General features: G+C 46.2%; 1 protein-coding gene across 9 annotated transcripts; it reads right to left on the bottom strand.

The window, feature by feature from the left end:
* Window positions 1–2,576: 2,576 nt before the first annotated feature.
* IL16 (interleukin 16) lies at window positions 2,577–118,912 on the bottom strand. 9 transcript variants are annotated; one of them, XM_032622594.1, is made up of 18 exons: window positions 85,358–85,765; window positions 48,016–48,124; window positions 42,831–42,973; window positions 40,415–40,525; window positions 36,825–36,939; window positions 31,909–31,982; window positions 30,472–30,691; window positions 27,443–27,560; window positions 25,129–25,261; window positions 21,075–21,162; window positions 19,897–20,357; window positions 16,222–16,372; window positions 12,538–13,636; window positions 10,558–10,726; window positions 8,356–8,457; window positions 5,808–6,066; window positions 5,452–5,577; window positions 2,577–3,062 (listed from the first exon to the last, which is right to left on the bottom strand). In XM_032622594.1, the coding sequence occupies exons 1-18, from the start codon at window positions 85,667–85,669 to the stop codon at window positions 2,869–2,871; spliced, it is 3,984 nt and encodes a 1,327-aa protein (XP_032478485.1). In that variant the 5' UTR covers window positions 85,670–85,765; the 3' UTR covers window positions 2,577–2,868. The 9 variants fall into 9 exon arrangements, 8 of the variants coding, with proteins under 8 accessions (XP_032478485.1, XP_032478487.1, XP_032478486.1 ...); XM_032622596.1 differs by having other exon boundaries at window positions 25,153–25,261; XM_032622595.1 differs by having other exon boundaries at window positions 5,452–5,574; window positions 85,358–85,761.
* Between the last annotated feature and the right edge of the window lie 1,687 nt (window positions 118,913–120,599).

Genomic DNA, 120,599 nt, shown 5'->3' with positions numbered 1-120,599 from the left:
AAGCTCAGTGTCAGGGGGTTAGAAAGCCTTCTTTCTGAGCTCTAACGCAGCTGCAGATCCCACAATCATGCCATGAAGATCATCCCCCTAACTCCCTCTTCTCATCAAGAAATCTTCACAGGACTCTCCCGTTGCGGAGCACAGGCTCCGGACGCGCAGGCTCAGCGGCCATGGCTCACGGGCCCAGCCGCTCCGCGGCATGTGGGATCTTCCCGGACCGGGGCACGAACCCGTGTCCCCTGCATCGGCAGGCGGATTCTTAAACCACTGCACCAGCAGGGAAGTCCCTTTCTTGCTGATTCTTCATTTGAAACCGGAAAGCTGGCAGTGGCAGCGTCCTCAGTGGTTCTATGCGAGCTGGGGGAGAAGGGGGTCTTCAGAGACAGAAGGGATTCCTGCGAGGGCCTGGGCACACCCTGGCTGCCTGGGAGTCCTCATACAGCCCCACTCACTCACTTGATTCATCTGAGCTCCCAAGGAGGCATTCTCCGTGCCCCAGGCCCATGGCTGGCACTGCACTCATCCATGTCACCACCTCCCAGTCCTGATGGAAAGACTCTCCTTCCCCAGGCTGGTCCACCTTCATCACCTGGCTGGTCCACATTCATCACCTGGCTGCTTGATAAGACTCAAAACAATAACCCGATTATAGGAAACATGACTGTGTGCAGACGTGAGATTGCGGGGGTGAGGGGTGTGCCCACTGAATCCCATGGCCTGGGTGCCCAGCCCCGGACAGGCACACAGTGAGATCCGATAGGGTGGGTGTTGAATGGGGTCATACCTTTCATTGTCAGACCATGTTCAAATTCAGCATTTCTCTTAAATCTAAGGAGCTGACGCAAATGGTTATCTCCAAGTTCTTGTCTCCTCTAGAGCTTGACACAGACGACTCTGAGCACATAATTTCTCAGGCAGAATAGGGCACTGAGCTGGCACCCACTGTGGTGAAGTCACTAAAGGGGCTTGCATGAAGTTTATGATTCCCCGGGAGAGTCTTCTAAGAGTTCACTGCCAGGAAGCAGATTCTTAGCTTCCTGTGGACCCTGGAGAAGCTATTGGATGACATTAAGATGGCCCCTCTACGGGCTTCCCTGGTGGCACAATGGTTGAGAGTCCGCCTGCCGAGGCAGGGGACACGGGTTCGTGCCCCGGTCCGGGAAGATCCCACATGCCGTGGAGCGGCTGGGCCCGTGAGCCATGGCCGCTGAGCCTGCGCGTCCGGAGCCTGTGCTCCGCAACGGGAGAGGCCACAACAGTGAGAGGCCTGTGTACCGCCAAAAAAAAAAAAAAAAAATGGCCCCTCTGATACTGGCCTAAGAGTAAGGACTTTTTGTGTCGTGTCTATGGTCCTTGCCAGGTCCTCCCTCACACCCTTATTCACGGGAGCAGGGCCAGGAGCAGGGCTGACACACTGTCCAGGCCTCGTCAGGGGGTGCTGGGTGTTGCTAATGCATTTCCTTGTCCCGAGCTTGACAATCAGGCTTTAAGCGATGACCAACCTTAAAAGTACCTTGGCCTGTTAGTCTCTCCCAGACCACAGAAGAAAGGACTCACTCTCCATACATTTACCAGCTGGACAAGTTGCCTCTTACATCTGGGTCTCAGTACCCTCATCTATACAGTGGGACAATACCACGCTCTGTAGACACTGCTGTGATTACTAAGGACAGTGTCCACTTAACCCAGCGGGTGCGTGGCTCGTGGGAGTCAAACGGCAGCCATCGTGTTGTACTCTTTCAGACTCACGCGAGTCCGTTCTATTGGCACAGCTGAGCACACGTGGAGTTTCCATTGTTTGTTTACTCGCTCTGCCACCGGGTACCACCTGGCTAGGAGCACTTCTCCAACCCAACCAAATCCAGTTTTGCAAATGTTTTTGTTTTGTTTGTTTTTGTGGTACGCGGGCCTCTCACTGTTGTGGCCTCTCCCGCTGCAGAGCACAGGCTCCGGACGCGCAGGCTCAGCGGCCATGGCTCACGGGCCCAGCCGCTCCGCGACACGTGGGATCCTCCCGGACCGGGGCACGAACCCGTGTCCCCTGCATCGGCAGGCGGACTCTCAACCACTGCGCCACCAGGGAAGCCCCAGTTTTGCAAATGTTTTGTGTGCTAGATTGTATTTTCCAAAAACAGCCCCAGCAATCTTTCCCTTCCCCTTAAACTGGGGCAGGTTTGTGCCAGCTCTGACTGATAGATCATAGGAGAAGTGATGCTATTTGATGTCAGAGGCAAGGTCTTAAAAAGGATGCGGCTCTCACACTCTCCACGTTGTGAGGACGCCCAGGCCACAGGGAGAGGCCTCCTGCCGTGTATAGGCCTACAGCTCCAGCTGAGTTCCCAGCCAGCAGCCAACATCAGCGGCCTGATGTGTGAGTGAGCGAGTGACCCTTCGGGTGGTTCCAGCCTCCGGCCTTTGAGTTGGACCAGCTGATGTCAAGTGGACCAGGACGTGCTGCCCCCTCCAAATCTGCCACCATTGCAGAGTCATGGGAACAACAAAGGGTGCTGTTTGGGGTGGATCAAGACACAGTGATGGTCCTTAGAAGATCTGCAAAGCAAAACATGGATTTCATGTCCAGTTGTCATATATCCATTTTATTTACAGCACCACAATATTATCAGTAAGCTCTCTCTAGACATAGTCTGTAGTTTGTATCAGCCACCCCACTGTGACTCTGCCCTAACTTTCTGGGACAGCCCGCTTGTTGGGTGACGTTCCAGAAGGTCCGTCCGGACGTGGGCAAGCAGCCACCAGGAAGCACGCCTGTGCTTTCCCCCATCGGGGTGGGGTTAGCAGTGACCCTGAGAATTAGCGGTTGTGGAGAGCTGCACGCAGTTGGCTCTGGTGTCAGCTCTGGCGCTGGGCCTAGGGGTCTCCAGCAGCTGTGGTCCCCTTGGACTGGAGGCTCTTCCTCCTGAGGACGATGGTGACAGGTCCGTCAGGCAGCGCCTTGATGATGTTCCAGGCTTCAAACCGTGTGAGGCCCTGCATGGCAGTACTGGCCAACTGTAAGATTTCATCTCCTGGCTGGACCGTCTCACTTTGTTCTGAGGCTGCCCCTGGGATGAGAGAGAAGAGAATGGGTCCCACAGGTGACAGTGGAACAAGCAGTTACTTCCTACCCTTGGTCTCTGAGGAGCCGGGACAGCTCAGAAGGCAGCTGGCACCCATCCCTCCGGAACTCGGTGGTCGTTCTGAAATGAGACATCTCATAAAACGGTGACTTCAAGGCTGGCACACCAGGCTCCAGCTCTCCGTGGCCCTTGGGAGAGGTGAGGCCCACGCTGTCCCCAGAGAAGGGGGATTTCGAGCAGCTGCAAGCCAGAGCCTGGCTGGGGAGACCTCCCCGGGGAACCGGGTCCTCCTCTAAGCCTCCTTGGATACCATCCCAATACCCAACACCCCTCCCCCACACATGTGGTCTCTCTACTCCTAATGAGGTGGCCGGGCATTGGGTGGTGTGGGAATGGAGCTGGTGGGATGTTCACGAAACAATCTTCACAGTGCTTTTGGCTCTGAATGGCCTGGAGAGGACCCCTGGGTCCACGTAAAGAGGACATAATCACATACGGCTCCCACTCCTTCAGAGTCACGTAGGGAAAGAGTGCCCTTTTACTGCTGGTGTTGAAAGAAAATTTCCCATCTGTTTGACACAATGATATCTGCAAATATTTAATAAGAGTAAAAGATAACAGTAATGATGATGATAATAAAAAAAATAGCTAGGGACTTCCCTGGCGGTCCAGTGGTTAGGACTCTGCGCTTCCATGGCGGGGGGGCGTGGGTTTGACCCCCGGTCGGGGAACTAACATCCCGCATGCTGTGCGGTGCGGCCAAGAAAGAAATAAATAACTAAATAAAATGGGCCAAGTATCTAAGCAGACATTTCTCAAAAAAAAAAATAAAATTAGCTAAAATATATTGGGCAATTATATGTAACGGGCACTGTGTTAACACTTGGCGTTTATGGCAATAGTCCTATGAGGTATGTATGCTCTATTCCCTTTCCATGTGGGAGGAAACCAACGGCTCAAGTAGCTCACACAAGCTCCAAAGCTGCTGAGTGGTGCAGCTGTAGAATCCACCTCCCTTGGTCCCTTACATCCCCATGTAAGCAAATGGGGCCAAGATGGTGAAGGGACTTGCCCAGGGTCATGCTGCCATTAGGGGCAGAACTAACACTGGAATCCAGGTCTCTCGACTTTGAGCCCTAAGCTCATTCCAAGTTGACCTTCAAAGTTAAAAACATCTTTCGCAGGGCTTCCCTGGTGGCGCAGTGCCTGGGAGTCCGCCTGCCAATGCAGGGGACACGGGTTCGTGTCCCGGTCCGGGAAGATCCCACATGCTGTGGAGCGGCTGGGCCCGTGAGCCATGGCCGCTGAACCTGCGCGTCGGAGCCTGTGCTCTGCAATGGGAGAGGCCACAACAGTGAGAGGCCCGCGTACTGCAAAAAAAAAAAAAAAAAAAAAAAAAAATCTTTCGTAGAACTGGAGTCAACGTGGATTTCTGGGGAAGCTCCACGTGAGCCTTGGTCCGCCCCCTGGGTTTCAGCAGGTAACGGATTCCCCGCTAACAAAACCAGTCTGCAGTGGGGGCACCTGGGGGCTGGGGAGCAGAGCTGGGAGGGCCTCTGGTCCCAGTACTTAGAGCCCTCAGACACACACCCATACCTCTTCTTATAGGTAAGGAGCCTCAGGCGCAGAAGGGAGCAGTCACTCGGCAAGTTAGAAGCAGAGCTAGACCAGAGCGCAGGCCACGTGACCCCCTGTCCACAGCTCCCTGCTCCGTGACTCAGGGGCGTCCAGCATGAGAGGCAGTGAAGAATCAGGGTGACTGCCTGTGACAGCTGCAGGCCATTCATGATTTTCACAGGAAAACCCAAGTGACCCCCCACTAGAGGCTGGCTTGCTCCCCAGTCCATGATGAACAAAATCTCAAAATTCTGAATAAAAGTAGGAGCAGACAGGTCCAGGGTTAGGGTGAGATGAGTAAGGCTAAGTTGTGCACCTGGAAAGTCGGACTCTGTCTTTGTTTTACAACTTGATATTTTGTTCATTGTGGACTTTTTGAATTAATTTCGAGTTTTAAAAATATTGCACTGAAACAGTATGTATCTTGATTACTGAATATTTCGGTGCCGCCTTCAATTTTGCACCCAGGGCAGTGCCTCACTTGCCTCACCCCAGCCCCGGCCCTGCCAAGCTGAACCAAGCCCAGGGCTGGGTCACGTACAAGGACCCAGTAAAACAGGGAGATTAAAGGGATGTCTGAGCCAAGGAGAACAGGGAGAAAAAGCAAAGTGGAGTCCTTAACAGGCTTGCCTGCCTCCCAAAAGGGCCTGGGGTTGTGGGAAACCGACATGGCCTAGAAGGTGCTCAGAAGCCTTTGGGGGGCCTGGCCGGACACCCGCAACTGGAGCGAAGGCTGAGAGGCATACGCACACCGCACCTTTGAAGATCCTGTTAACAGTCAGAGGCTTGTCCCCTTGCAGGGAGCCCTTCCCTCCTTCCAGACTGAAGCCCAGGCCTGCAGAGGTCTTCTCCAGGGTCACCGTGCAGACTGTGGCCTCTGCTGCTGAGAAAACACAGGGGGACTGTTAGGGATGCTCTCAAGTGCGCCTGGCTAATGCTCCCGGCAAACTCGTGCGTGTGTACGGATAAACCCAGGCATGTGTGCCGGGTGGCATACAAGCCAGGCCACGTGTTCTGGGGGCCGCAAATGACTGCGCAGCCCTGCCGGCATGGGCCTCACCTGTCCAAAGGTGATGTGGCCCATGGGGCTTCCACCACGTGGGGAGAACTTACAGGAATCTATGGAAACGTCACCGGCCACAGAGGCTGAGGCTGCAGAATCTGTGGAAGAGCTGAGGTCGGGCGTGGTCTCCACAGTTGCCTTCCTCGTGACAATCACGGCTTGCCTGGGGTCCCGAGCTTGGCGAAGGATGGCCAGAGCATCATTGTGTGTGGCCCCTTTGAGAGACTTGCCGTTGATGGAGAGAACCTCGTTGCCCTTCTGAATAGTCCCTTCCTGGGAGGCCAACCCGTTGGGGAACACCCTGTGAACCTGAGCAAACCAAAGGAAGTCAGGAGCCGGGAATCACCACATCAGATCTGGATTCTTGCTGCAGGAAGATCTGAACCAGTTAGTCAAACCCAGCAGATCCCTGGGCCAAAAAAATAAGATGAAATGTGTCCTAGATTAGGGATGCTAGCCAGCATTCCCTCCTCCACCCAGACCAGAGGTCATTAGCCAAAATGGCCAGATTGGCCCTCAGAATCCTTCCCAACACAATGTCTGAGACTCTATCACTACAATTCGTGAACATTCAGTTAAAATCTTTTGCCTTATGTGCTCTACATCAGAATTTCCCAGAGTACTTTAATTCAAGCACTGAGTCTGTGCCATATCAATAGGTATTGTGTAAGAAAAGTTTCTGAAGTCTAAGAAAATTAAGAACATTGGATAAAACACAAGCTCTGAAAATGCCTACAGTTTAAAAAAATAATCCTAGAGACTCTACAGTGCTATTTGGCATGATAATTCTCTAAGAACAGGCCGTATAATACAGTGATCCCCCGAAGTTTCAGCGAAGCATCCTTTTTTCCACAGAGAAACTCTCAGGCCCCGTCTTCTGCAGAATGCAGAATTCCTATCCTAGGAAGTCTAGACGTTTTTAAAACTCCTACCCTGGAAATTCTGATCCTTTAACTCCAGTTAAAAGGGACCATCGCCCACCCCCATTCCCCTTCTGAAAAATATGTGGGATTAAAAAATCTCATGTCTTTGCCTCAGCCTTTTTAATGATGTAAATTCTAATGTGCTTAATTAAGAGGACTGAATGACAGCATGGATGGGCAATCACTAAACCCTGCTACGTGTTGTTTTGCTGTTATCATCTGAACAAGGTTCTTTGTTTCTCTAACCTGTTTCAGTGTTAGAAAAAGTCTGTTATGGGGTCAGATGTGGTCAAAATCCCTTGGCTGTAAGACCCAAGTAGGAAGCAGAATCTCTGCTCTGCATCTCAGTCTGTCCTCTATAAATGAAGCATACATGCCACCAATTCCCCATCCTGAGGTATGGGGCAGATGACTTGAACATGCCAGTGAGAGTCCAGCTTGCTCTTGGTCATGGACGGTGCTCAATGTTAGTTCTCTCAATGAATCTGGAAAGGAAGGGAAGCGCTCAAACACGGAAGGAGGAAAGGGAAGTCTGGTGCATATGATCAGCTGGTGTGTATCACTCCTGGTTTTTGAGGCAGTGTCTCAGGGATGGCGAGCAAATGGGATGCAGAGAAGTCCCGACTCAAGGAAAGACCCACAGATCCAAAGTACTCTTCCCACAGGCAAGCTCTCTTTTCTCCCCTTCAAATAGAAAGCAAACTGCACCATCAGGAACGTCTTTATGATGCTCTGCTACGTGCTTAGTGTCAGAAACAGGTCCTCATTGGTTTTACGTGCTTTTATGCGGTAGAGAGCTTGCTTACAAAGAAGGAAGCTGCTGCTCACACACAACTGACTCCGAAGTGACCAACAGGAACGGGCAAAGTTACCACTGCCCGGGGGTGTGGTGTGTTTAACGCTGGCTGCCCCTGTGAGCTGGAGGGTTTGTTTTCAGCTGAGCAAGGGAGTTCAGATGAGTCCACGTGAAGGATATGCTGAGACAACACAGCCATGGGGGTGACGCCAGTGCACTCAGCTTTGGAGAGATGAAGCAGCCATGTCACAGCTGGGTCCATGAAGATGGGATGACCAGAAACCATCTGGGTCAGGTGCAGGTGGCCTAAACAGTGGGCAGAGGGCAGCAGCCAATGCTGATCAGACTGTGTGGACCAAGAAAACAGGGTCCACAGGGGAAGATGCAGATGATCCAGGACCGCTGCCTTCCCCAGTCTTACCCCGGGCTCTAGTTGGTCCTGAGAGAACAGGGGGCTCCACCGTGAGATCTGAAGCCTCATGTGCATCCTGGGTTGTGCTGTGCAGTTCCTGATCTTTCCAGCTGGGCCCCATTGCCCTCAACCAACCATCAGATCTGCTTTGCAATTGTGGATGTTAACATCCCCGATCTCCCAGTGGGCAAACCCAGGAAAGCAGCCTCCTGTACGAGACCTGCCTTCCCAAGGGCTCTTTCTGTCCAGGTGACGCCTCTTTCCATCTAGGTGTGCTATGCTACATATCACAGCCAGGTCTTCAATCCTGGCTGTAAAGCTTCTTGAAAAGGATCTTAAGCTCCTGCCCTAACCTCACACCCAGTGGCCTGGGGTCATGCATTCCTCTGATCTCTCCTAGTAAGTGCTCCCCCCCCCCAGGGCCGTCACCTCTGGCTCTGACGCGCCCCCATGGCTGGGCCACTCACCGTGATCACCTTGTTTTCTAGATCCGCACCTCCTGCCAAGGTGAACCCAAGGCCAGCCCCTTCCTCCTTGTGCAAGATGGTAACATGGATGTTGTCTAATTGCTGCAGAAGGAAACATATATATTAAAAAACATTTTATCGCAATAGCGTGAACAGTTTAACAAGTGTTCCAACATCAGGCTGATTTGTTCTCAAACCCCAGCTTGGCCACGCTCCCAGGTGTGTCAGACCCATTTCATCATTTGTAAAGAGAAGACTATAATTCCTGGAGTCATGGGAAGCTCAGAAGAAAAAAAAAAAAATGTGCGTAAGGCAACCAATAGAGTTCTTTTCCTCTCCTATTCACGCAATCCACATCCACATTTGTACGGAGACAGGGCTGGGTGCGACTAAGTCGGCTGGAAATCCCAGCGTGTGAGATAATACAGCTCTGGCACCTTGGCGTGGGACAAGATGAGGTCAGCCTGTAGGACTCTGGGTCAGCACAGCTGGGAGCAGTGCTGTTTTGCAGAAGTTGGCGGCTCTGTCTTCACACCTGCTGCTCCATGTGGTACAGCAGCTGCATTTAGGAGCCCAGCTGACTCCTTGCCCTAGAACACACATGCGTGCATGCAGGCGCACACACGCACACACACACGCGCGCGCGCCCACCCAGGCACACACAGTACTTCCCAGCCTGCGCCTGGGCTCAGCTGGAGCCAGAACAATCGCTCTGCAGTGTCTAAAGTCAGAGACCCTCATTCCGGTCTCGATGGTGGAGGGGTCTCAAACCCAAATGCATACAGGACCCAGGCAGATGACTTCAAAGAGCAAAATGGGCAGATGTGAGCGACAGGAACTGCAGAGACCTGAGAGCACATCTGCTTAAGAGGACCCACGGCTACACAGGAATGCAGACCCAGTGCTACAAGATCGTTCGTTCCTTTTATAAAAAGAGAGCAGCCAGAAATCCAGGTTTTGATTCAGGTTTGATAATATTTAGAATATAATACTTTTTAAAAAAGCACCATGCAGACCACATAAAATATACCTGCAGGCTCTCGGACCACCAGTTTGTGCCTTAGCGCAAGGGAATAACCTTATGTCAAAGAATTCACTTGCTCAGGCACCACCAGAGCGTCTGCTGCACAGCTGGCTCTATGATCATTTGACCTGGAGTCCCCGACACCCGGGAAGGATGAAGGGATGAATGGACCTCACTGTCCCGCCTCTACGCCAGCACTGGCCCAAATCTCCCAACTTTGACCCAAGTGTCAGCTTACTTGCCCTATAAGAGCCCTTTGTCAAATTGGAAAGCAAATACTGTCCCAGGAACACCCCGGGCAGGACCGCTCTTTGTATTTTACGCAACAATTTTGCCTCTGTTACTTCATTTGAATTAGGCCCTGGGGAGGATGGTCCCAGTGCACAGGTGATGAGTGAGAGCCCCAGAGGATAAATCCCGGCCCAGGGCATCTTGTCAGACTCACCCATACCCTGGATCTAGGGAGCACCAGCTATGGTCCCTCCTTATCCTCTCATCCCAGTCTGGATGATTCCAGCACGAAAAGCCTGTATGGACTACGGGAGCCCAGGCAGATGCAAGGCCCATGAGCCCATCTGAGCTGAATGGGCCTCAGCTCTGCCTGACCACTTCCTCTCCATGCACCTTTGGGTCGTGCTCTGAAGGCCTAGGGGAAGTGGGACTTTCAGAATGACTTGACTGAAGCGTGGGAACCCTTACGAGCCCTGGGATCAGCCACCTCTCGGTGTGCAGGCAAGTCTTCAGGCAAGAGATCAGAACTTGCAATGGATGGCTCACTCCCACGCAGCATCTCCCTGGAGACGCACACTGGGCAGGCAGCCCGTGGGACGTGGAAAGAGCACGGAACGTGCAGATAGAAAACCTAGGCTCTGCGACCTTGAACCTCGCCTTCCTCATTTATTAAAGGGTCAAAAAGATACAATAAGTCTATGACTGAAAGCACTTCATGAGCTACAAAGCTCCCTACACCAGAAGGTCTTACTGTGGTCCAGTGATACACCGCCCCTCTGCCCCGGGGAAGGATACAACCCGAGTCTGGTGTCAGCCCCTGGGAACTCCCTTCTCGACCTCAAGGAGCCCAGGGCAGCGTGCGCTGCTTCCCCTCCGGCCCACCTGAGGTGACCACACTGCTCATAGCAAGGCCTTCATCTCTGTAAGTGCTTATAAAAGAAACCTACCTTTAATGTTGCTTCATCCAGAACCTTCACTTCCTCTATGAGCTTCTTTAATTCCTCGGAGCTCAGCAGGGAGATAACTGATTGACCAGACTGAGGAGTGCAGTGGTCGGAGTCGTCAGCTTCCGTGGGCTCACCGAGACCCTCTGTGTACTCTCTCAGCTCTGAAAGGCTTTCATAGGGAGGACCCACACACAGTATGAATCGTGATATTAATGAGAGCTAACATCCCTAGCATAATTACTCTCTTCCAAGACGGTGCTAATATTCATTCTATTATTTGGTGCAACAAATGCACAAATAGATACCAGCATCCCTCCACTATAGAGATGAGGAAATTGGGGCTTAGGGAGGGGGAATAACTTGTCTATGGTCACATGGTTATGAAAGGCCGAGATCTGGGATTTGAAATCACAGATCTTGGTGTGTCTGACTCCAAAGTCTGTGTTCAGAACCTCAGCACCTCACCCCAGAGTATAACTGATGCTTTGGACAAATCTGCACCTAGATGGCCACCAAGACTGATGTCCTTTCACACACACACTCACCTTGGCCTCCTTCACAGATGTTGTCAGCACCTGCCTATCCTACCTTAGCATCTAATCGCTACAGATGGTGCCCACTTAGCTAGCAGCCGGCCTTCCTTTTTCTTTTGAACTCACTTTGGTACCTGTAGCTATTTTTTGCAATGACACTTCTTCTTTTGCATGAAACTCTGGTTTGGGTGATAGGGAGTATTCCTTCCTCTGATTGACAGATCTTTACTGCTAAAAGGAGGACGGGGTCTCACAGCAGTAAATGCTAATGGTGAGCCTTACAGCTCCAGAAGAAGAACAGACTCTCAGCCAGAAAAAGCAAGCTCCGGGGAAGCCTAAAGATGAAAGGCTACGATTCTACCACTGACCAACTCTAATGCTTGAGTTGGTCTGGCTCTTCAGCCCCTGATCCGGGTGCGTCTTGGTGCAGGGGTCCCCAGCCCCCGGGCCGCACAGCGGGAGGTGAGCGGCGGGCGAGCGAGCGAAGCTCCATCTGCCGCCCCCCCCGCTCCCAATTGCTCCCATTACAGCCTGAACCTCCCCCTCCCCCCGGGTCCGTGGAAAAATTGTCTGCACGGAACCGGTCCCTGGTGCCAAAATGGTTGGGGACCACTGTTTTGGAGGATCTCTCCTGTTCCTTCACAGTAGCTGGAACCTGATGGAACATCTGGGTCAGTGAGTCTCAAACATTTCTCAGCAATAGAAGAACAATACAGAATACTGATCAATGCACAGTTGTTCTGATTCAGGAGGGAAGACTAAACCCCAGCCCCGCAGCAGGAGCTCTGGGGCACTGCTGGGAACCCCCCGCGCCCCCGGTTCTGTGGAGCAGGTCTTGCCCAGCTCCTAATTTCAACTGAAGAGGAAACCGAGGGGGAGTGTGGAAGGAACCAGCTCACGGTCAGGTCAGGAACCTGCTCCCCGGTTCTGTGGAGCAGGTCTTGCCCAGCTCCTAATTTCAACTGAAGAGGAAACCGAGGGGGAGTGTAGAAGGAACCAGCTCACGGTCAGGGCGTCAGTGTGGGAGATGGGACTGGGGCTCAGGTGTCCGAACTCCCAGGCCAGGGGGCTGAACCCTGTGCAGAGTACAGGTGGATTTCTTTGGAGAGAGGGAGGTGGCAAGAACCCCCAAGGGATCATCTCCTGGCCTCTTTCGGGTCTTCCTGAGCAATGGCCGGATATGTCCAAGGTGTATTAGTTCCAGATATGCACGTGTAAATCAGCAGGGGGCCAGTTCTGTCCCCCACCTCCCACCCCTCCCACGGCCGGGTGTTGTGAAAACTCCTTAGTACGGAAGGCAGAGGTGTGACACACACACGCGCGCGTGCGAGGTGTAAAAGAACAGGTGGAACAACTCTTTAGCAAACCTGAGTGATGTTTTACAAGACATAGAGGATTATAAGGGGAAGAAAGGCAAGAAAGTTCAACACTGGGCAGAGACACTCACTTGAGCGAGAAGCCCGTGTCTGAGGCAGGAGCTTCAGCAGAGCTAATTGCAGCAAGATCTTCACTGGACGCCATGGGGGGCGACGCCCCTTCCTTGGGGCTGCAGGAGGTCTGGCCACAGGAGACGGAAGACGGAAGGCACAGCAGGGACTTCATGACAGCCGATGACACCTGGCTGCTGATGGAGTAGAGTTTACTGGTCTTTTCATCCAGTGGCTTCATCTCACAGGACTGGGTCCTGCTCAGGGGGAAGCTCCGTGCCCGCTGGCTTGGTATCTTGACCCCTGGGCCTCGAGATCCCTCCATCTGCGTCGCCAGCAGCCTTGAGAGAGGGTCGGGGTCCGAGGAGAGGGTTTTCTGACCGGGCTGCTGTCCGGGGGGAGGGGGCTCCGGCACACCGGGGTCGCTGGCCTCCAGGACTGCGAGGGAGGCCAGGGGCAGCTGCTCTGGCTCTGGCCACTGCTGCTCCACGGCGGGGGGAGCCCCTCGCCCTGAGACACCAGAAGCCCGAGAAGCGCGTCCTCCCTCTTGCTCCCCAGGAGGTTTTGCTTCTGCCCCGGAGGAGCCGGAGGGCTGGAGGCTTAGTCTCTGGGCTCCTTTGTCAGGCCGGTGAGAAGAGCCAAAGGTTTCAAAGGAGCTGATCCTTTGCTTGATGGAAGAGGAGGCCCGTAGGGGTGGCCCGGGGCGCTCCCTGGAGGTGGGTGTCGGCTGGCTGGGGGAGGCTGCCTCTGGGGGCTGCCTTGGGGCACGATTCCTCAAATCTTTCAAGCTTTGGCGAAACCAGGTGGGCTTGGGGGCCACTGGAGGACCCTTCTTCACCGTGCTGCCGTCTGCCGACTTGTAAACTGTGGGACCGCCACTGGTGGTGTCCAGTTTGGGCACCGTCCCATCTGGGTGGCCCTGAATCCCATCTTCCTCACCCAGCGTGACGACGGGCTGCAGTGGCGTGGGGCTATGATTCTCACTCATGACGGGGCTAAAGAGATTTTTGATGCAGTCAGAAATTCTAACCCAAGGGTCTTCGGCGGTGATATCAAGGGTATAGTCCATCCGAGCCTGCCTCTTAAGCAGTGGGTGTTTTATTGGAGACGCTGGCGTCACTGGGGAGCAGAAAAGCCAAAGCTGTGCGTTACACCTGATTGTGGGTTTTCTTCCTAAGTTCTAGTTTCAACGATGAATAGCAAGGATGCTAGAGGAGACGATAAGCAGAAGTGGTGGATCCCTTGTTGGGTGAGCTGCTACCCCACGTGCCATTACCTGGCTAAGTGTGAACAGGCAGGGACACAGAACCAGAGGACCAGAGCTGTGAGTCATCTCCACAGCATCCCAGCATTTTAGAGCTACAAGGGTTCGCATAGAATACCTAGTCTGATCTCTGACACTGTATGATTGAGGAACCCAACAGTCATGAAGGTAAGGGGTCATCTGTTGGCAGAGCCAGGGTGAGAACCCCTGTCTCCTGATTCCCCACTTTCGTATTCTTTCCACTGTACTAAATGGCCTCTTAGATAACTCATTAGAACTTTAAAGGCCAAAGCAGTCCTCTTACCTTTTAAACTTTTAAGCCAAGGGTCACAAATTGGCAGCCGTATTTGGTTTGGACCACCATATCATTAAAAAGCGAAAGTGGGCGTGCACGCCTTCAGACGGGGCACACCCCAGCTCTACGCAGTTACAGCCCTCACCCTCACCAGGTCAGCATTTCCCACATTAAAGCATCCATCCAGTGCCTGAAGTCGTGTGAGTTTGCTGCTCTCCCTACTCAAAGAATTAACCAGCTCGCTCGGCAAAGGAGCATTCCCCCTACCTAAAGAGCTGATGAGAGGATTCCAGGTAGAAAGAAGCTCTGTGACAACGATTCCCACACTTGGCTGGCACACTGGAGTCTGGAGGACCTAAAGAATGCCGACATCCAGCCCTGGGTGCTGATGTAATACACCGGGGATGCAGCCTGGGCATTGGTGTTGGAGCAGCCCCACAGGTCATTCCAACCTGCTCTCTCAGGCACGCCTAGTCAAGTTCAGCCCCTCACCACTGGTGGTCTTTCTTGGAAGCCAGTCTTGAACAAGCCAGAAGAGGGGAGTCTGCCTGGACTCTTTCCCAGGAACAGAGGGAGGCCGGCCCCCAAGTCCTGCACAGCCAAGAAGCCAAGTAGATGCGTGGCCCTTGGGTCACCCCGGGTCTGATCTCTCCCTGGTTAGGAGTACGCTGCTCTGGTCCCATGCTCTGGGGGATGCTTGGTATCAGAATGCAACCCAGTTTAAGGAGGGCTGATTCTTCCTGCCCCTGGTCTCAACGCCAACCCTCAAGGTATGCAAACCATGCAGAGCACTAAGCCTTGGAGATGCCCAAGAGACCTTCTGCATCACCCCAAAGGCCAGGGTGGTCAGTACTGACTCCGGGGGCTGTACCAAGTGAGCCCAGCCCCCTCAGCCTGGTTCTGCACTTACATATCGCTCTGCTGCAGGGCCTGTCGTAAGACTCAGTAGTCAGACGTTCTACGGGAGAGCCCTCTGCAAACCGGGGCGAGGAGCTCTTGCCAGTAGAACACCAAGGTATTCCCTGGCGAGTTCCTCAGCTGGGGTGGCTCAGGGGAGGGACGGGGGGAGGAGCCTCCAGTGGTGGGGCCGCTGCTCTGGGTGAGACGTGCTAGCTATTTCCATTCATAATGTCCCTTAACCTCTGAGAGACTTCCGTGTGCTTTTCACGTAGTGTTTCTCAAACAGGTCGAGTAATAAATATGTAGGTTTGTAACCGACATAGTTATTACCTTGCCACTGCTGGGAGCTCCTTGATGGCAGGAACTGGTCTTTCTTCTTTGTCTCATTCTCTTTCTCATTCATTCTCATATCTTCTCTATCTCTCTCTCTCTCTCTCTCTCTCCCTGTCTCGGTCTCTGTCTCCACCTCGATCTCTGTCTCTTCCCCTCCCTCCCTCCTAAGAAGCTAGCACAGGGCCTCACGAAGCCCGCGCTCGGTACACGCTGGCTGAATTGAATCACATGTTGGGCTGCTGTGTGATTTCCCACTTGCTGATGAGTGAACTGAGGCTCAGAAAAGTAAAGAAAGCTGCCCAGAGTCACATTCGTGAAGGACAGAGCCAGGTTTCCTACCCTGGTCTCCCTGACCCCAGGTCCGATGCTCTTTCTAACAAAGCTCTGCATATTCAGCTCATGTCTCAGCACTGCCAGGGGCACCATGTGGGCACACCCCTTCCATCCACGCCGCCCCTCCCCCCGCAGGAGGCGGTGACCACCAGCAACACGCTGTTTATTCCTCCCTCTCTGACCCCGCGTTCCCAGACTTGGAAATGCTGAATGCAGCTTACTAGAACGCTGTCACCCTAGAGGGAGCAGCTGCTCACTGTGGTTGGGTGGGCGTGTCCTGGACCTTTTCCCGAGGGCCCCTTTCTCCAGCTGACTGTCTGGATTGGCCCGAGTTCCCCCTGCATCCCCCACCCCCATCACAGCATCACAGATCCAGCCAGGAGGTTCCCACCCTGGACAGCAACCCCACGGTCCTGCAGTCCCACCGCCTCGGGGGACTCCTGACCGTTCATCGGCCCAAGTCCAGCTGTCGTGGTGTGCAGAACCCTCCAACGCTCTGGGCAAACTCACGTTCTTCCCTTAGCACCGGACCTTGATCCGGAAGTTCCTTCCTCCTGGCAGATCTAACTGAAAACCTACCTGGGCTGCCTCCTCTCCTCCCCGGCTGGCCCTCTGAGGAGGACGTCGTGTGCGGGCCGACTGCAGGTCCTGGGCTGCAGGCAGTGGCGTGAGGGCTTCTCCCTGCTGCGCCTTCCTGCACAGGCAGCGGTGGCAGCACTTCGCTGGCTTCCTGTGGTGTAAACAGGAAGAAAGACCGTGTCAAAACGGTAGCCTCCAGCTGTGAGAAGGCAAGGCGCACTTTGATTGGGACTGGAGAGGTGACGTTCAGATGCTTTAATGAGAAGTTCAGCGGCTCTGTCAGTCAAGGGCCTTTCCTCCACTGTGGTGCCTGCATGGCTGACCCAGGGAGCCAGCACCTCCTGGAGGCCCAGAGCATCCCTCTGCTTCCCACGAGCCGGTGTCCAGAACAAGGGCTCATCCTATTGACATATGTGAAGATTCTGGGCTCTCTGTGATGGGGAAAAGAGGCTTGGGAGTGGGGACGGGGGACTGTCACTGCTTCATTTACCACTGCATTCTGCCAAACTACCCCCCGTCCCAGGAGGGAAGAGAACCAGGCAAAGAACTGCCCTCTAGTCTTCACTAAGTTAAGGTTAGAACACTTGGAGGAAAACGTGTCTGTCGCTTTCTACATCGTGATTCATTATTCAGTTATTTAGAAAGCGTGCTGCAAGGGATGACAGATACTCGGGACCTGTGCCATCACTTCCCTTTGCAGCCCCCAGAGTGATATTATCATTCTAGGGCAGCATCGTTTTCCCCACTGAGCCTGAATGTGGACTCAGGCTCCTTCACAAACCAGCCTAGGGATGAGATGGACCAAGCACCAAGTAACCATCCAATGCTTGACTAGAGTTTGGGTTTTCATACAGCATGAAAGAGATGCTGTCAGGACCCAGAGGAAGCAGCCAGCACCAGTCCTGTCCCAGAGAGGTGCTGAGGGCTTCCCAAGAGAAGTGCTTTTTGTCTGGTTCTTGAGCAAAGGGTAAGAATTTTCTAGGCAGAGAAGCTGAGGGAGAATATTCCAGAGACATAGACATACGCAGTAGAAGGAATAAGGAAAGTACCAACTCAGAAAGAAAAAAAAAGAGGCAGACATCATCAAAACGATGCTGCCTAAATTCTTCTGCAAGGGAAATACTCTGCCATGCTGCTGTGGATGGCATCTGTGTTCTGCTTATTCCAGGGTCAGGTGGAATGACGGGCTGGCTACCTGACAAGGCTGCAGGCTTCCTCCCAAAAAGAAGGAAGGAAGGAGGAACAAATGCACCATTTGGGACTAAAAAAGACATCGAAAATGTCTGTGGCCTGAGATTTAATACCTACTTTGTCAATAAACATTCTTTAGGAATGAAAATTCTACAGAAGTTAGAAATATGTTCCCAAAGCACTGTCCCAGCCCAAGGTCCCTAGTGTAGAACTGAGTCTAGGGGGGCATCTTGGAAACACTGAGAGACTAACGAACTCAAAGGAATCGTTGCGTTTCTTCAACTAGTCCTTCGTAAAAGCAAGGCTTGGCCATGGACTCAGAAGCTTAAAATATTAGACTGACGGTATCTAAGACACCCATCTGCGGGAAAAAATGATATGTGGCTGAAATTTAATTTCACCCAGTTGGAACTCTGAAAGATGAGGTGACACTTGTCTATATCCGTGATTGGTTGACACTTTCATAGGCCGATGCTCTGGGTACCAACCACAGTCGTCAAAGCAACTTTGCATCTTGGAACAGACACAGACGTGTTTTGCCTTTCATCAGCACACCTGATGTTGCACCCTCTATATGGAAGTTGTTGTTTTTTTAATTAGCCCCTGAAATAAATTTGATTTTACTTGAATTTATTCTAAATAGTATTTCCTGGCACAGTGCTTGGTGAAAGAGGGAGAGAGAAGGGAAAGAAGGAAAGAAGACAGAGATGTGGGCTTAGGGGAGAAAGTGATTTTTAACCACAAGTGATAGTTCAAGCTGATTTTCTAGAAAGGAAAGGATTGGTCTTCTGTTGAAGGGAATACGCTGAAGGTGATTTTGGTAGTGAAAGTTAAGTCCCCTTGAGTTACAGTAGATGAAAAAGATTTGGGGGTTGTAATAAAAACTTGAGAAGGGTCTTGGGACCCTGGAGAGAAAAGACTGGGGGAGGAGAAGGTGGGGGGACAGAGAGAGAGAGAGACAGAGACAGAAAATGGACAAGGAGGAGGTGGAGGGAGGGAGAGAAGGATGGAGAGATGGGGCCAAGGAGAGAAACACCCAGTGAGAAATCCCCAGGCATGGCGGTGGAGATTTTTAAGAATGACGTGCAGCAAACAGCCCCCTGGTTTTGCTGTGCTGTAATCCTTTCTCTGTACCCCCAACGCCCAGGAAAATAATGTGGTGTCGGTTGTGCTTTTGTAAAAGGCCGTAGAAGGGTCTGTGGGCCACGTGGGCCACAGCAGAAGGTGGGAGGGTGCAGGCAGGAGCGACGGATGCTGAAGAGGAATCACAGCATGGCAAAGACAAGGGACTTTTGCTCGCAGCAGATCTCCCTCTTCTGCAGAAGAAGAAGGAGGAGGTTTGAAGCAGAAACCCTGATTCCTCCTCCAGCAGCCTCACTTGGGGAGACTCCCCTGTCCCATATCTGGTCCAACCCGGCCAGGTGGCCCAAGCGCATCGCTGGGGCAGACCTGCTGTGGCAAACCTGCTCCTTTTCTGGGTCTCCAGGGACAACGTAAAAAGCCTGGCTTCTCAGCCTCTCTGTTCCTAATTTTCCCTCCTGGACTTACAGGTCTCAGGCTCGAAGGAAAATGAAATGTTTGCTTAGAAAGGAGGAGCAGGGGAACAGATCCACGTCGGCAACTCCATCATGAATTGCTAACCAGCCACATCCTGCCGGCCTGCAAAACTGTGCTTCCTCTTCAGTAACCTGGTTTCCTCTCCCTTCTTCACTCTCACCCCTCCTACTCAATAGCTTCCTCTCTGGGGTTTCTTATTCCTGCTGAAATTTACCAACCCCCCCTTTACAGATAGTTAGAGGGGATTCCCAGTTCCACCTGCCCAGAGAAGGCAGCTGTCGGGGAAGAAGTGAAAGACAGTGTAGCCTAGTGATAAAGTGACCCACTGGCAATGTGACCTTGAGCAAGTCCCTCGGCTTCCTCTTTGCATGAAGGGCACCCTCATCCCCAGGTGGTTGCCAGGCTTAACTGAGACAAACCACAGCGCCTGGGCATAAAAACGGCCCAAGATGTAGAAGCTGCCTGGCTGTCAGCCTGCCTTCCCGGAGGGGAGTGGGATGGGAGGACATGAGGTCTTTAGGGGTGCGATGGAAGAGCCAATGTAGCAGTGAACACCATTATGTCTGACAGTCTGTTAGGCACCCGCTTGGTCGGTTCCATTTAATTAATCCTCATGCTAGCCCGTGGAAGGAGCCTCTAAACTTGGCCCCAATTAACAGATAAGGAAACTGAGGCTTAGAGAGCTGTGAAAACAACCCTGAATTCCAGTGTGTAATGGATGGGAACACAGAAGCCAATCAACAAGACTGGGGCTTCAGTTGAGATCTGCCGGGCTTCAAACCTCTCTTTCCGCAGTCGGCCCTAAGCTTGAGCCCAGCCTCTTCTCTCTGATGGAGGAGAATCCTCCTTTGCCCACGGCTAACACTCTGCGAATGCTCAACCCTGCTTGGCGCGGGAGAACGCTCAACCCATCGGACATGCTCTTACCTGGCCACAGGTGGGCAAGGTGTGTCCAGAAGGGCACAGGGCGTCCCCTCTCTCTTCTAGACTCTTCTGAGGGTCACTGTCACTTTTAAAGTATTTTCTGGGTGGAGGCTTGGGCTTGGAGGACGTAGGCTTTCTCACCAAAATCTCGAAGGATTTCTTCAGTCTCAGTGGCGGGTGGCCGCCCGGGCTCTCCTGGGGCGGCCCGGATGATGCCCCAGGAGGCACCCCTGGCTCCGGCCCCAGGGACAGGCTGGGGTTGTGCGTGCTGACTTCCAAGTCGGAGGGCGGCTGCTCTCCGCCACTGCTGGGACTGCCCCCGGGGGACCCCGACATGTAGCTGCTGTCACTGCTGGAGCGGATCATGACCTTCGGAGCCCTGCGATGCGGGGGAGCTGAGTTCTTCTCCCGGTCCTTCTCCAAGGTCGGCCGCCCGTGCCAGCTGCTCTCCAGCCTTTTGACACCTGCATTGGAAGCACAAGGGAACCTCCACCCCTGGCCTTGCTCCCAAGGTGAGCCACGGGTGGCACGCTGCCTGCCCAGGCTGTCCGATTCTCCTCCGAGGTCACTTTGGTTTGGAGCTCGGCAGTCTTGGGTCCGGTGCCCAGCACCAGTGACTTTAGGTTGGGAAAATCATTCAAACTCTCTGAGTCTCCACGTGATGGAGACTGAGATGCACCCCCTCGATGGCCCTTCAAGGAAGGGCTTGATGTCCTAGCTGTGCCGAGTGCTGTGAGCAGATGGCCTGTAGCTGTCAGCCCCTCCAGGGACCGCCGTGGCTACAGAGAGCTACCTCGCCCGAGGGGCAGCCCATCTCCAAAGCCTGATGGAGATGGGGCTAGAAAGGCCCAGCCATTTCTGCCAACAGGACAACTCTGATGGGCCATTTGAGCTCCAGGGGTTGGCGGAAGCTGTCTGGTGTCATCTCAGCTCAGCTCGTCCCTCTGCCCAGCCCTGTGACTCCCCTCCCTTCCACAGGTGTGGAGCCCAGGATGCTTCTGAATAAACATCCTGCAGGCCAAACACCATGTCAGAGTCGGCTTCCGGGGGAACCCAGGCCCCCACACTCCATTTCCTCATCTGTAAAATGGAGATCCATTGGAGAGGGTGAGTTAATGGCTAAACTCAAAGCTTTCTAAGAAGACAAAGATACTGCAAAGGCAAGTTCACTGTTTCCTTACCTTCCAGACTCCACTGGTGCCTCTCCTTTCCGAACTTGACATTCTCCACAGCCTGGGCCACAGCTTCTTTGAGTTGCTGTTCAGAGACCTAGAAAATATCCATCACCTCCTCAAGCAAACAGTGGAAACTCTCGCATCAGGATCTGAGTCCTGTACCAGCTCCCAAGCCGAGTCCCTGGATTCTAGTTTCTTTCCTTCACACCCACTCTACAAAGAGCTGACAAATTCCATTTCCAAAGACACCTGGGCATCAATGGTTCCCTAGTATCTTCTAGGTAAAGTCCGAACTCTTGTCAGTAATAGGGTTGCCAAGACGGCCCCTCTCAACTCTCCAACCTTCTCTCTACTACTTGCTGCAAAACTAGGCAAAGTTACCATTTCAGAGTTTACCTCTGGGAGCTATTCCATTCTTAAGGCTGTCAGGACATTATCACTGTCATCATTACCAACAACGAGGACGTCATAACCATCACCCTAATCATCACATTGTCACAGGTAATTAATCACCTCAGAGTAAAAGTTAAACGTCTGAGTCCTGGAGCCAAACAGACTTGTGTACGAGTCCCAGCGCCCCCATTTCCTAACCGCACACACTTGCACAGGGTATTTGACCTTCTAAACCTCAATTTTTTCTTCTGTAAAATGATGACAACAATAGAACCTACTTCACAGTAAGAACAGAGGGTTTTAAGAAATACGTTGTTTGACACCAAAAGCACAGGCAACAAAAGAAAAAAATAGATAAATTGGACAATGTCAAAACGAAAATATTCTGTGTATCAATCAACAAAGGTCACAGTCAACAGAGTGAAAAGGCAACTCAGGAAATGGGAGAAGACATTTGCAAATCATACTCCTGCAACTCAAAAACAAAAACAAACAATCCAAGTAAAACACGGGCAAAGGATTTGAGCAGCCATTTTCCAAAGAAAATGTACAAATGGCCAACAAGCACGTGAAAAGATGCTCAACATCACTAATCATTAAGGTAATGCAAATCCAAACCACCATGAGATGTCCCTTCACACCCACGAGGATGGCTACTATCAGAAAAATAGAAAATGAAAAGTGTTGACTAGGATACGGAGAAACTGAAACACTTGTACACGGCTGGTGAGAATGTAAAATGGTGCGGCCACGATGGAAAACAGGATGGCAGTTCCGCAAAAAAATTAAAAATAGAATTACCGTATGATCCAGCAATTCTGCTTCTGGGTATGTACCCAGAAAGGATGGAAAGCAGGGACTCAGATATTTGTACACCTATGTTCATAGCAGCATTATTCACGATAGCCAAAAGGTGGAAGCAACCCAAGTGTCCATCAACAAATGAATGGATATACAAAATATGGTCTATCCATACAACGGAATCTTATGCAGCCTTAAAAAGGAAGGAAATGGTGACACATGCCACAACCTGGATGAGCCTAAAGGACATTATGCTACGTGAAATATGCCAGTCACAAAAGGACGAATACCATATGACGTCACTTGTATGAAGTACGCAGAGTAGTAAAATCATGGAGACAGAAAGTAAAATGGTCATCTGCAGGGGCTGGGAGGTGGGGGGATGAGAGTTGTTTAAGGGGTAGAGAGTGTCGGTTTGGCAAGACGAAGAGTACTGGAGATGGCTGGTGGTCATGGCTGCAAAACAATGTGAATGTCCTTCGTGCCACGCTTCACTTTGAACTCCACGCTTCAAAATGGCTAAGATGGGGGACTTCCCTGGCAGTCCAGTGGTTAAAACTCCGCGCTTCACCTGCAGGGGGCGCGGCTTCACTCTCTGGTTGGGGAATGGAGACCCCACAGGCCGCGCGCTGCGGCCAAAAAAAAAAAAAAAATGGCTAAGATGGTAAACTTCATGTTAGGTAATTTTACCCCCCCCCCCGCAAAAAAATAATACTAAATAAATCATTAGAAGTGCTGGGCACAATTCCTGCCAAATGGTAGACTGTCAGTAGAAGAGATTTACCCTCAACAGCAGTCCTGTAAGGTGAAGACCACACCCCCATTTCAAAGTTGAGGAACCAGAGCCTCTAAGAGGTTAGATGGATGTCCAAGGTCACTCAAAATAAACAGCGAAGCTGGGCATGAGAGAGGCATCCTGCTGCCTGTGTGTGTCCCCTGCCTGCAGTGCCTTCGCCTTTCTGCTGCTCCAAGCTCTGCCTGCCCTTCACGACCTGGCTCCCTTGGCTGAGCAGCTGGGCCCCTGACCCCCTCACGCCCAGGGTCCTCACCTCCTGTGGACTCTCCGTGTGGATGCCTCACCCCTCCAGCCAGAATGCAAGCCGCTCAAGTGCAGGGGCCATAGCTTCGCCCCCCTACCCTGCGTCCTCCTCCGCTGCTCTCTCGCCATGGCCCTCCAGGGCAGCAAGAGGCACGGATCATCGAATCGAGACCCGTTTCTTTTCTCTTCTCTTCTACTGCCCAGAGGTTAGACGAGTTACTTGTTTACCGTAAGTGAGAGGTTCGCTTTCCTCCAGTGTGCTTATTGTCAGTGCTTAATAACTGAGCAGGGCTGGGTTTGAATCCCACCACACAGGCACGTGTGGATCTTCCCCATCATTCCATTCTCTGTCCTATCTCTGCTGGGAGTTTGGGAGCCCACTAGTTAAGAACACAGGCTATGGTGGATTTAAATCGTCATTTCTCCACTTCGTAGCTCCACCACTGGGCAAGTTCCTTTGCCTTTCTAAGCCTCAGTTTCCTCATCTAGGAATTGGAGGGGAAAATCATACCGACTTCAGAGGGATGTATAGCAACTAAATGCAATTGTATATGTCAAGTCCTTGGCAAACGCAGCTGGTACACACTAAGGATGAAATAAATAGTGATGGTGATTATCACCAGGGTCCCCAAAGTCATTTCACCCACGCCCATGGCTGCACTTCTCAAGTCTTGCTCCCACCTGGATCTCACTTACCAGTCACTGTCAGTCCTAAATCTAATTGCCTATGGGCATCTCTAACTAAACCTCCCCCAGGCACCTCCATCTCTCTGTATCCCACACTGAGATCTTTCTCTTCCCTTCCAAGCCCACCTCCCTTCTCTGATTCTCTACTCCGGTGGTGGTGTTGCCATCGCTCGGTCTTCTAATCTAAAAATACTCCAGTCCTCCTAGGCTCCCCCCTCTCTTGCCTCAGAGCTAATCAGCCAACAGATCTTGTTGATTCTTCCCAGGTTGCCTCTTGTTGCCCCTTCTTCTCTGTTCTCTTCCCACATCTGCTGTTTAGTTCAGGCCCTCACCATCCGTTTCCTTCCTCTAAAAAACTCTGAGTTCCACCTACTCCATCCTGTCCTCTGCCGTGCAATCAAAGGGTAAAAAACAACCCTGAACGTGTTACATATAGAGCTAGAGACCTCCCCTACCTCCTCACTACTCACGGAATAAAATGCAAACACCTTAGCGTCCTGCGGAAAGCCCTTTGCCACGTAACCCCAGTGCCTCGCCAAACTCCATTCTCCATGCTCTCCTCCGGTCCCTATATCCCAGTCCTGAGAACCTACCCCCCTCTCCTTCCACGACAGGTCCCTTCATGACTCTGCAGCCTAACTTTGTGTTCCCACTTCCTGGAGTGACCTTCCGCAAATTCTTTGCCTGGAGAAAACTAACTTGTGATATTTCTTGCTTTCTCTCACCTTCCCTTCTGTATCCCTGTATTCTCATAGTACTTACCACCCTGTATCACAATGATTTCTCTGTCAGTCTCTCTAGTGGGAACGTAAGCTTCTGGAGGGCAGGCATGCGTGCTACGAGCCCACTTCTTCCTGTGTGCTCAGCGCCCGGGTCCAGACAATCACATAGTGGGGACCCACTGGATGCATGCATGAGTGAATCTCTTCTATCTATTAGCAGGAACCCTGGGTCTATATTTTCCTGCCCTAGAGCTTGTAACCCAGCTGCAAGAGCTTCCCTGAGCTAACGCCAATCGCCTCTGTGTCTAGGAGTTTGTCAGAGGACCTCTCTGCAGACGCTTGTTACGACAGACACTTGGTTCATTTGAGTCCTGAGAGAGTGGGCCTGGGAAGAAGAGGATGCCCAGCAGGGTGTCACCTGTGGGTCCGGATGTCGGCTAACCATGATGGGGACTGGACCCGGGTTACAGTGACTCAGGATGGCGTAGACTTCGTTGAGCGTCATGCAGTGTACGGGGGAGTCGTTGATTTCCACCAGTTCATCGCCACACCTGCAGAGGCATCAACAGGAAGCCATCAGCAGGACGTGTGCTTCCCCGAGGTCCCAGTCCTGCCTGGGCTGTGTGATGAGACCTCAAATTCACAGCAATAAGGAGACCTCCTTCGCCTCCCGACTGAAACTCAGTACAGGGCCGACCAAAGTGACATATCGCACACCCACTTCATGCATGACCACAAAGTGGGAGACAATGCATACCGAGTGTGGGGCAACATTCACGGAAGTTTGTAACTTTTTTCTGCCCTTTCCATTTAACTTAAGCTCGATCGAGATGGAGGGCGTCGTTTAACCGATGTAATGGATTAACCAATTAACCACAATTGAACTGCTCACATCTCTCTTGGGGCTTCAATGTTCCCATGTGCAGAATGTTTAACAGGAAGAGCAGATGGGACGTGCTAAAAGGTAAAGAAGAAATAACTGGATGGGGGTGGGGGGCAGCCAAGGTTCTTGCAAAAAGAAATAAAGAGGGAAGGCAGTGGAGTTCATTCTTGTAAGGCGGGAAATGGGGGAAAAAATGAGGTAGAAAAAATAAGGTTGCATCGATACACAGAGGATTTTGTACAATCCAATCCTCTTGCTTCATACGTGGGGAAAATGAGGCAGAGAGGGTGACATTATCTCCTCAAGAAGACGTCACTTAGGGATTAAAAGACTTTTTCTGGAAAGTACCAAATAGTAAATATTTTAGGCTTTGCAGGCCGTGCCGTCTGTGTGGCAACGGTGCAACTCTGATGTCATAGCCTAAAAATAGCAGCCTTAGACAATATGTAAATGAGTAAGCATGGCTTTGTTTCAATAAAACTTTATTTAACAAAAACAACAGATGGTGGGCCCCCATTTGCCCTCCTCTGCCCTAGCTGGTTATCAGCAGGGCCAGGATTGGAACTCAGGTCTCCTGTGGCTGATTTCACACTTCCTCCTGCCTCTGTTGGCTGCCCCTTCCTTCTACGTTTCTGTCTCTGAGTTAGTTCCCTTTCTCCTTCTTGCTAAGAAAGTACACATTTTCACTGAGGTAACTGAAGACCACACAGCACCTGATGCCAAGGAAAGTGGAAGCTTCCAAAACAGTCCCTACCCAGCTGCAGGTCCAGGAGGGAAGACTCTGTCTAAAGATATTAGGACTAAGGCCATCACTCTGACTGAGCCACTCGGTCCCAGGTAACAGCACAGCAGCTCAGCAAGTCAGCTGTCACCCTCCTGCCCATGACAGCAGCAAGCCCACCTCTAATTCAGAAGCTCCATCAAGATACCACCCTAAGCAGGGCTTACGTATATGGGCTTGGCCAAAAAGTTCGTTCGGGTTTTTCCATAACATCTTATGGAAAAACCCCAACGAACTTTTTAGCCAACCCCAATACTACAATGATAGGAAAACATTTTAACATATGGCAAAACTCTCCTGATTCAGCAAAACCTAAGCCCAGTAGAGAAGATATACATGAAGATATACGATCTGGGACACATATAAATATATAGCATATATCTTCTTACGCTATAGGAGAGAAGCTATACCACACACGAGTGTTGGACTGAGTATAACGTACTGTAACAAGTTAAACTGGAATAAAATGTAATTACAAAAAAAAAAATATGTAATTACCAAACTCAGATCCCTTGTTGAAAATAAAATTTAGATTTTTACTTCTCTTAGAAGTTATTCGGAAAAAGATATATGTGGAATGCCCGAAAATACTCTGTTTATGCTACAAGAAATGGAGTTAATACTACTGATTTGATGAGTAAGCTTCTTTTTCCATACAGACTGACTCCACAGGTAAACCTCCTCGAAGCTCCTATTTATGTCACTCTACAGTCTGTATTATTTACATCTGAATTAAAGTATGTTTAACTTCATGTTTTCTGTTTCGGACTGATATTCTCTGAGACAATGTCTCTTACACTGCAACGTGCATACAAATTCCCAGGGATCTAGTTGAAATGTAGGTTCTACTTCAGTGGGTTGGGGAGGGCCCTGGGATTCTGCATTTCTAAGGAACTCCCAAGTGATTTCAATGCCGCTGGTCCAGGGACCACACTTTGAGGACAAAGGCTCTGAGCTATCCCTGGATCATTCTAAATATCTCATCTCCCAGTCAGTCTGATGCACTAAGGAATTCCTTCCCTCCTCTGTAAATCAGGGGTCTTTTCAAAAACAGAAATCAGGACATACCGGAGTCGTCCGTCCAGATGTGCCACGGATCCCGGAGAGAGCGTGTGAATGAAAATGCCAGAGATGCACTGGAAATAGGGGACGCTGCACAGGCCGATTCCCAGCCCAACGCCAGCCTCTGGAAGGCAGAATGGGATGGGGGTGGGGGGACTGGTGACTGAGCTTTCCCAGGGATGCACTAGTCTATTAGGTGCCAAACCTGTCCTGGGTTAGTTGGTGTCTCCTATTCATTAATGCATTCATTCCACCCATGCTTATGGAGCAACACTGTGAGTAGGCACTGCTCTAGGGTCAGCAGCTAGTGACCAAGGCAGGTGAGGATGCTAAGGTCAAGTAAGGAAAGGGAAGGAAAGAAGGAAGGAAGGGAGAGAGAGTAGGAGGGAGGGAGGAAGGAAGGAAGGAACAAAAGGAAAAGGGAGGGAGAAAGGGAAGGAGGGAGGGAGGGAGGGAGGGAAAGAAGGAAGGAGGGAGGAAGTTGTCAGGGGGGTGGTAAGTATTAGGCAGAGAATTAATAGGGAATGCACTAGAACACAAGAGGATGACCTCTTTAGGGCTCAGAGAGGGCAACATTTAGGCTAAAATACGAATGACAAGAAGGAACCAGGGATGGGGTGATGGGGGCATTCCCAAAAGAGGTGACAGCTAATGCAAAGGCCCAAGGTGAAAGGAAGCAGGCCATGCTGCGGGACCAAAAAGGAGGCCAGTGTGGCCAGAATGTAGCCCATCACGGGGAGAGTGGTATGAGAGGATTCAGGACAGGGAGGCAAGGGTCAGCTTAAATGGAACCTTGTCAACAAGGATGTGTCAGTGAAAGGATGCTCTTCTCCACTGAGAAGGAATGCCATGGGAAACTTACGAGCAGGAAGTGACATGGGCTAATTTCTATTTTCCCCAATATGACCGGCCGCTGGGAAAAGAAAGAGCTATGAGGGGTCAAGCAAGAATGGGAACAAGGAGATCAGTTAGGAGGCTACTCTTCACCCAGCAGTGGTGACTTGGACTTTACCGCTAGTGAAATGGGAGAGAGATGGATATACACAGAACGCATCCTGAAGACAGACTTGCTGATGGATTCAATATGGGGATTTCATAAATTAAAATGAAGATAACTCATAGAGATGTTTTTAGCTTGAAGAAGTCTGAGACTTTTTGGCTTGAGTAACTGGGTGGGTGATGATTCGGTTCACCAAAACAGGACGCCTATGGAGGACCAGAATCACGAGGATGGCGACCAGGTGTGCAGTTTTGCCCCAGTCACTCTTGAGATGCCTATGAAGTAGCCAAGGAGACATGGGGAGTAGATAATTGGGTAGATGAATCTGGAACCCAGCAGAGAAGGCTGAGTGGAAGTTTGAAAGTATCAACGTGGAGGTGGTGGTGTTAGGACCATGGGGCTGGATGGGTCCCCCAGAGTGTGTGGGAGAGGAGGGCCTGGGGCTGGCCAGCATCAAAAGGACTGGAAAATGAGGGGTAGCCGGTAAGAAGGACCAGATGGAGTGGCCAGGGAGTAGGAGAAAGACCTTCTTGTGGTTTGCTCCTGGCACCTGTGGTTTACAAAGCACGGTTGTGGGTATTTTCACCTCTGATGCTGGTCCTCCCAACGTCCCAGGAGGGTTGCCATGGGCAACTGTTAGCAACCCTGTTTGATGGATGAAGAATTTTGGCTGTGATATGGCCCACAAACAAAGGTCAGAGCCCTTTGCTGAGATCAGGTTTCCTGACCAGAGTGAGAGTTCTTAAGCCCTGCGGGCATCAGAATTGCCTGGGGTACTTATATAAAAGTTATAGATCCCTGGGCCTCTCTTTTAGTACTGTGGAAGAGAAATCTCTGGGGGTAGAGATTAAGAAGCTGTGTCATATACATACGGCAATCCAACAAAAACCCTGCCTATGGTATTTCTGATGCCAGTGATCAGAGGAAACACCACCCCAAGGCCAGGGACCACGGAGCCCACCAGGGGAAGGAAGAGAGCCGTGTCTTCCCCATGTCTTGCGCCTGCTCAGTGAACTCACGCCGCGAGTCCTGGACACAGCTGCTGGCGTGTGCCAGCACGTACTGACCTGTGCCTAGTATTCATGCCAGGCTTGGGGGCTCAGGGATGTCTGAGTCCTCAGGCTGCCCGCCAGCTACCCTCTTCATTCCTCATTCTTCTTCTACAACAGATCTCAAAGCCACCCACCCGTCTTCACCTACCGTTCTCATCCTCTCTGATCCAATGGCTGCAACTGGTTCCCAAGCCTCCATTTTTGTCACATTATAGGCCATTCTCTACAGAGATGCCTAGGAGATGTTTCTTTTAAACCCTAAGCTGATTATGCCTGTGCTTAGAAATCCCTCAAGGACTCCCAATTGCAATTAGAAGAGAATCTAGCAGCAAAGTCCCACAGGGTCTCTCTCTTTGCCTCTGCCAGGTGCTCCAACACCACTTCTCAGTCTGCCCACCTCGCTGCAGCCACACTGGCTTTCCCTCTGTCCGTACAAGCTGAGCTGGTCCCTTTGCGGGAGCTGCCTCCTCTTCATTCTCCAGGTCTCAGCCTAGCTGCAATCTGGCAGGGGGTTGCCGAGCCCCCTGCAGTTAGCATCCACCCTTGGTGGGGGGTGTGTGTGTGTGAAGGGACTAGATGCTGATCCCCAAATGTCTGAGCTTGAGAGGATCTCAATTTTCTGGCACACATGAGAAAACAAGAGTCCCAGAGAGGGCAAGTGACCTGCCCAAGGTCTCTTAGCAGATTAGCTGTGGAGCTACAACTCCTGGTCTAGTGTGTGTGTGTGTGATTTGTGTTTGCTTCCTTTTGTTTTATTTTATCCACTGCACTGGGACATGTTGACTGAATTCGGATGGTGTGTCCCGGGCTTCTGTTAACAAACAGAGCCCTAGACCTTGGGGCCAAACAGCAGCCATAAAATCTGCTAAAGGACAATGCCCGGGCCTGTTTCCAGCCAAAGAAAGTCTGGGAGATAGCTCAGTGGAGGGAGGCCCAGGCAGAGGGCGGAGGAAGACAGCGGGGCTCCCAGGAGGCCAGCCTACCTTTCTTCAGGGACACCTCCACCAGGATCCTGTAGTTGGGCTTGGTGCTGCTGGCGGGCGCTTCAGGGCTTTCCAGGATGAAGGAGTTGCAGTCCTTGGTGACACAGGTGCTGGAGCTCAGGGAGCGGCACAGTGGGGGGGACAGGCGACTGCCGCTCAGGGAGTGGGGGGCCGTCAGGCGGGTCCTCACCGTGAGGGCGAGGAGCCCCTTTTTGGCTTGCTGGAAGGAAAGAGAGAGGGCCACGGCTTCCAGCAGCAGCTCGGGGCAAGGGCAAGTACCCGGGTCTTTGTGGGGAACAACAGTAGAATGCTTTTTAAAGAAATGTTGCCACATGCGGGTGTGTGCGTGTGTGTGTGTGAGATACAGAAATGTGTGTATACATATACATGACATATATTTGTATGTCTGGATACGGATATGACATCTTATATACGAAGTATATATATGCCAAAGAGATGGAGTCTTGAATTGAACTAACTAGATGGAGACTCAAAAAATATCTTTCAGTGACTGTCTTCAAAACTTTAAAGATTGTAATATAAATACATAGAACGTTACACCTTGAGAAAACCATAATTCAAAAGGACATGTGTACCCCAGTGTTCAATGCAGCACTATTTAGAATAGCCAGGACATGGAAACAACCTAAATGTCCAACGACAGAGGAATGGGTAATGATGTGGTACATATATACAGTGGACTACTACTCAGCCATAAAAAGGAACGAAACTGGGTCATTTGTAGAGATGCGAATGGACCTAGAGTCTGTCATACAGAGTGAAGTAAGCCAGAGAGAGAAAAACAAATATCGTACATTAACACATATATGTGGAAGCTAGAAAAATGATACTGACGAACCTATTTGTAGGGCAGGAATAGAGATGCAGACATAGAGAACGGACATGTGGACACGAGGGGGGAAGGGGAGGGGGAGATGAATTAGGAGATTAGGATTGACATATATACACTACCATGTGTAAAACAGATAGCTAGTGGGAACCTGCTATATAGCACAGGGAGCTCAGCTCGGTGCTCTGTGATGACCTAGATGGGTGGGATGGGGGGGGAGGTGGGAGGGAGGTCCAAGAGGGAGGGGAGAGATGTATACGTATAGCTGATTCACTTCATTGTACAGCAGAAACTAACACAACGTGGTGAAGCAATTATACTCCAATAAAGAAATAAAATAAAATAAAACCGTTCTATAAACCTCAAATAGTTGATGCAGCCCCCGACAACAGTCCTGATTACACTATTATTTTCAGAGTAAGGCCTTTTTTGAACAATGTGCCTAGATGAGTGTCAGCAAGGTGCCCCACGTAAAGGAGCCCACATTTGGAATTTGTAGGTTTGAAGGAAGGAGGGTGATGCTGGGAACTTGCTTCCTTTGTCTGAAGGCCCCAGAGTTTGGCCATATATTGATAATAAATGGTCACCTTGAACTTCTGCAAAGCGTCCTGATGTGTGAGTCCAGCCATCGATTCCCCGTTGAGTTCCAGAATTTCATCACCTGTTGGGAGAGGGAGAAATTGTAGCTGAGAAGAGTTTTGCCCAATCAGGAGGCGTTATCCCTTAAACTCTAGTGCCCCCACCCCCCGTCCAGGTTTCTGTGAGATGTACAAAGCATCACAGAGAACATCTCATTCAGGGCTCTCCCCCTGGGAGGTGGGCAAGGCAGCAGTGCTGGGCCTTCTCTGGCACTGCTTACTTTCCAGGGTGAGATCCAGGGTCCTTAGCCAGGCACACAAGGCCTGGCCCAATCGGCTCCCTGCCCACCTCTGGGTTTCACCTCTTTCTCTCCTGCCTCTCAGCCCCTCATGCCATTCGCTCCCCTGGACCATTTCCTGATGCCACACACCTGCCTTTCCCACAGTGGTCTGTGCAGTTCCATGCTTGTTTCCGTGCCATCTTCTGAACTAAAATGTACATCTCCTACCTTCTTCACCTACCACTTCTTAATCGCTTGGTCTCTGCTGACTTTGCACTCTCGTGGCACCCAGAACCTACCACTCTCACAGCCCTTGTCACCCCGGTGGTCATCGATGAACTGTGAAAGTCTCTCCCTGGGGAAGGGGCTTTGTTACATCAGATGCTGTAATCCTCAGGGCCAATTCTGGCTGAGGCCTCCACAGTGCCCAGTAAATGTGGGTTGGATGTGATGTTTCCAGAATGCAGTGTAGGTCCCAAGTTACAGAAGAGGAAAGTGAGCTCAGAGAAGTCCAAAGTTCATATGGTAAAAAGTTAGGACTTAGAGCTTTTTCCTCCTATACACCTAAGAGAAGAAATTTTTCTGTATCCAGAGATCCATTTTCATGGGGATGGAAAACCACTTTCTCCTATTCATTCCATCTATTCAATACATAAACAAAGAGCACTGTCTCTGTATTCAACACTGTGCTGGGAAATTCAGATGCAAACATTATTTTTTACACGGGTTTCTGGCCTGCGTGCTATTGGGTGAATCTGCTGTCACTTAATTACGGTCCCACGGTAGAGAATCCATCATTTTTCTCTGGTTGTTTTTAATATATATATATTTTTTGTCTTTGATAGTCTGAAGCTTCACTAGGATGTATTAGGGTGCTACCTCATACTGAAGTTTGCATAATTCTGGAAAATTCTGGATAATTCTGGAAAATTCTTAACCACGATCTCATCGCCTATCGCTTTCCCTCTTTCACTCTATTCTTTCTTTCTAGAATTCCCATTAGATTATTTTGGACCATCTCAACCTATTCTGCATGTTTCTCTAGGGCTCATCTTTTGCTTCTCTATTGTTCTGTGTGGCCTACTGGATAATTTCCAGATCACAAATTCTCCTTACAGCTGCATTTATCTACTGTTTAACCCATCCGTTGAGGTTTATTTTTTTTCTTTCAATGACTTTGCTTTTTTTTAATTTCTAAAAGTTATTTTTTTCACATCCATCTATTTTTTCATTGTGTTCTGTTGTTTCCTTATTGTTTTTCTATTCCTTCTCTTAATTTTTTTTTTTTTTTTTTTTGCGGTACACGGGCCTCTCACTGTTGCGGCCTCTCCCGTTGCGGAGCACAGGCTCCGGACACGCAGGCTCAGCGGCTATGGCTCACGGGCCCAGCTGCTCCGCGGCATGTGGGATCCTCCTGGACCGGGGCACAAACCCGTGTCCCCTGCATCGGCAGGCGGACTCCCAACCACTGCGCCACCAGGGAGGCCCTCAACTCATTTTTAAGGGGAGCTTGTTTTTCTGTGGAATTCCCACACCCCTCAGGTGGCTACTTCTATTTTTTTCCTTTATTTCCAGCAGGCACCCCGGGGTCTCAGGACTGGTTCAGGACCAGTAGTAACGTTAGCTCCTCAGCTTGGGAGTCCTGAGCTGCAAGGGCTGACGGCTGAGGTTGCACACTCACCCTGACACGGGTTTGGCTCTTCATTTTCTCCAGCGAGATGTCTTTTCCCCACCCAAGGGCCAAGGACAAAATTACGTTTCCTTGTTGCTTCCCTGGGCTTGCTGGCCTTTCATGAGGGCAGCTCTTTAGTATGAAGGCTTTCTACAGGTTCTCAGAGGTTCCCAGGGCCCAAGACCACCTCTCCTGCTCCTGTGTGAGCATCGAATCCCAGCCCCTGGGCCTTAGGCCCAGTAAGCAGCTCCCTGTGCTATCACGTCATCAACTCCTGGGAATGTCACGCTTAAAGTGGTTTCTTTGTTTCTTAGAAGCTGGGTGTTTCCACTTCTTTCTTTAGAGTTCCGATGTGCTGTTTTAGCCAACTTGTGTCTATGACAATAAAGGGGTGGGAAGCATATTCAAATCAGCTTAATCTGTTACGTTGCTAAAACTAGACAAGAAAAATAAAAGGCTCGGTCCTTGTCCTTATGAGATTCCAAGTTGAGGTGTGACAACCGACAAATTAAAAATAATCAAAATATAACTAAGTACTTGCTGAAGGCAGGATCTACAAAGAACACACTTCAGAAACGTCCATTCTTTATGACACAAGAGGCTCAACTTGTCTTCAGATTGTTAGAATGTCCATCCCAAGGGGGCCACATACTCTGGGCCCTCCAGAGAGTCCTCAGCCTTATTTGGCCATATCTGGTGGAAGGTGAATAGCCTCGGTTTTGCCTTATAAATCTTACACAATCATTTGTTTGCAAAGGGAATACAAATAAAACATTCTTAGCCTTGATCTTGACACCAAACTTTTGTTGCAACTGACGGATCTCCCGGGGAATTCAAGGGCGTATTCTAAAACTTCACTTTTGAAAGAAGTTACAAAAGGCAACTTGGTCAATTATTTGAGGCTAGAATCAAGGACTGCAGACTAGCTGAGCGTCCTTTTCACCGAATTCTTACGATCACTATTAACTAAGCGAGACAAATACCCAGAAAGAAACAGAATGAAGCTTGGCTTGGGCAGGCTTCTCTCTTCTGGCCACTTCAATTCCTCCTCCACCTCTTAGTCAAACACAGAAAAGTACAGAAGATAAGGAAGCAGACCCGCCCATCTCAAGATTCTGATCCCACTTTCCTTCCTTTCTCTCAATGACTCCTCTGCGTGCCTCTTGATTTAGCTATCCCCCTCAAGCCTTGCCTCGGCCCTCTTCTCTCTCCTCTCTTCCCTGCTTCCTGCATCCACGCTATAACTTCAGCTATTTTCCAAATGACCCTAAAAATCTACATTCAACACTTATTCCCTTCCTGAACTGGAACCCAAATTTTCATTCGCCTGCTGGACAGCGCCACCTAGTGCTCACCTGGAGACCTCACTCCGCTCTGCCGCTCAAACCTAAATACCCTCGTTTGCCTTCTTTTGCTACCCTTCCTCCACCTCCTGTTATATATAATTCATCATCGTTCTCTAGTTTACTAAGATCAGACGCCTTCACGTGTTCTCTGATCTCATTTGCCACCTCCCCAGAAGCCCTTGTTTCCCCCATCAGCATCTTTCTCCTCCCAGGGTTACAGCCTCAGGGCAGACCCTTAAGAGCTGGAGCCTGGCTCTTAAAATAGCCTCTGAACTCGTTTTACTGCTTCTGGTGTCTAGCCAGCCCACTTCATCTTACACTCGGCTTCCTGAATCAACTAAAAACCCTGGTCCTGGCTGGTCCCTCCCAAATCATAAAAAGCTTCAAATGCTCCCCACTGCCCATACAATAAAATCCATACACATAATGTTAGAGTTGGCAAACTTTCTCTATAAAGAGCCAGATAGTAAATATTTTAAGCTTCGCAGGCCACATGCTTTCTGTCGAGACTACTCAACACTGCACAAAAGCAACCATAGACGAGAGGTCAATGAGCGAGCATGGCCGTGTACCAATAAAGCTTTTCTAAGGAGGCTGGAATTTGAATTTAATTTTCACAAAAGAATCCAAACTTCTTTGGACTTTTTTTCAGCCGTTTAAGAGACATGAAAACTCTTCTTCCTTCGTGAGCCTTATAAAAATAGGCAGTGGGCCAGATGTGGCCTGCGGGCTGTAGCTGGTCAACCCTGCCCTGAACAAGTTAGGTTATTAAAGGTGGTTTGGCTCGCAGCAGAGCTTACAGAAACTGGCCTGACAGAGAAGGTAAGAAGGTTGTGAAATCACTTCTCTTTAAAGATCCACCTGTAGCCCAGTGTCAGGCCTGCAGCATCTTACCTCTGCTCCCTGACTACCTGCCCCAGAATTTTGCCTCCCAGTTAAAACCGGGAGATTTCCTGGGGCCAAGCCTACACGTGACTGTGGGGTAGGATTGGGGGTGGGGAGAAAACCCTCCCCTCCAGGACAAGGGGATAGGGAGGGACACTCAGGGGACACCTCAGCGCCCTGGGCCCCTTCCTCTCAGGATGGCCAGGGGCTTCCCTCCCTGGAAGAGATGAAAAAGCTGGAGGGAGGTAGTGGATGGGAGTAGGGTGGGCAGAAGGGGAGGGGCGGCAGTTGGGCGGATCCTGAGCTCCTCAGTAGAGGGAACCTATCTGATAATCCTCTGTATTCCTAGAGGCCAGAACGGGGCAGGCTCACAGAGGACTCACTGGAAGCCCTGGGCCTGGTTCCCCGTGTCTGTGGGCTGGGGAGGGCAGAGAAAACGAAACAAAGGGGATGTCGATGGCTGCCAGCAACGCAGAGGGGCCTTGACAAGCAAAGGCGTAAGAGGGATGGAAGGTGTCTTCTGCCCCAGGCCAGTAACAGGAACGAGACTGAGTGTGCAAACACACCCAGCCAATGTGCCAGGCCTGACGGAGCCATCGGGGCCCGCAGACCCCCGAATCCACGCAAGCTGGATTCTGAAGGCTCAAGACACATGTCACTTCCCCAGTAGCTTCTACTGGTAGCCTAGTGATTCTGCTTTTGATTCCACCAACATCATCTAGTGAAGGCCGGGAAATCTACCTTCCTGTAGCCTTCCGTCGGCGGCTGCTGCTCCCCCCGCAAAGATGGTTTTAACGTAAATTCCAATGGGGCCATAAATGCTGTCCTTTCCTCCAACGATGCTGAAGCCCAGGCCCTGGGAAAGAAGAGGAGAAGGTCAGATTTCGGAATGTTCCATGCCATTCACTGGGCTGCCTTGTCCTGAGGTCCTGCCCCAGCCCTGAACAGAGGACTCAGGGAGGAGGGGGGTGCCCTTGGTTTTAGAGGTCTCGGGACCTAACAGAGGAATGGGAAAAGTGGTAACTTCAAGGCCACGCTGGGCTGTGTCGTGTCTGGAGCTTTCTCATGAGTCTGATGTTCCCCACACAGGGGGAGTCTGAATGGAGACTAGCAAGTACCCTGGCTCTGCCCCTCTGACTAGCAATTCTGGGCAGATCACTTCCTGTCTCTGAGCTTCAATTTACCCCCTTGGAAAATGATGCTGACATTGCCAAACTCACAGCGTTGTGTTTGAATATTAACTAAGACATCCAGCAACCAGAACTAACACACCAACACCAATAATCGTAAAAGCAGCAGCTGACAATGGAAGAAACATCTCTTCTCCTACCAAAAGCTGTTCATTCCCCTTCTGTTCTGCATCCCACCCTTCCCCTTTTCAAGGAATTTACTACAGTCCTGTGCTCTCCCTCCTGCCCCTGCAGTACCACGAGGTCAGGAGCTGCCAGGTGGCAGCAGAGAGGAGGCCAGAGGCCGGGGAAGCAAGAGAAAGACGTGAGTGAGGTCGACAGACGGCAGGAAGAGAAAGGCGGGCGGGTCCAGCTTTGCCTGTAGACCTGCAGTGAGTTAGGACAACCACCTAGGCAGACCCAGAGAGCAGCAAAGGAGGTGCACACACAGCCTGCTTTATTTGGTTGATGACTGAGAGCACCCTTCTTCTCAAGAAGGCTTAGCTTGGGTCGCAATGGATTCCTCTGGAGACTGTGAGCTCCCCGGAGGTGGTGAACGCATCTCATTTGTCAGTGTCTGCTCTCTGGATGCAGGTGCTCGGGAAACATATGTTATAGACAGAAGGCACGAAAGCCAGCTAGAGGCCGGGCCTTTGGATTCAGCTTGCAAGCGTGCCAGGAAGCAGTAAGCAACTTGGCTCCCAGGAAGACCCCTCCAAGTGATGGCTGCCAAGTAACAGCATCACCGCGCCTGGGCAATTTCTCCGAGGCCAGCAGCTGCTCGGCCCAGCATCACAGAGGTGGCAGGCCAGGCAGGCACCTTCAAGACCCTAAGGGAGCCTGGCGAGCAGGGGCCAGACAGGAAAGCTGTGCGGACAGGGTGCTGGTGTGAGCTTCTGGTGAAGGTGTGGGTGTTCCAGGATGGGAAAGAGCAACGGTGTCCAGGAGCAGCATGGGGGTAGGAAAATGAGAGGTAGGGCAGCTTCCGGGCTCCCTGTATGGGCGCCCAACTTCTTCCTGGCTGAAATAATTGCTCTAGACCCAAACTTTCACCCACCCTGGTGAGGCCGGATGGTGTAGTGGTTAAGAACAAGATCCAGGGCTCAGAAAGTCTTGAGTCAACTGCTCACTAACCAAGTGACCTTGGGCCAGTCCTGTAAGTCCCAGATCCCCAGCCTCCTCACCTATTAACAGGAGATAATAATAGGGTTTTGTGAGAATTAAAGGAATGATCCTTGCAAAGCCCTTAGCACAATGCCTGGGTTTTGGTCGCTGGTTTTATTGTTTTTGGCTACCTCAGGCACTGGTGGAACCTTCTAGCTCTGCTTCTTCCTCCTCCTACTTATCCCTGTTAATGATGAGGTCTTCGGTGTGGAGGTGTATCAGGAGGACAGTGGGAGACCCACCGTATTTCTAACCCATCATCCCTGCTCTGCACTCCAGGCTTCCGACACCAAACACCTTACGGCTCTCCATCGAGGCCAGTTCAATCCATCCAGTGACACATCTGCCCACGAAATCTATTTACTGACTGTACAGTCTACGCACACCGAGATGACTGACACCACTGTTGATCATCTTTGCATGAGTGTTGGTGCTTTTCTCCACTCTGCCTCCTTTTGAGCATTGAAAAAAGTCTAAAAGTCAACCATGTTAAAAATGCTTCTACCTAAATTCAAGGGGGCACAAGCATTGTGATTTACAAGTCAGAAAGAGGGGCTGTCTAGAGAAAATCAGCACTGGCGTGAGTGACCCCCTTGTGATTAGAGGAACAAACATCTCAGTACTTCCCACTTGTGTCTCCTCATTTATCTCTGCTCAGCTCCCAGGAGACAGGAGGGGTGGGGGTGGAGGGAAGGACTCCAGACATATGGGGCCCTCCTGCAGGAAGACCATATCGGTGAACAGATCTTCCCTCACACCGCACACCAAAATCATATGAGGTGGGTAGAAACCTACCCTTCCATCATTTAAGCATCTCGGTTCCCTGGGCTGGCCTGAGGACTTTGCAGCAGCTGCCATGTCTATTTCAGAAGTTCTTCAGTGCCCACGTCAACTCCATGTATGGGATGGCATGTTCTGGAAGCAATGCCAAGGAGCATCTGGGATGTCCCACCATTACCACTGCTTTTGTGCCCCCCTTTCGATATTTCTCAATTGTGGGGCAAAAATCAGTCTGAATATCTGAATTTGGGGAAGACACACAGACTGAATGTTTATGTCCCTATCCCAAATTAATATGTTAGGGGGAGCCTTTGGGAAGTAACTAGGCCATAAAGGGGGAGCACTCCTGAAGGGGGCGGGGCAGGTAGGGATAGAAGGTGAAGAGGTACAAACTACTATGTATAAAATAAGCTACAAGGAAATATTGTCCAGCACAGGGAATATAGCCAATATTTTACAATAACTATAAATGGAATATAACCTTTCAAAATTGTGAATTACTATGTTGTACACCTGAAACTTATATAATATTGTACATCAACTATACTTCAATTAAAAAAAATAAGTAAAATAAAATAAAGGCAAAAACAAAAGAAAATAAAGGCTAATTTGTTTATATATGTACTTGCTTTGTTTACAAAATATATTTATTCTAAAGAAAAATACGGCCTTGGTCCAAAAAAAAAAAAAAAAAGAAAAATGGTGGAGCCCTCATGAATGGGATTAGCGCTCTCACAAAAGAGACCCCAGAGAACTCCCTTGCTCCTTCCACCATGTGTGGACACAGAGAGAACGAGGCATCCGTGAATCAGGAGAGGAGTCCTCAACATATGTGGCATCTGCCGGTACCTTCAACTTGGACCCCCAGCCTCCAGAACCGTGAGAAATAAATACCTGCTGTTTAAGCCGCCCAGTCTATGGTATTTCTGCTGTAGCAGCCTGAACTGACTATGATGATGTTTTGAATTCAATCATCAGGTAAAACTAACTTCTGGAAAATACTACGCCAGGGAAAAACGGGGCAGCATTTGTCTTCCTGTGACCCGCACAGGGCAGAGCAACCCTGACTGCCCCTCCCCGTGCCGGCAGGAGAGCATCCGAACACTCGTGTTCTGAGCCAGAATCACCAGTCCCTCTCTCCACCCTTCCCGCGACATGACAGCTCCTCAGGCACCCGTGTCGACCCAGTAACTTCTGTTGGCCACAGTCCTTGCTCACCTTGGCCTGGCCCTTCATCAGCACGATGTTGGAGATGACGGATGCCTGGAGGCCCCCCAAGGGCTGCACAAGCTGAGCTGTGCTGAGCGACCGTATTGGCCTTGACGGACCCTGGAACGAGGGACCAGGGTGGGGAGAGGATGGGTCAACAGGACGACAGCACACACCTTGCTGGGAACGGGGACAGGGAAGGCCCAGCCCAGGAGAGGACCCTGGTGCCCTCTCTCCTGAGGGAGATGGGCCAGAGCATGGTGAATGGGGTGTGGGTGGGCGTCTGGTGGAGGGGGGCTGTTTTGGTGGCCCCAGGAGCCTGATCTCCCTGTGGACCAGCAGCCAGAGGCTCGCTAAGGCTTGTCACGGGAGTGACACAGACCACGCTGCCCCAGGACAACGAGTCCCATAACCGGAGTCCCCAGCCCAGGTTGGGAAGCCAACGGCCAAGGACACCCTCGACAGAATCCAAGCCACATTTACGGAGACCCCATTTAGTGCCAGGCACAGGGTGGTGGGCAAAGGGTCAGGAACCCAAAGATGTGAAAACTCAGAATGTAAATTCCAGGGGGAGGCAGACAGGGGATTACCCACTTGCATAGGAGCAGGCGTGCCAAACAGACACATGCCCTGCGCCCCACAGGAAGTGCCGCGGAGAGGGGCAAAGGAGCATGGTGGTTAGGTCTCAGACTTGGGAGCCCGGCTGCCTGGCTCTCCAACTATCAGCTGGTGACCTTGGGGAACTGACTTAACCCCTCTGTGCCTCGGGTTCCTTATCTGTAAAGTCACCTGTCACTTCGGAAGCTGTCTTTTTCTAACACTGGAACCCCGATGATTCCCGCTGGTGAGCGAAAAGCCTAATAGCTCAAGGAAGGGAACGGAAGAGAGAAATGAAATCTTCAAGCATCTGATGTGTACCGTGTGGGGAGAATCAAACATCACTTGACTATGGACCCTACAGGGGAGCTAAGACCCTAACGTAAGTAATGACACCAACAAGGCACGTTGGGTGAGTCTGTAAGAGAAGCCCAGACACGTTACGATGGGCGTCAAGAAACATATAAGGGTCAAGCACTTGGAGGACTCAGGAGAGCTCGCAGCGGAAGTAGTGCTAGGAAGGGTTTTGAAGGATGGGGTAGGGTTTGCAGGCTAGAGGTGAGGGAAGGGGACAGGGTGCTGCAGACGGAGGGCGCTGTATGCTCACAGGTGGCCGCAGGAGGCACTGCGGTGCTTTGTGCCTCGGCCGGGGCTCAGGGACACAACAGGCTGGCTGGGGTGACAAGTGAGGGGACCCTGTGCTTCACACCTGCTTGGCTCTCAGACTGCAACCTCGTGCCCCACAGTGGGAAGGGCACGGACTGGTGAGGGCTTGGTTTCAATGCTGGACCCTTAGGTTTTCAAGATGTGTGAATTCAGACCACTACTCCCCTTGCCAAGCCTCTGCTTCCTCGCTGTACAATGGGGCTAACATTACCCTCCATTCTAAGCTCAGGAATTACAGTAAGTCCCCTACATACGAACTTTCAAGTTGCAAACTTTCCAAGATGCAAATGTATGGGCCATCCATGTCAGGCATGAGTGACATCGCAGCTCGCCCTCCGTCTCCTGTTGCTGACGATCCTTCAGCTCTAGCATTTCCCACCTCCTCTCCCTCCTCTAGTCAGTAACTCTTCTTGCCTGTTCACTCGATGCCAGCCCCTGGATGCCAGCTGTTGTACTGTGCTACTGTACTTTTCAAGGTACCGTACTATAAGATTAAAAATGTTTCCTTTGTTTTTGTGTTTGTTTTTTTTATGTATTGTTTGTGTGAAAAGTATTATAAACCTATTCCAGTGCAGTACTAGAGAGCCGATTGTGTTAGTTGGGGACCTAGGCTAACTCTTGGACTTACGAACAAATTGGATTTACGAACACGCTCTCGGAACAGAACTCGTTCGTGTGTAGGGGACTTACTGTAGAGGCAAAATGTGTAAAGCAAGTCACTACATCACAGGGGCTAAAAGCGCAGGTTCTGGAATCCTGAAGCTCTGACTTCGAGTCCCAGGGCGGACTCTTATTAGCAATGTGAATTCACATGCCTTCCTTAACTTGTCCTCACTTCCCTCGCCCACCTCCTAGGGTCGCCGTGCAGATGAAATAAAGGGACCCACATAAAGTGCCCGTTCAGGGTCTGCATGGGTGGAATGTTCTCTGCACATCAGCTCCTCATAGCATCAAAGCAGCCGCGGTCACAAGTGCCTGGCACTCATAGGTGACCGTTCCTAATGTGGTTCTCTGCCTGCAGGTGCCCACACTCACGAAGCCAGCCCCTCCCCTCTGTAATTCTGTGGACGTCAAACCACTAGGAAGGTCTCTTCAGCCGCCACTGAGTCTGGACCCCTCCCCTCTCCCCCTGCTCTCCAGGGTCCCCTGCCTTCGTTCTTACCACAGCCTTTCCCGTTGCACAGTCCAGTTGTTGAGACAGAGACTTCCTGTTGCTACAGAGGGAATAAGGCTGCCTGTCTGTGGAAGCTGCCGATTTCTTGGTCATTGGAAAATCAATCTCTCCTGTGCAGTAGGGATTAACACCTAACCCAGGAGAGGAAAAAAAGGAAGAGATCATTTGTGCTGTCAGAAAGCAAAGCTCAAGGGAGAACAACGTCAGCCCCGGCCAACGGCCAGCCCTCATGAGCCAGCGGCCAGAGTGAACTTGAACCATGGAGCGCCCAGTGCTGGGTGCAGGATGCAGAGTGGGGGCCAATGAAGACGTAGGCAGCATTAGCTCCATTCATGCTGTCTGCACCGCAGGGCGCAGGTGGGACTGTCACTTCCATCTCACCTCAGCTCAACTCGAGACAGCTGGCAAGGCATCTCCTACATGTCAAGCAGGATGCTGGGCTCTCAGGAAACCGCAATGCTCTGTCAACTCCAGTGCCTGCTGCCAGAGGGTTTGCAATCTCGACCCAGGAGGGAGAGGAGGGAGAGGAGGGAGAGGAGGGAGAGGAGGAATGCCCCCAGACATGTAGAGCCAGAGGAGAGACCGGGCAGGAGCCTGTGGGATCTGCCATGGCGACATCCAACCTCCCGACAGCACCTGACCGCTTCTTACACACGCGCACACGTACACACACACGCACACACAGGCACATACACACCCCTAACACAGGCAGGCAGGGTCAACTCTTGATTCTTTGGGGATCTAAGAAAATGAAAAGCCATCATCTTCTTTTTCTTTTGGGGGAACCCCAGACTTCCTTTCACCCAACCGGGAACTCTACCTCTTCCAGCTGGAAAAATCTGCAGAGATTCTCTGCTATGGCCCCTCACTGTCTAGATCAGTGCTTCTCAATTGAAATATAATACAAGTCACATATGTAATTTGAAATTTTCTAGCAGCCACATTAAAAAAACAAGTCAAAAGGAAAAGCGAGGTTAATATTAATCGTGTATTGTATTTAGTCCAATAGACCTAAACCCTGTCATTTTAACATATAATACATAAAGCTATTAATGAGGTATTTTGCATCCTTTTTTTGGTTTTGTGCTTAGTCTTTGAGTTGGGCGCGTCTTTTACACTCTGAGCATTTGGACGAGCCACACTCCAAGTGCTCGAGATGTGAACAGCGGCCACGGTACTGGGCAGCAAGCACCCAGAGAGGGGCCGATTTTCCTAGTGTCCCTCCACTCAAGTGAGTGGACAAGGCTTCGGTGGGAAATTTCCCAAGAGAAAGACACGAGATGGGTGGTGGTTCAGAGCGAAGAAGGGACGTTGGAGCAGAGCTTTTGGTTTGCTTTCATTCTTAGCATGGTAAAGACTTAGGCTGAAGAAAGGAAGCCACTGCCCAGGGTGGGCTGAGAACGTGGGACAGAATGGGCATTCCTGGAGATGTGAGATCCCTAAGGGGAAGAGGAAGAAGGGACAAAGGCCTGGGGGAGAAAGGAGATGTCCTGGTCCACTGGCACTCCAAGTGGCTGGGGCAATGTTTCCCTGCCAGGACAGCTGCTCCCAGCAGCTGTCTCCACACAAGGAGCTGGTTCTCCATGACTCACAGAGACCCTCTGACCCCAGAGGGGCCAGGAGAGAGAGGAAGCCAGGAGGTTCAGAAAACCACGCCCCAGAAAGCGGGGACGAGGAATCCTGGAGTGGGGTTGGGAGGAGGGGCTACAGATGGTCCTAAATCTGTCTGTGCGTCATGTTTAACTGGTGTGTATCGTAAGTGGGGCAAATTTCAGTGCCCCACCCAGACCTATTGAATCCATGTCTGCATGGATGGGGTCTGGGGCAGAGGTGGGGGTGGGGGCGGGGGTTCTGTGTGTTTATCAGGCTCCCCAGGCGATGCGTCCAGCTTTTGAGGAACCTTGAGGGAGTTGAGCTCCTCACTTCATGGTGAGGAAACCAAAACGAGTCTCCCATTCTCTCTGCCCACAGCAGTGCAAGGTGACTGCCATCTGACGAAGGGCAGCGGTGTACCGTTTGGGTTCAGAGGGAATAAGGACAAGCAATCACGTGGCCAACTGGGATCGGTCCACAGGACAGAAGCACCTAGAGCCACGGGCAAGCACAGGGGGAACAGGCCAAGCTAACTCCACTTCTACCCTCACTGATCCAGACCAAAAAATAAAAACTCGGGCTTTCTGTGGTTCCTGCTCCCACTATGAGTTCCAATCAGCAAGGACATAGGCCCAGAGTCAGGACAAGCAGTCTCTCGAAAGCACTAACTGGTCTGAGCCCTCACCTACTCTTTCAAAAAATTACTGGATGTGCTCCAACAGCAAGGAAATACATCAAAATTATCACCTTGAGTGGGGGAAGTTGAAATCAGTTAACATGTAGCACTGAGTGAGTTCACTGAAAATGTGGTTATAAAATCTAATGCAAAAACCAAAATAAATTTTGACTATATATTTTGAAGATTATATAATAATAATGTGAGTTTCTAATTTAAGTCTACATTGAATTATGAAATGGAAAAATAAATGGGAATGGGACTAGAGGTAAATAACACCATCTTCCATTAGGGGGACAATTTGGAAAATGTAGTCTCAAGTATTATTAATTAATTAAACTTAATTGATTAAACTTAAAGGAAATTGGAAGTGGTGAGAAAAATTAAATAAACCTTACAAATCACTGTAAAAACTAAACACACACACACACACACACACACTCACACACAGAGCAAGAGGCAGAAAACAAATGACAAGTAACCATAAAAACAGAAAGTATAAAAAGAACATGAGGGACTTCCCTGATGGCGCAGTGGATAGGACTCCATGCTCCCAATGCGAGAGGCCCAGGTTCGATCCCTGGTCAGGGACCTAGATCCCACATGCATGCCACAACTAAGAGTTTGCATGCTGCCACGTAAGACCCAGTGCAACCAAATACATAAGTAAATAAGTATGAAAAAGAACATGAGTAAAAGCAAATATTAATTATAATACTAATGTCAATGGCTTAAGCTTCTCTCTTTAAAAAGATTGCCAGATTTGCTTTCGAGATCCAAGTGCATATCATTTGCAAGAGATAAACAAAATAAACAAAAAGTGTAAAATAAAAGGATGGGCAGAAACTACCAATGAGTAATGCTGGAATCACCCACTTAGAAAAAAAAATCTATCTAGATACTTGCTACATAGCAAACACCAAAAATAAATTACAGATAGAGTAAGTTGGGAAAAAAAAAGGCAAATCATTTAAAAAACTGGAAAAAAACAACACTATGTAGAAATAAGTTAATCGATGTGGTTGTATACTTAATAATCTTCATATTATAGAACCTCAATGATTCTCTCCTAAATATGTAACCAAATATGATAAAAGAAATGTGTACAGCGTGTATCTATAATTGTTTTGTAAATGTTGATAAGCTGGAAGCAACTTAAAGGTGTCAGAGTGTAATAATTAAATAAGTATACATGAGGAAAAACTAGAAGAAAACACAGCCAAATATTTAATAGTTCTCTGGATGTGGAAGACACTTTTAACGTTAGACAGGAAAATTTGATGAATTTGATTAGATAAAGATGAGAACATCTTCATGCTAAAAAATTAAGTTAAAAGAAAGATAACCAACTGAGGATCCTCTCATCGACTGAACTCAACTAGAAACCAGAGGGCCAGGGCACCCGGATGACGCCATCTGAAAGAGTCAGTGGCTGGGCTGCAAGCAGGGCTGCTTCACGGGCATGCGACCTGTGAATTCACACAGAGCCCCAGACTTAGAAGGTATTCAGCTTGGTTTAATGCTCTGCTGTCGCCATTTTGAAATTCTTCATAATATTTGAACAGGAGTCCCACATTTTCATCTTACAATGATCCCCACAAATTGTGAAGCTGCTCCTGGGTGCAAAACAACCCACCCTCCACTCCACCAAAAAAGCAGACAATGGGTAAGGGGAAGAGGGGAATAGAGAGAAATCTGCATGGCAAATATTTTTAAAATTATCATCCAGTGTGGGCTATGATTGAAGAAATTGTTATTTGTATACATTTATTAGAGTATTAGCTCTGGAAATTTGGAAGCCCAGATAAAAATCTAAGGTATATTTACCTTTTGAAACTCCATTTCTAGGATATTATGCTAAAGGAAAAAAAGTGATGAAAAAGGGCAACTAGTAGTCCAAAAATAGGAAATGATTAATATAATGATGGTCCATCCTACAACAGAATCACACGAGGCTTAGAGCGTTTAAGGGATGTGCCCAAGGTCACAGAGATAATTATTTCTGGAAGCAGGATCTAAATCCAAGTGCCTTGGCTGCCAAGTGTGAGCTCCTAACCACACATCAGTCCACTGCCTTGTATATTTCACCTGAGAAAATCACTGTAAAGTCGAACAAAATTTCATGGACAATCTCAGCAATGTTGATTATGTTAGCAAAAAGCTGAGAATAACTTACCTATCTAATAATAGGGAGCAAGCTAACTAGATTATGTACATAATAAAACACTATATATCCACTAAAAATAGTGTTTACCAAAGAATTCCCAATGACGTGAGGTCAAGGGTGTGTGTGTGTGTGTGTGTGTGTGTGTGTTTGTGTGTGTTTTCTATAGGCATATATAGGCATAGGAGGAAAATAATTGACAATGCTAACATAGATTGCCTCTAATTAGGATTTGGCATTGTTTTAATTTCTTCGTGCTTTTCTGCATTCTTCACATTTTCCTGACTTTGCATTAGCACCGTTCTCTTTGCAACAACCAAGAATCACGACATCTTCCAGCCCCAGCTCCCATCCTATACCAGATGAGGTGACAGAGGCCCTGAGAGAGACAGTGGCCTTCCTAAGACCAAGGAGCATCTTAGATGACAGAGCAGGTGTAAAGTCCTCATCTTTTATCTTCTGTGTCAGGTCATCCCAACTTGGCACTTGAAGTCCATCTAGAAGAGAAGTTGACTAAACCACAGATAGCTCTGTCAGCAAGGGCAGAGGTGCTCTAGCTGGCCAGGACATGCACACGCAGTGAAGGGTGCTCTCAGAGGGGCAAGCAGACCACCATCTTGGGCTAGTCCAGCTGGACAAGCAGAGACCCACCCTCCCCCAAATCTCCAACATCACTGATGTTCTCGATATTCAGCAACATCTAAGCCCTGCTCCTAAAGATGGTTCAATGACACACTTACTGGTTGAGTTGCTGCGTGTCCTTTGGTGACAGGCTTTGGGAAACAGGAAGTTACTACTTTGTGCATCCAGTTTTCCACACTTTTCTCGAGAGGAAGGTGTAGAAGCTTCCTGCAAAACAATTTCCATCTTTTATTCAGCAACTTAGTTAGAACAGAAAAACTGAGATTTCGACACTGACCATGGAAGTACTTGTCAGATTGTCTGTCTCCTCCACTAAATTACAGGCTCTATGAGAGCAGGGATTTAGAATTACTGTCATCCATTAACTCATAGATATATTAATTCAGTTAATAAAGAATATGAAAATATAATATCTTTATGTGACAAAGAATACAAATTATAATAAAGAATGAATAGAGATTGCATAAATGTTGAACTAATGCAACAAATGTTGAATGATTATGTCAGCTATTACATGTCAGGTCCTTTGTTAGGCATTAGGGATTTAGCTGTGAGCAAGACAGAGAAGGGCACTGAGAAAAGGCATTTTCGTGACGGAAGGCCGACGGCAAACAAGCAAACAGATAAAGGTGAAAGATAATGACAGAGAATAATAAGTGCTACCAAGAAAAGAACTAGAGACTGACGTAAATGGGAGGCTGGGAGGAATGTGTTAGAGAAGATGATCAAGTAAGTTCCATCGTTCTGGCACATAATAGGCACTTAGAAACCGTCATTCAAAGAATATTATATAAAGAGATTTCTTAATATTGAACCATCCATGCATTCTTGAGTGTTTTACAAATTTCTTATACTGCTGATTTCTCTCCGTGAAGATTTCATTTAGGACTTGAAAAATCAATATTCTTAAGTTAAATTTGGTTATCATTCTGTTATTCTTTTTCTACCTTGCCATATTGATCCAATTTCCCCTGCTTCTTCTTATACTAATAATTTGGGAACTCATTGTACTGAGTCTATAAGCAGTATGTATTAAATCACATACTTGAACTCATCTCTCTATCAGGGTCAGTGATGAAATAGAAAACATATGACCCTTCCTCGGGTAAGATGAGAATCTGAAACAACTTTCACGCACTTCCCTCTCCTCACCCTGGTATTTTAGAAACAGAGGACAGACGGACAGAAGGCTAGAGGTTAACAATGAGGATAATGGCATTAATTATTTTACTTCTCTTTCCAGAACTACTTTTTGTATCTTTTTTTATTGCATAATTTTATTAGCCACAATGATCTTGACTTAATTCTTGAGTTATGTTGGTTTTATTCCTCACGACCATAATCCTTCGGAGAGAAAGAGAGAGTGTGTGTATGTGTGTGTGTGTTCTCAGGAAAGTTGTGCAGATGGAAAGCTCTCTGAATATTTGCATGTCTGAGAATGTCTTCCTGTGGTCGTCACACTTGAATGATTTGCTGAGTATAGAGTTTAGGGGTATTGGTTATCCTATCTAGAAACTCTAATTGACTCAAATGCTACCCGGGATTTAGTGTTTTAGCGTAGAGGTTTGCTAGGGGTACCTGTCACCCTTTTCTGACAGGTCCGTCTTGTTCAAAGCCAGCCTTGGCAGTGCCGGTTAATTTCGTGTGCCAAGTGCCTGCCGACTTCCAGCACCTGGTACATTTCCCAGAGTGGAAGGAGGGAGGATCTACCGCTGCCTCTCACTATGCACCAAGTAACCCATCCTCCCCTCCAGCCCCCGGCATTGTGAGCTGGTAGGTATTGGGGTTGAGGGGTCTGCTGGCCCCTGTCCCACTCATTCCCCAGGCCTTTCCCTCCCGTGTGGTCAACGGCAGGCTAACAAGCCCTTCCCTCAATCCAGTCTCACCTGCACTATGTCATGCAGAAAGTTCTCATGGGTTCCAGAATGTGGTTGGCCCCTTTCCGTGGCTTCCTGTTCTGACATGCTTTTCTCCCTATTGGTTGTTTTTTTTTTTTTTTTTTTGATAGAAATTTCTAAGAGGTGGGGGAGTTAATAAAGTGTACATGTAACCGTCTGGAGCCAGAAGTCCACTCACAGCCTTTTTTTCTTTTTAAAACTGTATCCAGTTCTGACACAAGGGGATCCTGCAAGAAACCACATATCAATTCCCTTTTATTTCTTGTACACATCAATGTTAAAATCAGAGAACTCATCTTCCTAGACATTCATTTTCCTTTTCACCAGCAGATGGCGCTATATTAACCTGAACAAAATTATCTTCTCTAACCAGGGTAGTCCAGGAAACGTTTTAAAGGAGACAACAGGGATTATATGGAAGGTGGTTTAGTTCAGTTGAATTCTTGAGACTCCACATTTCTAGGACTTAGCAAAATGACTGGTTCTTTGAATTAGCTGTTTCATACGACATGGTAGTCAAAAGATATTTCTTAGCTCCAATAGTTTCTCGAGGTCATGTCCTAATTCTAATATCAAGACTGCCCTCTGGCATTATTCCCACCTCTTCATGTTCTCCAGTGAGACTATGAAAGTAAATAATAACATGTTATTTCAGTATCTCTTTTGGATTCACTGATAAAACAGCCAGTATGTCTACTTGTTTAAGTGAAGCCTTATTTGCAAAGTACAATTGTAATGTATTTCCCCCCAAATATCTAGTAAGATGAAGATAAATAAGTAAATGAGGTAAACACAAAACATAGAATACTAAGTATCTTTTAAAATAATGTTTATAAAGAGCTTTTGGGATATAGATATACTTGTATTATCATGGTAAGTTAGAAAAAAAAGATATTATGATCTGAATAGAGTCTGACTACAATCATGTAAAATAGGCCTAGAAAAAGGACTGTAAATAAATACACCAAAATAGTAACACTCTTTCATTCACCACATTTTACTAAGCATTTACTACGTATGAGGCACTATTCCGAGGATAAGGATATGGCAGTACTCGAGAAAGACAAGGTCCTGCTCTCATGAATTAGCAGGATTGTGTTTGGGTGATGGGATTATAGCTACTTATTTTCTCTTTTACAACTTTCTGTATTTTTCATATATTCTATAATGAGCATGTATTACTTCAGACCAGAAGCAAGTGATTAATTTTATATTTACTTCAATTGTCACATTAGAAGACTTACGACAAAGTATATTTATTGTTAAATTTCTTTCTTTTAATCCTCTTTATAAAGCTCCCTGTCCAAAAGATGATTTAGAAATTGCTTGACATATAAAGCCAATTGATGGCAGAAGAATCATAGAAGTGGAGTCTTTTTTTTTTTTTTTTGTCCAGATTACCTGGAAATGGTTAACGCCACATTCAGAACAGGGAATCTTAAAAGACTTTAGAGGGCTTCCCTGGGCTTCCCTGGTGGCGCAGTGGTTGGGAGTCCGCCTGCCGATGCAGGGGACGCAGGTTTGTGCCCCGGTCCGGGAGGATCCCACATGCCGCGGGAGCGGCTGGGCCCGTGAGCCACGGCCGCTGAGCCTGTGCGTCCGGAGCCTGTGCTCCACAACGGGAGAGGCCACAGCAGTGAGAGGCCCGCGTACCGCAAAAAAAAAAAGACTTTAGACCTTATCCAAAAGGAATTGAACCAGCCGGCTCAACCACTCGGCCACCCTGTTCTCTACATTTCAGCGGCTCAGCCTTTTCTGGCCGTGGCTCCAGGAGCAGTAATCTCACTGTGGACATGGCGACCACAGACCCTCTGCTGCTTGCACAAAGTTTATGGACGAGTCCTTCTACTCCACGACTCTGTGTCCTCCAGCCAAAGCTGTCTCAGACATGAGACATGTAACCTCTGCCATGTAGCCAGTCTCTGAACTGGCTGAAGGTTTCAATGAGTTGCATCTAAGCAGGCTACCGTCAAGCTCTTGGATAGCTGTGAAAAGTGGAGGTGTTTCACTTTGACACGGCTGTGGTATGAATCTGTTCACTGGACAGCTACTACAGGGAAGAACGGAAATGTACTCCCATAAACAGAAGATGAGATCTAAGTAGCAATTTTCTATCAGACATATATGTAAAAAACGATATGGCCCCTAAAAGCTCCAAAAATAGAGGCAATGGCACAAGTGCTATGGACCTTCTATTTCCTGGACATCGACAAGGATCCAGTGCTCTTCCAGACTCTGAGATCATCTCAAGGTATTATTCATTCTTTTTTTTTTTTTTTTTTTTTTGTGGTACGCGGCCCTCTCACTGCTGTGGCCTCTCCCGTTGCGGAGCACAGACTCCAGACGTGCGGGCTCAGTGGCCATGGCTCACGGGCCCAGCCGCTCCGCGGCACGTGAGATCTTCCCGGACCGGAGCATGCAGGGGGACTCTCAACCACTGCGCCACCAGGGAAGCCCTATTCATTCTTTTTAATCATAAAACCCTGAGCATAATGTTTCTCCACGAGATATGCACAGTGGGATGAGCAGATAAAGGGTCATGAGGCCAGCAGCATAAAGCCTCTTATGACTCTGGACTGGTCAGTTGATTGTTTGGTCTTGGTATCCTCTTTTGTCAGGTGAAGGGGTGGACGAAACAACTTCTATAACCACATTTGGCTCTATACTTTTGAATGTAACTGATGATTATGTTTAAAGAGCAAAAGGGTTACTGTCCTCTCTGAAATGACCACATGTCAGAAGATCATTCACAAGGAGAAAACATCCTCCCTTGGTTCCCTGGTCCCTCTCCGTCTGGCAAGGGTATCCTGGGTGGAGTGGTTTCTCAACAAAGGAGTCTCTGTAGGAGGCTCTTCGAACATTTGCACGGAACAGCTCCCCCACCAGCCCACAGAACAGAACTCTTCTATTCTTGCTCCCAAGGTGGGGCTGCTCTTGAGGCCAAGGATTTGTCACTGAGGTCAGAGGCTGGCAAAGTCATTTCCAGACACATCTCCCCTTGTTCTCCTCAGAGACTGCAACCCAGAGCAGCAGTTCTGTGGGTGGTGTGCCCCACCATTACCTGGGTGGCAGTCTCTACATGTATCAGTCCCACTGGTGCCTGAGTGGGGAATGAGGTAGACTGTCCAGAGAGCCCTCCCAAAGTAAGGACCAGTCACGTAACCACTAAGACTTAACAGCCAACCCCAAGAAATGGAAAAAACCCATGATCCGCATGTAACCAAGGAATAAACCTGGAATGAAGAGGCAGAGTTCTGGGGCATTGTTTTCTACAAGCAACATTATTCTGGAGTCTAAACTGTTCCCCAAAGGTTACAAGGCTCTACTACTCTGTTAGAAGCATTCATTTTGTATACAGACCCTTAACATTGCTGACACAGCTTGATCCTTTTGGAGCTTGGTGACTGCATTCCTCTTACATACGAGCCTTTCCATTTTCTTTTATTTATTTATTTATTTATTATTTTTTTTAAACATCTTTATTGGGGTATAATTGCTTTACAATGGTGTGTTAGTTTCTGCTTTATAACAAAGTGAATCAGCTATACATATACATATGTTCCCATATGTCTTCCCTCTTGCGTCTCCCTCCCTCCCACTCTCCCCATCCCACCCTTCCAGGCTGTCACAAAGCACCGAGCTAATATCCCTGTGCCTTGCGGCTGCTTCCCCCCAGCTATCTACCTTACTACGTTTGTTAGTGTGTATATGTCCATGACTCTCTCTCGCCCTGTCAAAACTCACCCTTCCCCCTCCCCATATCCTCAAGTCCGTTCTCCAGTAGGTCTGCGTCTTTATTCCTATCTTACCCCTAGGTTCTTCATGATATTTTTTTTCCTTAAATTCCATATATATGTGTTAGCATACGGTATTTGTCTTTTTCTTTCTGACTTACTTCACTCTGTATGACAGACTCTAGGTCTATCCATCTCATTACAAATAGCTCAATTTCATTTCTTTTTAAGGCTGAGTAATATTCCATTGTGTATATGTGCCACATTTTCTTTATCCATTCATCCGATGATGGGCGCTTAGGTTGTTTCCATGTCCTGGCTATTGTAAATAGAGCTGCAATGAACATTTTGGTACATGACTCTTTTTGAATTTTGGTTTTCTCAGGGTATATGCCAAGTAGTGGGATTGCTGGGTCATATGGTAATTCTATTTGTAGTTTTTTAAGGAACCTCCATACTGTTCTCCACAGTGGCTGAACCAATTCACATTCCCACCAGCAGTGCAAGAGTGTTCCCTTTTCTCCACACCCTCTCCAGCATTTATTGTTTCTAGATTTTTTGATGATGGCCATTCTGACTGGTGTGAGATGATATCTCATTGTAGTTTTGATTTGCATTTCTCTAATGATTAATGATGTTGAGCATTCTTTCATGTGTTTGTTGGCATTCTGTATATCTTATTTGGAGAAATGTCTATTTAGGTCTTCTGCCCATTTTTGGATGGGGTTGTTTGTTTTTTTGTTATTGAGCTGCATGAGCTGCTTGTAAATTTTGGAGATTAATCCTTTGTCAGTTGCTTCATTTGCAAATGTTTTCTCCCATTCTGAGGGTTGTCTTTTGGTCTTGGTTATGGTTTCCTTTGCTGTGCAAAAGCTTTGAAGTTTCATTAGGTCCCATTTGTTTATTTTTGTTTTTATTTCCATTACTCTAGGAGGTGGGTCAGAAAGGATCTTGCTGTGAGTTATGTCATAGAGTGTTCCATTTTCTCTTTGAACTGAGATGCTATAGCTGCTCCGGTCTAAGGGAGCCACAAAATGGAACCCAACTGCCCTCCTGATCCAGGCTTGTTTCCTGTGGTTGGGGTGATCATGCAGCAGCAGACTTGATCTTTAAGTCATAAGGTTAAATAACTGGCCCCAGAAGACTGGTTCTGGGATGGTCACATGGTCATGTGGGCTGCTGAGGCCACATACCTCCTGATATGGAGAGGAAGGGTGGAAACCAGAAACCTAGGAGTCCTCCAAAAGTCCTGCTTCTCCTCCCGTGGTCCCTACATGACCACAGCCACAAAGTCCTTGTAATTCTACTTTCTCAAAATGCCCCAACACATCCATTCTTGCTGGTTATGTTCTAGTTCATAGTATACCTTTTAGATTAGGCTATTACAATGGCGTATGGAATCTAAGGAAAGTATTTTTAAGAATATTTTTAACAAATGGTCTGGGACAACTGGATATCCACATGTAAAAGAATGAAGTTGGATCCCTTCCTCACACCATACACAAAAATTAATTCAAAATAAATCACAGACCTACAAGTAAGAGCTACAACTATAAAACTCTTAGAAAAACAAATATAGGACTAAATATTCATGAACTTGGGTTAGAGAAAGACTTGGTAGATATGACATCAAAAGCACGAGTGACAAAAGAAAATACAGATAAATGGACTTCTTCAAAATTAAAACCTTTTGTGTTCTAAAGGACGCCATCAAGACAGTGAAAATACAACCCACAGAATTGAAGAAAATATTTTCAACTCATATATCTGATAAGGGACTTGTATCAAGAATACATAAAGAGGGACTTCCCTGGTGGCTCAGTGGTTAAGACTCCATGCTCCCAATTCAGGGGACACAGGTTCGATCCCTGGTCAGGGAACTAGTTCCCACATGCATGCCGCAACTAAGAGTTCACATGCCACAACTAAGGAGCCAGCGCAACCAAATAAATAAATTAAATGTAACCAAATAAATAAATAAAATATTTTTTAAAAAAGAATATATAAAGAACTTTTACAATTCAATTATAGAAAGACAAATGATCCAATTTTTAAAATGGACAAAGGATCTGATTAGATATCTTCCCAAAGAAGATACACAAGAAGCCAAGAGGCACATGAAAACAGATTCAACATCATTAGCCATCAAGGACATGCAAATCAAAACCACAATGAGATACCACTTTACACCAACTAGGATGGCTGTCATCACACCCACTTAACATCCACTAATATATGGAGGATTTGGAAAAAATAGAACCCTCATACATTGCTGGTAGAAATAAAAAGTGATGCAGATGCTTTGGAAACAGCTTGACAGCTCTTCTAAGAGTTAAATATACAGTTACCAGATGATCCAGCAATCCCTTTCTTAGGTATATACTCAAGAGAAATGAAAATATACATCCACACAAAAACTTGTGCACAAATGTTCAAAGCAGCATTATACATTATAGCCCCAAAGCAGAAACAACCCAAGTGTCCATCAGCAGATGGACAGGTGAATAAAATATTGTATATCTATACAATGGAATATGATTTGGCAATAAAAAGGAATGAAGTACTAATATATGATATAACATAATGACCCCTGAAAACATTACTCAAGTGAAAAAAGCCAGTGACAAAAGACCCTACATTGTATGATTCCATTTATAGTAGATGTCCAGAATAGGCAAACCTATAGAGAGCAGAAAGTAGATTAGTAGATGATCAAGGATGGAGCAATAGTGTGGTGGGGAGTGGGTAATGAGAAATGACTGCTCATGGGTATTAGATTGCTTTTGGGGGTAATGAAAACATTCTAAAATCAGATAGTGGTGAAGGTTGCACCACTCTGTAAAGACACTAAAAATCACTCAATAGTATACTTTAAATAAGTGAATTGTATGGTGTGTGAGTTATGTCTCAATAAAACCACTTAAAATGGAATATTCATCCGTTCATTCATTGATTCACAGTTTCCCTGCCCCCAGTCTTTTCTCACTTCAACCCCTCTACACTCTGCTGACAGCATGATCTCACAGAAATGCAGATGGTACGCATGAGACTTCCTAACTAAATCTATGACGTATTCCAGATCAAATCCAAACTCCCTGGCATGTCATTGAAGGTCCTTCCTTCTCTAACACTACCAAAAAAATAAATAAATAAAATAACCCAATCAAAAAATGGGAAGAATATCTAAATAGACATTTCTCCAAAGAAGACATACAGATGGCCAAAACGTACATGAAAAGATGCTCAACATCACTAATTATTAGAGAAATGCAAATCAGAACCACAATGAGGTATCACCTCACGCCAGTCAGAATGGCTATCATCAAAAAATCTACAAACAGGGCTTCCCTGGTGGCGCAGTGGTTGAGAGTCCGCCTGCCGATGCAGGGGACACGGGTTCGTGCCCCGGTCCGGGAAGATCCCACATGCCGCGGAGCAACTAGGCCCGTGAGCCATGGCCGCTGAGCCTGCGCGTCCGGAGCCTGTGCTCTGCAACGGGAGAGGCCACAGCAGTGAGAGGCCCGCGTACTGCAAAAAAACAAAAAACAAAACCAAAAATCTACAAACAATAAGTGCTGGAGATGGGGTGTGGAGAAAAGGGAACCCTCCTACACTGTTGGTAGCAATGTTAAATTGGTACAGCCACTATGGAGAACACTATGGAGGTTCCTTAAAAAAACTAAAAATAAAACTACCATATGAACCAGCAATCCCACTCCTGGGCATATACCCAGACAAAACCATAATTCAAGAAGATACATGCACTCCAATATTCACTGAAGCACTATTTACAATAGCTAGGACATGGAAACAACCTAAATATACACAAGCAGAGGAATGGATAAAGAAGATGTGGTACATATATACAATGGAATATTACTCAGCCACAAAAAAGAGCAAAATAATGTCATTTGCAGCAACATGGTTGGACCTAGAGATTGTCATACTGAGTGAAGTAAGTCAGACACAGAAAGACAAATATCATATGATATCGCTTATATGTGGAATCTAAAATAAAAGGGTACAAATGAACTTATTTACAAAACAGAAGTAGATTCACAGATGTAGAAAACAAACTTATGGTTATCAGGGGATAAGGGAAGGGGGAGGGATAAATTGGGAGATTGGAACTGACATATACACACTACTATATATAAAATACATAACTAATAATAACCTGCTGTATAGCACAGGGAACTCTACTCAATACTCTGTAATGGCCTACATGGGAAAAGAATCTAAAAGAAAAAAAAAAGAGAGCAGATTTATGTATATGTATAGCAGATTCACTTTGCTGTATACCTGAAACTAACACAACATTGTAAAGCAACTATACTCCATTAAAAATTAAGAAAAAAAAAATACTCAAACTGACTCAAGCCTCCATTGCGCCCAGTTAGTTACACGGCCTATCGGTAGACCTTATGTGTCCTGTCCTATCTGTATAGTTACCCACGCTGGCTCCCCTTCATTCTTCAAGAATCAATTTAGATGTCAATACCTTTGTAGTGATGTTTCCATGCAAAATAGCTGCCCCCTCAAAAAATCATGGGCTCTCTTTGCCAATAACAGCCAAGGATGGACTCCCTCATGCAAAAGCACCGGAATCACAACGAACTGCTGAACAATCATTGACAGAAGACACTGGAACTCACCAAAAGAGACACCCCACTTCCAAAGACAAAGGAGATGCCTCAGTGAGATGGTAGAGGGGCACAGTCACAATAAAATCAAATCCTATAACTGCTGGGTGGGTGACTCACAGACTGGAGAACACTTACACGACAGAAGTCCACCCACTGGAGTGAAGGTTCTGAGTCCCACCCCAGGCTTCCCAACCTGGGGGTCCGGCAAGGGGAGGAGGAATTCCTAGAGAATCAGACTTTGAAGGCTAGTGGGATTTGATTGCAGGACTTCGACAGGACTGGGGAAAACAGAGACTCCAATCTGGGAGGGCACACACAAAGTAGTGTGCACATAAGGACCCAGGGGGAAGGAGCAGTGACCCCATAGGAGACTAAACCAGACTTACCTGCTGGTGTTGGAGGGTCTCCTGCGGAGGCAGGGGGTGGCTGTGACTCACCGCAGGGACAGGGACACTGGCAGCAGAGGTTCTGGGAAGTGCTCCTTGGCATAAGCCCTCCTGGAGTCTGCTACTAGCCCCACCAAAGAGCCTGTGGCCTCCAGTGCTGGATTGCCTCAGGCCAAACAACCGACAGGGGGGGAACCCAGCCCCACCCATCAGCAGACAAGCAGATTAAAGTTTTACTGAGCTCTGCCCACCAGAGCAACACCCAGCTCTACCTACCACTAGTCCCTCCCATCAGGAAGCTTACACAAGCCTCTTAGATAGCCTCATCCACCAGAGGGCAGATAGCAGAAGCAAGAAGAACTACAATTCTGCAGCCTGTGGAAGGAAAACCACATTCACAGAAAGATAGACAAAATGAAAAGGCTGAGGACTATATACCAGATGAAGGAACAAGATAAAAGCCCAGAAAAACAACTAAATGAAGTGGAGATAGGCAACCTTCCAGAAAAAGAATTCAGAATAATGATAGTGAAGATGATCCAGGACCTCAGAAAAAGAATGGAGGCAAAGATTGAGAAGATGCAAGAAATGTTTAACAAAGACCTAGAAGAATTAAAGAACAAACACCTAGAAAAATTAAAAAACAAACAAACAGGGATGAACAATACAATAACTGAAATGAAAAATACACTAGAAGGAATCAATAGCAGAATAACTGAGGCAGAAGAATGGATAAGTGACCTGGAAGACAGAATGGTGGAATTCACTGCCATGGAACAGAATAAAGAAAAGAGAATGAAAAGAAATGAAGACAGCCTAAGAGACCTCTGGGACAACATTAAATGCACCAACATTCGCATTATAGGGGTCCCAGAAGGAGAAGAGAAAGAGAAAGTGCCCAAGAAAATATTTGAAGAGATTATACTCGAAAACTTCCCTAACATGGGAAAGGAAATAGCCACCCAAGTCCAGGAAGCACAGAGAGTCCCAGGCAGGATAAACCCAAGGAGAAACACACCGAGACGCATAGTAATCAAACTGACAAAAATTAAAGACAAAGAAAATTATGAAAAGTAACAAGGGAAAAATGACAACATACAAGGGAACTCCCATAAGGTTAACAGCTGATTTCTCAGCAGAAACTCTACAAGCCAGAAGGAAGTGGCACAATATATTTAAAGCGATGAAAGGGAAGAACCTACAAAGAAGATTACTCTGCCCAGCAAGGATCTCATTCAGATTCGACAGAGAATTCAAAAGCTTTACGGACAAGCAAAAGCTAAGCAAATTCAGCACCACCGAAGCAGCTTTACAACAACTGCTAAAGGAACTTCTCTAAGTGGGAAACACAAAAGAAGAAAAGGACCCACAAAACCAAATCCAAAACTATTAAGAAAATGGTAATAGGAACATACAAATCAATAATTACCTTAAATGTGAATGGATTAAATGCTCCAACCAAAAGACACAGGTTCACTGAATAGATACAAAAACAAGACCCATATACATGCTGTCTACAAGAGACCCACTTCAGACCTAGGGACACATACAGACTGAAAGTGAGGGGATGGAAAAAGATATTCCATGCAAATGGAAATCAAAAGAAAGCTGGAGTAGCAATACTCATGTCAGATAAAATAGGCTTTAAAATAAATACTGTTACAAAGAGACAAGGAAGGAAACTACATAATGATCAAGGGATCAATCCAAGAAGAAGATATAACAATTATAAATATATATGCACCCAACATAGGAGCACCTCAATACATAAGGCAAATGCTAACAACTATAAAAGAGGAAATTAACAGCAACACAATTAGAGTGTGGGACTTTAACACATCACTTATACCAACTGACAGATCATCCAGACAGAAAATTAATAAGGAAACACAAGCTTTAAATGACACCATAGACCAGATAGATTTAATTGATATTTATAGGACATTCCATTCGAAAGCAGCAGATTACACTTTCTTCTCAAGCGCACACTGAATATTCTCCAAGATAGATCACATCCTGGGTCACAAATCAAGCCTTGGTAAATTTAAGAAAATTGAAATCATATCAAGCATCCTTTCTGACCACAATGCTATGCAATTAGAAATAAATCACAGGGGAAAAAACGTAAAAAGCACAATCACATGGAGGCTAAACCATATGTTACTAAATAACCAAGAGATCAATGAAGAAATCATCAAAGAGGAAATTTAAAACTACCGTGAGACAAATGACAACGAAAACACGACCATCCAAAACCTATGGGATGCAGCAAAAGCAGATCTAAGAGGGAAGTTCACAGCAATACAATCCTACCTCAGGAAACAAGAAAAATCTCAAATAAACAATCTAACCTTACACCTAAAGGAACTAGAGAAAAAAGAACAAACAAAACCCAAAGTTAGTAGAAGGAAAGAAATTCTAAAGATCAGAGCAGAAATAAATGAAACAGAAAGAAAGAAAACAATAGCAAAGATCAATAAAACTAAAAGCTGGTTCTTTGAGAAGATAAACAAAATTGATAAACCTTTAGCCAGACTCATCAAGAAAAAGAGAGAGAGGACTCAAATCAATAAAATTACAAATGAAGAAGGAGAAGTTACAACGGACACCACAGAAATGCAAAGCATTGTAAGAGACTGCTACAAGCAACTCTATGCCAATAAAATGGGCAACCTGGAATAAATGGACAAATTCTTGGAAAAGTATAACCTTCTAAGGCTGAACCAGGAAGAAACAAAAAATATGAAGGGACCAATCACAAGTAATGAAATTGAAACTCTGATTAAAATTCTTCCAACAAATAAAATTCAAGGACCAGATGGCTTCACAGGTGAATTCTATCAAACATTCAGAGAAGAGCTAACACCCATCCTTCTCCAACTTTTCCAAAAAATTGCAGAGGAAGGAACACTCCCAAACTCATTCTACATGGCCATCATCACCCTGATACCAAAATAAGACAGAGATACTACAAAAAAAGAAAATTACAAAGCAATGTCACTGATTAATATAGATGCAAACTCTTCAACAAAATACTAGCAAACAGAATCCAACAACACATTAAACGGATCATACACCATGATCAAGTGGGGTTTATCCCAGGGATGCAAGGATTCTTCAATACACACAAAACAATCAATGTGATACACCATATTAATAAACTGAAGAATCAAAACCATATGATCATCTCACTAGATGCAGAAAAAGCTTTTGACAAAATTCAACACCCATGATGATAAAAACTCTCTAGAAAGTGGACATAGAGGGAACCTACCTCAACATAATAAAGACCATATATGACAAACCCACAGCAAACATCATTCTCAATGGTGAAAAGCTGAAAGTATTTCCTCTAAGATCAGGAATGAGACAAGGATGTCCACTCTCACCACTATTATTCAACATAGTTTCGGAAGTCCTAGCCACGGAAATCAGAGAAGAAAAAGAAATAAAAGGAACACAAATTGGAAAAGAAGGAATAAAACTGTCACTGTTTGCAGGTGACATGATACTATACATAGAGAATCCTAAAGATGCCCCAGAAAACTACTAGAGCTAATCAATAAATTCGGTAAAGTTGCAGGATACAAAAATTAATGCACAGAAATCTCTTGCATTCCTATACACTAACAATGAAAGATCAGAAAGAGAAATTAAGGAAATAATCCCATTCACCAGTGCAACAAAAAGAATAAAATACATAGGAATAAACCTACCTAAGGAGGTAAAAGACCTGTATTCAGAAAACTATAAGATAGTGATGAAAGAAATCAAAGATGACACAAACAGATGGAGAGATATACCATGTTCTTGGATTGGAAGAATCAATATTGTGAAAATGACTATACTACCCAAAGCAATCTACAGATTCAATGCAATCCCTATCCAATTACCAATGGCATTTTTTACCGAACTAAAACAAAAAATCTTAAAATTTGTATGGAGACACAAAAGACCCTGAAGAGCCAAAGCAATCTTGAGGGGGAAAAAAAGGAGCTGGAGGAATCAGACTCCCTGACTTCAGACTATACTACAAAGCTACAGTAATCAAGAAAATATGGTACTGCCACAAAAACAGAAATATAGATAAATGCAGCAAGATAGAAAGCCCAGAGTTTAACCCACACACCTATGGTTAACTAATCTATGACAAAGGAGGCAAAGATATACAATGGAGAAAAGACAGTCTCTTCAATAAGTGGTGCTGGGAAAACTGGACAGCTACATGTAAAAGAATGAAATTAGAACACTCCCTAACACCATACACAAAAATAAACTCAAAATGGATTAAGGACCTAAATGTAAGACCGGACACTATAAAACTCTTAGAGGAAAACATAGGAAGAACCCTCTTTGACATAAATCACAGCAAGATCTTTTTTGACCCACCTCCTAGAGTAATGGAAATAAAAACAAAAATAAACAAATGGGACCTAATGAAACTTAAAAGCTTTTGCACAGCAAAGGAAACTACAAACAAGATGAAAAGGCAACCCTCAGAATGGGAGAAAATATTTGCAAATGAATCAATGGACAGAGGATTAATCTCCAAAATATATAAACAGCTCCTGCAGCTCAATATTTTTAAAAAACTACCCAATCAAAAAATGGGTGGAAGATCTAAATAGACATTTCTCTCGCCAAGAGGCACATGAAAAGCTGCTCAACATCACTAATTATTAGAGAAATGCAAATCAAAAGTACAACGAGACATCACCCCGCACCAGTTAGAATGGGCATCATCAGAAAATCTACAAACAACAAATGCTGGAGAGGGTGTGGAGAAAAGGGAGCCCTCTTGCACTGTTGGTGGCAATGTACATTGATACAGCCACTATGGAGAACAGTATGGAGGTTCCTTAATAAACTAAAAATAGAATTACCATATGACCCAGAAATCCCACTACTGGGCATACCCAGAGAAAACCATAATTCAAAAAGACACATGCACCCCAATGTCCATTGCAGCACTATATACAATAGCCAGGTCATGGAAGCAACCTAAATGTTCATCAACAGACGAATGGATAAAGAAGATGTGGTACATATATACAATGGAATATTACTCAGCCATAAAAAGGAACGTAACTGGGTCATTTGTGGAGACATGGATGGACCTAGAGACTGTCATACAGAGTGAAGTTAAGTCAGAAAGAATAAAACAAATATTGTATATTAACGCATATATGTGGAATCTAGAAAAATGGTACAGAAGAACCGGTTTGCAAGGCAGGAATAGAGACAGATGTAGAGAACAGAAGTATGGACACCAAGGGGGGAAAGCAGGGGGGAGGGGTGGTGGTGGTGGGATGAATTGGGAGATTGGGATTGACATATATACACTAATATGTGTAAAATAGATAACTAATAAGAACCTGCTGTATAAAAAAATAAAATAAAATTCAAAAAATGAAAATGAGGAAAAGATAGGAGCAGGCATTTCACTGAAGAGGATATACAGATGGTAAATGAGCACATGAAAATACATTTAACATTATCAGCCATTAGTGAAACACAAATTAAAACCACAATGAGATAGCACTACACACCTATCAGACTGGCTAAAATTTAAAATAACGACATCAAATACTAAGGAGGATACAGAGAAACTGGATCACTTATACTTTGTTTACATGAATGTAGAATGGTACAGCCACGCTGGAAAACTGTTCAGCAGTTTCTTTAAAACTAAAACACAAAACTATGGCACAACCCAAAAATTGCACTCCTGGGCATTTATCCCAGCGAACAGAAAATTTATGTTCACACCAAACCTATACAGGAATGTTAACATCATCGCTATTCATAATTGCCCAAAAGTGAAAACACCAAAGATGTCCTTCGATGGTGAATGGTTAAACAAACTGTGTTACATTTGTTCTAGGGAAGGATTGGTTCAAGGATTCCCGAGGACACCAAATCTGCAGATGCTCAAGTCGCTTATGTCCAGTCTGCCCTCCCTATCTGCAGGTTCCACATTCGCCGGTGCAACCAGCTGGGGATCGTGGAGGCAGAACCTGCAGATACTGAGGGATGACTGCACACCCCTGCCATGCAATGCTTACTACCCAGTAGTAAAAAGGAACTAACTACTGATGCATGCAAAAACCCTGGATGAACCTCCAGAGAATTATGCCAAGTGAAAAAAAGCCAGTCCCCAAAGGTTACATACTGTGTGGTACCATTTACACAAAGCTTTCAAACGACAGAAGTATAGAAGTGGTTGCCATAGGTGAAGGCAGAGGTACAGGTGGGAGACAATTGAGTGTGGCTGTAAGAAAGCAACATAAGGAATCCTTGTAGTAACAGAAATTGTTCTGTATACTGACTACTTCAATACCAATAGTCTGACTGTGACAGTATACAATAATTTTACAAGATGTTACCATTGGGGGAAACTATGTATTATTTGTATTTGTATTATTTTCTCTTTGTATTATTTTGTATTTGTATTATTTTCTCTTTGTATTATTTTGTATTTGTATTATTTGTATTATTTTACTCTTTGTATTATTTTCTCATATCTTCATATGAATCTACAATAATCTGGAAACAATTTCATTTCAAAAACTATTTTAAGATGCATTTCTATATTCCAGGAAGTAGCAGTTAGAAAATAGGATTATTAAAAAGCTGACATTTACAATTGCACCAGAAAATAAAGAATGCCTAGGAACTAACCCAATGAAAGATATGTGAGCCCTTTCTGAGAAAAATTACAAAGCTTACTGAAAATCATTAACTAAGGCCTGAATAACAGAGAGGTACATTATGTTCATGAAAATGGGAGGCTTACTCTTCTATAAATGTAAGTTCTCCCCCAAATTCATTTACAGATTTAATGCAGTACTAACCAAAATTTCAAGTGTTTTTTAGGACATCACAAACTGATCCTTAAATTTTTATCAAGAAGCCAAGGCCCTCAAAGAAAGACACAGACCTTAAAAAGCACGAAGAGAGAGAAATTTCAATACAAGAGAACAATACTTATTTTAAAAACATAATGATCAAGACAGTAGAGTTTTGGCATAACAGTAGCAAACTGACCAATAGAACAGGACAGAGAGCCTAGAAACAGCTTCACGTTCATATGAGGAAACTTGATCTGTGAGAGAACTAATACTATACTTATATCTGTGGGGAAAGAGGGGCACTTCAATAGGCCTGCTGGGAAAACAGATTAACCATGTGGAAAAAATGATAATGTACCCCTACACTTCACAAATATCAATTCCAGGTGGATTAAAAACATAACGACAAGATTATACGATGCTCAGAAGACAGTAGAAGAGAACAGACATTGTAGGAGAATGTGTTTACTTTAGAAAAGGATGAAATTTTCCAATAAGATACAAAAAGCACAAAGGACATGATTGACAACTCCCACATTAAAATGAAGAACTTCTGCCCATCACCTAAAGGAGTAAAAGGACACGCTAAAAATTAGGAAAAGAAAAAGACCAACAACTCAAAAGAAAAACAGAAAAAGCTTGGAAGGACCTATCACATAAGAGGAAATTCCATAAACATGTAGAAGTATGTGCAACCTTACTAGTAATTAGGGAAATGCAAATTACAATCAATATGAAAGACAATTTAATAGGCCCCAGACTGGAAAGTTTCAAAGCCTGATGATGTCAAGAATTGATGGGGACTTCCCTGGTGGTCCAGTGGTTAAGATTGCACCTCCCAATGCAGGGAGTGCGGGTTTGATCCCTGGTCAGGGAGCTAAGATCCCACAAGGCTCACGGCCAAAAAACCAAAACATAAAACAGAAGCAATATTGAAACAAATTCAATAAAGGCTTTAAAAAATGGTCCACATCAAAAAAAATCTTTAAAAAGAAAACTGATGAAGGTGCAGAGCAATCCAGAAACTTACACCTGTTGATGGAAGGGTAGATGCCAGGATCACTTTAGAAAACAATTTGGCATATCTGGTACAAATGAAGATATTCACGCCCTAAGGCTCACTGCTTCCTCATCTATTTTTATGCCCTAGTGAAACTTGCAGACATGCACATGGAGAAATGTACAAGAGTGACCGTTGCAGTACAGTCTCTGAAGAGAAGTAAAGGGAAATATCCCCAAAGCCCGTCCATAGTAGGATGGATAAATCAATTGTGTGTTCACAAAATAGAATACCATAAAGCAGTGAAGATCAATGAACCACAGCAAAATGGAATAACATGAATAAATTTCTGGAACATAACACGGAGTAACAGAAGTCAGTCTATGCAATTGCGATCATATCATCTTCAAAAATAAGTAGAAGTGAGACTTCCGGTTCTAGGACAAGATGGTGTCAACTCACTTTCCTCCTCTCTGCTAAATACAACTAAATACCCTGGAAATTATTCAACAGATAACAATAAAAAGATTCCGAATGCCAGCAAGGAGGAGGCTAATTGGCGAGTGACCACAGAATTTGATGAATGACAGCCTGGTGAATTCTTTGTGTTTCTTATAAAGAACTATACACCCAAATCAAGCCCTGGAAAGGCCTGCGACCCAGAACTGCCAATAGGCAATGACAAGAAACAAGCAAACAAACAACAATGCTCTCTCTAGTCTGGCCACAAGACCAGGAAATGGGAAACACCAACAAAGACCTAGTGGGATCCCCAGCCCCTGCCCCACAACCAGGGTACCAACAGGAGGTGTGACATGTCTGTCTTGGCAGCAGCAAACCCTGGCGGGCGTCCCAGCCCCTGTTCTACAACTAGAGCACCGGCAGGTGGTCCAATCTACCTGCAGCAGTGGCAGCAGCAAAGCCCCAGGCTGACCCAGCCCCCAGTCTATAACAGGGGCACAAGCAGGAGGTCGATCCACCTATGTGGGCAGGATCAGTATTCCTGCCCTCCAGCTAGTGGCAAAGGAGACCCAGGGCCAGAAGCTTCCGCCCATCCTCACCCTGAGTGGCAGATGGTCACCAGTGATACCGGCAGGCCAGAGAAGCTCTCTCCATCCCAGCAGGCAGAACTGCAGGGATTAAGCGAGAGCTCTAGCCATGCCAGAAAAATGAAGCAGACCAGAATAGCATAGCAAGGGCTCTTAAAAATGTCATTACAACAAGAGCCCGCAAAAGTAGTCCAGAACTATATGTTAAACGTAAGCAGGGGCTGCCTGCTAAAATGGCAGATTTAAACCAGATCAAGAGACTCCAACATAATAATGCAAATGTCCAAGATACAATTAAAAGTCACTTCTAACATCAAGAGCCAGGAATACATGATTTGAATAAGAAAAGACAACCACTGATGCCACTACAAAGATGAATCAGATGTCAGAATTATCTGACAAGGATTAGAAAGCAGTCATCATTGAAATGCTTCAACAATCATTGACAAATTCTCTTGATACAAATGAAAAATTAAGAGATGTCCACCAAGAAATAGGTTTTTTAAAAGAAGCAAATGGAGATTAGAGAACTGAATTCAAGAAACCCAAAGAAATTAACACCAAGATACCTCATAATTAAACTTCTGAAAACCTACAGACAGAGAAAAAAATTCTTAAAATCAACCAGAGAGAAATGATACATTACCTCCCCCAAAAGAACCAAGTCAAAAGACAGATTTCACTGAAAACATGGAAGGCAGGAGGAAGGAAGACAATATTTTTCAAGTGAAGAAAAATTCATGCCAACTATAAATCCCACATTCATCGAAAATAACCTTCAGAAACAAAGAGGAGATAAAGATAGTCTCAGATGTTGGAAAAACTAAAAGAATGTGTTGCTAGAAGATCTACCCTTAAAGAATGTCTCAAAGGAGCTCTCCAAATGAAAAGAAAATGATAAAACAGCTGGAAACTTCAGGAAGGAAAGAACAGCAGAATTGGTAAAAACAGGAGTAAACATAATAGATTATTTTTCCCTTCATGAGTTTCTTTAATCATATATTTGGTTGAAGGAAAAGTTGTAACGTCATCCGATATGGTACTCAATGGATATAGAGGAAATATTTAAGACATGAAGAGAGTAAAGGGGCCTAAATGAAGTCAGTTTTCACTCAAAATAGCAAAACGCTTGTACCAATATGGCAATACATAGCAATACGATAACATAGCAACCTCTATGAAAATTGTAAATAGTGATATACTCAAGAATATTGTAAATAAATCCAAACAGAACTCTGAAAAATGTTCCAGTAATCCACAGGAAGGCAAGAGAAAAGCAACGAAGGAACAAGAAATAGAGGAAACAAACAGAAAACAAATAATAAGGTGGCAGACTTAAGCCTTAACATATTAATCATTACTTGAAATGTAAATGATTTAAACACACTGATTTTTCTTTAAATGTAAACAATCTAAATACATCCAAAATAGATTGACAGAGTAGACAAAAGTTTAAAATGACCCAACTATATGCTGTCCACTTGAAAATAATGACATAGGAAGGTCAAAAGTAAAAGGATTTTAAAAAGATATGAAAAGATTAATCAAAAGTAGCTAGAACTATGGGCTTCCCTGGTGGTGCAGTGGTTGAGAGTCCACCTGCTGATGCAGGCGACGCGGGTTCGTGCCCCGGTCCGGGAAGAGCCCACATGCCGCGGAGCGGCTGCGCCCGTGAGCCATGGCCGCTGAGCCTGCGCGTCCGGACCTTGTGCTCCGCAACGGGAGAGGCCACAACAGTGAGAGGCCCGCATACCGCACACACACACACACACACACACACACACACACACACAAAAAGTAGCTAGAACTAGAGAATACATCATTCAGGAATATAAACAGATAGGGTACACTCTAAAGAAAAGCCGGGGAATGAGAGCCCCACAATTAAGGATAGTGGTTACCTCTTTAAGAGTGGGAATGGGATGGCAACAGGTAGGGGCACTCAAGGGACCACAAAGTTCATGGTAAGTTTTGTTCCTTCAACTTGATGATTGATAGAGAGGTATTTAGGGCAACTTTATTTTTTAGAGCGCATATACATTTTATAAATTCATTTGTATATTCTCAGTATTCGACAAAATATTTTTAAGATCGTAAAATAATAAATTATGATACATCCATGTGATGGAAACTCACACAGGTTTTAACATTTTTTCAGACATTCTCCTGTGACTACTACCCAGAATTCATTCTTCAATGGGAACACATACGTTTGTGTTTCTGTCATAAGTTACTGTAGTAAAATAAGGAGGCACAGCATGGCCTAGAAATCCAGAGGGAGAAGGTTGTTCCAAGTAGGGATAGTGGAAACTAAAGAATAAAGGAAGGATCGGGAAAAGCTTCGTGACCGATATTCTATTGACGCTGAGCCTTAATGGATGACTAAGACATGGATTCATGAAGACAAGAGTCAAGAAGTTATTCCAAGCAGAAGGTATTCCAAGCAGCGGGGGCATCAAGGGCAGAAGCCTGGAGATAGTAACTAGTGGGATGGATGCAAAGGATAGGGAGAAGCCTTAGGTGGCCTGTAATGTACATATGAAGGGCCATACTGAGAAACAAGAGTAGGAAAGGTAGATGGTTTACTACTTCTTCCCAATTTCCCTTCTCCTCCTGCTTCTCTCCGCCAAACCTCCTTTCCCTAACCAAATGGTGTCCTGTCAGAACCAGTGAGGTTCAGAAGACCAGCTTCCAAGCAAATATTTCCAAATGCCTTTGACTGTGGAAAGAGCAACTAGAAATCACTCACGTGAAGTGATGTCTGGAAGACAGCAAGTGCTCCTTAATCGTACCTGTGGGCCGGCCTTCCAGTTTCCTTCACGTGGACCACCCTAGGCTCCCTCCACACACACAGGGGATGTGGCTACTCCGTGGGAGTCCTGGAGTCCCAAGCTTCCCTCTCAGGGGCTGTTCTCAGCCTCCACAAGCTGCTCTTCCGTGGCAGGAAGAGGCAAGCGGCCAAAGGATTGGGTTTCCCACTTGCCAAGGAAGGCTGGGCCTCAAAGCCACAGGCTGAGCTGCTCGCAGGCGGCAAGACGAAGAAACTTGTCTGCTCACAGAGGGCCTCGACCACCCTCTCTCCCCGCAACAGCACATGCCAGAGATTCAGACGGCTGATCTGACCTCATCATGTCCTGAGTCACTCTGCATGAGTGGTGACTTTGCCTAACCGATGATTTGAATTTGTAAAGAAAAGCAGGGGTTTCCACACTACAGAGGCCATTCCCATGTGCATCAAAGCATTCTGTATCCTTTTAGGAAGGCAGCCCCAGAGGGAGGCCCTCCCACACGTCTGGCCTCATCTGCTGCTCTCCTATTCCCACATCGAGTGTCCAGTGACTCCAGACCCCCAGATCGAGTGTCCAGTGACTCCAATGGGAATGCCCAAAGGAATGTCCAATGTAAACCCATGTGTTGGCTCAAAAACACCAATGCCAGCTCAGGCTATGTCAATAGACTCTAGGCCTTAAGGGTGGCCTCCTTATACTCATTTATGCAACAACCGTTCTTCCCACAAATATTTATAGAGCCACTACTATGTACCAGTACCCAATCTCATCCAGTGCCATAAAAAGAGCACCAGCTCCAGGGTAGATAAACACTGGCTTCAGGCCTTCTTGGTGATCTGCTAATACTTAGCTAGAGAGAAACTGAGAAACAAATGAGGTGGGAGGCATCAGGTTACATCAAAGGACCTTGTGCCCGCAACCTGTCTCTCTCCCCTGGGTCTATCTGATCAAGAGCAAATCACACCACTCACGTGTACAGCTCTAGGCTGGAGGGGTGCCAGGGTGGCTGTTTGCTGGATTGGGGGGGGTGGTGATGATTAGAGAATTGCAGGTGTCCACATTCTTGCAGGTAAGACCTCTTGTGGTACTGGACCGTGCTGTGGGTAGTAGAAGAAGGGGAACATGGACGGTGGCCGAGAGCCAAGAAAAGGCTCTCCCTGTGCCACCACATTCCAGTGCAAAATGCTGAGAAATCCAAGAACTTACTTGAACTTGGCTGTCCAAGTACTTATGAAGGTATGTTTGTCAAGGGAGGAGGACAGAACATATATTTTTAAACATATTTTTACCTTGATTTATAACTTTTAAACATGGAGATATTTGGCATATAGATCTCCATTGGCTCTCTTGTCCCAGATCCTGCCCGTCTTAGAGGCAGACCTGCTTCAGGCAGAAGGAAAGTGATCGCAATGAGAGGCACAGAAATGCAGGAATGAATGAAGAATGATGGAATTGGTAAACATGTGAATTAATGGAAATGAATACTGACTGTACAGAACAATAATAATTATCAGGTCTTGAGTTTTAAATATTTGTAGACTTGAGATGCATGACGATAATATCCAAAAAAAAGTGGGACATATAAATGGAGCTGTGTGTCTAAGGTCTAAGTATTGTCTGAGAACTGGTAAGAGTACAAATTTATAGGAGACTCTAATTAAGAACATAGGTTGTATATTTTAATGGTTAAAAAATAGTAAAAAATTTGTAACTAAGAAGCTAAAAGAAGGGCAAATGGAGTAGTAAAAAAAATGTATTAATCTAAAAGAGGGCAAGAAGAGATGAATAAAAAAAAAACAAATGTAAAACTTTGAGGACAGCTAGAAACCAAAAATTAAGAGAGTAGATATAGACCCAAACTCATCTGCAATGACATTACATGTAAATGGTATCAATACTCACTATTATAAGATAAACCTTGTAAGATGGAAGAAAAATGACCTAATTACATGCTGTTTACATGAAATATTCCTTATATAGGTGAACACAGGTTGTAGATAAAAAGAGGAAAAAAGATATGCAATGCAAACACTAACCAAAAGACAGTAGGCTAAGCTATACTAATATCAGATCATTTTTCTGCAAAAGTAATTGATAGACTAAAGAGGACTATTCCAAAATTATAAAGGTGTTAATCCACCAGGAAAATATTTTTAAATGCTAAATGCGTATGCACAGTAAAAATATAACTTCAAAATATATAAAGCAGGGCTTCCCTGGTGGCGCAGTGGTTGAGGGTCCGCCTGCCGATGCAGGGGACATGGGTTCGTGCCCCGGTCCGGGAAGATCCCACATGCCCGTGAGCCATGGCCGTTGAGCCTGCGTGTCCGGAGCCTTTGCTCTGCAACGGGAGAGGCCACAACAGTGAGAGGCCCGCAGACCGCAAAAAAAAAAAAAAAAAAAAATTAGAAGGAAGAAATAGAGCTATGATTATTCAAAAATGGCAACAAAAAAAAAATTGCATATGCTGAAAACCAAAAATAATGCAGCCAAACTTTGAAGAAATACATCATGTCAGCAGATTGGAAAATTCAATATTGTAAAAATGCCAGTTTTTTTCAAATAAATCTATAGGAGGATTAGGGTAAAAAGTCCACCAGAAGTATCAACTCTAGTTTGCAATTCCAGTAAAAAGCCCACCAGAATTATCAACTCTAGTTTGTAGAACAAAGCTAGAGGACTTGTATTACCAGATATCAAAAAACTTGTTCTAAAAGTATCATCATTAAAATTGTGTGATATCAGTGAAAGGAAAAAGAAAAAATACTTAGAATGGAGAGGCCAGAAATAGATAGATATAGTTCTTGACTTATAAAAATGATGACATTGTTGTACAGTGGGGCAAGGACGGGCTTTTCAAAAAATAGTGCTGGATCAATTGGATATCCATATAGGAAAAAAAATTTTTAATGTGTACACAAGGTATACAAAAATCGGCTTCATATGAATTAAAGATCTAAATGTGAAAGATAAAACAACAAAGCCTCTAGAAGCATCACGGGGGAATATCTTTATGACCTTGCAATAGACAAAAAATTTCTTTAAAAGGACCCCTAGTAAATCTGGAGTCAAGCTCGACTTGTGGGATGCAGAAGTGGTATCTCTCTCCCATTCCCACCACCTCCTCTCTCGCCCCTCCCTCCACTGTCCCCCTCTGCATTTTTTGCCCCAATCCTACCTGCACACCCCACCACTCTGGCTCCCTCCAAGGAAGCACTACCTACAGCATTCGTCCACACATGCTGAGCCTCCTGGAGGGACAAGCAGGTCCCTTAGGTCAGCTTGACCTAAGCCATTCTCTTGTTTTGAGATTGCTTAGATGTCACAGTGATTGACCTGGGCCCATTCGCCTCTAGGGAGGTTCCATAATGAAGGACATAAATCCTATGACTGTAGAACGCTCTGGGAAAATGAAAGGTAACCTTGAAGGCTCCTTTGAGGATGTAATTCCCCAACTACTCATCCCCTACCTGGGACCCTTTCCATAAGAAAACTGAACCAGCAGAGCCATAGCTTAGGGGAGGGGACAAGGAACAGGACTGATTATGTTCACACCTGCAAGCAATCTGAGGGAAGGAATAGTATCAAATGTGTTTCTCTATCCCCAGAGGAGAGCTCGTAGCAGGTGCTTTGCCAATGTTTGAGAAACAGAAGGAAAGGGATGAAGGAGAAAGGAGAAGAGAGAGGAAAGAGAAGGTGGTTTAGGTAAGCTTCAGTCCCAGCTGAGTGGGCTCCCTTCCCTTTGCCTCAACATCCTACTTAAAGGGCATTTAAAAATACTCTTGCCAGGGACTTCCGAGAAGATGGCGGAAGAGTAAGATGCGGAGATCACCTTGCTCCCCACAGATACACCAGAAATACATCTACACGTGGAACAACTCCTACAGAACACCTACTGAACGCTGACAGAAGACCTCAGACCTCCCAAAAGGCAAGAAACCCCCCACGTACCTGGGTAGGGCAAAAGAAAACAGAATAAACAGAGACAAAAGGATAGGGACGGGACCTGCACCAGTGGGAGGGAGCTGTGAAGGAGGAAAAGTGCCCACACACTAGGAAGCCCCTTCGCGGGCGGAGACTGCGGGTGGCGGAGGGGTAAAGCTTCGGTGCCGCGGCGGAGAGCGCAGCAACAGGGGTGCGGAGGGCAAAGCGGAGAGATTCCCACACAGAATATCAGGGCCGACCGGCACTCACCAGCTGGAGAAGCTTGTCTGCTCACCAGCCGGGGCGGGCGGGGGCTGAGAGTTGAGGCTCGGGCTTCGGTCGGAGCGCCGGGAGAGGACTGGGGTTGGCGGCGTGAACACAGCCTGCAGGGGGCTAGTGCGCCACGGCTAGCCGGGAGGGAGTCCGGGGAAAAGTCTGGACCTGGCGAAGAGGCAAGAGACGTTTTCTTCCCTCTTTGTTTCCTGGTGCGCGAGGAGACGGGATTAAGAACGCTGCTTAAAGGAGCTCCAGAGACGGGCGCGAGCCGCGGCTATCAGCGCGGACCCTAGAGACAGGCATGAGACAGACACTAAGGCTGCTGCTGCCGCCACCAAGAAGCCTGTGTGCGAGCACAGGCCACTATCCACATCCCCCCTTCCGGGGAGCCTGTGCAGCCCACCACTGCCAGAGTCCCGGGATCCAGGGACGACTCCCCCGGAAGAATGCACGGCGCGCCTCAGGCTGGTGCAACGTCACGCCAGCCTCTCCCGCCGCAGGCCCGCCCCGCACTCCGTACCCCTCCCTCCTCCAGGCCTGAGTGAGCCAGAGCCCCCGAATCAGCGGCTCCTTTAACCCTGTCCTGTCTGAGTGAAGAACAGACGCCCTCCGGCGACCTACACGCAGAGGCGGGGCCAAATCCAAAGCTGAGTCCCTGGGAGCTGTGAGAAAAAAGAAGAGAAAGGGAAATCTCTCCCAGCAGCCTCAGGAGCAGCGGATTAAAGCTCCACAATCAACTTGATGTACCCTGCATCTGTGGAATACATGAATAGACAACGAATCATCCCAAATTGAGGAGGTGGACTATGAGAGCAAGATTTATGCTGTATAGCTGTGCTTCCACCATTTGTCCTAGGGTTCTATCCATCCGTTTTTGTTTTTTTTTTTAATCCATCCGTTTTTTGTTGTTGTTGTTTTTTAAATTTTTTTCTTGATTATTTTTTTATTTTAATAACTTTATTATATTTTATCTTACTTTATTTTATTTTACTTTATCTTCTTTCTTTCTTTTTTTCTTCCTTCCCTCCTTCTTTCCTTCCTTCCTCATCCCTCCCTCCTTCCTTTCTTTCTTTCTTCTTCTACTAATTCTTTCTTTCTACTTTTTCTCCCTTTTATTCTGAGCCGTGTGGATGAAATGCTCTTGGTGCTGCAGCCAGGAGTCAGTGCTGTGCTTCTGAGGTGGGAGAGCCAACTTCAGGACACTGGTCCCCAAGAGACCACTCAGCTCCACATAATATCAAATGGCGAAAATCTCCCAGAGATCTCCATCTCAACACCAGCACCCAGCTTCACTCAACGACCAGCAAGCTACAGTGCTGGACATCCTATGCCAAACAACTAGCAAGACAGGAACACAACCCCACCCATTAGCAGAGAGGCTGCCTAAAATCATAATAAGTCCACAGACACCCCAAAACACACCACCAGACGTGGACCTGCCCACCAGAAAGACAAGATCCAGCCTCATCCACCAGAACACAGGCACTAGTCCCTTCCACCAGGAAGCCTACACAACCCACTGAACCAACCTTAGCCACTGGGGACAGACACCAAAAACAACAGGAACTACGAACCTGCAGCCTGCAAAAAGGAGACTCCAAACACAGTAAGATAAGCAAAATGAGAAGACAGAAAAACACACAGCAGATGAAGGAGCAAGATAAAAACCCACCAGACCTAACAAATGAAGAGGAATTAGGCAGTCTACCTGAAAAAGATTTCAGAATAATGATAGTAAAGATGATCCAAAATCTTGGAAATAGAATGGACAAAATGCAAGAAACATTTAACAAGGACCTAGAAGAACTAAAGATGAAACAAACAAGGATGAACAACACAATAAATAAAATTAAAAATACTCTAGATGGGATCAGTAGCAGAATAACTGAGGCAGAAGAATGGATAAGTGACCTGGAAGATAAAACAGTGGAAATAAGTACTGCAGAGCAGAATAAAGAAAAAGAAATGAAAAGAACTGAGGACAGTCTCAGAGACTTCTGGGACAACATTAAATGCACCAACATTCGAATTATAGGGGTTCCAGAAGAAGAGAAAAAGAAAGGGACTGAGAAGATATTTGAAGAGATTATAGTTGAAAACTTCCCTAATATGGGAAAGGAAATAGTTAATCAAGTCCAGGAAGCACAGAGAGTCCCATACAGGATAAATCCAAGGAGAAATACATCAAGACACATATTACTCAAACTGTCAAAAATTAAATACAAAGAAAACATATTAAAAACAGCAAGGGAAAAACAACAAATAACACACAAGGGAATCCCCATAAGGTTAACAGCTGATCTTTCAGCAGAAACTCTGCAACCCAGAAGGCACTGGCAGGACATATTTAAAGTGATGAAGGAGAAAAACATGCAACCAAGATTACTCTACCCAGCAAGGATCTCATTCAGATTTGATGGAGAAATTAAAACCTTTACAGACAAGCAAAAGCTGAGAGAGTTCAGCACCACCAAACCAGCTTTACAACAACTGCTAAAGGAACTTCTCTAGGCAAGAAGCACAAGAGAAGGAAAAGACAAACCCAAAACAATTAAGAAAATGGGAATAGGAACATACATATCGATAATTACCTTAAATGTAAATGGACTAAATGCTCCCACCAAAAGACACAGATTGGCTGAATGGATACAAAAACAAGACCCATATATTTGCTGTCTACAAGAGACCCACTTCAGACCTAGAGACACATACAGACTGAAAGTAAGGGGGTGGAAAAAGATACTTCATGCAAATGGAAACCAAAAGAAAGGAGTAGCAATTCTCATATCAGACAAAAGAGACTTTAAAATAAAGACTATTAGAAGAGACAAAGAAGGACACTACACAATGATCAAGGGATTGATCCAAGAAGATATAACAATTGTAAATATTTATGCACCCAACATAGGAGCACCTCGATACATAAGGCAACTACTAACAGCCATAAAAGGGGAAATCGACAGTAACACATTCATAGTAGGGGACTTTAACACCCCACTTTCACCCATGGACAGATCATCCAAAATGAAAATAAATAAGGAAACACAAGCTTTAAATGATACATTAAACAAGATGGACTTAATTGACTTTTATGGGACATTCCATCTAAAAACAACAGAATACACATTTTTCTCAAGTGCTCATGGAACATTCTCCAGGATAGATCATATCTTGGGTCACAAGTCAAGCCTTGGTAAATTTAAGAAAATTGAAATTGTTTCAAGTACCTTTTCTGACCACAACGCTATGAGACTAGATATCAATTACAGGAAAAGATCTGTAAAAAATACAAACACATGGAGGCCAAACAATAAACTACTTAATAACGAAGTGATCACTGAAGAAATCAAAGAGGAAATTAAAAAATACCTAGAAACAAATGACAATGGAGACACGACAACCCAAAATCTATGGGATGCAGCAAAAGCCATTCTAATAGGGAAGTTTATAGCAATACAATCCTACCTTAAGAAACAGGAAACATCTCGAATAAACAACCTAACCTTGCACCCAAAGCAATTAGAGAAAGAAGAACAAAAACCCCCCAAAGTTAGCAGAAGAAAAGAAATCATAAAAATCAGATCAGAAATAAATGAAAAAGAAATGAAGGAAATGATAGCAAAGATCAATAAAACTAAAAGATGGTTCTTTGAGAAGATAAACAAAATTGATAAACCATTAGCCAGACTCCTCAAGAAAAAAGGGAGAAGACTCAAATCAATAGAATTAGAAATGAAAAAGGAGAAGTAACAACTGACACTGCAGAAATACAAAAGATCATGAGCGATTACTACAAGCAACTCTATGCCAATGAAATGGACAACCTGGAAGAAATGGACAAATTCTTAGAAATGCACAACCCGCCAAGACTGAATCAGGAAGAAATAGAAAATATGAACAGACCAATCACAAGCACTGATATCGAAACTGTGATTAAAAATCTTCCAACAAACAAAAGCCCAGGACCAGATGGCTTCACAGGCGAATTCTATCAAACATTTAGAGAGGAGCTAACACCTGTCCTTCTCAAACTCTTCCAAAATATAGCAGAGGGAGGAACACTCCCAAACTCATTCTACGAGGCCACCATCACCTTGATATCAAAACCAGACAAGGATGTCACAAAGAAAGAAAACTACAGGCCAATATCACTGATGAACACAGATGCAAAAATCCTCAACAAAATACTAGCAAACAGAATCCAACAGTACATTAAAAGGATCATACACCATGATCAAGTGCGGTTTATTCCAGGAATGCAAGGATTCATCAATATACACAAGTCAATCAATATGATAAACCATATTAACAAATTGAAGGAGAAAAACCATATGATCATCTCAATAGATGCAGAGAAAGCTTTCGACAAAATTCAACACCCATTTATGATAAAAACCCTGCAGAAAGTAGGCATAGAGGGAACTTTCCTCAACATAACAAAGGCCATATATGACAAACCCCCAGCCAACATCGTCCTCAATGGTGAAAAACTGAAAGCATTTCCACTAAGATCAGGAACAAGACAAGATTGCCCACTCTCACCACTCTTATTCAACATAGTTTTGGAAGTTTTAGCCACAGCAATCAAAGAAGAAAAGGAAATAAAAGGAATCCAAATTGGAAAAGAAGAAGTAAAGCTGTCACTGTTTGCAGATGTCATGATACTATACATAGAGAATCCTAAAGATGCTACCAGAAAACTACTAGAGCTAATCAATGAATTTGGTAAAGTAGCAGGATACAAAATTAATGCACAGAAATCTCTGGCATTCCTATACACTAATGATGAAAAATCTGAAAGTGAAATCAAGAAAACACTCCCATTTACCATTGCAACAAAAAGAATAAAATATCTAGGAATAAACCTACCTAAGGAGACAAAAGACCTGTATGTAGAAAATTATAAGACACTGATGAAAGGAATTAAAGATGATACAAATAGATGGAGAGATATACCATGTTCTTGGATTGGAAAAATCAACATTGTGAAAATGACTCTACTACCCAAAGCAATCTACATATTCACTGCAATCCCTATCAAACTACCACTGGCATTTTTCACAGAACTAGAACAAAAAATTTCACAATTTGTATGGAAACACAAAAGACCCTGAATAGCCAAAGCCATCTTGAGAACGAAAAACTGAGCTGGAGGAATCAGGCTCCCTGACTTCAGACTGTACTACAAAGCTACAGTAATCAAGACAGTATGGTACTGGCACAAAAACCGAAAGATAGATCAATGGAACAGGATAGAAACCCCAGAGATAAACCCACGCACATATGGTCACCTTATCTTTGATAAAGGAGGCAGGAATGTACAGTGGAAAAAGGACAGCCTCTTCAATAAGTGGTGCAGGAAAAACTGGACAGGTACATGTAAAAGTAAGAGATTAGATCACTCCCTAACACTATACACAAAAATAAGCTCAAAATGGATTAAAGACCTAAATGTAAAGCCAGAAACTATCAAACTCTTAGAGGAAAACATAGGCAGAACACTCTATGACATAAATCACAGCAAGATCCTTTTTGACCCACCTCCTAGAGAAATGGAAATAAAAATAAAAATAAACAAATGGGACCTAATGAAACTTCAAAGCTTTTGCACAGCAAAGGAAACAATAAACAAGACCAAAAGACAGCCCTCAGAATGGGAGGAAATATTTGTAAATAAAGCAACTGACAAAGAATTAATCTCCAAAATTTACAAGCAGCTCATGCAGCTCAATAACAAAAAAACAAACAACCCAATCCAAAAATGGGCAGAAGACCTAAATAGACATTTCTCCAAAGAAGATATACAGACTGCCAACAAACACATGAAAAAATGCTCAACTTCATTAATCATTAGAGAAATGCAAATCAAGACTACAATGAGATATCATCTCCCACCAGTCAGAATGGCCATCATCAAAAAATCTAGAAACAATAAATGCTGGAGAGGATGGGTGTGGAGAAAAGGGAGCCCTCTTGCACTGTTGGTGGGAATGTAAATTGTTACAGCCACTGTGGAGAACAGTATGGAGGTTCCTTAAAAAACTACAAATAGAACTACCATATGACCCAGCAATCCCACTACTGGGCATATACCCTGAGAAAACCATAACTCAGAAAGTCACGTACCAAAATGTTCATGGCAGCTCTATTTACTATAGCCCGGAGATGGAAACAACCTAAGTGTCCATCATCAGATGAATGGATAAAGAAGATGTGGCACATATATACAATGGAATATTACTCAGCCATAAAAAGGAATGCAATTGAGCTATTTGTAATGAGATGGATAGACCTAGAGTCCGTCATACAGAGTGAAGTAAGTCAGAAAGAGAAAGACAAATACCATATGCTAACACATATATGTGGAATTTAAGAAAAAAAAAATGTCATGAAGAACCTAGGGGTAAGACAGGAATAAAGACACAGACCTAGTAGAGAATGGACTTTAGGATATGGGGAGGGGAAGGGTAAGCTGTGACAAAGCGAGAGAGAGGCATGGACATATATACACTACCAAACGTAAGGTAGATAGCTAGTGGGAAGCAACTGCATAGCACAGGGAGATCAGCTCGGTGCTTTGTGACCGCCTGGAGGGGTGGGATAGGGAGGGTGGGAGGGAGGGAGACGCAAGAGGGAAGAGAGATGGGAACATATGTATATGTATAACTGATTCACTTCATTATAAAGCAGAAACGAACACACCATTGTAAAGCAATTATACTCCAATAAAGATGTAAAAAAAAAAAATACTCTTGCCATTTGGAAAAAGTCAGTGGGTCTGGAGTAGCCAAGGAGTCTGTGCATTCCCTCCTTTGAAAAGTCTAGGTCTGATACATTGCGTTTTTGTTTATTAGGTTGGGGAATCTGGCTTTGAACATTCTTCCCCAGGGGTCTGGAAGCTCCTCCTGAAAAAGGACCCTGCCAGTCCCTTAATGCACAGCACAGATCCAAATGCTTACTCCAGACTCCGCACACCCCTGCCCAGCTTTGACACATCCCTGGGTGATGATTTACTTAGTCCTAATTGTGCCAAACACAACACATCCAATAAAGCTTTTTTTTTTTTTTTCAGTTGGCTGTTTATCTAACTTCCTCTTTTTAAATTTTCATATTAGGCGTTTCTAGAGAAGAAGCTGATGTCACAGGGCCTCCTTCCAGATGTTGTTTTGAAATCAGTGTAACCATGGCATTGCTGGAAGCTGAGGAGTCCATCTGGGCCAACTGAGTCATGCCTGGGTGCAGGGCAGGAGCCAGGCGGGGGCTAGAGTGTCCCTGCGAGAAGGGACAGGGAGGGGGGTGTTACTGAGTACACAGAGGCTCCTCCAGAAAAGGCTATTGGGACAAGCTGTCACCTTTGCCTTTCTGCCCTGGCACTTTTGATACAGGACCTGCTCAGACAACTGAAACATTTACTTGTTTAGAACTCATTAATGGATAGTTAAAGATCACCTGTGCTCCTTAAAAAGAAAAAAACAATCTTGGGTTCAGAGCTGGCCAATACCCCTATCTGCCTTCCCAGTTCATCCCTGCCTCGAACTTGACTCAAATGCACATCACTCCTCCCCCCATCTCAGCAAACAAACCACTTTTCAGCCTCTGAGACTTCTTCCTGTCCCTCTGCCTGTTCGCACTGCTAGGATCTGGACTTGTCTACTTGGAGATCCTGCTTTCACCCCCTCCGGGATGCCCTTCCCCAAATAGAACAGCACATTCCTCCTCAGCACCCCCACGATTTCCCTTACAGATCTGTAGCCACGCCCCGAAACAGGAATCATCTGTTTCATCCCTGTCTTCCTCATTAGCCTATGAGCATTGCAAAGCTACAAGTCTTGCCCACAGCCTGGCACATTTAATATGTGCTATCGAATTCATTAATTACTTAATCACTCAGTGACAGCACCCCCATCCTAAAACAGAAATAATAATAATAGTATTTATTAAGCAATTACTATGTGCACTGCACTGTGGATTTTCTTATGTAAATACTTATAACTTTATCCTAAGAAAACTCATATATCATTATTAACATCCTCCATTTCATAGATGAGAAAATGGGCACACAAAAAGGTAAAGTGACCAACAAGGACCTACTGTATAGCACAGGGAACTCTGCTCAATATTATGTAACAACTTAAATGGGAAAAGAATTTGAAAAAGAGTAGACACATGTATACGTATAACTGAATCACTTTGCTGTACACCTGAGACTATCAATATCACAGCACTGTTAATCAACTATACTCCAATATAAAAGAAAAAGTTAAAGTGAATTGTCCAGGATCACACAACTGGGAAAGCTGGACTCAAGGCCAAGCAGTCAGACTAATGAGCCCACGCCGCCAGCCCCTGTGCCATACTGCCCACCCTCGCCCTCGGAAATACAAATGCTGTGACTTCCTTCCTCCCAGGAAGGAGACAATGAGATAGAGCTGTGAAAACATTTTTTAAACCTCCTGCCGCCACATCGTTGCTCACACAGTTCCTTCCACCTAGGATTCTCTTCCACCCACCCCTGCTTTGTCAGATCCTGCATCCTTCTGGCAACATCTCACCTTTTCCCGATCATTTTTGCAGCCCTGAGTATTTCCCATATTAGAACAGGCCACCTCCTTTCCCCGGGGTAGGTCAGGTCAGAACTTGCAGTTAAACTTGCTGCCTCTCGCCCCCCTCCATCCTTCCATCGACAAATCCCGTTGGCTTTGCCTTGAAAATAAATGCCTACCCTGAGCATCCTCAGTGCCTTCCCCATGACCCTTTCAGTCCAGCCACGTCACTTCCGGCCTCGGTTATTGTCGTAGCTCCGCTAACCGGCCTCCCTACGCTCCATTCTCGGCTCAGCAGCCAGAGTGCTCCTTAAAAGGATCGGGTCACTCCCCTGCTCCGTCTTCCAAGGCTTCCCCATCCTTCTGAGAGTAAAACTCCACGTATGGTGCCTGGCTACCACCCCGACTCCATCCTCCCCTGCTCTCCCCTTCCCTGAACCGCCCGTGCACCCTATTCTCCTCCAGCATTCCACAAGCACACTCTTCTCTTCCTGTCTTCGCACATGCTGTTCCCTCCGCCCGGAACGCTCTTCCCCCGCGATGTTCATACGACTCCCTTCTCTGCTTCATTCGTTCAGGTCATGGCTCAAATGTCACTTCTTTAGAGGAGCCTTCATGATCACCTTTTCAAAAAGGGCAGCGACCCCTCCTCATTCCTCTCTATCCCTTTATCCTGCTTAATATTTCTTCAGAGCCCTTCACTCTTTAATATTATAGCATATGCTAAGTTGTTAACACCTGTATCCCCCCACGAGAAGAAAAGCTGCCCAAGGGCAGGGACTGAGTCTGGTTTACTCCTTAGAACAGTGCCTGACATGGGTCGGTACTCTGTAAACATTGACTAAATGTACTGATACCCACCCCTAGAGATGTGCCGCCTCCTTTTGAGCCTCCAACAGCCCCGTTGGAGTGTATTTTTTTTTCCTCCACTTGAGACAAGTTCCTTGAAGGCAGGGGCTGGATCCCTATTGTGCCTGGCACGTAACAGGTGCTCAGGAAATGCTTGTTCAGTTAAATAGAAGCAAGTGAAAAGTTCGTTCTGGAGTCCGCTGGAATCTCCAAACGATTTTTAAATTTCATTTATGTGAACTCTGACCTGGATAAATTGGTATTGTCATTAATAAACTTGACTCTCAGTTGGTGGATTGTATACTGGTCACATCATTGGTGGCAAACCAGGAGCCTGGCCAGGCTCCTCCAAACCCACTGAGCTGCTGTTCCCTCCTTCTACCCTATCGGGTGAGCTCAGGTCACATCAACAGAAGCCACCTTGTGGGTGATGGAGCACCCTAGGCTGGATGGGTCCCTTGAGGTAGCTGCTTGTGTGTGGAGATTATTGGGCCAGACCTGCTAACCTGTTATATAATGTTACATGATGGTGTTTACTATTCATGTGTTAAGCAATGATTTTCTTCCTCAAGGAAGGATGCAAAAGCACTGCGTCTCCTCCAAAGGTACCGGAACACCTTCCCTATTTGCTGTTGACAGTCACGTGACTGTGCCCAGCGGGTCTTGGCAGTAAGGTGTGGGAGAAGCCCCTCGGGGCTGGCCCATCCCTGAGTGAGCCGCACTGGCTCCAAGGTTCAGGGCTGTTTGGACCCTTGAGAAATCCTGCCTTTGATGGAAGGCTGAGGGCATAGGACTTATAGAGACTAATTCGAGAGTGAAATTCTTTAGTCAGCCTCTATCTCACAGTACCCTGCAATTTCCACCTTGCTATAATAACAAAAATTGAAATACTGTCTAACAGAAGAGAAAACATTCTGTATTTTGGCAAGTCTCCAAACCCTACTTAGTTTTCCCTCTCCACCTTCCCTTACGGCTCTGCCTGCCAGCCCTCACTCACACCTGTGTTGGAACTGGCAAGGGGCACCTGGGGAACGTTCTCGGTCAGCATTCAAGTGCAAACTCACTCAGGCTGTACTCCTTGCCCTGCTCGACCTTCCAGCTCCTTCTCAGTCCGGGCCCTATAAGTCAGCTTCTATCAGGTTCTCTACTGGATTCGATCTGAGCTGCCTGTGGTGTGCTGGATACTGTCTGTCTGGAGATGAGCCCTTCCCAGTGTATTGCACCTGGCATTTTCCAGCAGGGACCCAGGCTCAGTTTACCTGGGGCTGACACATATCTCAAAGAATGTCTCAAGCAGGAAGGTCAACTGAGCCTGATTCACTGCTGTGCTCCTTGTCATCATTCCAGTGGGCCCTGCCTCAACTTCTTCCCTGCTCTTGTTCAGAATGAGACCTCTGTGCCTTCCTGACTTTGGAATAACAAGACGCGAAGACTTGCATTCACAGCACCGGAAGGCAACTGCAGGCTCCTCCAGCCCCACAAATCCTGGGCGTACCTTCATGAAGAGCGTCCTCCTACAGTTCTGGCCTCCATCACTCCCAGCTGCCTGCAGTTGAGCGGCCTCGGAGGACAGCCCGAGATCAGGAACGCTGTCGGGCCCGGCCTCTGACGTGTCTGCCAGCTGCACAGATGAGAGGAAAAGTCCCTCCTTGCCCTGGCCCAGGGAAATCTCAAAAGGATCAGGATAGCTCTCATCGGGGCTTGAGCCATCGTCACTGGTCTTGGCATTACACAGGATCAGGGACCGGGAGATGGACCAGAATTTTGTGGATTTTCTGCTCTTTCCAGAATGGCTGTGAGGCTCCATCCTGAGGGAGGAAGTAAAGCTGCCCTTCTTCCTTTCCTGATCTCTGGCCCTCGGTGGACGGGTGGCGACCAAACTGGGTTTAGCCACCACTTCATGGGTCCCTGGAGGAAAGAGAAAATGGGAAGAGGCAATGTGACTTGTTGTGGACAAGTGGAGAGAGACCTGGGCCCTGCAAGTGAGCCGCGAGTGCCGGGTGCGGTGCCCGTGAGACAGGACAGACGGAGAGATCATCCTTCGGTATCACTGGCCCTTCCAGGGTGCCGGCCACACGGGGTTCAGTGAGCCCAAGTGTTTACCACGCCCTCCACTCCCAGGATCACGGAGACCAGAGCTTCTCTTATCCAAACCTCCTTCTGCACGCAGGGACACCAAGGCACAGAGAAGGAGGCTCAAATGCAAAGCCACATAGAGCATTTGCAGGAGAGGCAGTGATCAGATCCCAGGAAGAATTTTAGAGATCACAGAGACCTGTGCTCTGTGAGATTTTTAAATGTAAAAGCCGTTCTTCAGTCAAAAGTGTACAGGGAACTCCAGACTCTAGAGCAGATCAGGGCAAAGGGGAAGACTAAGCTGCCCCCGCCAGTCCCTTTTTGCTAACCCTGGTAACGTCCGTATCTTCTCCACAGCAACCTGAGAATTCACAGAGCCCAGGCTGAAGACCACTGATGTCTATGCGCTCAATTCTCAGATGAAGAGCCTACAAACTAGGAGGGTTGGGAGTCTTACCAAATGCTGACCCATCAGTGTTGTTTTGAGTGTAAAACAAGGTGAATCAGGGACAGTTCGTGCCAAAGGGCTTAGCACAAAACAGGTGTCTGGCAAACCTGTGTGCCCTTTCCTGGGACCAAGGTCACACCTGGCCGGTATCACAGCCAGGCCGAGGGTCTCTGGCTCTGTCACCTATTGCCATGGGATCAAACTCTCACGGGCTGATGGATCAAAGACTGGCTTCACCCATCAGGTCAACGGTATCACTTTCAGCCCAGCCCAGCCCAGCTCAGCTCCGCTGCACCTTGAGGGGCCTGCCACGGATTCAGTCTCCGTGAGGCAGGTGGTGAAAGGGGCCCTGATGCTGCATCCAAAGAAGTTCTGACTCAGGCCCAAGCCACAAAACAAGCCTGTTGCCAGAATAACAAACTGTGGGATGCTCTTGGCCCACGGGAACTGCTCTTTGTGCACAACTAGTATTGAATAAGAAAAAGCAGAGGCCTTTCAGCATTTCATCAAGCAGGAGCCCTTTCACATTATATAATCCCCCCAAAGAGAACTTCTTTTTAAAAGAAGACAGTGTTTTTCAATACCCAGTTGCACCATTTTATTGCTTTCTGTATTAGCCTTTGAATTTTATCAATTTATCCACCAATCATCTATCACAGCCAATAGCAATGAATTAAAATGAATGAATGGATAACTATTTGAGAACCTGCTCTATACATCAGACACTCTTCTTGATGCTTTAGTATAAATTAACTCAATGTTGCTCCATTTCATCAAGCACCCTCTGGCCAATATCCCAAAGTCCTGTACTCTGTGTCCTTCCATCTGGAACACACTAAGTCCCCTACATACACACCTTCAAGTTGCAAACTCTCAAAGATGCGAACATGTGTTCGCCTGTCCAGTCACGTAAGTGAGTTCAAGTGTCTGGCATACACTGTCACGTGTGTGCATCCTCTACAAGTGGTTGTGCTTTTGTGTACTTTACTGTACAGTACTGTAGAGAGCACAGTATTTTTATCTCAAGCCCAGGATGTCCGGAAGCAAGTGTAAAAGCAGTGGTGATGTAGCTGGTACTACTGTGCTTTTCAAGGTACTGTACTATAAGATTAAAAAGGTCTTCTTTATGTTTTGTTTGTATTTTATGTAGTATTTGTGGGAAAAGTATGATAAACCTATTACAGTACAGTACTATATAGGCGATTGTGTTAGTTGGGGACCTAGGCTAACTTTGTTGGACCTAAAGAACAAATTGGACTTACGACCGCGTTCTCGGAACGGCACTCATTTGTTTGTAGGGGACTTACTGTAATAGCAAAACCCCAAGCACGGATGAATCCAATCCTCCGCTACTAAGTTCCATGGCTGCTTGCAGGTTTCTGAGCCCTGCTGGGGACACCCCCACTCCTGAGCAGATTGAAACATTCTGGCCAACACCTGTACTGTGTTTCCATGGTTAGGTTGATGATCCATTCTCAATAATGACTATTTCAAGACTTCACTGTCTTCAAAACTAGATTTACCTCTCTCCTCATCATAAACAGGTAATGTCACCTTCTGCTTCATAGAAACACAGACGTTTTCAGATAGGAATCCCTCCCAAATTTCCACGATCGAATATACAAATCCATTTGCCGTACGTACATACCTGTCCATACCCTTCGTAGTGAAACGTTTGCCCTCCTATTGAGGTCAACCCACCCATCTGTTTTCGGCATACCACTCAGCTTCTTTAGACTTAACAACAATAAAAATTATAATTGCTAACACTTATTTAGTGCTTATGATGTACTGTTCTAATTGCTTTACCATTTAGTTCTCACAAAATCTACTGTAGGTTCCATCAATATCCTCATTTTATAAAAAAAGATAACTGAGACACAGAGAAGTTAGGCCACTTCCCCAAGATCACACAGCTAGAACACAGTGAAAGCAGGAATTTAAACAGGCAGTCTGACTCTGGAGCCTGCATCTTTATCACGGCTCCACACAGCCATTTACTAGCATCTTTCTTTCACCTCATTCTCTCCCTCTGTTCTGGGTTTTATCATCAGCATGTAAACATACTCAAATTGTCTGTCTTTTAAAAACTATGTGTTGAATCCCTATCTTCCTCTTGTTACCTGCCTCGTTTTTATCCCCTTCATATTTTTTTTCCTTTTTCTTTATTATGATAAGAACACTTAACATGAGATCTACCATCTTAACTGATTTTTAAGTGTACAGCCCAATGCTGTTATCAACAGGCACAATGTTGACAATGGACCATTCTTCTGTCCTTCCTATCTTCTTGAACAAACGTTTTACACTCTGTACTTTCTGCTCTCAGGCTCACCTCCTCTTTGAGCCACAGCCCACAGAGTCTGCTTCCTTCCCCGAAAACCACTGAAACTCTTTTTTATTTTTAATCAGTTCTGCATTTTACCGAAGTCATGAACCCAAGTCCAGAGGGCATGGTCTGCTTGCTCGAAACCTGCTTCATTTCTAGAGGATTCATTAACCTAAATATCAATGCTCAGATCTATTGGCTGAAGAATACAGAGAATTCAAGCTTTTAGAGTAGTTCTTTTTACATTTTTTTTCCTTCTTCTCATCACTAGCCTTTACTTCCGAATGTCATCTTTCACATCCAAATTGTAAATGTTCTCCCTCCTGCCACCATTCTCTAGCACCGGCGTTCCTTTGCATTCTGCCAATGCAACATCCTAGAATTTGCAGCTCTCAACACCAGCACCACCGTAGGGATTAATATTTCCAAACTTCTTTGTATTTCATTCAGCTTCATGAGGATTTCCCATAGTTCACCTGGGACTCATGGAGAAGGAAGTGTGTGTGTGTGCGTGTGTTGGTCACAGCCAGCACTGGTCCATTAGGTATTTGACATATTGAAAGACAATCAAAGTTTAAAATCCTTCTGGACTTTTGCTGGTGCTATACAGAGGGGATATAAATCCAGAATTGCTGATGCCACCACATGGACAGGGCTGCCTGAGAGTGAAGCCAACACAGAAGGTACAGAATCCCCAGGGGAAGAAAAAAAAGAGAAAGGAAGGAGGACAGAGAGAAAGAGTGAGAAGGACGAGCCTAGATAATGCCATATGAACACCTAGATTCAGCCTTGCCTGAAGCCACACTATCTATTCACTTAGACAAACGAATAAAACTTCTCTTTTGCTTAAAAAAATACTACTGGCAGGATACAAAATTAATGCACAGAAATCTCTGGCATTCCTATACACTAATGATGAAAAATCTGAAAATGAAATTAAAAAAACACTCCCACCTACCATTGCAACAAAAAGAATAAAATATCTAGGAATAAATCTACCTAAGGAGACAAAAGACCTGTATGCAGAAAATTATAAGACACTGATGAAAGAAATTAAAGATGATACAAAGAGATGGAGAGATATACCATGTTCTTGGATTGGAAAAATCAACATTGTGAAAAATGATTCTACTACCCAAAACAATCTACAGATTCAATGCAATCCCTATCAAACTACCACTGGCATTTTTCACAGAACTAGAACAAAAAATTTCACAATTTGTATGGAAACACAAAAGACCCCACGTAGCCAAAGCAATCTTGAGAACAAAAAATGGAGCTGGAGGAATCAGGCTCCCTGACTTCAGACTATACTACAAACCTACAGTAATCAAGACAGTATGGTACTGGCACAAAAACAGAAATATAGATCAATGGAACAGGATAGAAAGCCCAGTGGTAAACCCACGCACATATGGTCACCTTATCTTTGATAAAGGAGGCAAGAATATACAGTGGAGAAAACACAGCCTCTTCAATAAGTGGTTCTGGGAAAACTGGACAGGTACATGTAAAAGTATGAGATTAGAACACTCCCTAACACCATACACAAAAATAAGCTCAAAATGGATTAAAGATCTAAATGTAAGGCTAGAAACTATCAAACTCTTAGAGGAAAATGTAGGCAGAACACTCTATGACATAAATCACAGCAAGATCCTTTTTGACCCACCTCCTAGAGAAACAGAAATACAAACAAAAATAAACAAATGGGACCTAATGAAACTTCAAAGCTTTTGCACAGCAAAGGAAACCATAAACAAAACCAAAAGACAACCCTCAGAATGGGAGAAAATATTTGCAAATGAAGCAACTGACAAAGAATTAATCTCCAAAATTTACAAGCAGCTCATGCAGCTCAATATCAAAAAAACAAACAACTCAATCCAAAAATGGGAAGAAGACCTAAATAGACATTTCTCCAAAGAAGATATACAGACTTCCAACAAACACATGAAAGAATGCTCAACTTCATTAATCATTAGAGAAATGCAAATCAAAATTACAATGAGATATCATCTCACACCGGTCAGAATGGCCATTATCAAAAAATCTAGAAACAATAAATGCTGGAGAGGGTGTGGAGAAAAGGGAACACTCTTGCACTGCTGGTGGGAATGTAAATTGATACAGCCACTATGGAAAACAGTATGGAGGTTCCTTAAAAAACTAAAAATAGAACTACCATATGACCCAGCAATCCCACTACTGGGCATGTACCCTGAGAAAACCATAATTCAAAAAGAGTCATGTATCAAAATGTTCATTGCAGCTCTATTTACAATAGCCAGGACATGGAAGCAACCTAAGTGTCCATCATCGGATGAATGGATAAAGAAGATGTGGCACATGTATACAATGGAATATTACTCAGCCATGAAAAGAAACGAAATTGAGTTATTTGTAGTGAGGTGGATGGACCTAGAGTCTGTCATACAGAATGAAGTAAGTCAGAAAAAGAAAAACAAATACCATATGTTAACACATATATATGGAATCTAAGGGGAAAAAAAATGTCATGAAGAACCTAGGGGTAAGACGGGAATAAAGACACAGACCTACTAGAGAATGGACTTGAAGATATGGGGAGGGGGAAGGGTAAACTGTGACAAAGTGAGAGAGTGGCATGGACATATATACACTACCAAACGTAAAACAGATAGCTAGTGGGAAGCAGCCGCATGGCACAGGGAGATCAGCTCTGTGCTTTGTGACCACCTAGAGGGGTGGGATAAGGAGGGTGGGAGGGAGGGAGACGCAAGAGGGAAGAAATATGGGGACATATGTATATGTATAACTGATTCACTTTGTTATAAAGCAGAAACTAACACACCATTGTAAAGCCATTATACTCCAATAAAGATGTTTAAAAAAAAAAAATCCTGCTGGCACAATTGTTCTTCTTTCTGATGCCACTGGCATAAGTTACAGAAAACAGTGACATTCAAGGGCCAAGGGGGTTTTGAAACTGTCTTTTATCCCATCCCAAGCCTAGGAGAGGTGCCAGTCACCCCCAGTCAAGGCCCCAATTCTTTTCCCCTTCAGTTCCTGGCTCTGGTATAAAGGCCTGTTGCCTTCTTTTTTCACCAAGCATTGCTACCGTCTGCATGGATTCTTAGACTGCAAACCCAATTCCCTTTCTTCCCCATGTCCTCTCCTAACCCACAATAGCTGTCCCAGCAAAGGCGAGCTCACTCACTGGCCATTTTCCAGGGCACAAACATTTGGGGGCTTTCTGGACCAGGTACAAGGCTGTGCGCTTCACTCAGTGGTGGAAAAGTTGGCTGCATGTAGGATTTAGGAGAGCAGAGGGATAATATTCCTTGGTGGAAACTGGGCTAATCCCAGGGGACCATTGCACGAGTGTCTGATGAGGGCTGTCAGTTTCTTAAAATAAGCTTTTCCAGAGAGAACCACAACTTCTGTGGCCTTGGCTGTCATGTGGGATGGCAGAAGCCGCGGGATGGGCAATGAACAGGGGATGAGGGGTTAACCCTTCGGTCCAGAGCAAAGAGGGTTTTCAAAATGAGCCTTGTTATTATGGAAAATGTAAAAAAGAAGGATTGTAGAGGAGAAGCCAGGATTGGACTTCTGTGGGAGACTGTGTTGCCTCTAGGCCTGGCATAGAGAGAGAGAAAGAGAGAGGAGAAAGAGAGAGAGAGAGAGAGAATAATTGAAAACACAGCACCGTGTCAGCTTAGCTTTGGTAATTGCTCTCAGGACATTGGAACCAGCTCTTGGTCCCTAATGGAACCAAATGTCAGCAGAGCAAGTGGGAGGCAAGCCCGTGCCATTCCTGATTCCAGCCATCTTCAACAGGTCAAAGCTAATGAGCTCTCTCTGATTTTACCCTGGGCTTCAAGAGCATTTGCCAAACTCTTGTCAGATGTGTTCTGCCCCCCGTGGGTCCTCCATGAGACTGTCTTGTGGGTTTCTTCCAGAGACTTCCCAGGGATACACAGGTGAGGTTTCCAACATGGCTAAGCTAAAAGGACCAGCTGCTTCCCCTTCCCAGCAGAAAAATCCAAAGGATCCACTTCACCCAGGAACCAGGTCCTTGGGAGCGGCCTTTCCCCCCAAAACCATGACAGCATTCTCTTTAGTTAGAGTTTCCACAGAATGCTCAGGCCAGAAGGGGTCTCCCCATCACACATATGAGGAGATTGTGTGGCCAGAAGGGATACGAACCAATTCACCATCACAGTTCCCAATATATGTTTAGACCCACCTTGGCTTAGCTGTCACCTGTATTGAAAATGCAGAGCCAAAGGCAAAAAGACGAAGTGCAAAGAAATGGATGGTTCTTCCTTTCAAGGGGCTTGAAAAACTTCCAGATTGGGGGCGCAGGAGAAGGATCAGTGAACTCCTTCTTTCTCTCCTTTCTTTTCTTCTTTCCTTCCTTCATTTTCCTTTGTTCCCTCGGAAAGCACTTGTTGAGAAAAACTGTTATGTGCCTGTTCTCTTTTGGGCAAAGCTAACCCACTGGAGGAAAGGTACTTCCATCTGGTTAGAATATACTCACTTGACTGGCGAACTCTGAGACGGTAAATAGCCATATGGAGAAAGGGGAACTAGTCGATAAAATGTGTTTCAAATTTCTGAATTCTCCAACAGTGTTCTATATCAAAGGCAATTTTTAAAGTTTGGTCACTCTTGCCCAGGGGATAATTTTTGTCTTCAGCTAAAGAGTGACTCAGAGATAAGAAATGAAGGGAGGAAATTTATGGCTCCTTCTCTTTCTAAAAGAGTATCTTTAATAGGATTCCATGGGACATGCCGCTGGGACTGGTGGTGTGTATGTCTGTATACATCGGTCACAGGACAAGACAAATGGCATGGCACCTCATAGCCTCTTTCCCAACTGGTAAAGTGAGACGGTGGTGTTGAAGTTAGTTTTATACCCTTGGTCTTTCTTCCTCTGCACTGACCATATCTCACTACTTTTATGTCTGCAGACCTTTGACAGGGCTTAGCACAGAGTAGGGGCATTTGCATGTCCAGTGAAGGAAGGAAGGAAGGAAGGAAGGAAGGAAGGAAGGAAGGAAGGAAGGGAGGAATGGTGGATGAACATCTCAAAAGTTCCTTTGCCTTCAGTTGACCTTTCCCACACAAATATAAGGTGAAATGATCCCAGGCGTGATGGTTAAGTTTATATGTCAACTCCACTGGGCTAAGGGTTTTCAGTATTACTGGATGTGTCTGTCAGGGTTCTCCAGGAGAGATTAGCCTTTGAACCGATAGACTGAGTAAAGAAGATCTGCCCACATCCAAGTGGGTGGGCGTCATCCAATCTTTTGAGGGTCTGACTAGAAGAAGAAGGTGCAGGAAGAGAAAAATCACTCTTTCTGCTGAAACTGGGACAGCCATCTTCTCCTGCTCTTGGATATCGGTGGTCCAAGTTCTTGGGCCTTTGGACTCGGACCAGGACTTACACCACTGGCTCCCCTTGTTCTCAGGCCTTCGGGTTTGGACTGGACTACACCACCCACTTTCCTGGGCCCCCAACTTGCAGAGAGCAGATCTTAGGACTTCTCAGCCTATGTATGCACATGAGCCAATCCCTCATAATAAATCTCCTTCCTTACATCTATCTGTTATCTATCTATCCATCCATGTATCTATCTACCTCCTAATGGTCTACTTCTCTGAAGCACTATGACTAAACACCAGGGAAAACATCCCCTCTAGTACCACAGAAGGAAGGATTCCAGGTAACCGACTGACATCAGAGTGATAAGGAGTTGTAGTGGGTTGCACCTGAGAGTAGATGACAAGTCAGAGCAATTGGAAAGACATTCTGGAATCTGCTCCTCGGGAAAATCCTAAAGGCGTGTGTAAGATCCTAAGAGGAGGCCCTCACAGGGGCCTCTGCACTTTCAGCACCCTGGAAGGTGATCAAATCCAGCAACGTGCAGGCACAAGTCAGATCACCAGGCTGCCCCCCAAAAACCCAGGCCTCAGACAAAGGATGAAGATGGACAGGACTATTCCCCCTCAGCATGCATTCCCTCCAAGATGGAAAAGGCCGAAAATATAATTAACCTCAAAAAGAACCTAGACAAATTCAAGAAAGGCACATCCACCCACCACGGCTCTGGAGGGACTGGCTAAGGCGGATTCTTCATTAAATCCCAGTGCTCGGAAGAGGGCTTCACATATAGGAGACACTCAACAAATGTTGTTGCCTACAGATGGCCAACAGGCACATGAAAAGATGCTCAACATCGTTAATTATTAGAGAAATGCAAATCAAAACTACAATGAGGTACCACTTCACACTGGTGAGGATGGCCATCATTAAAAAGTCTACAAATAGGGCCTCCCTGGTGGCGCAGTGGTTGAGAATCTGCCTGCTAATGCAGGGGACATGGGTTCGAGCCCTGGTCGGGGAGGATCCCACATGCCGTGGAGCAACTAGGCCCATGAGCCACAACTACTGAGCCTGCGCGTCTGGAACCTGTGTTCCGCAACTAGAGAGGCCGCGATAGTGAGAGGCCCGCACACCACGATGAAGGGTGGCCACCGCTTGCCACAACTAGAGAAAGCCCTTGCACAGAAACGAAGACCCAACACAGCAAAAATAAATTAATTAATTAATAATTTTTTTTAAAAGTCTACAAATAACAAATGCTGGAGAGGGTGTGGAGAAAAGGTTACCCTCCTACACTGTTGGTGGGAATGTAAGTTGGTGCAGCCACTATGGAAAACACTATGGAGGTACATCAGAAAACTAAAAATAGAATTACCATATGATCCAGCAACCCCACTACTGGGAATATACCAGGACAAAACTATAATTCAAAAAGATACATGCACCCCTATGTTCACGGCAGCACTCTTCACAATAGCCAAAACATGTAAACAACCTAAATGTCCATCGACAGATGAATGGATAAAGATGTGGTACATATATACAATGGAATACTACTCAGCCATAAGAAAGAATGAAATAATGCCATTTGCAGCAACATGGATGCAACTAGAGATTATCATACTAAGTGAAGTAAGTCAGAAAGAGAAAGACAAATATCATATGATATCACTTATATGTGGAATCTAAAATATGGCACAAATTAACCTATCTACAAAACAGAAACAGACTCACAGACATAGAGAACAGACCTGTGGTTGTCAACGTGGGGGGTGAGGGAAACGGATGGACTGGGAGTTTGTGGTTGCTAGATGTAAACTCTTACATTTAGAATGAATGAACAGCAAGGTCCTAATTTACAGCACACGGAACTATATTCAATATCCTGTGATAAACCATAATGGAAAAGAATATAAAAAAAGAATGTCTGTATGTGTATAACTGAGTCACTTTGCTGTACAGCAGAGATTGGCACAGCTTTGGAAATCAACTCTACTTCAATTAAAAAAACCACCATATGTTATCTACCTATAAATAAAATGTTTGCAAAAAAAGGTAAAAAAATTGTTGTTACCATGAAATAAGCAGTCAGCTGCCCAGAGCTACCCCAAGGATGCTTGTAATTGGGAGGAGTGACAAGCAGGTACACAAATGTCCTGGCCAAGGGCTTGGACTCTGGAGGTGGCCTTAGTTTGTATGCCAGGTCTGCCCCTTACCTGTGCAACTTCAAGCCAAGTGTTGAACTCTCTTATGACTTGCTGATCACCCATAAACTGGCAATGACAATGCTAACCACTGTGGGAACGAAAGCAGGTAGCTCTGAAAAGGACTCAGCTGAGTGCCTGACACACAGATGGACTAAAAAAGAAAAAGTAAAATAGTAGGAACAATCTAAATGTACATCAATGAGAGATTTGATTAAATATATTATGGAACATTCACGCAGTTGAACATTATGTGACCAATATCAAAAATAAAATATACGGCTATGGAAAGAGGTCCACAGTATATTGTAAGAAACACCGTAAAGTAGACGTATCGACTAGTTTGGGTTATAAAAGTGTACTTGTATGAATAAAAACCCAACTGTTAATAATTTTTTCTGGAAGGTGAAGGAAGATGTTGGGAGATGGAATTTACAAGGAGCTTTTCCTTTCTACTTAATAATTTCCCATTCCTGATTTCTTTGGACAACAATCATGTATCACAATTATAACCAGAAAAATAAAGGTTTCTGTTCCAAAGAATAAAATTGAAATTTATGGCTAATTTTTGTTAACTAGTAGTTCTGATTAACTTTATAATAATTTTCTCAGATTTGAAAATATCTGGTTGAAATTTTTATTGAGACTGCCTCATATTTACAGATGAATTTGGGGAGAAAGTCTATCCATCCAGGACCATTTTTTTAATTGTTGTTTTGTTTTTATATTTGTTCAGCTTTTCTTTTCAGACCTTCAATCCACTTTTATATTCTTCTTCATATACGCTTTAAATATCTCTAGTAATATTTATTTGTCAGCACTTTTGTTTTTATTTTGAATGGACCATTTGTAAAGTGTTTTTTCTAATTGGTTATTGCTTATATGTAAGTTATGGCTTTCACGTATTTATTTCATAACCAGCAACCTTACAGACCTCTCTTATCTAGAAACTATTCAATAGTTTCTCTTGCATTTCCAATCATGTGATCTCTGAATATTAATAAGCTTGCTTCATTTTAAAATATTTATACCACTTATTTCATTTTATTTTCTAAGTCTACTGACTAAAGTTTCCAGAATTTTAGTAAATAATGGCTACAATAGAGGAGTTCCATGTCTTTTTCTAGATATTAATGGAAATTCTCTAGTTAAGTAGAATATTGATGGCTATATTGAGATAAAATTATTTTTTATTATATTAAGGAAATATTCTACTAGTTTTAGTTTGGGAAGTATTTTCTCCAAGAACGGTGTTGCTTATTAAATGCTTTTTCAGCTCCTTGGCCATGTTGTGCATCGTTCTTTTGAGTTCTCAGTGTGAAGAAACGTATTACTGACATTATTAAGACTGAGCCCCCAATATTTTGATCCTATTGGATCTTAGCGTGCAATTCTTTTCATAGAGAACTGAACTTAGTTTGCTAACATTTAGTTTAGGATCTCTGTATCTACGCTCACAAAAAGAAATGGCCTATCACCCCACTTTGGGCTGTCTTAGGTTATTATAAAAGGAATTGGGGGAATTCCCTGGAGGTCCAGCGGTTAGGACTCTGCGTTTTCACTGCCGAGGGCCTGGGTCTGAAATAGTTTACTAATTTAAAATATATCCAGTAAAAGTTTGAAATAGTTTTCCATAAAATCTTTTGGTCCTGGCATCACTTTTGAAACTTTCCATTGTTTCCTTGGTTATTGGTCTATTCAATTTTTCAAAAATCTTTTCCTTTGTCAATTTTGATCACTTACCTTGTTCATAAAATGACCCTTTCATCAAGATTTTCAAATTTATTAGTATAGAGTTGTCCATTACATATTCACAATTTAAATTTTTTTATCTGAAACTATTATATACATACGCTTTGTCTCTCATGGCCAGTGTTGTACATTTCAGTTGGTCCTCCGGTCCTCCTTCCTCTCTGCTTTTATTTACCTGATGGAAGAGAGCTATTCTATTGGTCCTCTCAAAGGACTCATTCTTAGAATTAGTAAAAACATCTACTCTTTTCAGTTTGCTTTCCAACGTATTTATTTCAGCTTAAGTTTTATTCCTTTTTCCTTCCTGTTTTTCTGATATTTGTTTTATTCTTTTCTCCATCTTCTAGAGTTTAATATTGAGCTCCCCCAAATCCATTCTTTCTATTTTAGAAATAACAGCATATCATGCAGTGATTACCTGGTCTGGCATGGATCCCAACTAGGTCTTAGTTTAAATCCCAGTCCAATAAGTGTCCGAACTTGAAAATCTACTTAATTTTTCTGTGACTCAAGTTTTGTTATCTGCAAAATGGGGATGATTGTAGGAGCCGCCTCACAGCAACTTCGTGATAGATAATAAATTGAAATACTGGATGTAAATCCCTTAGCACAGTTTGTTGGCTAGTTATTATAGCCACCATTGTCATAATCACCATTATTATAAAAAGCTAGACATTTTCTTCTGAATACCCCTTTGGCCACAACCCATGAATTTTGAAACGTGATGCTCTAATTGTTGTTATTTTAGAAATGGCCTGTAATTGCAGCTTTGATTTCCAATTTAAACTCAGTTTTTTAGAAGACTGCTATTCCTATTGTTAATTTCTTGTGGTTAAATTTCCAAGATTTAGCCTTGTTGTTCTTGTATTTTTTTTACTAGAAAATTCCAATTTAATTGCATCATGGCCACAGGATGTGCCCTGGACACTTTTTATTTGTTGGAATTTATTGAGGTTTATTTTGTAAGCCAGTATGTGCTGTAACTAAATGTTTTAAATGTTCAGTGCACATTTGAAAAGAATGATTTTCCTCTGTTTGGAGTTTCAAATATGTATATACTCAAATGTGATATTAAAATATGTGTATATATTCAATCTTATAAGTCATCAACTATTTATATTTTTGTCTAATTAATCTGAAAAAGCTTAGAGTCATGTGCATTGAAATCTGGTACCATATTTGTAATATATTTCAAAAAATTTTTATTTTACATATTTCAATGCCTTTCTTAGGTGCATAAAGTTCTCTGATATTCATACCTCCATTGTGTGTTTTTATCATTTTGTAAAAAGTACTTCTTGATCTATTTAACAGTTGCCTCAGTTTTTATTTTGTCTGACAGAATTAACATTGCTACCCCACTTTCTTTTAACCTGCATTTGCATGGTTCTTGCCCATCACTATTTTTAACTTCACGTGATTCAGTTTTAAACGTGTCCCTTACAAGTGGGATGTAATAGGAGTGGGAGGGAGAGTTTGTTTCTTTGGGTTTTTTAATTTCCCTTTTTTAAGCTGTATCTGGGAGACTTCTTATTTTAATATATAACCTTATATCTTATACTATATTTTGTATATCTTATACACATTTAATATACAACATATCTTAATTGAGACGTCTTCCTTCTGATATGCTTTGTTTTGCTCTCTTTATGTAGCTTCCTTTTTTTTTTTTCTTTGCGGTACGCGGGCCTCTCACTGTTGTGGCCTCTCCCGTTGCGGAGCACAGGCTCCGGATGTGCAGGCCCAGCGGCCATGGCTCACGGGCCCAGCCGCTCCGCGGCATGTGGGATCTTCCCGGACCGGGGCTCGAACTCTTGTCCCCTGCATCGGCAGGCAGACTCTGAACCACTGTGCCACCAGGGAAGCCCTATGTAGCTTCTTACTGCCTCCTTTTCTTGATTTCCAGGCAAGCCATTCACTCCTTCTTGTCCTTAATGAATTAGAGGTTTCACGTTCTATTTTTATATTATGGATGACTCCATAAAGAATTTTTGAAAGTGATGTTTGAGCGTAGATGTTTCCTCTTCATCCATTCCAAGAAAGACACTGTACCTGATGCCTCTCCCTACAGGTGCTGGGAATCCTCTCACTTCCTCCTGATTCCAACCTCTCAGTTCAGAGCAAATGGTTGTTTGGAGGACATTATATATTTTCTCTTTCAAAATTATTTTTATCATTTACTTCAAAATCCTGTTGAGAACCGCCAGTGATTGAGATTTAACTTAGAGTTAGCCTCCTTTTGTGGCCCAAATATCTGCTCTTCCATCAGCAGGGTCTGCCCTGACCACCCTCTTCAGCTCTCGCTCTGCTCCTTTCCTGAACTCCATCCACTGTACAACTAAGCTCTTAGCCTCCTGAGCAGCCCTGGCTTTCTCTAACCTGCCGGCCAAGGCACAGGCACTTCCCAATGCCTCACCTGCTCTCTATAACCCTAGGTGACATTAAATTTTCATCACTCTTCAGATCCCATTTTTAGATAACACTTCTTTGAATTAAAACCACACCCCTGGGCTTCCCTGGTGGCGCAGTGGTTGAGAGTCCGCCTGCCGATGCAGGGGACACGGGTTCGTGCCCCGGTCCGGGAAGATCCCACATGCCGCGGAGCGGCTGGGCCCGTGAGCCATGGCCGCTGAGCCTGCGCGTCCGTAGCCTGTGCTCCGCAACGGGAGAGGCCACAACGGTGAGAGGCCCGTGTAACACATAAAAAAAAAAAAAAAAAAAAAAAAAAAAAACCACACCCCTATCCAGACCTAGGGCCGTCCCAGGTGCCCTTCTGTGGGCAAAGTGGCAATATCATACATTGGTAATAAATTTGTATACATCACTTAATTACAATCTAGAAAAGAGAAAAGATCAAGACAAAAAAAGAAAATTTAAAACAGACAAACTGAAAATATGACCTACTTGCTAAAAGACCTGCATTGAGAAAGATGCTCAAGACATACCCCTGGATAAACAACAAAAACCCCTTCCTGGGGAAGGAACTGCAGGGGCATTAAACTGATATCCAATGATCTCTAAGGCGAACTGAGAGGAGATTCAAAGAAAAACAAAATAACAGGTACAAATCATCATAGAGTCTTTGGCCTAAAAGAACTGTTGGACTTTGTGGTCCAACTGCTGCCATTGTGTGTGTGCACACACGTGTGTGTGTGTGTGTGTGTGTGTGTGTGTACGATTGTTTGGAGTTTCGGTTTTGGTAAGAGATTATGTATCATCTCTTTCAATATTATTTTCTATTTCTCACAACACTCACGCACACACACACACACACACACTTATAATGTTTGCTTTTTTTTTTTTTCTTTGCGGTATGCGGGCCTCTCACTGTTGTGGTCTCTCCCGCCGCGGAGCACAGGCTCCGGACACGCAGGCTCAGCGGCCGTGGCTCACGGGCCCAGCTGCTCTGCGGCATGTGGGATCTTCCCGGACCGGGGCACGAACCTGTGTCCCCTGCATCGGCAGGCGGACTCTCAACCACTGCGCCACCAGGGAAGCCCTACTGTTTGCTTTTGACAAAGAGCTCAGTGCAGGGGAAGTCTGTGCCCAGACATTGCTTAGTCAAGGCCATGGGTCTCTTCCCTCTGTCAGCAGCCGCCCCAGGTGCTCGGACCACTGCAGTGTGGCTGGAATTGACTCTGAGCACCTTTGGAGGGTGAGAAGAGGGAAGGCACACGAGCCCAGAGTGCCTCCCACTTTTCCCAATTCTTTCCCTTGCTTAAACCCCTCTAATCGATTTAAGGACAGGTGAGGATAGGAAAAGGGAAAGATCACCTCATAGCTGACTTAGGTCTGGAATCCCTGCCTTGGATGACGGGGACAAAGAGAAGATCAAGAATACTTGGGGTTGAAAATGCTCTCCTAACACATCTCTGCCATTCCAAATCCCACCCAATGTTCCTTCTACGGTACTGTTCTTGAAACTTTGTAAATATTCACTTACAGTAAGAATTTACCTTTTACACCATAGTATGTACCACATAAACACATAAGATGTCTATGTATATAAATAGCTATAAATATAAAAATAAATACAAAGAGTCAAAACAAAAGGTTTATGGAACAACACACTTACTATGGTATAATAAGGTGAAAACATGACAAAGATGATATAAAAATGATTTTTCTTAAATTGGTACAGCCATTATGGAGAACAGTATGGAGGTTCCTCAAAAAACTAAAAATAGAGTTGGCATATGACCCAGCAATCCCACTCCTGGACATATACCCAGACAAAAGTATAATTCGAAAAGATACATGCACCCCAATGTTCACAGCAGCACTATTTACTATAGCCAAGGCATGGAAACAACATAAATGTCCATCGACAGATGAATGGATAAGAAGATGTGTACATATATGCAATGGTATATTACTCAGCCATAAAAAAGAATGAAATAGTGCCATTTGCAGTAACATGGATGGACCTAGAGATGATCATACTAAGTGAAGTAGGTCAGAAGGAAAAAGACAAATATGATATTACTTATGTGTGGAATCTAAAATACAACACAAACGAACATATCTACGAAACAGAAACAGGCTCACAGACATAGAGAACAGACTTGTGGTTGCCAAGGAGGAGGGGGTGGGGGAGGGATGGATTGGGAGCTTGGGATTAGCAGATGTAAACTATTATATATAGGATGGGTAAACAACAAGGTCCTACTATATAGCACAGGGAACTATATCCTGTGATAAACCATAATGGAAAAGAATATGAAAAAGAATAATAACTGAGTCACACTGCTGTATAGCAGAAATGAACACATTATAAATCAACTAATCTTCAATAAACATTATTTTTAAATGATTTTGCCAAGAACCTGATGCATTTTGATAAACTCTATTCTTTTCCTGTTAAAGAAAAAAAAAGCTGGTCTCAACCCACTAAATTGATTTTCAGTCCACTAATGGGTCATGTTTGAAAACCACTACTCTAAAGTTTTCTCTGATTTCCTACAGTACTTTCATTTGAGGGTATTTGCTTTGGTTCCTCATTTAGGTCCCTTCCGAGCCTCTGAATCTTTTCACGCGTACGTTGATTTGGGTGCATTTGCTCGTCCTTACTCAGAGACCTGTGCTTCTCCAGATTTGAGAGGTGGGATCGACCCTGAAATTTTCTGCTCAAATCTTCCATATGCAGATGGAAGACTGAGGAAGGGGCTCAGGTTGACTGGAGCTTTCCCTTGCCAGATGAGAGCTGCTGTGAGCAGCAGGGAGGAAGCCCTAGTGCCAGCCATCCCAGGAGTGAGGAGAGCTTCTGGATCATTTGGAGAACACGTTTGCGGGAGGTGTGGAGGGGGGGGCACCTCCCGTCGACCAGGTAGGGCAGCCCTGTCCTAGCTGCTGTAGCTGTCTACCTGAGAAACATTTCTGGCCCAGATGTACGTGCCAAGTCTCAGCCAGAAGCAAGACCAGTGGAGATCCCCACTCTGGGTGGTCCTCAGCATCTGGGGCACTGCACAAAGGCACTGCCAGACTTACGAGCTGCTCCCGCAAAAGGCACACACTCTCTTCCAGCATCTCCAAGCGTGCAAGCATAACAGCGCTCAGTGGGCTCTGCCCTTCCACCCAGGCAGCCTGCTCCTCCACAAGCCTTCCTCAGCACTCCGCTCTGCATTCTTTCGTGCAGACCCCCTTAATCCTTCTGCCATAACTTGCCTAGCTTACAGGACCGACATAGATTTGTCCTTATATAAATTGGGATCCAAGAGAAGAACTCAAAGGAAATTCCTAATTTCAGGCTGCCTTCCTAGCCAAAGTCCAAGCTCTTAGTTTGTTTATTTTGCCTTGGGGGGTATTCTTCTCCCTGCACATACCAGTAGGTTGCTATTCACACTGATTTGTGTCTTAGTATCCAAAACATCTTATATATTAAAATGGGTTGCCAGCCCAAATGGACAATGCAAATACAAGGTGCTATTGTCAGAGTTCGCGTTGTTGCTATGTTGATATTGTTCATTTATTTTCGCAACAACTATATTCTGAGATTCGTCGTGTGCCAGGCATTCGTGAGGTAAAGGATGAAGACATGGTCCTTTACAGACAGTGAGAGAAGACAGATGAGTACATGGATAATATTCCTAGTGTGGGAAGTTTCATAATAATGGTCTGAATCAAGTGTCACCATCTGAAGTGACTTTATGGATGGTGTCACCAAGGAATCGGCCCCTGAGCTGAGGCTTGAAAGCTGAATGAGGGTTTTCCACGTGGGAGGGAAAGACAGAAGAGTGAGCATTTCCAGCAGACAGAACAACAAGCAAAGGCACAGAGCTCTAAAAGACCCCCCTGTATTCAGATCGGAGCAGATCTCTTGGCAACACTGGAGTCTGGGTGTGAGCAGGGGGGAAAGGGTCAAATGGCCAATTCAGGTAGCCGAGCAGTCGTGCTCAAGGAATGAAGACACTATTCTGCTAGTGAGTGGCTTTCATTTCAAAGTGCACCCTCCCCACTTCATCTCCAAACCCCGGGGGTACCCTGGCTGGGGCCCAGAAAGGGGAGTGGGGGGTTTGGCAAGAGGACAGGTCTCAAACTCCTAGCCTGCCTTCAGTCTGAATAATTCTGCTCCAAACTGTTTACACATGAATTTTTATGAAAGATTTCAATTCTAAACAGGTTTCCATGGATAAAAAGAACTAGAAAACATCTGCTGTAGGTAATTATAATCCAACTCAGATTTTTTTTTTTTTTTACCCTGTGGATATATGACCATCTTTGTGTTTTGGAAATAGAAATATTTGTTGAGACATGTAGGAGAGCAGTTAAGATTGTAGAGTTTGGAGTCAGACAGGCTGGGGTTCAGTGCCACTTTCTAGCTGAGCGACCCCGGGCGAGTCACCTCGTCTCGCAGTTTGCGAGGATACACTACCTAACTCAGGGTTGCTGTTAAGGCTTAGATGAGATGATGCAGGAAAAGATTTTAGCACAGAGCCTGGGGCAGGAAGAGTGCACAGGACATGATTGGGTGTCCAGTGTGATTAATAAACGTCAGTGGAGGTGAATAAATGTATAGCCGGGGCTTCAAGGAGGGGGCTGTCGCACCCTGATAGCTCATGCCCTCGTCATGCGTGGAATACAGGAGGTACCCTCAACTGTGGTCATAAATGTTGACCGCCACTTAACTGCAGGACAAAAAAGAGAACAGAGGAGAGGAAAGGAATGGAGCCATCCTGTCCTTCCCAGCAGCCTGGACGAAGGGAAATAAGCCACAGGGCAGCATCCCGGGCTGCTTGGGGAAGTAAGGAAGGCTTGGCGCTCGGTTCCTTTGATGGACTCTGCCAGAAACGGGAGGATTTCACTTGGCAAGAGAAGGAAGTGGATGGGACTTCCTTGGTGGTCCAGCGGTTAAGACTCCGCACTTCCACTGCAGGGGGAGAGGGTTCCATCCCTGGTCGGGGAAGATCCCGCATGCCGAGCTTCGTGGCCTAATTAATTAATTCAAATTAAAAAAAAAAGAGAAGGAAGTGGATGCTGCCCTGTGTCCTCAGGGAGCAAGGAATCTGCTGAGTCCTCTGACAACAGAAAGCAAGCAGCTTTATCAACCAAAAGAGTGCCAACCGTGGGACTGAAACCATACGGAATTAGTCTGAAGCAAGTGGACCCTCATCTAAAACAAGTGGAGTGACTGACAGTCTTCCCAAGGCCAGTGGCAGAGCTGCCCACGCACCGTGCCCACCTGGGAGAGGGGAAGCATAGTGAGCGGTGGGGGGGCCTCCTCTGGTCTCTTCATCCTTCCTTCCGCCACCTTCCATATCCCCAGTCCCAAGGATGAGGTCTTGGCTGTTCAGGCGGAAATCCTAGAACCAGAAGCTCCCCGGGCTACAAAGCAAGGACAAGTGACAGCCCTCTCCCCACGCCAACCTCCCAAACGGCTTCCTCCCCTCCTCCCCGCAACCAAAGGTGGCACCCGATTCCTACCCCAGTGACCATTTCCCCTCCTGCCTAACCCAGCACAGCCTCCAAACAGATGCCCAAGTTCCAGCAACCGGGCCCCGTCCCCATGCAGGTCCGAGAAGCCAGCCTCCTGCGTCCGTTAACTGCCACCTGGTCAGAACCACTGCCTGAGGGACCTTCTCTCACCCAGGCCCACCTACCTCTCTGCTCACAGCCCCTGGGGCTTTGCTCTCCAACTGCCCAGCCGGGACCACGGAACCATTTATCCCGGGAAAGTCAGGGCCCGGGCCTGGGTCAGAGCCGGCAAAGAATGAGAAATGGATGCTCCTTTCTCACTCAGAGGCTGGTCTCAAATCGGATCTCAGGCGCTGATGGCTGGGATGCTGTGAGCCGGACAATGGTCTCACAACCTGCTCTGGACAGGTGACTCAGGGCAAATGTGTCCAACCTGGCACCGGCTCACTTGGAGACTCCCGACCTGAGCCATCTGACTTCTCTGTGTGAAGACGCTTGGTCCAAAAAGGCCGGGCTGCCAGCGCTGGGAAGCTCGGCTCAGAACAAAGTCCACCATCTGCTGGGCTGGCAGAGAACACCCAGGAGGCCAGCACCGCCCAGAACCCCAGAGCCCAGCGAGGTTCCTCGTTGGGGTCCCAGTTGACCCCTGCCTTCCTTGGATAACCTGGAAGTGGCTGGGAGGGCAGGAAGGTAACAAACGTTACTCAGTGCCTCCAAAGGGCCTGGCATAACGTCAGCTCACACTATCTGGCCGTCCGTCGTGTAAATATTACCATACTCATTTTACAGGTGAAAAGGTCATTGCACAGAGATTCACTGAGTACCTACTATGTGCCAGGCCTGGTGACCCTGGGTCATAGGCCACTACTGGTGCAGCAAAATCCAGCTCCTTCCCAGAGGTCACCTAGCTAGCAAGGTATCACGTCAGGAGTCTAAACAAGATCCAGCCAACTCCAAAGCCCAGGCTCTTTTCATAGCATCACGCTGCCTCTCTATGCCAGGCTGTCCTTAAAATAAGAAACTGGCTCTCAGGAGCCAGTCGGGTCCCCACTCCAGTTGTGGGCATCAAAAGGGATGCCTCCAGGAAATCACTGGAAAAAATAAGTTATGTAACAAGTTTGAGCCCGTAGAAACTTCTGCTAGAAATGCAAATTCTCAGGCTGCATCTAGTCCTCCGGAATCAGAAACTCTGGGGGTCGGGCCTGGCACTCTGCTTTTGCAAGCGCTCAAGTTTGAGAACCGAGGACTTCACTTACATAGAGCATGTTGAGAACAGCGGCACAAAGGGACAAGGCGCTCTGTGTGTCCTATCGGGATTCTCATTGCATGACAAGAGTGCTTTTCCCCCGCATGTCCCCTTGGAGAGCCTGATCTAAGGGTGACATTTAACCCGTCTGCCCCTTAATGACCATCCCACACATCTCTCCTAAGCACGGTCTCTGTGAGCTGTTTGTATGTGCCAGGCCGGGACTTCTGTGTGGCCCTCTCTTCTAACAAATGGAATGCTTTCCTCTGCTCACCACTAAATGTTTCAGGGCTGACGGGAGGCTTTAATGAGGGTGTAGGTGCAACTCGTAGGAAGCCCTGGGAATTCCATGCAAGGCTTTGGAGATCCAGCCACTGCTGTGGGAACAAGGCCCACGGTCACAAGGGAGGCACTTTGGGGATAAAACTGCCTTTGTCAGTGGGTATAGGGGGTGGTTCCACACGGCAGGGCTGAGTCTGGGGCGCAGTGAAGTAACTTCTAAAGTGCAGGAAGCCTGGGCCTCGGTCAGTGTTGCCTGCTCTGCTCACACCTGCAGTGTAGTCAAGGCTGGGGCCCGGGCATCAACTGCCCAGGCTGTTTCACTGGCAGAAAGGCTGGGGGGCGATCTGGTAGCCCAGGTGTGAGGAGGCCAGCCTTGCCCTTCCCAGACCCCACAGCCTCCCTTATACGCTTTGTCACCTGTACCTGAATCCACTTCCTGCCTCTCCATTTTTTTTTAACATCTTTATTGGAGTATAATTGCTTTACAATGGTGTGTTAGTTTCTGCTTTCTAACAAAGTGAATCAGTTATACATATACATATGTTCCCATATCTCTTCCCTCTTGCATCTCCCTCCCACCCTCCCTATTCCACCCCTCTAGGTGGTCACAAAGCACCGAGCTGATCTCCCTGTGCTGTGCGGCTGCTTCCCACTAGCTATCTACTTTACATTTGGTAGTGTATATGTGTCCATGCCACTCTCTCACTTCATCCCGGCTTACCCTTCCCCCTCCCCGTGTCCTCAAGTCCATTCTCTAGTAGGTCTGCATCTTTATTCTCGTCTTGCCCCTAGGTTCTTCATGACCTTTTATTTTTTTAGATTCCATATACATGCGTTAGCATATGGTATTTGTTTTTCTCTTTCTGACTTACTTCACTCTGTATGACAGACTCTAGGTCCAACCACCTCACTACAAATAACTCAATTTTGTTTCTTTTTATGGCTGAGTAATATTCCAGTGTATATATGTGCCACATATACAATGGAATATTACTCTCCATTTTTTAAAAGTCTTTACTGAATTTGTTACAATATTGCTTGTGTTTTATGTTTTGTTTTTTTGGCCCTGAGGCATGTGGGATCCCAGCTCCCTGACCAGGGATCGAACCCACACCCCCGGCGTTGGAAGGCAAAGTCTTAACCACTGGACCACCAGGGAAGCCTGCTGCCTCTCCATTTTCCCTGCCCAGACCTTTACGGACACAGGGTGGTTTCCCTCGTGGTGGAGACTGTATCATATCTGTGCCCTCCAGGACCTCTTCCAGAAAAAGGAGTCTTCCCTCTGCACCCTGACAGTCTCCATAGGCGAGCTCATTTTGTGCCTGAAGAAAGGGGGGAAGATGCAGCTGGGAGAGCCCCACCTGGGTGAGAAATGGGGCCCGCCCGAGCTACATGCCAAACTCAGACAAGGTCTTCCTATGGGATCTTGGTCACGTCTCAACTTTGGTTTACTCATCTGCCAAATGGAATTAAAAACTCCCACCACGGGACTTTCCTGGTGGCACAGTGGTTAAGGATCCTCCTGCCAATGCAGGGGACATGGGTTCGATCCCTGGTCTGGGAAGATCCCACATGCCACGGAGCAACTAAGCCCATGCGCCCCAACTACTGAGCCTGCACTCTAGAGCCCGCATGCCACAGCTACTGAAGCCGAGCACCTATGGCCCACGCTCCGCAACAAGAGAAAACACCACAATGAGAAGCCCATGCACCGCAACGAAGAGTAGCCACCACTCACCACAACTAGAGAAAGCCCGCGCGCAGCAACGAAGACCCAACGCGGCCAAAAAATAAAAAGTAAAAAATAACAAAAAACTCCCACCGCAGGGTGTTAGAGGGAAGGAGACAACAGGAGAGGGAGCCCCTGTGAACAGCTCTACAAACTTTTGCTGTTAGAAGTAACCACATGCTTTTGTTTTGGTTTTGGAATACAAGACACCAAGGAGATTGAGGGTTTGGGCAAATGTCTCCCTCACCTTGGCACCTTCATGCATCTGTCACAGCTCAATGTGTGCTTTAAATGAATTAAAACATCACCCTCTGATAATTATTCTTGTATCTACTTCTTTAGGGAAATGGTTCAAGTTTCTATGAAAATAATTTCGATTATCCATGGATTTCTTCATTAATGTTGTTTTCAACACAGATATTGTAAAAATGTAATAACATAGCAAGTATATTGCAAAAATGTAATAAAGTATCTAAAAATGTTTCATAAATTATCAAACAGTAAAAACATAAAAAAAGAGGGCTTCCCTGGTGGCACAGTGGTTGAGAGTCCGCCTGCCGATGCAGGGGACATGGGTTCGTGCCCCGGTCCGGGAAGATCCCACTTTCCGTGGAGCGGCTGGGCCCGTGAGCCATGGCCGCTGAGCCTGTGCATTCGGAGCCTGTGCTCCGCAACGGGAGAGGCTGCACCAGTGAGAGGCCCGTGTACCACAAAAAAAAAAAAAAGAAGAAAGAAAAAAAAAAGGATTGTTTTTTTTTAGAGCAGTGTTAAGTTTACAGAAAAATAGTACAGAGTGTTCCCGTATGCTCCACTCACGGTCTCTCCTATTATTAACATCCTGCCTTAATGTGGCACATTCTTACCATTGGTAAATCAATACTGAGACATTGTGATTAACTAAATTCCACAGGTTACATCAGGGTTCGCTCTCCGGGTTGCATATTCTATGGGCTTTGACAAATGCTTAACATCATGTATCTACCATTATGGTGTCATGCCGAGTAGTGTACCACTGCCCTTAAAAGCCCTGGGGCCCACACATTACTCCTCCCCAAGGCTTTGCATTGCTTAAGTCCAAATTCTTTACCACGTCCGGAAAGACTTACATGGCCTTGCGGCTCTTAGTCTCCCCTTTCCTGAACAAGCCAAGACCATGTCACTCTAAGGCTTTTGTCCAAGCTGTTTCCTCTTCCAGGAATTTCCCACTTCCAGATCTTCCTATGGCTGTCTCCTTCCTGCCTTGATATCCTAAATGTGGCCTTTCCTCTCCACCCCGTCTACACTGGGCCCCGGCTACTCCCCATCTTGTCTCCTTTTCTTCATAGAACTCATCACCATCTGAAGGTGTCTTGTAGTCCCCATGGACAGTCAAGCACCCCAAACAGGAATTCACCAGCTTTGTTCACTGCAGGGTCTCCAGCCCTACGACACGCCTGGTCTAGAAGGGCTCAGTAAACACTTACTGAATGAATCAACCGCAAACCGAATGAATAGATAAATGACTAGTGCCATGTAACGAGCTTCTGTGCTCGTTTGTATTTTAGCGTTTACAGAGAGCTCTGGCAGACATTTTCTTCATCTAATTTGTGTGATTAGGCTCAGATTTACATGGAACTTCAAAAACATATTCACACCCTCTCTCCTAGTCTCTCAAGGTCACTGATGGGGACAGAGTGAGAATGTTCTCTGCAAGGGAAAAGAGTTCATTTCTGAGAGCACCAATAACCGTTTGGATTGGCCAAGCAGAGTCACTTGGTTTAATTCATAGCTGTGGGATGAAGAAAAACACTTGGAGATACAGAACCTTGACTGACGAATAATAGGAACAACTGGGACTTCCCTGGCAGCCCACTGGAGAGACTCTGAGCTTCCACCGCAGGGGACACAGGTTCGACCTCTGGCCGGGGAACTGAAATCCCTCCTGCTGCGTGCTGCGGACAAAAATAGTAACGATAATAATAATAGTAACAACTGTCATCCGTGCAGCACTTGCTGTGAGCCAGACACTGCACTAAGTACCGACAACACAGCATCTATCTCCCAACTCTAATCGTAGGGTTGGTGCCATTCGTTATCCCTATTTTCCAGACGAGGAGGGGAGAAAACAGTTTTCCCAAGGCACGGAGCCAGCCTTTGAACCCAAGGTTATCTGACAACAAAGTCCAGGCAATCCTGGCCCTTGGAATAAACGTTGAATAAATAAACTGTACCGAGTTGAGCGATCTGGAAATCCCTACCCATCCCCGGTCGTGCAGTCACATGGGTGGGAGGTTGAGAAAGGGTTAAACACCAAACCAGGAGGGAAGGATTGGTGTCTGGGCGGTGCTTTTTCAAGGCCAAGATCAGGACGGTTTGCACAGCATGCTTCCCCTTCACCAGGCCACAAGAAAAGGCCAGGTATTAATGAATGACACACCCAGGGGGAGGAGAAGGCGCTGGGGATGTTTCCACTCAGTAAGATTTTGGCAGGAACCGTGTGTTCGGTCCAAGGTTGTAGAGACAATCAAGTGCCCCGTCTTTTCTGGCTCTCACAGGATGCCAGAGGTCCCCCAGCCGGGGGGGCCCGGCCCCCTCCAGAGCGTGTTCACACAGGACAGGGGACGAGCCGAGGTGGAGCAAGCCTGTCCAGCCGGGGAGGCTGCCCGTCCCCCTCCTGCAGTCCTTCTGCCCACACAATTATCTGAGGAATGCTGCTTCCTGCCTTGCATCAGAAAGCAACATTTTTAAATTTGAAGAAATCCCTGCTTTCTCTTCTTCATTTGTTATTGTCGTGACATGACTGATTCAATAAGTAAAAATTTTCAGTCCCTGCCCGAGGTCGCAGACTGTCTCCCTTGGCTTGAAGTTCCTCCAGACTCTTCGTGCCTTCTCCCACCTCCGCGCCTCGGCACACACTGCGCTTTCTAACTCCCAGAACCCCTGCTTCCCGGCCAGCTCTGCTGTGTTTTTCAAGGTTTGGCTCAGAGTCATCTCCTCCAGGAAGTCTTCCCTGACACCTCCCTCCCAACTCACTGATGGGATTAGGAGCTGCCCTTCTTTTGGCGGGGGGTGGGGGCAGTTGAGAGGAGAATGCAATTTTTTATAATTAATTTTTATTGGAGTATAGTTGCTTTACAATGTTGTGTTAGTTTCTACTGTACAGCAAAGTGACTCAGCCATACGTATACACATATCCCCTCTTTTTTGATTTCCTTCCCATTTAGGTCACCACAGTGCATTGAGTAGAGTTCCTAGTGCTATGCAGTAGGTCCTCATTAGTTATCTACTTTATACATGGTATCAAGAGTGTATATGTGTCGATCCCAATCTCCCAATTCCTCCCACACCCCACGTTCCTCCTTGGTATCCATGTGTTTGTTCTCTATGCCTCTATTTCTGCTTTGCAAATAAGATCATCTGTACCATTTTTCTAGATTCCACATATATGCGTTAATATACAATATTTGTTTTTCTCTTTCTGACTTACTTCACTCTGTATGACACTCTCTAGGTCCATTTACATCTCTACAAATGACCCAATTTCGTCCCTTTTCATGGTTGAGTAATATTCCATTGTATATATGTACCACATATAGCCAGAACATGGAAGCAACCTAAATGTCCATCAACAGATGAATGGAAAAAGGAGCTGTCCTTCTGTACACTCAAAGCTCTCTCATCTGGGTCTTAACCGCTAACTGTGAGATCCTTGATGCGAGGGACTGTGTCTCCTCTCTCTCTCTCTCTCTCTCTCTCTCTCTCTCTTGCCCTACACAGTCCTTGGCACAAAGTGGATGTTAAATACCTGTTAGAGGAAGAGATGAGAAGAAGAAAAGAAACAGGGCAAAAAGGCAGGAGGAAGGAAGGAGAGAGGGATCTTTGTGGTCAGATGCATAGCCGCAGATATAATATAGACGTAGAGACAGACGGGATGCATATGCCCAGGGATGCATATGCGCACCACTGCCGGGTCTGTGCAGGAAGAGCGCTGGTCCAGGAGTCCAGAGGTCTGAGCCCTTACCACGAGGCTGCTGCGGACTGGCTGTGTGACCTGGGAGAAGCCACGCCCCCTTCTGAGCTGCAGATGTCTCCTTTGTAATGTGTGATTATAAGACTTCAATAAGAATGCTGTCGCTGCCTGACGTGCGGTGGTGTTTCCACAAGCATCAGCGCTGCCTTCCTTCAACCGCACTCCGCCCGCGATGCCCCAGACGCCATCCACAGTGGGAAGGACAGCATGCAGGGTGCCGGAGCCGGAAGTCCCTGCGTCCGGACCCTCTCCATTGCCATCTCATTCCATCACAGCTGTTCAGACACTCGAAACGTATCCGCCCTACACTGCATGGTACCCATCTTGGTTGCTTCTGTGTCCATTTTCCCAGCGACAGATGCACGTACTGCCTCCAATTCCTGGACCCGTCTGGACTGCATCAGGAAATAGAAGGCAGCCCCAGTGAAAACAGCTTGGTCCCTATCACCCTGACCCCGTGGGGATCCCCCTGTGAGGCCCTAGGACACACGAGTATATACAGAGCCTCGGCATGGCTCTCCCCGCCACCCAAGGGTCCAGTTCCCATGAAAGGGCACCTGCCCCATCTCCTCCATCCTGGCCTGTGCCTAAACCCACTGACAGACCCCAGAGCCCCAACCTAAGCCCGTGCCCAGTCTGCACCACTAACTATATCTGCTTCCCCTCAGCCCCCCAAAACCTTCTGCTTGGTGCTGTCCCCTTCTCCCAAAACCCCAGCCAAACTCTGCACTTGAACCCATTGTGAGGCCTCCCCAACAGACTTGGGGGCCTTTACCACCAAGGGTTCTGCCCTCACGGCCAAGGCAGGACAAAGCAGGTTCTGTACTTTATTAAATCAGGCCCTTAAATCTAGTGACATGTTATATATTATTAGGAAAAACTGAAAGCAACTGAGAAGGGGAATGGAAGAGCTCTCTGGGGTGAGAATAATGTTCCCACCATGCTAAGAGTTTGTCTTACACAGGTGTATCTATTTGTCAAAATTAATCAAATGGTACACAAAAGATATGTACATTTCACTGTGTGTAAATTTTACCTAAAAGGAGAAGAGCAGACAAATCCTGAACTTGATTTAATTACATACATGTTGAACTGTTTAGAAGTGGAGTGCAGTAGTGCCTGAAACTTATTTGGAAATGTATTCAAAAAATAAGATGCATGCATGGGTGGATGGATAGAGGGGCGGAGGGTCACGTGAGAAGGCAAATGAAGTGTTACTTGTGGAAGCTAGATAGTGGGTATGTGCTTGTTGACTACAGTTCTTTCCACCCTCCTGTATGTTTGAACGTTTTTAATAAGATTTTGGAAAAAATACCACTGAAAGAAATCTAAAGGGTCCATAATGTGGGGACCATAATGGTGATGGTTCTGAAAACTTTGCAGGAACTGAGAACCCTAACCCCAAGTGGAAACGTCAGCACAGGAATCAGCCTGTACGTACCTCAGGATCACTATTGCTATTTTTCAGCCACATGCTAAGAACTCAAGCTTTAGAATGAAACAGACCTGCCCTGGGTTCAAATCTCAGTCCCGCCACTCACCATGTGGATAAGCTCCCCAGGCCTCATTTTTGCTTACCTATACGATAAAGACAAGGCATTGGCCTCATAGGGTTGTGGGGGGAAGATGCAGTGAGTCAGTGCCCATCAGGGTCCTAAATCAGCGCCTGGTGCTAAAAGCGCCCAGGTGGAGGGAGGTGCTAGTATTTGCAGAGAGATTTCCAGGAGGCACCCTCGGGGGGGTTGGCCACCAGATGTGGGGAACAGAGAGAACCGGCTGACACACGGAGAGAGGGCTGTTGAGACCTGGCCTCACCAGCAAAATCTCTTTTCCCCTGAGCTAACAAGTCACCAGGATGATTTTTTAAAAGATTCTGCAAGGAAAACAGACTGGATGGAAGGATGCTTACAGAGCTCACAGTGACAAAGTTAAGCTCGTAAGATTTGAGACAGTTCTCTTTTCTCATCCTTATTCTTCGGCATGCTGTTCTCTTTACCTAGAGCTTGCTTCCCTACCTCTGCACCTGACCTCGCTCCCACACACCTGCACACAGCTCAAAGGGCACCTCCTCAGGGAGGCCCGCCCTGACCACTAGACTAGGCCGGTTCCCTTGGTAGAGCCTCTCATTGCAACTAACCCTCTTTGGTCTGTCATACAGCGTGAAATCAGTCAAAAAGAGAAAAACAGATATTGTAAATTAATGCATATGTGTGTGGAATCTAGAAAAATGGTACAGATGAACTTATTTGCAAAGCAGAAATAGAAACACAGACGTAGAGAACAAACGTATGGACACCAAGGGGGGAAAGTGGGGGTGGGATGGATTGGGAGATTGGGACTGATATGTATACACTACTATGTATAAAATAGATAACTAAGGAGAACCTACTGTATAGCACAGGGATCTCTACTCAATGCTCTGTGGTGACCTAAATGGGAAGGAAATCCACAAAAGAAGGGGATATATGTATATGTATAGCTGATTTACTTTGTTGTACAGCAGAAACTAACACAACACTGTAAAGCAACTATACTCCAAAAAAAAAAAAACCAACCCTCTTGTCATATATTGATGCTTGTATGATTGTTTATCTCAAGTCTCCCATCAGATCATCAGAGCCCAGAACGATGCCTGAAGCACAGACTGCTCTAAATAAATAATCTGTTGAGAATGAATTCCAAGTGTTTGAGATAGTGACTTCACTCTTTGTAGGTTGAAAACTAAATAGAAAATCTGTGGTGGGGTGGGAAAGGCAATAAAATAAAGCCAGCTACATCCATGCCTGTCTCAGGCAACATTATATACCTCCTTACCATTAAAGGTGGAGGGCAGGGCTTCCCTGGTGGCGCAGTGGTTGAAAGTCCGCCTAACGATGCAGGGGACACGGGTTCGTGCCCCGGTCCGGGAAGATCCCACATGCCACAGAGCGGCTGGGCCCGTGAGCCATGACCGCTGAGCCTGCGCGTCCGGAGCCTGTGCTCCGCAATGGGAGAGGCCACAACAGTGAGAGGCCCGCATACCGCAAAAAAGAAAGAAAGAAAGAAAGAAAAAGATGGATGGCAGCGTCCAAAGTGGTTTTACTTTGTTTTGGGGAGAAGAGCAGGGGTGAGGTGGGAGAAAGCATACAGCAGAATTCTCCTCAAACCCCACCGCCTGCCCTCCAGCCCGACACAGACCCTCCCTCTGCATCTCACAGGCCCGGCCCCTCCCTGCTGACAGCTGGCCATGGGGACTCACAAGGGCCCCCAGGTATATCTTGATTCCATTTTCTGCTGGAAGGAACGGAGGCACCTGGGGAGGAGATCACGTGACGCAACTATTGCTGGGGGTACAACCAACCACCCTGTCACATGCTTAGAATCTGCACGTGGGGAAAGGCAGCGCTGGAAAGGTTCTTAGAGACCATCTCTCCTTAACACCTTCCATCCACCTTACAGACAGCGACAGTGGTCCTGGATACGGGAAGGAGCTTATCCAAGGTCACAATGCTGTGTAAGAACGTAACTGAACAGGTGTCCGTGCATTGAACCCCCAACCTTCCAGCTGCTGAACTCAGAGGAAAGAAGGGACTTGATCACCGACGAGGAGTGATGCTGTGGGTTGTTGTCCCAGGACTGAGTACTCGTTCCCACAGCTGGCACACAGGTTTCCTGGGACAGCTCAGAGCGGAACCTCTCTCCAGGACTTACCCTCAGCTGAAGGCAGCAGTCTCTCCCCAGGGCAGCCCACATGCAGTGATGGGCCATTGCAAGGGTACAAAGCCCCATGGGATCGGCTGGATTGGCTGAGGTTTGTGTTGGAGCAGCCCAGCTCCTCCCTCTGTCCAGTTCTGCTTCCCTCACCCCTCCCAGGTGCCCAGGGACACTCTCCAGTGAACTTCCTACACGCACCAGGGAAACCCAACCAAAGATGGTGATGCAGCCAGGGACAGGAAGTGGTAGGACCCCATGGAAATAAAAATGAATAAAATGGTTTCAGCAAACATCAAGTACCTACTAAATACCAGGTGAAGTCCAGTCCCCAGTGTAAGAAAATGCATCCTGTACTTTATCTCTGAAGTTTGGCCCACCTTCTGCCAAGAGAGGGAGGCCATGGCCACTTGGGACCCTTGAGAACTCCTTCTTTCACCCCCAAGGGCTGGGTGCTCTGTGAGGGTTCCTGTGTCACGACAGGGGAACAGGGGAGCAGCTGCTTTGGGGGTTGAAACATTCTCTGTATCGCACAGATGCTGCTCATGCCATTTCACAAGCTTCATCTCATTTACGGCTTCTATAGTCCTGTGTGGTAGGAATTTATGACCCCTGTTTTGCAGAGGAGGAAGCTGAGCCATAGCGAGGTTAAATACCTTTCCCCACACCAACTAGCCTGTTCATCTCAGAGCCAAGATTCCGTCCCCACAGCCCGGGTTCTGGGCCCCTGTGCCCCACTGCCTTTCTTCAGAATTCAGAGAATTCTTTAACAGAACCTAACCAAACGGATCCCAGTGTTCTAGCCGTCTCTATCATATCTTCCTGGAGCAGAAAAAGTCAGAATGTGCCTTTGACTCGCCTTGCTCTCCTTTTTAAAGAAAACCACGTGTTTATTCTCTTATGCCAAAGTTACGACAGAGCTGAAGTTTTGCCAAGTGTTGACTTTAAAAGCTAGGCTGAGGGGTTAAAATCCTTTTCCCTGATGTCTGTTTGTTTATGCTTCTGGAGCAAAAGAAGGAGGTTGTCATAAGAAATGATCTGATCCACGGGGCTGTACCTGCAGCAAGGCAGGGAGTCCGGCCGGGGTACCTGGCGCCCCTCCCAGGGCTCAGATCCATGAGGCTCAGGGGGCCCCCTGCTCCAGAGACCTGCTCCCCCGTCTCCCCCAGGTGCTGAGCAGCTCCCCCTTCTGTTCTGCATCCTGCTAGAAGCGGAGCCCAGCCATGGGGACCCTGACAGCTTTGAGCATTTAGATATTGATATCCCCACCCCCTGAGCGTTGCCAGGACCACTCACAGAGGGAGAATAGGCAGGTAGAAAGCAGCTGCCCTGGCCAGGGCTCACTCTCATCCCCCTTGGGGGTCCTGTGATACATCCATCTCTCACCCCTCCACCAAGCAGCCTAGTGAGCATTCAGCCAGCCTCTGTGAGGACAACGCAGACAGACTGGGAGGGACTGTGTCCCGCTGCACCACACACGTGCACACACACAGACACACACACACACACACACCACACACACCACACCACACGGCATAATCAAAATTATGCTTCCCTAGGTTTCCACCCCTCGGTGTCCAAAAAAGAATGTCAGACCCTCCATCCCCACCTCCCCGTGAAGCCCCCGAGAAGCAGCCTCACTCACCGTTCTCCCTTCCAGGGAAGAGTCTCTTCTGCAAACTCATGACGGGGGCTCCAGGGATGAGGGAGCACCGTGACCAGTCCCTTCTCAGTATAACTGATTCACTTTGTTATAAAGCAGAAACTAACACACCATTGTAAAGCAATTATACTCTAATAAAGATGTTAAAAAAAAAAAAAAAAGAAGAAGAAGTCGCGGGGGATCAACGGCAGCTTCTAGGGCTGGGAGTATTTGAATGGGAGTTAAAATTACAAAGTAACTCCTCGTTAGAACTGTTTTTCCTCGGCAGGGAGGGAGGGAAAAAAATCCCTTTCCCTCTGCCAGCAAATCTTTAACATCTCAAAACGGTCGCTTCCAACTCCTGCCCTCCTTGCGAAGCAAATGTGTAGAAGGCGATGTTATTTCACTGAATCAAGCCCTCAGATCATAAGCCTTTTCCGGTACCACAAACAGAAATGTAAAACCTCAAACTTTCCCTTGGCCTCGGAGTCTGTCGTGAGCGGGCAGAACACGCTTTCTGAGATCGAACGTATGGGAAATGTGCTAAACTTGTTAGATCATCCCAAGCCCTCAACGCGGCTTTCCCCCTCCCCACCCTACATCTTTTTTTCTTTTTAATGGGTTCTGGTGTGTTTATGTAATTGCGAAGGACAAACACAACACCTCCAGTCCTTTGCCCAAAGTCGAAGTGATTCATTTTCTCCTTTACACACGCCGCACACAAACACAGTGCCTGTTTAATCCAAGTGAAAACGCCTTTCATAAAATCTGCAAAGGGCTGGGGCAGAGCGAGGCATGGTGAATGCAGCCTGTGTCCTGAGAAGGGCAGTTGGGCTTGGGGGAAGGTGGAGGCTGACTCTAATCAAGGCAAACAGAAGGCGCTCTGACTCCCGCCCATGTCAGGACAAGGAGGGATGAAAGAAAAGTGGGCTCAAGCCCACTGGGTAACTGGGCTATAAAACGTTTGCAGCCTGCTCTACCCAACTTCCCCTTGCTAGCCTTCCCATACCAGGGGGATTTATTTTTAGACTTGGACAAGATGTACTATTATTTTAAATGACCAGTTTGATTGCTGGGTTAAATAAATCCTTGGATTCCCCCACCAAAAAGACCAAAAGAATATACAATAAGTGGGCAAAGACTCAGAGCTGAAAGCTGCAGAAAAATGTGACGGTTTTCGGGACGCAGCAATGTGAGAGCAGACTGAAGGGAAAGGTTGCTCTGTTTGATGGAGAGGGAAAAAGTCACCAGGGAAGCAAGCGTGACAGAGCCTGGTCCAGTTCCTGGGTTACCTGTCCCCTGCCAAGTGGCCCAGGTCTTCTAGGGATGGACCCCTGCCATGGCTGCCTCTGGCCCCCTGACCAATGTCACTCTCACCATTCATAGTCTCGGATCACCGTCACTTGATCAAAGCACCTCCAGGTCACTGTGACCACTCTACCCCTCCCCCACCTCCTCACCCCTCACATTCCTTAAATAATCATTTCTCAGGGCAGTGCTGCAGGGTGCCAGGAAAACCTCTGCTATCAGCACCTGGAGTCAGAACAGCTCCCCGAGAGTCATCCTTACCCCAGATGAGGGTTGGGACCCAGAGCTGGCACTTCTCTGCTGCCCGCTCTACCTTGCTTTGAATAACCACCTAACTGTCTAGGTCATGAACCTGCAGGACGCTGCAGCTATACTACGCATGCAGAACAATAAGGGCCAGAAACGGGCCTTGCATTCTAGTGATACCCAGTAACAGCAACAATGGGAAGCCGGCTAGATAAATAGGGAATACTTTGCAGAAATTAAAATGATGTAATAAAGTAAGATTTATTGCCATAGAAAGATATCTGCTTTACATTTTCAAGTGACTTAAATCAGGTTACAAACACAGGTCGTGTAGTATGATCCATATACATGAAACAAGATTAAATTTGGAGACCTAAAATTGAGGGATTTCTTTTTTCTTCATGAGCTTCCCAACATCCACTGAGCTTTCCAATATCCATTATGTTGTCCCCACAGGTCAACGAACAGTAATAGCTTCCAATCTGTATCACCTA

Source organism: Phocoena sinus, chromosome 2 (genome assembly GCF_008692025.1).
Source record: "Phocoena sinus isolate mPhoSin1 chromosome 2, mPhoSin1.pri, whole genome shotgun sequence".
NCBI classification, from domain to species: Eukaryota; Metazoa; Chordata; class Mammalia; order Artiodactyla; family Phocoenidae; genus Phocoena; species Phocoena sinus.
Note: the sequence above shows the minus strand (reverse complement) of the source record. Positions and strands in the feature narration are given on the sequence as shown.

Excerpts from the sequence above, each read along its gene's own strand:
- IL16 (XM_032622594.1), bottom strand. The coding sequence starts at position 85,669 with ATGGAGCCTCACAGCCATTCTGGAAAGAGCAGAAAATCCACAAAATTC. Across the intron at positions 30,692-31,908 it reads ACGCTTTGCAGAAGTTCAAG|CAAGCCAAAAAGGGGCTCCT; the intron begins GTGACCATTTAT and ends CTTTCCTTCCAG. Across the intron at positions 8,458-10,557 it reads TGGATGAAGCAACATTAAAG|CAATTAGACAACATCCATGT; the intron begins GTAGGTTTCTTT and ends TTCCTTCTGCAG.